Source organism: Drosophila bipectinata, unplaced genomic scaffold (assembly GCF_030179905.1).
Source record: "Drosophila bipectinata strain 14024-0381.07 unplaced genomic scaffold, DbipHiC1v2 scaffold_53, whole genome shotgun sequence".
Classification (NCBI taxonomy): domain Eukaryota; kingdom Metazoa; phylum Arthropoda; class Insecta; order Diptera; family Drosophilidae; genus Drosophila; species Drosophila bipectinata.
The window spans coordinates 1-109,244 of record NW_027222977.1 but is presented as its reverse complement, the minus strand read 5'-3'; the positions used below and the strand labels follow the sequence as shown (position 1 = coordinate 109,244).

General features: G+C 41.1%; 3 protein-coding genes, 6 long non-coding RNA genes and 4 pseudogenes across 28 annotated transcripts; 11 read left to right on the top strand and 2 right to left on the bottom strand.

Moving 5' to 3' along the window:
• Positions 1-5,577: 5,577 nt before the first annotated feature.
• On the top strand, positions 5,578-6,456 carry LOC122321862 (single-stranded DNA-binding protein-like). Its single transcript, XM_070282829.1, has 2 exons — positions 5,578-5,868; positions 6,012-6,456. Exons 1-2 carry the CDS (start codon positions 5,667-5,669, stop codon positions 6,044-6,046), a joined length of 237 nt encoding a protein of 78 aa, XP_070138930.1. The 5' UTR covers positions 5,578-5,666; the 3' UTR covers positions 6,047-6,456.
• A 5,106-nt stretch (positions 6,457-11,562) lies between these two features.
• On the top strand, positions 11,563-12,156 carry LOC122321858 (protamine-like). Its single transcript, XM_043212822.2, has 2 exons — positions 11,563-11,826; positions 11,886-12,156. The coding sequence occupies exons 1-2, from the start codon at positions 11,563-11,565 to the stop codon at positions 11,958-11,960; spliced, it is 339 nt and encodes a 112-aa protein (XP_043068757.2). The 3' UTR covers positions 11,961-12,156.
• A 1,915-nt stretch (positions 12,157-14,071) lies between these two features.
• LOC122321857 (uncharacterized) lies at positions 14,072-15,867 on the top strand (annotated as a pseudogene).
• An 8,805-nt stretch (positions 15,868-24,672) lies between these two features.
• LOC138927683 (uncharacterized) lies at positions 24,673-25,679 on the top strand. Its single transcript, XR_011444137.1, has 5 exons — positions 24,673-24,735; positions 24,795-24,923; positions 25,003-25,171; positions 25,236-25,463; positions 25,543-25,679. It is a non-coding gene; the product is annotated as an uncharacterized lncRNA (long non-coding RNA).
• A 7,471-nt stretch (positions 25,680-33,150) lies between these two features.
• Positions 33,151-33,734, top strand: LOC138927684 (uncharacterized). The gene is made up of 3 exons (XR_011444138.1): positions 33,151-33,233; positions 33,296-33,445; positions 33,510-33,734. It is a non-coding gene; the product is annotated as an uncharacterized lncRNA (long non-coding RNA).
• A 29,388-nt stretch (positions 33,735-63,122) lies between these two features.
• On the top strand, positions 63,123-74,688 carry LOC122321843 (uncharacterized). 9 transcript variants are annotated; one of them, XR_011444130.1, is made up of 9 exons: positions 63,125-63,266; positions 63,329-63,409; positions 63,480-63,622; positions 63,687-64,056; positions 64,105-64,253; positions 64,320-64,571; positions 64,638-64,910; positions 64,960-65,166; positions 65,227-65,499. It is a non-coding gene; the product is annotated as an uncharacterized lncRNA (long non-coding RNA). The 9 variants fall into 9 exon arrangements; XR_011444127.1 differs by lacking the exons at positions 64,105-64,253; positions 64,320-64,571; positions 64,638-64,910; positions 64,960-65,166; positions 65,227-65,499 and adding exons at positions 73,210-73,350; positions 73,417-73,668; positions 73,735-74,007; positions 74,057-74,263; positions 74,324-74,688 and having other exon boundaries at positions 63,130-63,266; XR_011444133.1 differs by having other exon boundaries at positions 63,123-63,266; positions 64,105-64,249; positions 64,638-65,166; positions 65,227-65,501.
• LOC122321841 (uncharacterized) lies at positions 71,596-73,180 on the top strand. 3 transcript variants are annotated; one of them, XR_011444135.1, is made up of 7 exons: positions 71,611-71,867; positions 71,929-72,114; positions 72,179-72,406; positions 72,469-72,549; positions 72,620-72,762; positions 72,827-73,073; positions 73,134-73,153. It is a non-coding gene; the product is annotated as an uncharacterized lncRNA (long non-coding RNA). The 3 variants fall into 3 exon arrangements; XR_011444136.1 differs by having other exon boundaries at positions 71,596-71,867; positions 71,946-72,114; positions 72,827-73,180; XR_006246314.2 differs by having other exon boundaries at positions 71,597-71,867; positions 72,827-73,180.
• Positions 74,689-81,127: 6,439 nt separating the features above from the next.
• On the top strand, positions 81,128-83,831 carry LOC122321856 (uncharacterized). Of its 5 annotated transcripts, none has more exons than XR_011444140.1 (9): positions 81,129-81,241; positions 81,306-81,533; positions 81,596-81,889; positions 81,954-82,297; positions 82,345-82,493; positions 82,560-82,677; positions 82,741-82,811; positions 82,878-83,406; positions 83,467-83,831. It is a non-coding gene; the product is annotated as an uncharacterized lncRNA (long non-coding RNA). The 5 variants fall into 5 exon arrangements; XR_006246328.2 differs by having other exon boundaries at positions 81,131-81,241; positions 81,596-81,676; positions 81,747-81,889; positions 82,560-82,811; XR_011444141.1 differs by having other exon boundaries at positions 81,128-81,241; positions 82,353-82,493; positions 82,560-82,811.
• A 6,137-nt stretch (positions 83,832-89,968) lies between these two features.
• Positions 89,969-92,919, top strand: LOC108131384 (uncharacterized). Of its 6 annotated transcripts, none has more exons than XR_011444146.1 (10): positions 89,973-90,151; positions 90,213-90,398; positions 90,463-90,690; positions 90,753-90,951; positions 91,016-91,262; positions 91,323-91,385; positions 91,433-91,581; positions 91,648-91,899; positions 91,966-92,494; positions 92,555-92,919. It is a non-coding gene; the product is annotated as an uncharacterized lncRNA (long non-coding RNA). The 6 variants fall into 6 exon arrangements; XR_011444144.1 differs by having other exon boundaries at positions 89,974-90,151; positions 91,016-91,150; positions 91,210-91,385; XR_011444147.1 differs by having other exon boundaries at positions 89,969-90,151; positions 91,016-91,385; positions 91,433-91,577.
• Positions 92,920-95,921: 3,002 nt separating this feature from the next.
• LOC122321867 (U5 small nuclear ribonucleoprotein 40 kDa protein pseudogene) lies at positions 95,922-99,174 on the top strand (annotated as a pseudogene).
• A 55-nt stretch (positions 99,175-99,229) lies between these two features.
• On the bottom strand, positions 99,230-100,127 carry LOC122321837 (vesicle transport protein SFT2C-like; annotated as a pseudogene).
• Positions 100,128-104,761: 4,634 nt separating this feature from the next.
• On the bottom strand, positions 104,762-105,957 carry LOC122321840 (uncharacterized; annotated as a pseudogene).
• A 2,442-nt stretch (positions 105,958-108,399) lies between these two features.
• On the top strand, positions 108,400-109,198 carry LOC138927682 (uncharacterized; the record flags this gene model as incomplete). Its single annotated transcript, XM_070282828.1, has 4 exons — positions 108,400-108,487; positions 108,556-108,636; positions 108,695-108,748; positions 108,819-109,198. Coding segments are annotated over exons 1-4 (603 nt in total), but the record flags the coding sequence as incomplete, so codon positions are not given.
• Between the last annotated feature and the right edge of the window lie 46 nt (positions 109,199-109,244).

The window sequence follows — 109,244 nt, the reverse complement described above, 5'->3', positions numbered from 1 at the left end:
AATCTCTTTTGGCCAGGGTTATCTAAAGAAGTCAGAGATTACATTCGGAACTGTGAAGTTTGTAAAAAGACAAAAGCTCCTAACCAAATATTAGACCGCCCATGGGAGAACAAAGTATTTCTATACGTCTTTTCAAAGATTATATATTGATATTCTCGGCCATATCCCCGTAGTAAAAGAGGCAATACTGGATTATTTATAGTGCTTGACCATTTCAGTAGATATCACTGGCTTTGTCCGTTAAAGAAAGCTACTACAGGAATTATTAACACATTTCTAGAAGAGCGAATTTTTTGTGAGTTTGGAGTTCCAGAGTCTATTGTTAGTGACAACGGCTCACAATTCAAAGCAAAAGAATTTGAAGCGATGTTGACTAAGTTTGGAATTCGACACATTTTTACCGCACTATATTCTCCCGCAAAGCAATGCAGCTGAACGAGTTAATCGCTCGTTAATTGCAGCTATTCGTTCCTATCTCAAAAATGATCAAACAGACTGGGATGCGAATTTAACTCGCATTTCGTCCGCTTTACGATCAGCTTTACATCAGTCTCTTGGATGTTCTCCTTATAAAGCTCTTTTGGTTTCAATATGATTAACCACGCTGATGATTACCGATTATTAACAAAATTGTCACTTCTCGAAGAATCTCCTACAATGGATCGGCAAGAAAAACTGTTATTGTTACGGTAGGATATACAAACAAATAGTCGAAAAGCCTATGAACAGAATGTAAAACAGTACAACTTGAGAAGCAAGTTTGTGTCGTTTAAAGAAGGCCAAGAAGTGTTTAAAAGAAATTTCCAGTTGAGTAACTTTAGTCAAAACTATAATAAAAGTTAGGCCCTTTATTTACGAAATGCAGAGTTAAGAAGAAATTAGGAAACGCGTATTATTTACTCGAGTCGCTTAGTGGAAAAGAACTTGGAACTTATCATGCCAAAGATATAAAAGGCTATTCCAGCTAATCCTGTCTCCGGATTACTCGACAGATTATCTGTGGTTGTAATGGTCACCTATGCTGCCCATTCTAGTTTCAAAAAATAAAAACAAAAATTACATTAGAATACCGTCTTAACGAAACTCTCCACTTTTATCGATAGGGGGTAGCAATTTTTTTTAATCATTCTAATTTGCATACTAGGTGCTCGGTTTCACCTTGACATTAGTCTGCAGCTGCTTACTAAGCAGTGGCCTAATTCTTTTTCTTTGGAGCTGTCAAGCTAATCAGTCGTACTTAACTAAGCACATATACATACATAACTAGACAGAGTGAATCACGTGCAACCTTTTGATTAAAATTAAAATCTGTGAAATCTATCACCATCATAGGCTATAAAAGCCAAAAAGTGAATATATTTAAGTCGCGGAAACCCTAGCCTTGGATAAGGTAATTATTTCGGGCTCGCCAGCCGAAATCATATTAAACGTTTTTTTTTTTTTCTATATAAGGCGCGTTTCTGAGGCCGAATAAAAAAATAATAAAATACACGACCGCGCCACTCGCAACACCTGTCCCCACACCTGGATCAGTGCCGGTACGCCCACTCCACCCATCACGACCTCAGGAGTCCGCAAATTATTAGTAAAAAAATAAAGAACCTACATATATTTATATATGGTAAAGCAGCCCAGTGCGATTTCTCATATAGTACAGATACGTATATATATACATCTTCGGAGGGCCTAGCACATAAGAGTCGTCTTCGCCTAACTTAAGTAATTCTTTTATGATTAAATCTGCATCATCCAGATTCTCAAAATTGATAAAGTTGCAAAAACAAAACAAAAATGAAGTCACATCGATAAAATAGACTAAAGTAATAAAAATAACTACCTAAGTCTAACTGTAACCTTATTATAATTAAAATAACTCAACCATTGAAATGTGCATTTAGATAGCAGACAAAACAAAACCAACAAAAAAAAAAAAAAAAAAAAAAAATGTAATTAAGGAACGCCTTGCAGCATATTGATTTAGTTGTAACTTAGTTGTAAGAAATTTAACCACCATTTAAACTAAACAGCCCATCATATACCAGACTCCAAAATGAAGGCCTTCATCGAGGATCACAATATTGGGGTGAGTGAAAAGTAACAAAAACAAATATCTAAAAACAAAGAACACAAATTTAATCGGGGTTAAAATTCTTAAGAGATTTTTTTTTGTTAAAATGTTAAACAATTTTTGAAAAGTTAAATGAAGAAAACATAAATAATTAAAAAAGAAAAAAAAAAAAAAATGAAAAAATACTAAAAGATTAATATGCTAAAGGTTAAAACTTAAAATTATAAAGAGTAAAATCAATGTATAAAATTATAAAAAGTAAAATATGAACACATACATATCTGCCCAGCAGATAAGCTTGTAGACCGCAGGGCTAATTTGTTTTGATTTCGTTGATCGCCCCGTTAGAAGCTCGGCCTAAATTCTAACGTACATTCATTGTTGTTGAATTTTATTTTTTTTTGATTATTAGTGAATTGTATTATTGAATTATATATATAGATAGGATAGTCGCCGATAATGTTAAATATAAAAGTTAAGCCATGAAGAACAATTATGATTTTTTTAATATATAGTAATTTAACAACAAATTATGAGTGAGTAAATTCTTATTTCTGTGACCTGGGAATGTGAGTAGGCGTTATAATTGGGGTCTTAAAAAAAATATAGTTCTTAAGACTAAGGTAGGGTGGGTAACGAAACAGTGCCCGACGTTTAACAGCTGTGTCGGCACATACTTCTTCCTCCGTTGTGTTATCTTCCTCCCACCTGCTATTATGCCATCATGACGTTGATCTCCTCGGGGTCAATGAACCCGAGTGTTCTGATATCATTTTTTTTTTTGTTTTGCTTCTCCATGATCGAGTGGACATTTAGTTGCAGTAGGGACTCTTAGATTAGTCTTTCAGTAATCTTATGTACTATGGTATTAGCAAAACCCACCCCATCTCCCGACAGAGCTCCAAATTAATAAGAGTCCCGTTGCAAGTACCTAGTATATTATGCAGTAGCTGGATTGGCCGAATACGGCCGCCCGACAAAAACTTAGGTTCAGCTAGGCAGGAGATTACAGCCCTCGGCTAATTTTGATCTGAAAAATTAAGGTTTAGGTTTCCAAAACAGTCTATGGTATATTATTAATAAAGCATAAATTATTTTTTCGGCCTAATAAAGTTTTTATAATGGGAGGAAAGGGGATCAACCAAAATATACGCAAGAGCATGCTTTATGATGCTATTAATCGGACAGAGATAATTTCAGTTCCTATTGTATTTAAGAGAGAACTGCTAATAAGCGCCTGCTAGTCTTAGTTTTAGATTTTTAGTTTTAGATTTCCGTTTCTATTCTATTTTTAAAATGGACGGTCGTGTTATTATAGCTTTGCTTTACGTTCTGATTACTTGCAGTCTGACTTCTGCATGAATTATATATGTGAGTTGATTTATTTTGAAGAGTTTTTGAAAAATTAAAATCAATTCTTCTATAAAGGGACCAATCAGGGGCCTAAAACAGATGACTTCATGGAAAAATAGGATTAGTCTATGGGAGTATTTTTTAACAAATCACCAAGAAAAATGTGTTCATCCCAAGGGTTATGATCTGAAAATTAAAGCGTAGGTTTCCAAACAGTCAATTTATTCAATTTACGGTCAATTTAAGTTTTGATAATGGGAGAAAAGGGTACAAAAAAATATTCGCAAGAGCATGCTCGATGTTTCTCTTATTCGGACAGAGATTATTTAATTATTATAATAGTACTTCGCATACCGCCGCGATAGCAAGCTAATCAGTCTTTATTATTCTGCTAAAATGAAAGGTAGTGTTATTGTAGCTCTGCTGTTCGTTTTGAGTGCTTCGAGTCTAAAAGTGGGAGATGGCGATAGGAATAGTGGGTTTTTAAAGGAATGAAAGTTCATTTATTCACAAAACTCTATGTCAAAAAGCCATCAGGCATTCCTTAAATTGGACAAGGAGTTCGACAAATGCTGCCAATCCAGAAAGACATCCAACAAGTTTCGACGACTGTGCTTCTTGTTTAATTAAATGTAAAAAATCTGACAATTCAAATAAGTCGCGTCTGGTATATTCTTCCCCCTGTGGATCATACTAACAATCCCGTACCCCGTTAAATTTATATCAACATTAGACATCAAAGATCCAGTCACTAATAATCCAAGTTACTACAAACACATAAAAGTAAATTGACTCGTAATCGCCGGCATGGTCAGAAAAAATCAATAATTTTAATTTAACTTAGATTTTGTTATTCTTTTAATAAATTTTTTATATTATCGGAGAGAAATGGTAATTATTTTTAAAAAATTCCGATGCCAATATATTCAGAAGATCGTATTTGATGTATAGCATATATGTGGTGTCTAATCGGACATATGTACACAGATTATTAAAGCTCTTATTGTGTTTATTGATTTTTTATAAAATCGGGGAAATGGGTTTGGCTTGGCTGAATAAAAACACTGACGTATGCACTTGTCTTGACTTGCACATTTGCGGTGGCAGAAAGCCCTGACAACTCAGTTGAAGCTGGAGCCAAAGCCAAAGCCAAATCCGAAGAAAAATAGTTATTGTTAGAGCAACGAAGGCCATGCCACGAGAGAGGCAGTAAGTAGCTTTATTATAGGATTTTAAGTTATTAGACCGGTGGCACGGTAGATGAAGTAGATGAGGACCAACGATGCAACGATGAGCATTCACATGTGCGGCTTCATGTATCAGGACTTGGTTCAAGTGATGGCAGGATGGCCTACAGCCAAATTTGTCAACAAGACTTGAAAAGAAATTCAATTCATCATTCTGAGTCTTTTGTGGCTAAAGCTTGAATATTAGCATTGTATGAGATCAGATCTAAACCGAGGAATCCACTTCAAACTAAATCATTTTTGTACAAAAATTCAATTATTTACAAAATTAAAAAAAAATTGTACAAAGAGAGTAATTATAGATCTGTAGACAAGTGTGATTGGCTTAATCAATTGGCTTTTTGTAAGTTGCTTTACTTACAACAGGAAAAGATTAGAAAAACTTAACCCTAAGAAACTAAACTTTAAACCTAAGAAATAAAATCAAATCCAGTGAGAATACATAAGCTTGAATAAAAGGTTGTCTCTTTCTGAAACAGAGAGAATTTTTTATATGATTAAGATGTTTTTTGAAATAAGTTGACAATCATAAAAATAGTATGATTACATACATTGGAATTCATGCCGCAAGTCTACTGATAAGACTGTTATAACAAGCTCTCAACAAGGAAAATTTTACTTCCATCAGAATGTGAGGAGGATCATACTTATTTTGGAAGAGTGTCGAGAACTTTGCATTATCGAGAGTGTTCCCCTTCCCACTAAGTATATCAGCAAGACTCGGTCGAAATAAGAAAGACGAGATGTCAAGCTGTGCTTGACTGAATCTCCTATAAAAGGAAGATTTTCCGCTGAGAGGAATAGTGTTTCATGTGCCTTCGAACAGTACGCATACCCTTACTCTTTTTTTCGAGATGAAATATTTGGTAACTATTTTTTTTTTTGAAAACATACGATACGATATTGCTTTCTTGAAATATTGAAATAGTTGGTAACTATTTTTTTTTTTTTGAAAACATACGATACGATATTGCTTTTTTGCTTTCTTTGCCATCACCATGGCTCGTCCCCAATTTGGCTTTGGTGGATATGGAGGATTCGGGGGACAGCAGCAGCAAGAAGAGCAATACGGTGGAGGCTTTTCCGGCTTTGGAGGAGAGTTTGGACAGCAACAACAGCAACAAGACGGCTTCGGAGGCTTTGGAGGTCAAGAGCAACAACAGCAACAAGCCGGTTTCGGAGGCTTTGGAGGGGGCTTCGGTCAGGAGCAACAGCAACAGGGCTTTGGTGGATACTTTTGATAATTTCCATGTCATTAATTTGTACCATATAGTCATGTGGGAGTATAGTATCTTGATTAACAAATAAAAAATTTTAAATGAAAACATATCAATCTTTTAAAGCCCTGTTGGCCGTTAAAATTCCGCTTAATTTTTGATAGAATTAATGCGTATTTCTGCTCTGAGCCAGTTAATAATTTAGTGCGATACATTAGGCGACAATAAGGCGACATTTTGGGTGTCAGCATTTGACACTAAAACTAATTTAATGGAAAATATCCGAGGAGAAGACTTGAAATTTTCCCTTATCGCGACACGCAACTGTCGCAAATCCGCCGCGGGCTGACAACAACTAAGTATAGAATCGCACCCGGCTCATGTGGTTCATATTTTAGCCGACATATCTATTTATATGCAAATGCCACACCTCCCGGAATGTCGAGGCAGCCCCACTGTCACCTGGACTACTCATTCTCGAATGCGTGCCAAAGTCAAAGCCGAAGAATTTTCCTTTGTTGTTTCGGCATTCCTGCAATAATAAATCACGGCACCTATGCCATCGCCGGAAGGGAGTCGGCGAGGAAAAACTAATAAATCCAAGGCCAATTAATTGACTTAACTGCTCCTGGCAAAGGCACATACCAAAGATGAGAGGCGAACGCAAGGGCATAAACATAGCCAAAGTTAGGCCCACGGCAAAGGCTCCAAAGGGTCGCAATTTATGGCCGCAACATCAACTCGAACCCACACATAATAAATCATAACATTTTACAGATAATAGAAAACCTCACACATGTCCAATGAATTGCCTCCCTTAGCTACCAAAAGATATCGGTTTGTTGGCCCGCTAGCTAGAAATTTTAATAAGCCGCAAAGAGTTTCCACTACGAGCAGTAGGGGGAATAAAAATGGTTTCGCATAATTTATGCCGCCTAGGAGGAAACTAATCATGCCATCGCAGACATGAGCACTCTTAAGCTTAAAAGAGCAGGACCAGGTTTTCCAAAAAACCAACAGGCTGGCATTTTTCTATCAAATCTGTCAATATTCAATTTTTGGTTTTTTGGGGAAAAATTTAGTTTGTAGTAGGCTGTGAGGTCGAATTCCTGCCTATATAAGGCGGAATTTGTATAGAAAGCATCAGTATAATTTTCAAACGGCTAGAAGCAAGACGCAAAATTAAAAGTATAGTCTCTGAATTATTTTTTGAAAAAAAAAATATTTAAATTACAGTGACAAGTTTTATATATAAAAATAATAAAAATCAACGACTGGTGAGTATGAAAAATAAATTCCCCCAAAAAATATTCCTTTCTTTATAAATTAATAAATTAAATTCAGTAAAGCAGGGAAAAATATTTTCTTCTAAAAAAAAATCGGTATAAATCTAAATTTAATTTAAAATTTCAATCGTAGTACGGATCGCGGTAGTTTACATATCTCGTAGTTTACATATCATAGTTTACACAGTTTAAAAGCCAATGAACGGTTCCCCCAAAAAATAATCCTTTCTTTGGGATTTGATCGGTCAAAATTTATATACAGTACACTTTGAAACGTTGAGAAAGCAGTTCCTAAATTAATAGTGAAAAAAAATTGTTTATCGAGTGAAATTTTATTAATAAATAGTAAAGAGTGAAAAGTCTTGGTGCCGGTGCCAGGCATTCATCCCAGCTTTCAACTGGGAATAATTTTTGCATCTAAAAAAAAATAGGTATAAATCTAAATTTAATTTAAATTTTCAATCGTAGTTCGGATCGGTACAAATTTAAATTTTATTTAAATTTTCAATCGTTGTTCGTATCGGTATAAATCAAAATTTTATTTAAATTTTCAATCGTAGTTCAGATCGGAATAAATCTAAATTTTATTTAAATTTTCAATCGTTATTCGGATCGGTATAAATTTAAATTTTTTATTTTCAATCGTAGTACGGATCGCGTGAGTTTACATATCTTGTGGGGTTAGCGAGTTGGCCAAAGCCAATGTACGGTTGCAAAGCATGTTGAGTGAAAGTGTTAGAAGCTTCCTTGGGCAACGCCCTTGGACCGGGCCGCGTGCTTGTCTAGATGTCGGATGGTATTGCCCGCCTATCTAGCCTTAAACTAATGCTGAGGGCAGCCTGACGACAGGCGAGCACCACCTTACCACGCCTCCGCCTATTAATGGTGTCATTTACATGCTGCAGCCACATGCAGTTACCAGCGAAGGGCGACGATAAATCATACCGCGATTTTTGTTTCCATCGGAGAAAAGTCGGTAGTTAATCGGTGCTCTTAGTTTTCTTTTGCCGTCAAAATCGTAAATAAATTATACGCCCTGATTGATCAACTTTTCCCCGATGACAACCATAAAGGGGATAGCAAGCGGGGACGCTGCACTGTCATTGTGGCCGAAAATGTCGAGGCAGCGGCTCATAAACATAAATCCAAGTGACGCTAATTGTTTGTTGCAATTACTGCTGCAGTTGTTGCCACCGTTCGGTTACGTGTGCAGCCAGCGTCGAGGCGACAGGACCTGAAAGGGTCGATGTGGCAGGAAGAGGGGTTGTGTTTGCATGCAAATTTTGTTGCATCTGCAGTTGCTGCTGATGCTTTCGCTGTTGATGCTTCTGCTGCTGCTGCTGCAACGGCAAACAATTACTCAAACATTGTTGCAACTGCTGCTGATATTGTGGATGTTGTTGCTGTTGCTGCCGCTGCTGCTCGTTGTGCGTGTTAAATGGCAACTACTCTGGCGGCTAATGATAATCACTCGATGCCCTCTGCTCCTGTCGATTTCTACTTAGTTTAAGCTGCTTCGTGTTTGGCTTTTATCTTCCTTTTAACTCTTTGTCAGCAGCATAACCAGAAAGGTTTTCAGAGCTTTGATTTAATAGAATGTTGCTTTAGCAACCTGAAAATTAGAAAATTTTAACTTTTCGAAAATGCAACAATGCATAGCAAAGGGCTCTTAATTTGTATAAGCTCATTTTAATTTTTGTTTTTTTTTTAATTGAAGTAACTTGCCTCTGTAAACATGATGCAGCTGCAAAAGCATGCAATCCCTTATTTCTAGCCCCCTCATTTTGATATTCAGCAGATAATTCCAACTATCGCACTCTTTTTTTTCAGAAAAACTTATACGGCTTTGATACGACTTTATACGGATCTTTTTTACCTTTAACGGATCATCGCTAAACTATGGACAAGAGAATCTTCGACGATTATGTAGGGGAGAGCGTAGAACCGCAGGTTCATGGGGTACTAGCGCCACCTAGCGGGAGGTAGCTGCTGCAAGTGGCAACATTATATCCTAATTTATCAGGAATCTGCAAGACTGCATTTTCGTTAACGTAGAGTCTTCCACGAATCCCAGCTCTAGCCCCGGCAGGAGGCCATTGTTAGACGCTCCATGCTTTCTTTTCGAAACCACACTTTGACCTGAAAGGTTGCATCTATAGAAAGGTCCTAAGCTGCCATAAAAGGAATAAAGTCCCGATCCGTGTCTCATTTTTTTGCGAGGGACGAGGCTTATTATTGTGAAACAGTGGACAGTGGATGCGTTTTGGCCAGATTCTGGCCCAATTACACAGTTTTCCCCAGACCCCTAAGGGTAAGTTCGGATGAGGTGCAGAGCAAAGCAAGTGAATATGCTCTCACACAAACATTTTTTTTTGTTCTTATCTAGGGTAGGGAACGGCGCCTATTTATTTTTAAGTGTCGCAACCAATGAATTAATGCAGAAATGAAGAAATAGTGAAAAAAAACCCTCCCTTTACAGTTAACAGCAAATAATAATGTAGTCTTAAAAACCTCGAAAATTCAAGAAAAATAGAAAAAATATAATCTTTGAATAATAAATATTCGGTTAAAAAAATCTCTAAAATAATGAAGTGAGTAAATATTTAAAGTTTTAATAAGAAAAAATTTAACGGTAAAGAAGATGTAAAGAAAGAAACAACAAAAAAAAAAATGTTGCATAAGAGATTTTGGTTGCTTGTGTGTTTGCCGAGATTTTTCTTCTGTGTCAATTCTTTTTACATTTGATTAACAGAATTTACAGCATCGCCGCCAACGAATGGAAGCGCTTTCATCATTGGAATAATTAGGGTGAGCCATGTTAAACCATCTAATTTAAATTTTCGGCATTTTTATTTTGCTACCGAAATTTATGCTACACATCAATAATTAAATGCAATTAGCCTCCCACAAAAAAAAATGTAGAATTATTAAATAAAAAAAATATATAGATTGAATTAAATTGAAGTAAAAACAAGAAAGGAAAGCTAACTTCGGGCGGAGCCGAAGTTTATATACCCTTGCAGTTAAAACCGGATATATATCGCAAACATCGGATATAGTTGGCCGATCCTTATGGCAATAAGAATATATAATCCAATTTTTTACAATACAAAATCTAAAACAAGTCCCATGCTTCTATCTTCAAAAATACGAAAGTTGATATTTCTACCAAGTACCATTTCCGATCGTTCAGTTATATGGCAGCTATAGGATATAGTCGGCCGATCCTAATGAAATTTGGTAGGTCGGATCAACTGACCAAATATATAATCTGTACCAAGTTCCAGCTTTCTATCTTCAAAAACACGAGTTGGGTCAAAGTTGGGTCATTTCCGATCGTTCAGTTATATGGCAGCTATAGGATATAGTCGGCCGATCCTTACGAAATTTAGCATGTCGTATTATTTTGCCAAAAATAGCTCTCACCTAAAATTTGAACTCTCTAACTTTAAAAACACTTAAACACTTAACAGTTCCGACTTATATACTGCGTGCAAAGGAAAGAAGGGTGTGTGCAAAGTTTCAAGACGATAGCTTTAAAACTGAGAGACTAGTTTGCGTAGAAACAGACAGACGGACAGACAGACGGACATGCTCATATCAACTCAGGAGGTGATCCTGATCAAGAATATATATACTTTATAGGGTCGGAGATGTCTCCTTCACTGCGTTGCACACTTTTGACCAAAATTATAATACCCTCTGCAAGGGTATAACAACAACGAATTTAAAAGTTGAATTGAAGTAATTTTAAAAATGAAAAGAAAAACAAAACTACCTATTAAACACATATACCTAATTTTTTTGTATAAATTATCTCCCAAGTTTTATTAAAATACACTTTTATTTTAGAATATTTTATGAGCCGATCAAATGTATATCCTATCTTTACTTTTATTATATAAATAAACCTATATTATAATGTTTGAGTAAATAACCCTTTTTAACTCCATGCTGACCCAAGAGCCGTCGTAGGTTCGAAATATTAAAAGGGGCCTAATGCGTGATTTTATCGGAAGAGCATTGGCCATGGTAGGGAGGGCTAATAACACCCCCGTTTACATCTAGGGGCGTGGTATGTCTAGCGAGAAGTTCTTTCCTTTTTCTCATCCGTCTGTCCGATTTTCATGTTATCTCTTTTCCGGCCGATTTTGAATCGTTACCAATTCGCACGCGATAAATTTTAATTATTAAAGATAGAAGTGAGCACCCGTAATCTGTGTCCTCTAAAGAACACCACGACACTTGCCGACGAGATATAGCCGGAATACAACGCGTGCGGGACAAACAGTTTGCAAGACCACCAGCTTAACGTTGTTCGTTACAATTACTTGAACTCGGTGGGATCTGACGAGAGCATCCTGTCCGTGATCGAGCCCTCCACTAAAGGTATGCTGACAGGGAAGTCTTGCAAGGCCAAGAAAAAGCCTACATGTGCCCGGAAACAGAAGAAGGGCTCGAAGCCTAAGAAGACGTGCAAGTCAAAACCTAAGAAAACCTGCAAGCCCGGTCCTATTATGAATAATGGATACCTTAACTTCGTGCGTGCCTACCGGGAAAAACACAGTTCCATGAAGCCACAGGAACTGATTAGAAGGGCGGCCAGAGCCTGGTGCCGTTTATCCGAGGAAAAAAAAAATATATACCGGCGCATGGTGAGTTTTTTGCATTATGTTATTTACTATCCTGTAACTAATCTTCTGAAATCCCGCAGGCTTGCAAAGTTACAACTAGTGAAAGACATAAAAGACGCAAAGTGTGCAATCCTGAAAAATGCGAGAAATATTAGGTGGCTTATCTAAGTCTTCTTCAATCAATCCCCGTCTTCTGGACCCTGCTAATTTTGATGTGCTATTGGTGGCTCATCTAAGTCGTCTTCAATCAATCCCTGTCTTCTGCCCTCGGCTAATTTTGATCTGAAAAATTAAGGTTTAGGTTTCCAAAACAGTCTATGGTATATTATTAATAAAGCATAAATTATTTTTTCGGCCTAATAAAGTTTTTATAATGGGAGGAAAGAGGATCAACCAAAATATACGCAAGAGCATGCTTTATGATGCTATTAATCGGACAGAGATAATTTCAGTTCCTATTGTATTTAAGAGAGAACTGCTAGATTGTTAGTTTTAGATTTAAGTTTCTATTCTATTTTAAAAATGGACGGTCGTGTTATTATAGCTTTGCTTTACGTTCTGATTACTTGCAGTCTGACTTCTGCATGAATTATATGTGAGTTGATTTATTTTGAAGAGTTTTTGAAAAATTAAAATAAATTCTTCTATAAAGGGACCAATAAGTGGCCTAAAACAGATGACTTCATGGACCATGTTGGAAGAAAAATAGGATTAGTCTATGGGAGTATTTTTTAACAAATCACCAAGAAAAATGTGTTCAATATCAATAAAGCAAAAATTCACTTTCGGTCAATTTAAGTTTTGATAATGGGAGAAAAGGGTACAACAAAATATTCGCAAGAGCATGCTCGATGTTTCTCTTATTCGGACAGAGATTATTTAATTATTATAATAGTACTTCGCATACCGCCGCGATAGCAAGCTAATCAGTCTTTATTATTCTGCTAAAATGAAAGGTAGTGTTATTGTAGCTCTGCTGTTCGTTTTGAGTGCTTCGAGTCTAAAAGTGGGAGATGGCGATAGGAATAGTGGATTTTTAAAGGAATGAAAGTTCGTTTATTCACAAAACTCTATGTCAAAAAGCCATCAGGCATTCCTTAAATTGGACAAGGAGTTCGACAAATGCTGCCAATCCAGAAAGACATCCAACAAGTTCGACGACTGTGCTTCTTGTTTAATTAAATGTAAAAAGTCTGACAATTCAAATATGAGAAGTCGCGTCTGGTATATTCTTCCCCCTGTGGATCATACTAACAATCCCGTACCCCGTTAAATTTATATCAACATTAAACATCAAAGATCCAGTCACTAATAATCCAAGTTACTACAAACACATAAAAGTAAATTGACTCGTAATCGCCGGCATGGTCAGAAAAAATCAATAATTTTAATTTAACTTAGATTTTGTTATTCTTTTAATAAATTTTTTTTACTATCGGAGAGAAATGGTAATTTTTTTCAAAAATTCCGATGGCAATATATTCAGAAGATCGTATTTGATGTATAGCATGAATGTGGTGTTTAATCGGACATATGTAGCTCTTATTGAGTTTTAAGAGCAGACTTTTGATCATTTAATATTACCGTCACTTAAAAATATCAGTTTTGAGTAGGGAACTGCTTCAAAATTATGAGGAAAAATAAATTATGGATAAGTTGATTTTAAAAATAGGGGCCAATAACGCGTGAACAGGTCGGACAAGTGGCACTCGGTGTTTGGTGTACATTTAGATACATTTGTATCTCGTGGCTCGCTGCGCGTAGCACGTGTATCTGTTTATGCAGCTGTACAAGCCCATGGACTAAATTCAATTTATTATTCCACTATATGAGCTTTCGCACTTAACTTGCATGAATATTGAATGAGGTCTCCGCTATGGAAATGGAACGGGTAACTGCTAACGCTGAACGCTAAATGGGAAAGGTAATGCGGAGGAAGTAAGGGGTGAACGGGGCAGACTGGGGCTGATTGGGGCGGAAAGGTATCGCAAGATTGCGTGTTCGAAGCTTGCCAACAACCATCTGACCCGGCGCCTGTTGTGAAACGGCTAAATTGAAATATTAATAACACGCAACGCTCGCACTGAAGTTTGCAGATGCTATATCTGCAAATGTGTATAATGCATATTGTGGTTTTGCGGAGTCATCCTTGGGACAGTTGGCAAGGAAGAAAGTATAGCCATTTGGTTTCAGATTGGAGTAATTGAGATATGGGTTTGTTTCTTTAACGATAGAATATAAAACTACTTGCTTAGAAATCAATCCAATAATCTTTTTATTGTCAGTCAAATACTGTTTTGGATATCTTTAATAAAAATTGCAAACATCTATTTTGGGCAATCGAGAAATTATGGCAGATATACACGAGCTGATTGTGACGTGCATAATTTTTTTGTACCAGGTGTATTTGCTTTTTGTAAGTATTTTTACGTAATATATGAGACTTGAAAGTTTGTTAAATAATTAAATTTCCTCAGCGATCCATTCACCCTCTCAAAAAGGATGCCATGGCTGCTTATGTTTCACAATATTATGCTATACTATGTGATCAATATGTTTAAACATCTGGCTCAAGGTGGGTTCCTTTTAAAGATTTTGTAAGATATTTATTTATTTAGTTTTATTTTCAGATACTATTAACTCTCCTGGTCCTGTAAACACGTTCTACTATTTACCTCTGGTGTATGAGGAGCCTGCTGGTTCGGAATCAAATCACAGTTGGCATGAAATTCTTAAGTCTTCCAGCTGGCTCTTTTTCGAGTCCCTGTTCCGCCATCATTTGGCCCTGTTGTTGCCGTTTAATTTGGCCCTCCTGGTTCCCGTAAGAGATTCGCTTTGTCCTGTGGCCCCTAAGTGCTCCCTCTACTCCTCTTTCAGCGCTGCAAGTTGGGCTTCATTAGCTCTTTGGTGCTATTGTCTAACCTGGTGATGTTCGGATGCTTCGCTACGGCCATCTGCCAGCTGGTGATTTTAACCAGCCATGCTGCCAGCCTGCGCCTCCTCACGATTCTGTGCCTGGGTCCCATGTGTCAAATGCTCCTGGTGATGCGCCTCCTGGTCCGCATTTGGGTAAGTTCCCGCCACTGGATGGATCACCTGAGATGTGGCCTTAGCCTCTAATTTTTGGTTTCTCTAGTTCAGTATGTGGATTGTTGTTTGAGGAGCATAATTTCGTACCTCAGCCGTCATAATCAGTCTCCGTAGCCCGAAGTTAGTAGCTGCAATCAAAGCAATAAACCAACCAAAGCAACCGGCTCTTTCACTGGGAAACGCAACCGAAAATCACTTTCACTCCGCAAACTGCCAAAACTGCAGCCATTTATGACAGCCCAGCAGAAAGGAAGGCTGGCCGGCGATCTCCTGGAACGTGTGTGGCACAAGGGCCAAAATCGCAAAATCGCAAAATTGTTGCTGAAAAGTTGAACAAATATTAAGATCAGCAGAATGTCGAGTAGAGTCTCGAGCGGGCAGCATTGTTGCTGGTGCAAACTGTTTGCTAGCCTTTGGCACAAACTTTTGACACGCTCCCCGGCCCCGACGCCAGTCGGACTCGGATCCGGATCCGGAGCCTTTGCCGTGGCCGTTGTCGTCGTCGTAGCCGTGACTCTGAGTCCAGAGTTGAGCTGGGGGGAGAGGCCTCCGCAGAGGCTCGCCCTGAACGAAAAATATTCAATGAAAATCGGCAGTCGGGTCTGTCGACTCTTTGTCAATAATACAAAATGGAAAAAATGAGTTGTTGCTGTTCGAGTTTGCATGGTGCAATGCAGACGTCGACGCAGCCCGGGGGTCCGGTTGCGATGCCGTCTGTCCCGACAGCCCACTACCGACAAGAGCATTGCCAAGTTGTGTGTTGTATTTACGTTTTCCTTGGTAATAATTAAATTTCAGGATCTTAAAAGCGATATTCGCAAAAAATGCCACAAGTAGGATTTTAGTCTTGAATCGACATAAACCAAATTATAAAAGCATTAAGAAGGAATCAGGAACTTTAAGCTGGAAACACTTTTCTTGTTAAAACACTATAACCAACAAATGAACTTAAATAAAATATGATACTTTGTATTTCTCTGGTAGCTTCCTCTGATAACTTATTCTTCTTAATCTCATACCTAGTTTCTTGCATACTAATAACCCATCCTGAAAGGATGTTCCCTAAGAAGTTTTTTTCCTCCATTGCGCTTTGGGGCACCTATTCATATAGTTAGTTTACCCTCTTGGAATGATGTACTAGAGCTCGGAGAGCCCTCGACGAATCTCAAGTCGAGATATGGCCACACAGTAACCTAACGAGCCACAGGCATCTTCGGGCCCTATCCTTGTGACTATATAGTAATGAGCAACGGTACGGGTCCTCGTTTCTCTAAGCATGAGAAATTTAATTTGAAGCCACCCCACATGCACACGCACAGTGCCACATACATAATTGTGTATTCACGTAAGAGATATGGTAGCTGAAAGTGCTATATCAACTGGAGAGTCTTGGGGCAGGGAAGCCGGGCCGAGCCGGGCCGGGGCGTGCCGGGCATGGCTTGCCTTAACTATAGATAATGACACGTGAGGTATCGCCTCCCGGGGCTTGGAGTGCTTGATAAATTGCGATAACATAGAAACGACCTGAATGGCGGCTTACTTTAAAACACTTAACCCTTGACGCCCAAGCCAACCACCAGCACGCCCAACCACCATCCCCCTCTACCCATCGAATCCTTAAACCAACGACCCACCCAGGCGACTGTACGCACTTTTAAAGCGCAACTTGATGGAAAACTGCCAAAGAGTTTGACTTCCTTGTTGGCGGATGGGGCCCTAAAGTAGGACATGCCAATGTGCAGGAAAGGTACACTTTGTGGCAAACTGGGAGAGAGCTACTTACTTCGGAGGACAAAAAAAAAGTAATTAGTATTGCCTTCTCCTGGCAAAGGCACATACCAAAGATGAGAGGCAAAGGCCCAGGCGAACGCAAGGGCATAAACATAGCCAAAGTTAGGCCCATGGCAAAGGCTCCAAAGCGTCGCAATTTATGGCCGCAACATCAACTCGAACCCACACATAATAAATCATAACATTTTACAGATAATAGAAAACCTCACACATGTCCAATGAATTGCCTCCCTTAGCTACCAAAAGATATCGGTTTGTTGGCCCGCTAGCTAGAAATTTTAATAAGCCGCAAAGAGTTTCCACTACGAGCAGTAGAGGGAATAAAAATGGTTTCGCATAATTTATGCCGCCTAGGAGGAAACTAAACATGCCATCGCAGACATGAGCACTCTTAAGTTTAAAAGAGCAGGACCAGGTTTTCCAAAAAACCAACAGGCTGGCATTTTTCTATCAAATCTGTCAATATTCAATTTTTGGTTTTTTGGGGAAAAATTTAGTTTGTAGTAGGCTGTGAGGTCCAATTCCTGCCTATATAAGGCGGAATTTGTATTATTTGTATTATTTGTATTTGTAAAAATATTTAAATTACAGTGACAAGTTTTATATATAAAAATAATAAAAATCAACGACTGGTGAGTATGAAAAATAAATTCCCCCAAAAAATATTCCTTTCTTTATAAATTAATAAATTAAATTCAGTAAAGCAGGGAAAAATATTTGCTTCTAAAAAAAAATCGGTATAAATCTAAATTTAATTTAAAATTTCAATCGTAGTTCGGATCGGTACAAATTTAAATTTTATTTAAATTTTCAATCGTTGTTTGTATCGGTATAAATCAAAATTTTATTTAAATTTTCAATCGTAGTTCAGATCGGTATAAATCAAAATTTTATTTAAATTTTCAATCGTTATTCGGATTGGTATAAATTTAAATTTTTTATTTTCAATCGTAGTACGGATCGCGTGAGTTTACATATCTTGTGGGGTTAACGAGTTGGCCAAAGCCAATGTACGGTTGCAAAGCATGTTGAGTGAAAGTGTTAGAAGCTTCCTTGGGCAAGGCCCTTGGACCGGGCCGCGTGCTTGTCTAGATGTCGGATGGTATTGCCCGCCTATCTAGCCTTAAACTAATGCTGAGGGCAGCCTGACGACAGGCGAGCACCACCTTACCACGCCTCCGCCTATTAATGGTGTCATTTACATGCTGCAGCCACATGCAGTTACCAGCGAAGGGCGACGATAAATCATACCGCGATTTTTGTTTCCATCGGAGAAAAGTCGGCAGTTAATCGGTGCTCTTAGTTTTCTTTTGCCGTCGAAATCGTAAATAAATTATACGCCCTGATTGATCAACTTTTCCCCGATGACAACCATAAAGGGGATAGCAAGCGGGGACGCTGCACTGTCATTGTGGCTGAAAATGTCGAGGCAGCCGCTCGTAAACATAAATCCAAGTGACGCTAATTGTTTGTTGCAATTACTGCTGCAGTTGTTGCCACCGTTCAGTTACGTGTGCAGCCAGCGTCGAAGCGACAGGACCTGAAAGGGTCGATGTGGCAGAAAGAGTTGCTGCTGATGCAGTTGCTGCTGATGCTTTCGCTGTTGATGCATCTGCTGCTGCTGCTGCAACGGCAAACAATTACTCAAACATTGTTGCAACTGCTGCTGATATTGTGGATGTTGTTGCTGTTGCTGCCGCTGCTGCTCGTTGTGCGTGTTAAATGGCAACTACTCTGGCGGCTAATGATAATCACTCAACGCCCTCTGCTCCTGTCGATTTCTACTTAGTTTAGGCTGCTTCATCTTCATTTTAGCTCTTTGTCAGCAGCTTAATCAGAAAGGTTTTCAGAGCTTTGATTTAATTGAATGTTGCTTTAGCAATCTGAAAATTAGAAAATTTAAACTTTTTGAAAATGCAACAATGCATAGCAAAGGGCTCTTAATTTATATAACTCATTTTAATTTTTGTTTTTTTTTTTAATTGAAGTAACTTGCCTCTGTAAACATGATGCAGCATGATTGTTGAAGGCCCTGAGCTTCAGTGATTTAAAGGTTGGGCATCCACGGTAGGTACTGGTATGCTGCCCATCACAATGGCAGCATTTTACAGGATCAGTCCATGTTTTCCTGCAGTCAGTCGATGGATGTGGGCCCGCACATAGCTTGCAGGCAAATGCTCTTCTGCAGGTCTCACTCTAGTGTCCAAAGGATTGGCATCGTTGGCATTGGGTTAGAGGGCTGCAGGGATACGGTGGCGGAGAAGGCACAGTAGGCTTACTTGGCTGAACAGGAACAGCAGGAACAGTTCTGGCTGGGGCATCCTACTTAGGTGTATTGGATCCTGATGCGTTGTTTTGGGTAAATTGGGTCATCACCCTTTTGCGTTCTTCAACCAGTTTTGGCGCACAGTTGCTACTGAATACTGGGGCCTTGGCTGGTGTAGGAAGAGCCGGGAAATCAGCATCACTGAATTTAACTGCACGTCTAGGAGTGATGACAGCGCGCACAGGCAACGGTTGAACAGCCTGAGTGGTCCTATTGGGGGGGTCCAGATCCATAGGGTCCAGATCCTGAGAGCAGGGCGCAGGTGGGGCAGGCTCGTTCACCAACAGCAACGGGGCAGTATCCTTAATAATGTTGCCGTCCACAACAACAGGTGCCAGATTTGAAGAAGGGGACAATCCCTTATTTGTCCGCCTCTCTTTGATTGCCCTGAGACAGCTGCAGGCCTGTTTAACTGAATTTAGGCTGTCAAATAGATTTTGCAGAGCCTGATTTTCGCTTGGGATGGCTCTCTTGGGGGCGCTGGAGATGAGGGCCGATGACGAAAAGAGTTGGCGCTTAGTATTGCTACCAGCAATATTAGCAGTATTAAAAGCGGCCATTTGTTGATCAGCCACTTTGCCCTTGTCAGTAGAGATGATGGCGGTATTGCTGGTTCCAGTTCCGGGCAGATTAGTGGCCACGATGGGGGGGCTGGGCTCCGTTAATTTATTGGCAGCATTAACAGGGGCCAGCTTAGTCGGTTTGTCGTCGGCACCATGAAAAACAAAAACTTTATTACTCTTAGCATTTGTAGTGATTTTCATGGCAGTGTGGGAGCCAATGGAAGAGAAGCTCGCATTTCAGTGGAGTAGTCCCTCGGATCCGTAGAGTTGACTAAAGAGAGTTTTGAAGAGACTGCATTGGCTTGAGTGAGGCCAAATCTGAAGACCTCAGAGTTAATGGAAGAGCGAGAGAGTGAATTAATGGCAAACTCTCTTGATGATGAGTTGGAGTAAGAGTTGCCACTCAAAGAGAAAATCTCAAACGGTGTTAATTCACTTCTCTTATTCTCTTTTCCAGCCATGGTGCAAAAATTGGCAGCCACTGTAAACTCACTTATTTTCCAATTGCAGTTATCTCTCTTAAATTCCAGTTGCAGTCGCCGTTAGCCTTGAAGATCCAGTTCCTCGTTTCCAGGTTCTCCTTCCAGGTAGTAAAATGGCGGATCCTTCTCCTTACGGTGGGTTTCCAATCACAGATTTACAGGAAACATCAGCAACAGTTGGTTGTGTGCATACATATATTTGTGTGTATGTATGTAGTCAGGTACACGTTGCGGGACAGGAACAGTTATGACATGTACATATAATTTGCTTTTAATTTGGTATAATCCAAAATTTATTAGGTGGATTGGTCAAGTGTCGGTAGTAAAAAGGCGCTTTATAGTGCTAGCAGACCTTGTTTACTATTTTTCCAATTAATTAAAAGCACCAACGTATTTTGCTCGTTGCTGGTCAAGATCCGTTATAGACAGGCACACACATATAAGTGGTCATGTACATATAAAATACATTTAAAATCACACACTTATTTTGAAGTATAATTTGCCGCAAAATTTGTTGTATATCCACTTGGCAATATTTAAGTAAATTAATGGCACTATTTAAGTCACTCGTGGCAGATCAGAGAACCGTATTATTATGCACATAAATCTGGCTACATATGTACATATAGATTCAATCAAAAATTTCCAGGGGCACTTCAAATATTTAAATTAGCAGTTTGCGACTTTAAACTGGCTAATTTTAATTGCGACTTTCTGTTTATAACCGGGACTGACTCAGGTACACAGTGGCGGTTCAGGAATGATAATACATATGCACCATATATGCCCAATTTGATCCGGTGAAAAAGATGGCGGATGGTGGTGTGCACACACGCGGATTGAACAGCTCCCAAAGGTCCAAAAATCCGGGTGTAAATCCACAGTCTCGACGATCCTGGGTGTTCCAATGGCCCAAAAACACTAAGTAATAGTAGGCAACCGGCCAGAGGCAGCAGGAATCGAGTCGAGAAGCGCACGATGTTCACGGCACGTCCGCTCCCACCAATTTTTTCACTGTAACTGTACTTTTCCAGTCTGCTCGCTTATGTACAAGGAAAATGTGCTTTTTTTTTTTTTTTTTACTTTTTAATTTCCTTTATTATTTTTTTTATTATTTATTTTTTATTGCTACTCTACTGACTTTGTTACTCTACTGCCACTATGGCCGACTTTACGTTACTTTGCGAGACGAGAGAGCGAGCGACCGACCCAACCGAGCGCCAACAAACAACTAATGGCTCAGTAGGGAGGACTCGCAGGAACTAGCAAATGGCCAAGATGGCAAGGACAGCCAAGATGGGCAGAAGCCAGATCCTAATACAAAATCAAACTAAATGCTGCGCAGCAGCTCTGAGGTTCCATTCCAGCGACATCAACCACTATGCTACTTTACAATATTTCTTAGTGGGATATTGTTTTTTACAAAAATATCAAAATCAATAATACAAGATTGTCCTTTCAGATGTCAAAATACGCGCATGCCAACACTCCACACATCCAAAGATCAGCGTCCCATTACCATGATTATTCGGCAACATTTTTGGGCTGTCTCGGAAGGCGGGTGAAAACTTACAACGTTAGAAATTAGACTTAAAGGATATTAATTATATAAATTTACATGGAAATCAATTACGTTACTCTACGTTATTTTAAGTGGCTGACGTTTACAATGATCCTAGTTAAACATGGCAAATAAAAAAAAACAAATACAAAAATTAATTATGTTTAACTTAATCCAACGATGAAAAAGCCGGAACGGAGCTGTTGCTGGGACACAACAGGACACTGGACGATTATAGTGCCAGAAGGGCACTGGGGACCGCGTTCAACGGCTGCCAAGGCACACGGGAGGCGACATCTATTATTTCAGGAACGCGCGATGCCACCAGGGGGCCATGACGCACTACGGAAGGCGCTGGCAGGTGATTGGCGGGTGCGTTCCAGTAGCGGCACGAAACATTGGAGGGTCGTCCCTTCATTGCCGACTAGGATGCTCGGATTTTTTTTAATTTGTTTTTTTTTATTTTATTTAGATTGCTTTGGTTTTTTTGTGCTTAGTTCTTATTTATTTAACAACAGTTTTTTGGAAAAGTTTAATAGTGGCAAGATTTTGAGACTAGATTTTGAGCTCGTGCGGCTCGCTCCAGGGCCAATCGAGGTGTGTGTGAGGGAAACCTGGAAAGCCGCCAGAAAATTACCCGAAGGGCAACTTTTTCTCTGGGAGACTTTCCAGTGAAATGGCGGCCTCCAGGCGAGAGGGCACTTTCTCCTTAATTCGTCTGGTCATCATTCAAATATGGCGGGCACGGGGTGGAAGCGTTCGTGGTCAGCCCTGGTCCGTGGGCAAGTTGGCAGCACTAGTTGTCAGCCCTGGTCCGCGGGCAGGATGGCATCACTCATCGGTAAGGGAAGAACAAGAAATGTAAACAATGACAAAATTGGACAATATTTCAACAAAAATAACATTTAACAAGTAATTCGTCGTCTTCTGGAGCCATCAGTGGAAGTGAATGGCTTCCCTGGCATCTTTCTCTTTAGGGAGGTATATCACAGATAATAAATTTCAATAATCCTATTTCAATATTCCTATTTTAGTTTCAGGTCCTCGGAGTCAGCGTCATGGGATGAGATTTTATTTCAGGGCGTGCCTTCGATGAGGTCACATCTAGGACTGATAGCCACTACCAGAGTGGTTACAGCTTTTTATTTGCGTAATATACAGTGGTCACTTACACTAATACATTTTATACAAATATTAGATATCATAAGAAGCAATTAATAACAAGCTTATAGGAATAATTGAATTCGATTTTAATCGTGTTGCCGGATCAAAAAAAATAAACAGCTGCTCCCCGAGAGAAATATTTGAATTTATTTTTATAGGTGTGACATGGAGGGTCAATTGACCAAACAAAAAAATAGTCGGCCCGAAAAATTTTCGGCGCGCGAGGATAAGTTGAAATTAATTAGTGCGGTCAAGACGAAGCCCATAATATGAGATTTGACCCACAAGGGGCATTTTAATTCCATAAAATGGCATTGAAATGATTTGTGATTGATTTTGATTTTGATTTTGACCCAGTTTTCTTTTTCTTAATCAGCTCCTTAGCGGCGAAATACATAAACAAAACACCAACATCCAATCGTTTTGAATTCATTTTTGCTTATTTGTTTTTTGTTTACAAACAACAGCTGTTCAGTATTACCTTATTTCTTCATTTTTTTGGTCACACTACCTCGGCAGCCGAATAAAGTGCAAAATCGCTATCAGAATTTCAACAGCGGATTTTCGTCAACTCAATACTATGCTTAAGATTTGGAGTATCAATAAAGAGAAAAGTAAACAGAATAACTGAAGTATTTTATGAATAATGCAGATTTAGTATAAGGATAATTATTTACTAAGAACGTTGAGTCCAAGCGTCGACCTGGAATCCTGAAGGCCAAATCAGTGGTCAGAACGCTGGGTAAATGGAGAGCGAATTGGAAAGCTGGTACTCAATGGCAGAGTAGTTGATTGGAGGCTACCGCAAAAGTTAGGAGTTCAGGAGTCACAGATGTAAACAGGTGCAGTTGGTGAGGAATGATGCAGGTTAAGAGTAGTAGGATATAATTTGGAGCAATTAAATAATAGATGCAACAGAATTAGGTAGTAGACAATGAGTATAATAGAGTTTTGAATTCACTTAGATAAAGATAAAATTCGATCGTAGGGTCCAAGCATCGACCTGAAGTCTTGGTGGCCAAGCCAGAGATCCAAACGCTGGGAAGATGAAGCTGGATTGGAAAGCCGGTGCCCAGTGGCAGGGTAGCTGGTTGGAGGCTGCTACCAGAGCTAGGAATACAGTGCCCGATCCCCAAGTTTAGGGAAATTGGTAATCAGGAGTCACAGATATACGCAGGTGTAGATGGGAAGGAATGATGTAGATTTAACAATAGCCAACTGCAATATCAATCAGCAGTCAGGGGTAGCAGGTGCCTGAGAATTTTGAGGAGTAAATTAGTAGGAAAGGTATGGTTATACTGCCTTTCCCGGCAAATCAGTGCCATAGTAATCTTATAATTTTAGTAAATTGGCTGACCAGTCAAGGGTCAGATACATTTGTTTATTTAAGGTAGAGCTTCGTTTAGTTAAACAACATGTATAGCAACAAGTTGCTAGGTAGTGTAGAAACAAATGTTTCAGAGACAGGGTTGCTGTGTGATAGCAACATAAAGAAACTGAGCGTCAGAGTGTAGGGTAGGAGGGCATGTGAGGAATATACATGGGTCTCGCTCTAACCAATGACTTTAAGCATAACTGGCAAAGCTAAGTTAGTATTAGTGCAGTGTGCAATGCAAGAAAAACAATAATTGAGTAGTACATGTTGTTTACAATTTTAGCAATAAGTTTTCTCGTTGCAAATCCATTCCCAATCAAGAAATCAGCGCCTAGGATGCATAGGATGTAGTATCAGGGCAAATATCAGCCTTTATTAATCCAAGGTATGTGGCAAAATTTGTAGAAACAAAACAAGTTCATTCTGACAGTTAATAGTAGTAACAGGCAATTATATTTGGAGTAAAAAAGCAGGAATTATTAGATGCAAAATTTCTTATTGCAGATCTATACACCAAAGAATCCAATATGTGTACAGGTGTTGGCCGTCAAGCAGAGTTTAAGTTGGATTAAACACAGGTATGTACATAAGTTTACAGCAGTATGATGAATTAATAGATCCAGGCTTGTATTAGCAGATTAGAAAGTTACAGTAGGTGGGCAGATTTATTTGGAGCAGATTCATTGTAGCTTTATTCCTGTTTGAGAGTCCAGCACAGGCAGCAGAGCCAACTGCATAGCAGACATCCAGGTTGAATTTACTACAGGTATGTGGATGCAAAAGTAATAGTATGATAAGATTAATCCAAGTTTAAATTATTGTTCCACTTGTCCCCCATCAAGCAGCAAGAGGATGCCAAGCAAAGCCAGCGAAGGCAGATAAAGAAGTAGCAGGCAGCATCTGATTAACCCATGATCCTACAAATCAGTATCACTGAGCCACGTTCTGAGCCAGGGAACTAGTATGTGATTGAATTCCAACTGCAAGGCAGACACCGGGATGGATTAATCGCAAGTATATAGACAAATGAATAGAAGTATGCTGAGTTTAATTTGTTTCCAAAATCCTATTTCCGCAGAGGTATATTAGCAGCAAGGATGATGCCAAAAGCAGAGCGCGACGCTAACTAGCCAAGGTCAAAAATGCGTGGCACAGTGGGACAACCATTCTCCAGGTCCAGCGACGATGCACGGATATCATTGCACCGCGCTCAGTAGACACACAGCACTTATTAACAGGTCCCAAATTAACAGCGCCATATAATATCAGCAGGTATAGAACCATAGAGACTGGAAAGCTTCACTAGGTAGACAGATTCATTTTAAGTAGATTAATGGTAATGGTAAGTTTAATCCAAATTTAAAATTTCTGTATGAGTTGTGCAGAATAAGCAGCAAGGAGACGACGAGCAAGGTTGGAGGGCAAATTTAGGAGCAGCAGGCAATCTCCGCTTCCACCACCGGTCAAGAAACCAGCATGTATTTGGGATCCAGCCGCGAAGGCAGACATCAGGACGGATCAATCGCAAGTATGTAGACAAATTAATAGCAGTATGCTGAGTTTAATCTGTTTTCAAAATCCTATTTCCATATCGGTATATTAGCAGCAAGGATGACGCTAAAAACAGAGCGTGATGTAAATTAACCAGGGTCGATAATGAATGGCATAGTGAAACGACTATTCTCCAAGTCTGGTGGCGATGTACAGGATGCGTAATAATTAGTATTCCAAATAGCCGTTATGACAGGATAAGTTAATATATGATAGTCAGGTAGTCGCGGCCAAGGGCAGATTGCTGAAGGAACCTGGGACAAAGTAGTACATTAAAGTATTTGTGGTTGGCAAGGTAATTCTGCATTGACGGAACAAAATCATGGTCTTAATCAAATTCGTTTTCAATTGCCGTTTAAGCTTTAGGCATTCAATCTCTTCACAAGCTTCAGTAGCTAATTTCCTTTAAGCCTATTTACATCCGTATGCTGCTACATTACAGAATCAATCTAGTTTTAAATTCCTGATTCAGTTATGGAGGAATAGGAGCAGCGAAATACGCTAAACAGGCTGAAGAGAGCAAATATAGGAGCTGCAAACGAATTCCTAAGACTGACAGATTGGCTAGAAAAAGCAGTCAATTTATCCAAGGATACTACAACGTTACGTTACTCAAGTGGGTGCTTAGCAGTTGGTCAGGATTCCGTCAGATGAACAGCTGTTGGATTGAATGATGCCAGTAAGTAAGAGAAGTTGATTTGGAGTAAGGCAGAAGCAATAATTTTATTTTCCATCATAGATTAACTCCCAATTGAGGGGCAGACATGTGTTATCCCGCTGCAGCAAAGATTTTAGGATGGATTAATTACAGGAACGTAAATAAATTAGCAGCAGATTGTAGGAATTAACCAGTTTATAGAATCCTATATCTGTTAAGACGGATTAGCGACGAAATTAACTCCGATCATGCCTGGAGAGGGCGAGTAAAAAGGATCAGGAACAGCAGCATAAAAATAGAATTAAAAAACCAGAATTTTATTTTTTCCAGAATTAAGAAAACCAATTTTAGTTTTAATGAATTATATTTAAGTAGTTTAAGTAATTTTGTGTTAATAAAATGAAATAAATCATCGATCAGATGTGAAAAATTCAACCAGTTTGGTTATTGAGTCCAACTTTTTGGACAGTCCATCAACGGTGCGGCAGCTGCGAAGGACAGCCTTGAGTAGATCCTCACGAGGTGAGCCTTCCATAGGGGGCTCTCCGGAGAGGGAATCCAAGTCACTTCCAGGGGAACAACTGTGGCCAGGTTGGTCCGACGAGGACAGCCACTGAGATGGCATTCCTGGCCTTTCCAAAGCGATGGGAGAGGGCATCCTGTAACGTGATTCCCGCTGCTCAGGCGCACAATGGGGTTTTTCTGGAGGAGAACGACGCATAGGTGGACCACAGTCATAACTGGAGTCGCTTGAATAGCCCTGGATCGGTAGTCCTGAACGCCGAGAGGACGCGCTGTGGTGGCGACGGCGGAGTAAGGAGTGCTTTCGGTTAGATGAAGTTTTTGGTGGTTGAGAATTTAGATAGGATGGTTCAGAGTCGCTGCTGGATCTGCTGTGGTCACCATGGGTTAACAAAAAGGACACACGAGGTGCCTTGGAGTTAAGCTGAGTAGATGGCTTCAGTTGCCGAGCACGGCGGGATGTGGTTGGCGGGGATTGAGAACGTTAAGGAATCAGGCTGGGGCGATGGCGCCGAGACGGAGAGAGTACACGGCGAGATGCACGGCACAACAGTGGCCGAGATGGTCGATTAGTTGTGCAAGAATCGCCGCTGGAGTTGCTCAAGTCATCCCGAGCTGGCGATGGAGCTCGGCGAGGTGGCTTGGAGTGGTGCGGATCATGCTTAGTAGGTGAAGGAAGCGGTTTAAGTAGATTGAGCGCACGATGGGAAGTCATTGGAGGAGATATACACTGCTGAGATGGCGAGGTGGAAAGATGACGCTGAGCCGAGGAGTTAGTTGGTCCTAGAGAAAGACTTTCCTTTGCTTCCATGAACTTAACACAGCCTTTGTAAGTGGCAACATGTTTGCCACCACAGTTGGCGCACTTAGGTGGGGAAGACCATGGAAGTGGGCAGACGGCCTTGTGATGCGGGCCAGCACAGATTACACAGACGGGATCGCGGCGGCAGTAGTTTTTAGTGTGCCCGTAACGCTGGCACCGCTGACACATTGTAGGCTCTTCCGATTGCCTTTGACGCTCGATGGTAACAGGCCTGTTGCCGAGCTTCTTGATAGCAAGGAATTCGTCAACACGTTCCAGGTCGAACGGTGCTACAGCAATCTCAAAAAGGTTCATTGGCTCATGGCTACGATAAAACTTCAGGTTTCGGATATGGCATAATGTGAAGTTTAAAAACTCAAATTCCGCACGAATACTTGAGATAGGAATTGAGTGATGAAGACCTCGAATAGTAAAGCGACGATAGTCATTTAAATGTCGCATAATTGAGTGGGCCCGATATCCTGATCCATACAAGTTCGAGAGGATGAGGGAGTGATCTTCCTTGGTGAAGCAGGTCACCTTAACTCTGCCCTCATCCAGACGGGTAACCTCATAGTCGATAATCTTCGAGGAGCAGGAGCTAAGGAATCCTTTAAAGTTGAATACTGACGAGACATCCAAAACAATTATTGGGGGGATGTCAACCACTTTATTCGATGAAGCAGCCATGGTACAGTTTTTTATTTTCTTTTCCTTAGTGTGTTTGTCAAATACGACCGATCGCAGTTAAGGCTTGTGAAAGAGTGAGAAACAGAATCGCAATGTCTGAAAAAATGGTGCAGCACAATGAAACGAAAACTACGCATTAGAATAAGGCGACAGCGCAGAGCAACTTTAAGAGAGTATGTGCGTATAACAGTTTGTTCTATGTGTGTGGGAGTTGCATACGGAGGAAAAGAAGCACAGAAGGAGAGCAAGCAATAGATTTGTAGTTTTTGTGATAAAGAAATGCATGCATATGGATAATATAAAATATTTGTGTTGCAAGCTTTTATATTGATTCCTTTCTAGTGTTATTTCCTTTAAGATTGGCAGAATAAAAATTTATGCTATAATTTAAATGAACAATTAAAAGATCATCATGACGTAGATGGTTTAATTTCCAAAGAACTTTCATATTGCCATTTAACTGTATTGTAGTTAGGTCTACAAAATACTGGGGGTTGTGTTGATAGGTAAATCATTGGATTGGCTAATAGAACTCCACAGTTTTCAGGATAGGCATTAAGGTTCACTCCTTATAATGGAGCAATGTCATTTTTTGAGAAGGTATCTAGTAATGAGCAGTTAGATTTTTGTGGGGCCACTGCCAGTATTAGTTAGCGTCTTGGGGTCAGCAACAATTGCGTGTATGAGAGAAATGAGGGAATCAAGTTTTATACTTAGGTCACTTACAGAGGACACACTCTGTTGCATCATTAGCAGGAGGTCGCCATTAGTTGATGAGGGAGCAGACCAGGTTCTTTGAGGCAAGCCAATTGGTGCAGATTGGGGGTTGTGTGAGGATGCTGCATTTTGTTTCGGGTAACGGGTTCTCTCGTGCTGGTGTGATTGACTGGTGATTGCGCTGAAATGCATGACAACATTTATGTTTGAGACATGTTTGTCATTTTCAAGTCGCTGCTCATTCATAAGTTGCTGCTCATTCCTAAGTTGCTGTTGAAGTTTCTTTAAATGATTTTCAGCTGGATTACGCGATAGAAGATTTTGAGGAGGCGTATGGGAAGAGTTACTAAACGGATTCCTTTTGGCTAATTTAGGATTTGACGAAGGAGTGTTAGCTTTGTTATGATGGGGCTGAACGTCAGACATTATAGTTGCTCTACGACCACTAGGAGACCGCAGTTGATCCCTGAAACCTTCAAGGATGAAATCCTGCTGTTGTAAGGATGTATTTTGAGGTAGCTGCTTGTACTGTTGCTGATGACTGTCGTAGTAGGTGGGTTGGGGACGGGTTTTGAATTCTTCCCAGACCACAATTGGCACACTTTGGATTGGCGATTCTAGTGTTTGCACAGTCCGTGGAAGGGTGGCTACCAGCACACTTAAGACAGACAAAGTCCCGGCGGCAGAAGTTCTTTGTGTGTCCAAAGCGTTGGCATCTGTGGCACTGAGCCGGCTCCATTCTCCTTAATTGCCGCTCTACTGTAACCCTCTGATTACCCAGCATAGTAACGGAGAGGATCCTATCATTAGAGTTATCCAAAGAAGGTGCCAGTTCAACCTCATACAAATCCAGCGGCTTGTGACTACGGCGGTGCTTGATATTATTTTTATAGCGGACAGTGAAGCCCAAGTTGCTAAGGAGTTTGCGGATCTGATCATAAGGTGTAGAATGGTGGAGTCGACGAATAATTTACCTATACCCTCGATCAGAACGAGGTTGGTGAGTATGAGTTTGCTTGTTATCAGTCTCTAATTTGTTCATGATTAATTGGTAGGTGGTGGAGTTGCTGCAGGTTATTTTGATACAGTTTCCATTTAGTGCTGTAGTGGTGAAGTTTTTTTCCAAAACTCTTGGAATGGAGTTAAGAGAATCAAGGAGGGGTTGGATGATAGTCACATTATGAAGGAAAATAGCCGGAATTTTATCCTCTGGATTACGAAGAGAAGCCAGTCTGAGCAGAATCGCAGCATCCTTGCTGGTAGAGGGACCATCTTGAAGAAAATTATCCGGAACTTTATCCTCAGACCTATGATTGATGGGAAGATTGGGATCCTTAGTTGAGTTTTTACTCGTGGAGGGAATGTTAGCAACATTTGAATTAAATTTTGGTAAAAGAATATCACTGAGGATCTGGACTTTGGAAGCACTCTTAGAGGGACTAGTGTTATGGCTAGCAGAACCACGCTTGGAGCGCTTGCGTAGAGATAAGGATAGAGGGAATGGTTTCTTCCTCTTACTACACATTGGTCCTGGTTTACCAATGAGCAAAGAAAGCTCCCGAGAAATTTTCGGAGTGGAGGTGGATAACGGGTCAGTGCTACATTCCATGTGGACAACGTCTGAAGTCTCCATCGCAGTGACACTTTCCTGATTCGCAGAGGTAGGTTTATTGATGGCTGTGCAGTCACTTGGAGCCGGGTCAGAGCCTGAGGAGAGCCAGGAGAGCCTAGGTGATGTAGAGACACTTTTTTCGAAGGAACTAGCAGAGCTGACGATGGATAGAGGTAGTGCATCTACGTTTTCATTTAGATTGACTTCCTCTACCTCCAGACTAAGATCCATGTTGTTGCTGTTGCTGGGATTAGAGGTGATGGGTTCCATCCTACCACGTGTAAAACTCAGTCACGTAAAATACGACTATGTATGGAGGAGTATGATGGAGTTATTGCAGTGGATCAGTAGATGTAATGGAGTAGTAAAAAGTATTGGTGCAGTTTGTTGAGTTCGTGCAGTTATATGTATTAGCACAATGGTGAGATTTGCACAACGTCAATACAGATAAAATTACAATTGTAACAGAAAAAACAATGTACGTGTAATAGATGTATGAAGGAGTCTGCCTACGTGTATTCAGCCACATACACGAAACATATGCTTGTAATAGTATGCGCAAAATTAAAATGACAAGTCGAACAGATTTTAAAAAATTAAAAATTGGTTGTGAACTATTAAAATAAAGCACGCACACTATTCATAGAATTAAGTTAATACACTTGCCACAACATGTATATTTATAATTTAGGAGTAACTTTTTTTTCTTTTTCAGTTTTTTTCTTTTTCATTTTCTTATCTTTTTTCTTTCAGGGCGTGCCTTCGATGAGGTCACAACTAGGACTGATAGCCACTACCAGAGTGGTTACAGCTTTTTATTTGCGTAATATACAGTGATCACTTACACTAATACATTTTAATACAGCAATTAATAACAAGCTTATAGAAATAATTGAAATACTAACAGTTTTTAACATATAAGATTTGGAGTATCAATAAAGAGAAAAGTAAACAGAATAACTGAAGTATTTTATAAATAATGCAGGTTTAGTATATGGATAATTATTTACTAAGAACGTTGAGTCCAAGCGTCGACCTGGAATCCTGAAGGCCAAATCAGAGATCCAAACGCTGGGAGGATGAAGTTGGATTGGAAGGCCGGTGCCCAGTGACAAAGTATCTGGTTAGAGGCTACTGCTAGAGTTAGGAATACAGTGCCCGATCACCAAGTTTGGAGAGATTGGCAATCAGAAGTCGCAGATGTACGCAGGCATAGTTGGACAGGAATGATGTAGGTCCAACAATATCCAATTGGGATATTAATCAGTAGTCAGAGGTAGCAGGTGCCTGAGAATTTGAGGAGTAAAATAAGTAGGAAAGGTATGGTTATACTGCCTTTCCCGGCAATTCAGTGCTATAGTGATCTTATTATTTTGGTTATTGGCTGACCAGGAATATAAATGGGTCTCGCTCTAACCAATGACTTTAAGCATAACTGGCAAAGCTAAGTTAGTATTAGTGCAGTGTGCAATGCAAGAAAAACAATAATTGAATAGCACATGTTGTTTACAATTTTAGCAATAAGTTTTCTCATTGCAGATCCATTTCCAATCAAGAGACCAGCGCTTGTATAGGAGCAGTCGCAGGGCAAACATCAGTTTCTATTAATACATGGTATGTAGCAGAATTTGTAGAGGCAAAATAAGTTCAATCTAACAGCTAACAGCTATAGGCAATTTTATTTGGAGTAAAGCAGCAGGAATAATTAGATGTAAAATTTCTAATTTCAGATTTATACACCGTTATTAATCCAGCATGTGTACAGGTATCAAACGTAGAGCAGAATTCAAGTTGGATTAACCACAGGTATGTACGCAAGTTTGCAGCAGTATGATAAATTAATCTGAATTTAATTTCCATTATAAGGTGTGGAGAGGTACTCATAAAGCAACTCGCAGATCCAGGCTTGTATTAGCAGATCAACCTCACACCAGTGGCCACAGGAATTGAGATTGGAGAACCTCAGCAGGTGGGCAGATTTATTTGGAGTGGATTAGTAAAAATAATTTAATTCAAAATTTCTCATTGTAGCTTTATTCCTGTTTTAAAGATCCAGCACAAGCAACAGAACCAACTGCATAGCAGACATCTGGGTTGAATTTATTACAGGTATGTGGGTGCAATAGTAATAGTATGACAAATTTAATTCAAATTTAAATTATTGTTCCAGTTATGGGGGACAAGCAGTAAGAGGACGCCAAGCAGAGCCAGCGAAGGCAGATAAAGGAGTAGCAGGCAGCATCTGATTAATCCATGGTCCTACAAATCAGTATCACTGAGCCACTTTCAGTAGAAACACAGCGTTGGTTACTTGGTTTTGAGTTAGCAGTGCCATATTATTTCAGCAGGAGTAGAACAATTAAGATTGAAAATTTCACTAGGTAAGCAGATTTGTTTTGAGTAGATTAATGAAAATGATTTCGTTTAACATTTCTAATTGCAGCTTTATTCCTGTTTGAGTATCCAGCAGATGTTCCAGAACCAGTTACATACATAGGAGCAGTATAAGTTTGATTGAACACAGGTATGTAGACAAATAGGTAGCAGCATAATAAGTTTAATCCAAATTAAAAAATTCTGTATCAGTTGTGTAGGATAAGCAGCAGAGAAAACATCGAGCAAGGTTGGAAGGCAGATATATGAGCAGTAGGTGATCTCCGATTTGTTTCTGATTGAGAAAATAGTATGCATTTGGGATCCGACTGCAAAGCAGACATCAGGATGGATTAATCGCAGGTAAGTGGGCAGATTAATAGCAGGATGCTGGGTTTAATCTGTTTTCAAAATCCTATTTCCGTAGAGGTATAAAAGCAGCAAGGATGGCGCTAAAAACAGGACGTGATGTCAATTAGCCAGGGTCAATAATGTCCGGCATAGTGCATCATGATGCACCGGCATGACTGTTCACCAAATCTGGTGACGATGTACGGGATACATGATAATTAGTATCCCAGATAGCCGCTATGGCAGGATTAGCTAATATGTGATCATCAGGAAAACGTGGCCAAAGGCAGGTTACTGAATGAACGTGGGACAAAGTAGTACTTATAGTATCAAAGGTTGGTAAGGTAATTCTACCTTCTCTTGACTGGACAGAATCATGATCTTCGTCTAATTCATTTTCAATTTGCAGTTTCAATCTGGATAGCCTATCGTCTAGTTGCTGCTCAGGAGTAGGTGGTGGAATCTCACTCGGAGAAAGTGGAGTCATAATAAGACGTTGGATGTATTCTGGTTGGTATTTAATTTTCTGCGCTGTTTCCCAGCGCGTAGAAACACCGGAGTCTACGTGATAAAGTGTTTGCCCAAAACATCGAGGGGCGCTGCAAAGGATCACGTTCAAGTTCTAGGCGTTCTCTCTCTTCACGAGCTTCAGTAGCTAATTTTTCTTTAAGCCTGTTTTGTATATCTGTTTGTTGTTGTTCAAAACGTATTAAAGTAGGATATACGTTATACTATCCAAACGTATTAAACGTTGGATAGTCAGGAGTAGCAGAGGATTGTTGTTGATGTTGCAGGAGCAGCTGGCGGAGTGGGAGAAAGTGTTTCTCAGCTTGTTCTTTATATCTTGACCTTTCAAGTCTGTCTGGAATAAACAATTCAGATAGAATACGCCTAGCTTCTGGATTTGAATGTGAGACCAGCGAGGTAGCAAGTCTTTCACTGGATTCAGAGTAGATTTCGTTGACAGATTTAATGTTATACAAGTCGCGTATAGTTTGGTTTCTGACATATCGGCCAGCTTTAGAAATTTTCCGGTATAGCTTACTATGTGCAGACTCCATTTTCTGGAATTGAGTGTTAGAAATAAGAGCACCCCAAATGGGTAAGGCGTACTGCCAAATGGGGGCAAAAATTTGCTTGTAAAGTAAGATTTTACTTTCAACTGCAAGACTACTTTTATTCCCAATAATCCAGTTAAGGCTAAAAGCAACTGAGCGGGTACGATTTATGAGCATTTTGATATGGTGGTGAAGAACAAGCTTTCTGTCCAATATAAGTCCAAGGTATCGGTGCTTGGGTTCATTCTTTATAAGTATTTCGTTCATCTTAGGTGATTTAGGTCCAGTAATGGTGGAAATGGATCGCTTTGTATATAGGACATGGACCGTTTTGCAAGGATTAAGAGTAATACACCAATCAGAGGCCCATTTAGTGACATGTCTGAGGAAGTATTCGTTAGCACGAATGGCATCATGAGCTTCTTCCCTAGTACAGAGTATAATGGTATCATCAGCATACGTAGATAATAGCATATTACTAAGTCGGTCAGGAATATAGACATCATTACGGCTAATTATTTCAGGAATAGGCATATCTGAGGTGAAGATCGAATAAAGAATGGGACCCAAAACACTCCCCTGTGGGGCGCCGGCTTTGACATTTCCGATTCGGGATGATGTTCCATTTACTCCATTAACAGTAAATGTCCGATTACTTAAGTAGCTTTCTAGAACACGATAAAGTGAGTAGGGAAGGAGCTTAACTAATTTTAATAGGGGACCCTAATGCCAGACACGATCAAAGGCCTCACTCACATCAACGAAAACAGCAGAGCAGAAGGAGTTTTGCTCATAGGCAGATAGAATGTGTTAAGTGACTCGTAATAACTGCTGCTCAGTGCTATGTTGTTTTCTAAAGCCAAACTGATGAGAAGGAATGGCTCGTTCAAAGTCCTGGCAGTTAAACATGTGAGGGTGATTTTCACGAGCAAATTTTAAGACAAACAATTTCAGATGTGTCCCATTGTGCAGATTGCAGTAGTCTCCAAAAGTGCACACTTGCCGTCCCCTTCTTTCCTATGCTTTTTTTTTTAGAACCGTTAAAGCTCCCTGGCATGTGCAAGTAGGTTCGTTTTCGTTGCAAAGATAAGCCCAGTTTCACTTTCAAATCGTTCTTTGACTCAAGCGGATTGACCTAAGATTTCACCTTTTTAAGAATAAAACACGTGGAAATATCTAATTACACGTGTTCCGCAATCTTTATATTTGAATTAAAGTGAATTTATGAAACTAGTTGCAACCAAACAAGTGCGAGTTTCAAGTGCAATTGAGAGTTGCTGTTTAATTTTCCCTGTGGGTCGGCCAATATCAGGTGAGAAAAAGAAACTGCAATTCTTGGGGAAGTTCTAATGGCCATAAATTTCGCAGAGCCATGGTGGCCTGGTATGTCGGCCGAGCACATATATAAAATATATATAAGCCAGAAACGCAGGAATCCGAGATGAGGATTTAGAGCTATTGAGGAGCGTTTTGGAGGAACAGTAACGGATCGTCATGAAACCCCCCCCGCTGTTCCCTAACATTACATAAGGACCACGAGGTTTCCATGAGGCGTGGAATCAACCCCCTCTCCTCTCGCCTAGTATAAAAGTAGCTCTCGCGGATTTGTGTTCTGTTTTCTACCATGCTGCATCCGTTATTTCCCCAAGAGAATTAACAGAAAAACAAATACCATATAACCCCCACAGTTTTAGATGCATAGCTGATATGCCACTGTAGGGAATGTAAAACTTTAAAGAATTTTGAATCATAATTGTTAACAATTGTTATTTTCTAGAATTAATAAGTTTTGAAAGTTTTTGCTTTTGTTAAATTAATTACCTACTACATCCTTTAATATCTATATATATATATGAATATCTACACTATTATGAAGTAAACTTTAGAAAATACATATAAATACATAGCTGCATCGGAAGTCGACAGGCCTGCTGACTTCGAGGGACGAGCTGTAAGTACGGCATAGCCGCAACAACCTACAAATATGTGTCAGAATAACATATAAACGAGATCTAAATATGTATATGAATATTTTGGATGAAGTAAAATCATGAAGTAGAGCAACATAGAGTAATTTCCTTAATTTTCTAAATTCCAATCAATATAAATTAAGTAAATCATAAAATTTAAATCAAACTAAATCATTTTATGTTAAGGTTAGGTTAATCCCTTTGAATAATGATATTGGATTAGGATTAGAATCTGTTGTAGTAGGAATAATGTACCAAACACTGAAATATCTAATGAATATAATGAAGTAATGAAATTATAATGAATCGCGTCTAAATATTTCCGTGGGGTTTCCAGAGACAAGCTAACGTAAAATGGGTTGCCCAATGATAATGGTGCAACAAGGTAGGGCGGGTAAAGAGGAGATCCATAACACCTGAGTTCTCCAAGCTAAGATCCTCATTCTCTCTCTCTCCCCCACCACTTTGGCCACTCCCTTCCCTTAAGCACTGTCGATTTCTTTTATTTGGTAACCCTGATTTGGGGAAGCACAAGAACCCTCCCTCTGGCCCTGAGCTAGGCCGGCAACAGACAGTGCGTGCTCCCGATCAGAACCAGGACGTTACAGATAAAATGGCGCCCAACCGTGGAGCCGACGTTGGAGTCAACCGTGAAGCCAACGTGGGCAATCGTGGTAAACGTGGTTACAAGGTATATAGTACAGAATGACCATACGTGAAGAACGATATGTAGATATTTTCCCTCACAATTTCATCCGTTCCCGAAAATCCATTATAGCTAAAAGTTCACAATTTAAATCAGGAGATCTTTGGATGACACAGTTTGGTAATAGCCAATCTAGTGGCCAAGACTCACGTTTATTAAATACATATATCGTATTTCTTGTATTCCATCAGGCTTTACAATATCAGTCTTGGATTTTTCGTCCTGAGTCTAAATCGGTTCGTCACCAACTGAATGTAATTCCTAATATTAATTTCGGAAATCAATTAAAATTGGAGATTATTTTTGCTGAGCATTCTTGGCAAGACTCTCTTTTCATTGACAGTTTCCACAATAGTGCAATAGACCCAAAGTAAGAGAATGTGGGATACCTTAGCTGAATAGTTAAGTTAGCTTGTCTCGGAGTAAAACCCCAACAACAATGAAAAATAAATCACTAACCAAACATATTTAAGATAAACAAAGCAAAAATAAAATATAAACATAAATAATGGCAGTCAGACGCAGTCTAGAAAACTTGGTAGCACGAATGTCCAATGAGAGAGATACTACAATAAGCTGCACTATATGCAATGATACAAATATTCAAGGAGAATATGTGGAGATAGCATGTAAACACAAATTCCATCGCCAATGCATATTGTCGTGGTTAGATAATAATGAAACTTGTCCGATTTGTCGAAGTGTTTGTCAGCGAGATCAGGTTGAAAGCCAGACTTTGACTAATGCAGAAGCGAACGTTCCCCACTCTAGGACAACCAGAGCTGGTGGAAACAATAGCTCAACCACCGGAACTATTCCTAGAAATAGACCTAATACCCGATCACACCAAAGACCGAATGCAAATGTAAACCCCCGAACGAGTCTAGGAGCTTCATCGCGTCAGGAAATAACAAATACTCAGGCTACTGCCGATTCCAATGGTATTAGTGAAGAAAGAATTCAACAATTGATAGCAAGTTCTATGGAGTCATTTCGTATAAGCATGACAGCAACCTTGTCCGAAGAAGTTCGTACAACCCTTAATAGCTTGTCGTTAAACGGGATTCCACGAGAAAACCCAGAAGAACCGCAACTTGAATGGGATTTTCCTGCACCCTTGGCCCATCCTCGTATAAGTTTAGACAGTGGAGCACGATCCAATCAATTTAACAGACGTAATAATAATTCGCCGGTAGTTCAGGAACCTTTTCGAGACTTCTCGGATAAAACTGCTGGAGTTATCTCGAATTGGCATATCAAATTTACAGGGTTGCTTAGTGATATCTCGGTAGAAGACTTTATTTATAGAGTTAACTGCTTAACATCTCAAAGTTTAAATGGAAATTTTGTATTGCTTTACAAATTTGGACATTTACTTTTTGCTGGACCTTTTGCTATTACTGATGCCTTACGAGAACCATTGTCTGATGAAGAAATCGTAGCAGAAGTTCAAAACAATCTAAGACCAGAGTTATATCATGAACTTTTGCATGTAGATACCCCATCATTGTCAGCATTGAGACGAGAGTGTCACAAACATGAGGCATTCTTTGGCAACAATAAGTATAAGCAAGGGAATTTACAAAACAATTTTAGACGTACAGTTAATGCCGTCTCGTTAGAGGACCAACAAGATGAAGTTTCGGACTTAGAGACAGATAACCAGAAGGTGGTTGCAATAAAGACTCCCATGAAGTGCTGGAATTGTGATGATCCAGGGCACAGGTATTTGGATTGTCTCAAACCTCGGCGCGTGTTTTGTTACGGATGTGGAGCTTTAGATACGCATTCGGGAAACGATCCACAGGACATCCGCAATTCACACAAAAGGGATGTCCGCAACTAAATTCAAGCGAAAATCTAATTATACTTTCAAATCCAAATAAACCAGAACTGTTAGATGAAGAAGTTAGTCATAAAATCAGGAAGCCGTATCACATAAGACTTAAAGAATACGAGTCAAGAAGATCTGAATTGTTTTCAATTAAATACCATAATTCACAATCATCTAGGCGAATGCGAAAATTTTGGAACAGTTTGAAGAAGTCTACAACGTATACAGTATCGAGCCTGTCACAAAATGCTCAAAACGCAAGATAATCGTCCATTTGTTAAGCTGCACATTTTCGATCAACCCTATTATGCATTATTAGATAGTGGTGCCAACAAAAGCATCATAGGTGGAGAATTAGCAAAAACCATAGTAGATTCAAAGCAATATCAAAAACAAACAGGAAGAGTTTGTACAGCAGACGGAAAACGTCAAGAAATTTCAGGTGCAATAGTAATATCATTGGTATATAACAACCTTCAAAACAATTTTGAGTTTTTAATTGTTCCTTCTATATCCTTAGACATTATATGTGGAGTTGACTTTTGGAATCAATTCGGAATTTCTATAAACTATCAATCCAATCTTCCCGAAGTACATGCGATAGAAACGAGTAGCGACAAACTAGCATTATCAGCCACAGAAAACCGCAAGTTACAGAACGTCATTGAGTTATTTCCTACATCTGAATGTGACTTATTGGGTTTAACAAAGTTGGTAGAGCACGTAATCGACACAAAGGATACGCGTCCGGTTAAACAGCGTTATTATCCTATTTCGCCAGCCAAAGAGAAACTTTTGTGTAGCGAAATTGACCGAATGTTAGAGTTAGACATTATAGAAGAAGCACCTCCATCGGAATGGTCTTCACCGATTGTCCTATTAGTAAAACCAGGAAAGGTAAGGTTTTGTCTGGATTCAAGAAAATTGAATAGTGTTACCGCAAAGGACACATATCCTATGCCACACTTAGAAGGTTTATTGAGTAGACTTCCTGCAGTTCGATGCGTTTCAAAGATCGATTTAAAAGACGCGTTTTGGCAAATTGCTTTAGAAGAGAAATCTCGACCAAAAACCGCGTTTGTTGTCCCAAATCGACCGCTATACCAGTTTAAGCGCATGCCTTTTGGTTTGTGTAATGCACCCCAAACAATGTGCAGATTAATGGATCAGGTTATACCATATCAATTAAAGTCTCACGTGATGGTTTACCTAGACGACCTATTGGTATTGTCTTCTACTTTGGATGAACACCTGACTCACTTAACCGTAGTTGCTTCCCATTTACGTAAGGCAGGGTTGACCATCAATATAGCCAAAAGTCAATTCGGCTTATCTAAAGTGGAATATTTAGGATATGTAGTAGGAGAGGGCACTCTACAACCGAACAACGACAAAGTCCGTGCCATTTCAGACTATCCTGTCCCTGCAACGCAGAAACAATTACGACGGTTTTTAGGCATGACCGGTTGGTATCAGAGATTCATACCACAGTATTCGACAATAGTTTTTCCACTCACAGAATTGTTGAAAGGAAAATCCTTAACATGGAACGACGATGCACAGAAATCTTTTCAAGCCATTAAAGACAAATTATGCTCATCGCCAGTATTAATTAGTCCCAATTACGACAAACCTTTCATCATTCAGTGCGATGCATCCATCTATGGAGTAGGAGGATTATTGGCGCAGTGTGACGAAGACGGATACGAGCGGCCAATCAGTTATATGTCCAAAAAGCTTAACAAGGCTCAGCGAAATTATTCGGTAACCGAATTAGAGTGTTTAGCGGTAGTTTTAGCCATTGAAAGATTTAGAATGTACATCGAAGGACACCCCTTTAAAGTAATCACCGATCATGCTAGTTTAAGTTGGTTAATGAAAAAGAACGACTTGAGAGGTAGACTAGAAAGATGGGCCATGAAACTTCAAGGATACCAGTTGACCATAGAACACCGAAAGGGAAGTGAAAATGTTGTACCCGATGCCATCTCTCGATCTTTCGAAGGAGATGTGAACGTTGCCAATGTAGACATCGAAGTATGGCCCGAAATAGATCTTAGTTCCGATGCGTTCCAGTCTTCGGAATATAAAGAACTGATCGACAAAATAGTTGCCAATAACATGCCCGACTATCAGGTAGTTGACAACTTGCTTTATCATCGTCGTAACTTTTCCAGAGGCGATCTGGATAAAGACGATCAGTGCTGGAAGTTGGTAGTCCCAAGTCAATTGAGAACAGAAGTTATTAGAGCAGCCCATGATCAACCATCCGCTTCGCATTGTGGCATGGCAAAGTGCTTAGAGAGAATCCGCAGAACTTTCTCATGGCCAGGAATGGTTATCAATGTCCGCGATTACATCCGCCAATGTGAGGTATGTCAAACTTGCAAGCATCCCACACAGAAAATGAAAATTCCAATGGGACAGCAAACTAAAAGCGAGAGACCTTTTCAGAGACTATATCTCGATTTCATCGGTCCTTTTCCTAGAACCAAACGAGGAAATATAGGAATATTCATAATTTTGGATCACTTCTCAAAATTCACCTTCTTGAAGGCTGTAAAGAAATTTACAGGGGAGATTGTAGTTAAAATCCTTAAAGAGGATATTTTCGATTGCTTTGGAGTTCCACAGGTAGTAGTTACTGACAACGGTAGACAGTTTAAGGGAAATGACTTCTCTGCGTTTTTGAACCGGTACGGAGTCCAACACCGGTGCACAGCAGCATATGCTCCTCAGTCCAACGTTGCAGAACGAGTTAATAGATCTATTAACGCGGCGTTAAGATCTTACATTCGGTCAGATCAGAGGGAATGGGACAAGTACTTGAGTAGCATTAATAGCGCCTTACGAAATAATCTACATCAGTCGATTGGAATGCCCCCATATTTAGCCGTTTTTGGACAAAACATGATTACTCATGGTAACGATTACCAACTTTTAGAAAAATTGGGATTAATTAATGAGGGATCCACTACCCTTAATCGATTAGACAACTTTTCCAATATTCGAGGGGACATTCAAAAACATATGCAGAAAGCCTATCATGTTCCCTAACATTACATAAGGTCCACGAGGTTTCCATGAGGCGTGGAATCAACCCCCTCTCCTCTCGCCTAGTATAAAAGTAGCTCTCGCGGATTTGTGTTCTGTTTTCTACCATGCTGCATCCGTTATTTCCCCAAGAGAATTAACAGAAAAACAAATACCATATAACCCCCACAGTTTTAGATGCATAGCTGATATGCCACTGTAGGGAATGTAAAACTTTAAAGAATTTTGAATCATAATTGTTAACAATTGTTATTTTCTAGAATTAATAAGTTTTGAAAGTTTTTGCTTTTGTTAAATTAATTACCTACTACATCCTTTAATATCTATATATATATATGAATATCTCCACTATTATGAAGTAAACTTTAGAAAATACATATAAATACATAGCTGCATCGGAAGTCGACAGGCCTGCTGACCTCGAGGGACGAGCTGTAAGTACGGCATAGCCGCAACAACCTACAAATATGTGTCAGAATAACATATAAACGAGATCTAAATATGTATATGAATATTTTGGATGAAGTAAAATCATGAAGTAGAGCAACATAGAGTAATTTCCTTAATTTTCTAAATTCCAATCAATATAAATTAAGTAAATCATAAAATTTAAATCAAACTAAATCATTTTATGTTAAGGTTAGGTTAATCCCTTTGAATAATGATATTGGATTAGGATTAGAATCTGTTGTAGTAGGAATAATGTACCAAACACTGAAATATCTAATGAATATAATGAAGTAATGAAATTATAATGAATCGCGTCTAAATATTTCCGTGGGGTTTCCAGAGACAAGCTAACGTAAAATGGGTTGCCCAATGATAATGGTGCAACAAGGTAGGGCGGGTAAAGAGGAGATCCATAACACCTGAGTTCTCCACTCCCTTCCCTTAAGCACTGTCGATTTCTTTTATTTGGTAACCCTGATTTGGGGAAGCACAAGAACCCTCCCTCTGGCCCTGAGCTAGGCCGGCAACAGACAGTGCGTGCTCCCGATCAGAACCAGGACGTTACAAACATCCTATCCATAAGTAGCGTTTCAAATATTTTAGAGAAGCCAGCTAGTAAGCTAATGGGTCTGTAAGAAGAGACATCATTGGGACTTTTTCCTGGCTTCTTAACCATAGTAATGGCTGCATGTTTCCATTGTTTGGGAAAATAACCATATCTTAGAATGCAGTTGTAAATTTGGGTAAGATAAAGAATACCTTTTTGAGGCAGTAACTTGATAACCTTATTATCAATGAGATCCGGGCCAGCAGCTTTCTTGTTTTGAAGGAGCTTTATTTTGGAGTGCACTTCATTAGGTGAGATGGGTCGGAAGGGGACACCAACGCCATTAGGTTTATTGTCAAAGGATTCACGATAGATCCAGCTGGGAGCAGCCATTAAAGATTTTTGGAGGCGGACTACTTCTTTTTTAGCAATGACTTTAGTTCTAAATTCAGGTGGATTAGTAAGTTTAGGTGAGAACCTCTCCTCCAAGTGAATAACAAAAGCATTTGATTTGTCATCATTATTTTTGGTCATGGAGTTTGAGTGGCCAGTTAGGTTCAGGTTGTCTTTTGAATTGATTTGTAATTCTCCAGAGCTTTTGAATACGATATCGATCAAGTGGGTCAATTTTGTTAAAAATATTATTGGTCCTCTTAATTTTTGCATCTCGTAAGGCTTTAGTAAAGCGCCTACAGGCTGCCAAAAAATTTTATTCTGGCAATAGGGGATTGCACTGCGATAAGAAGGCGTTTCATCTGGAACTTAGCATCATGGAGTTTACGAAGTTTTTGATTAAGAGGAATTCTCTCAGGACGATTGGAATGACGAGTTCTTATAAAACGAGTAGCCAGAGAGGCGGCATGGTAAATGTTACGATTAAAGATGTCGATCGCATCCTCAATGTCTTGACCACTATTAATGTCTGTGTTGAGCAGTATAAGTCCCGATAAAATATTTTGAAATTTCTTAATGTTAACGCCAGAAGGGAGCAGTCGGTGAAGTTTTTGAGTGCTATTCACGCAGCCATTTATTGAGAGCTTAATAAATATAGGCAAGTGATCTGATCGCAGATCAACTGTAGAGTAAGTAAGAGTTCTGTCATAATGAAGGCCAGAATAGACTGCAAAGTCTATAGCAGACGGGAGTTTTCTTTGATCGAAGGGAAAATGAGTGGCCCCACCCGTAGCCAGCACATTAAGTAGCGCGTTTGAGTGTATGCATTCAAGAAGAGATCTACCCCTAGGGCAGGATCTAGGATTGCCCCACCGGGGGTGCTTAGCATTCCAGTCTCCGCAACCTATAAACTTCGAGTTTTTGGAAAGGCTTTTGAAATGAGCAAATAGTCTTTGAAAATGATCTGTAGTCCAAGAGAATGTATAACTATATCCTCGTCATTAGTAGTGCGCAACAAAATCGGAGCACATTGTAGAAATTCTTCCTCAATAGGTTGCAAGGCAATATGTTTTAGTTTAGCATTTAAAATAGGTAACAACTCCCCCTTTTCTATTACCAGAGGGGTGGAAAGCAGGATACAGTAAAAACCCTTCAATATTAGAAGAATTATCTGCAGGAGCATTGGAGCCAGGGTTTGTGGGTAAGCGGCTTTCCATGACCATCATAATGTCAATTTTATTTGATTTAATAAAAAATTCTAATTCAGTCATTTTGTTATTCAGTCCACAGGCATTCCAATAGGCTATGTTAATAGAATTAATATTAGGTTCGCTTACAGGATTTCCAGAATTGGGCAGTGGATTATGGAATACACTCCGCTGCAGAGGAGCAGCAGTGCGATGATTGATTGATGAGTAACTAGACATTAAAGGAGTCATTAACAGTAGCGGGTAGTGGCAGATTAGAGCCAGTAATGAGTGAGCGCAGGAGAGTGATAAGAATATCCGTGTGCTGGTGAGAGAGGCGGCCAAGACATAACAAGTAGCCGCCTTGAGGTAGGTTGAGGATGATAAGAAGAAGAACAAGGTTGTAGAGCGTGGCAAGTGTCCTCATATTGGTGTGATTGGTTGATATTAGGGCTGGGCTGCTGCTGAAATTTGTTTAAATGATTATCTGCAGGGTTACGTATGTGGAGGATTTGAGTGCATTTATTATCAGGGTTATTAATTATAGATTTTTTGCCTGAATTAGATTTCACCTGGGGGGTGTTAGCTTTATTTGATTTGAGTTTGTAATCAGGTGAAATGACTTTTCTACGCCCTCGAGGAGGCAACTGGTGATCACTATTGTTTTCCCAGGCAAAAACCTGCTGTTGTTGCGATGAATTCAGAGATAGGTTGCGGTGCTGCAGCTGACGACTGACGCTATAACTAGGTTGGGGATTTATCCTCCCCTTGGATTGAATTGTAGATACCTGAGAATTAACAGTTGTGTGTACTTGGTAGGAAAGGAGCTGAGACTTGGCTTTTTTAAACGCAGGACACCCTTTATAGCTAGCAACATGGCCAAGACCACAATTGGCACATGTAGGATTAGCAATTTTAGTTTTAATGCAATTCGTGGATGGGTGGTTGCCTGCACACTTAAGGCAGACAAAATCACGACGGCAGAAATTTTTTAAGTGCCCAAAGCGTTGACATCTATGGCACATAACTGGTTCAGCTACACATAGCTGTCGTTCGTTTTCCTGGTTTTTAGGGGCAAGTTTATTAATGGTTGCACGGTCACTAGGAGTCAAGTTAAGGTTAGGAGAGAACGTAGGAAGCCAATAGGGTGTGGAACGACTTTTCTCAAGGGGGCCATCATAGGTGGCAATAAATTTAGGTAGTGTATCCACGTTTCCATTTAGGCTATCTTTATATTCTTCCATACTAGGATCCATATTGTTGTTACTGCTAGGATTTGAGGATGGCTGCTAGGATGGCTCCAACATTTCCAAGTGCAAAGTACAGTCTCATTAAGGATGATGGTGTGCCAGTACAGTATAGTACAGTAGAGTACTTATTGTGGTGGTGGAGTTTGACGTGATGATATTAGGAGGAATTCATATAGGTTGATGTAGTAGTGCAGAAGATGTAACAGCAAAGTGGTGAATTAGCACAGTTCCAATACAATCAAACACATAATTGGGATGAAATAGACAACGTAGGTGTAACAGGTGCATGTAAAGACTGTCTATGTGTATAGCGTTACATACACAATGCAGATACATGTGGTAGTATGCGCACATTAAAATTCACGTGGAACATTTTTTAAAAGTTAATTAAAAATTTGTTGTGAAAAGTTTAAAATTTTAAAATTGAGGGCGCACACTACTCGTAGGATTAGGATAACACACAGGATAGGATAGGATAGGATAACACAGTGATTACTTACACTAATACATTTTATACAAATATTAGATAACATAAGAAGCAATTAATAACAAGCTTATAGAAATCATTGAATTACTAACAGTTTTTAACATATAAGATTTGGAGTATCAATAAAGAGAAAAGTAAACAGAATAACTGAAGTATTTTAAAAATAATGCAGATTTAGTATAAGGATAATTATTTACTAAGAACGTTGAGTCCAAGCGTCGACCTGGAATCCTGAAGGCCAAATAAGTGGTCAGAACGCTGGGTAAATGGAGAGCGAATTGGAAAGCCGGTACTCAATGGCAGAGTAGTTGATTGGAGGCTACAGCAAAAAATAAGAGTTCAGGAGTCACAGATGTAAACAGGTGCAGTTGGTGAGGAATGATGCAGGTTAAGAGTAGTAGGATATAATTTGGAGCAATTAAATAATAGATGCAACAGAATTAGGTAGTAGACAATGAGTATAAAAGAGTTTTGAATTCACTTAGATAAAGATAAAATTCGATCGTAGGGTCCAAGCATCGACCTGAAGTCCTGGTGGCCAAGCCAGAGATCCAAACGCTGGGAAGATGAAGCTGGATTGGAAAGCCGGTGCCCAGTGGCAGGGTAGCTGGTTGGAGGCTGCTACCAGAGCTAGGAATACAGTGCCCGATCCCCAAGTTTAGGGAAATTGGTAATCAGGAGTCACAGATATACGCAGGTGTAGTTGGGAAGGAGTGATGTAGATTTAACAATAGCCAACTGGAATATCAATCAGCAGTCAGTAGCAGGTGCCTGAGAATTTTGAGGGGTAAATTAGTAGGAAAGGTATGGTTATACTGCCTTTCCCGGCAAATCAGTGCCATAGTAATCTTATAATTTTAGTTAATTAATTTAGTTAATTTAGTAGTAAGAGGATGCCAAGCAAAGCCAGCGAAGGCAGATAAAGAAGTAGCAGGCAGCATCTGATTAACCCATGATCCTACAAATCAGTATCACTGAGCCACGTTCTGAGCCAGGGAACTAGTATGTGATTGAATTCCAACTGCAAGGCAGACACCGGGATGGATTAATCGCAAGTATATAGACAAATTAATAGAAGTATGCTGAGTTTAATTTGTTTCCAAAATCCTATTTCCGCAGAGGTATATTAGCAGCAAGGATGACGCCAAAAGCAGAGCGCGACGCTAACTAGCCAAGGTCAAAAATGCGTGGCACAGTGGGACAACCATTCTCCAGGTCCAGCGACGATGCACGGATATCATTGCACCGCGCTCAGTAGACACACAGCACTTATTAACAGGTCCCAAATAAACAGCGCCATATAATATCAGCAGGTATAGAACCATAGAGACTGGAAAGCTTCACTAGGTAGACAGATTCATTTTAAGTAGATTAATGGTAATGATTTCATCTAATATTTCTAATTGCAGTTTTATTCCTGTTTGAGTATCCAGTAAATGTACCAGAGCCAGTCACATACATAGGAGTCGTTTGAGTTTGGTTAATCACAGGTATGTAGACAAATAGGCAGCAAAATAGTAAGTGTAATCCAAATTTAAAATTTCTGTATGAGTTGTGCAGAATAAGCAGCAAGGAGACGACGAGCAAGGTTGGAGGGCAAATTTTAGGAGCAGCAGGCAATCTCCGCTTCCACCACCGGTCAAGAAACCAGCATGTATTTGGGATCCAGCCGCGAAGGCAGACATCAGGATGGATCAGTCGCAAGTATGTAGACAAATTAGTAGCAGCATGCTGAGTTTAATCTGTTATCAAAATCCTATTTCCGTAGAGGTACATTAGCAGCAAGAATGACGCCAAAACAAAACACAATGACGACCAAGCAGGGTCAAGAAATGTATGGCATAGTGGAACAACCAATCTCCAAGTCCAGCAAAGAAGTACAGATAACACTGCGCCACGCTCAGTAGGCACACAGCATTAACTACTAGGCTCTGAATTAGTAGCGCCGTATCATTTCAGCAGTCTCGGAACCATTGAGATTGGAAAACTTCACTAGATAGGCAGATTCGCCTTGAGTAAACCAATGGAAATGACTTCATCCAATATTACCAACTGCAGCTCTACTCTTGTTTAAGTATCCAGTAACTGAACAGAGCCAACCACATGTTTAGGAGCCGTACAAGTTAGATTGAGCATAGGTAAGTCAGCATATTCCATATAGGTATATTAGCAGCAAGGATGACGCTAAAAACAGAGCCAGGGTCGATAAAGTATGGCATAGTGAAACGACTATTCTCCAAGTCTGGTGGCGATGTACAGGATGCGTAATAATTAGTATTCCAAATAGCCGTCATGACAGGATAAGTTAATATGTGATCGTCAGGTAGTCGCGGCAAAGGGCAGATTGCTGAAGGAACCTGGGACAAAGTAGTACATTAAAGTATTTGTGGTTGGCAAGGTAATTCTGCATTGACTGAACAAAATCATGGTCTTAATCAAATTCGTTTTCAATTCGCCGTTTCAGGCTGGAAAGCCTATCATCTAGTTGCTGTTCAGGAGTAGGTGGTGGAATCTTACTCAGAGAAGGTGGAATCATAACAAGACGTTGAATGTATTCTGGTTGGCATTTGATTTTCTGCACTGTTTACCTGCGTGTATAAACACTACTACGGAGTCACCATGGTGGAGCGTTTACCCAGAACATCAAGAAGCGCTGAAAAGGATCACATTCAAGCTTTAGGCATTCAATCTCTTCACAAGCTTCAGTATCTAATTTCCTTTAAGCCTATTTACATCCGTATGCTGCTACATTATAGAATCAATCCAGTTTTAAATTCCTGATTCAGTTATGGAGGAATAGGAGCAGCGAAATACGCTAAACAGGCTGAAGAGAGCAAATATAGGAGCTGCAAACGAATTCCTAAGACTGGCAGATTGGCTAGAAAATGCAGTCAATTTTTCCAAGGATACTGCAACGTTACGTTACTCAAGTGGGTGCTTAGCAGTTGGTCAGGATTCCGTCAGATGAACAGCTGTTGGATTGAATGATGCCAGTAAGTAAGAGAAGTTGATTTGGAGTAAGGCAGAAGCAATAATTTTATTTTCCATCATAGATTAACTCCCAATTGAGGGGCAGACATATGTTATCCCGCTGCAGCAAAGATTTTAGGATGGATTAATTACAGGAACGTAAATAAATTAGCAGCAGATTGTAGGAATTAACCGGTTTATAGAATCCTATCAAGGTTTATTGGCAAGGTTTATATCAAGGAGAGCAAGGTTTATTTTTTATTTAAGGCATTTTATTTTTTCCAGAATTTTTCCAGAATTAAGAAAACCAATTTTAGTTTTAATGAATTATATTTAAGTAGTGTTTAGGTGAGGGGCCGTTGTGCCGCTCGCCTGAAGAGCGCATCCGCGCTGAAAAGCGCACCCGCGCTAAAGAGCGCATCCACACTCGCCCCTCTGTGCCCTCTCTTCTCGCTCGTTGGTTGTCGTCGATCTCTTTTTTTGTACTAGTTTCTAAGTTAAGTTAGTTATCTCATGTAAGCAGCCGAATAAAGCTGACCGCGTTATACCATCCGAAAGACGCCCCCGACTTCTTATTTCAACATTCTAATTTTTTCTGGAATCTTTTTGCGGAACCACGCCCCCCTACACATTTTGGTCCTTCGAGCCGGATGATTACTGGATTTTCTTCTGCCAGCAGTTCTCGGCATTGTTCCGCCAAAAGATAAGTACATTTTTCCGTCCCCATCTCTCTGCCGGTCTTCAGCAGTGATCCGAACATTAAATTTCGTTCAAACTGCTGCAATATTGTTTTTCCCTCCGTGTCCAACTCCAAGTCCGAGTTTTCCGACACAACGGCAGGTTGAGATTTTCTAATAATCTTTAATAATATTAAAATTCGGCAAATTTTTCTATCCGTCTCCGTTTTGTGTGCTGCCCATATTCCTCGCCGTTTTCGGCCTCTCCGTTATTCATTCGCTTGCCAACGGTAGAGGCATATGTGCATCCGCATACATAAGTACATACGCACATACATATTTTTTTGGTGCAATTAATCCGCGAAAAATTCGCAAGTGAACAGTGAAATTGTGTGGTGACAAAAAGAAGGCATAATTAATATTGCCCACCGGTGTGAATTAGTTCCGGAATTTCCAAATTCACCGAACAGTCCGCCGCTGTCGTATTATTTGTTTTTATCTTCCTCAATCAGTGCCATTTTTTACACCACATAACTTTTCTGTTCCCCCAATCATACAGTCCACTTATTAAAGCTCCACTGTGCCAACATATGCCCACATGCCCTTACATATATCCGTACCTGCATGCATGTCCATATATTTTCTGCCTTCAATTCCAGGAAATATATAACCGATAAAATTTAACATATACAGTCCACTTATCGAAGCTCTACTGTACCATCATATGCCCCACATGCCCTTGGCCTACTTGCATGCATGTCCATATAATTTCCAAATATTTTCTGCGTCCAATTTCAGGAAATATATAGCCGATAAAATCTAAAAAAAATATTTTACATTTTCTAAAACCAACGATTATAAACCGCCATTTCACTACAATTCCGTGATTGTGTCGCTTAAATTCTCGACCTAGCCGTGTTGTGTTTTTCGGTTCTGTTTATTATACCCTTGCAGAGGGTATTATAATTTTGGTCAAAAGTGTGCAACGCAGTGAAGGAGACATCTCCGACCCTACAAAGTATATATATTCTTGATCAGGATCACCTCCTGAGTTGATATGAGCATGTCCGTCTGTCCGTCTGTCCGTCTGTCCGTCTGTCTGTCCGTCTGTCTGTTTCTACGCGAACTAGTCTCTCAGTTTTAAAGCTATCGACTTGAAACTTTGCACACACCCTTCTTTCCTTTGCACGCAGTATATAAGTCGGAACGGCCCGGATCGGCCGACTATATCCTATAGCTGCCATATAACTGATTGATCGGAAATGGTATAACTTTGGTGTTTTTAGAGTTAGAGAGTTCAAATTTGACATGAGAGCTATTTTTGGCAAAATAATACGACATGCCAAATTTCATAAGGATCGGCCGACTATATCCTATAGCTGCCATATAACTGAACGATCGGAAATGACCCAACTTTCGTGTTTTTGAAGATAGAAAGCTGGAACTTAGTACAGATTTAATTCTTGGTCAGTTGATCCAACCTACCAAATTTCATTAGGATCGGCCGACTATATCCCATAGCTGCCATATAACTGAACGATCGGAAATGGTATTTGGTAGAAATATCAACTTTCGTATTTTTGAAGATAGAAGCTTGGGACTTTTTTTAGATTTTGTATTGTAATAAATTGGAGTATATATTCCTATTCCCATAAGGATCGGCCAACTATATCCGATGTTTGCGATATATATCCGGTTTTAACTGCAAGGGTATATAAACTTCGGCTCCGCCCGAAGTTAGCTTTCCTTTCTTGTTTTTCTTTGATGTACGTACAGGGTGCCGACGGCATAACCGGCTGCATAACAAAATAGATTAAAAAATCAATTAATTATAAATTTATGTATTTATAATTATAACTACGAAAATTTATTTAATTCTTATTTTCCGTTCGAGCAAAGGGCCAGGTTTTTCAATTCACCTTTCCGGCCACTCAACAATTAAAGTCGAAGATTTATTTATCGGAAAATTATAATTAATTAATTTAATTATCCACCTTCTGTCCGAATAGAGCCGCGGTTTTTTAATTCCATCTTCCCGGCTTCGTGTTAATTAAATTCAATTAATTAAATATTTAGGTTCCAATTCCACCGTTCCAGCTTCGTGATAATTAACCTCAATTGATTAAAAATTAAGATTTTCAACTCCACCCTTCTGGCTCCATCATATTTAAATCCGACAGTTAGCCAAAAATTAATTATTTATATTTTTGTGTGTTAAATTCAAGCCAAAGTTAAGTCCACCTTCCGGCTCCGCAAATTCGAAAATAGTTAAGAATTTAATATCTCAGTATATATTAAATTCAGTACGAACCACACAAGTGGAAATATACATACATATATAGACCGTCATCATTTTTTTCCGAACAAGCACGAATTTTCCGGTACTCTTTCCATTTTTTCGTGCCTCCAACTCTGCTTCTACTCCGCATCAGGCAACATCCGCCTACAATCCGAACAAACCTCGTCTCCTTCTGGATTTTTCTTTTTGGCTTCCTGAAGTTTCTCCCACATCCGAATTGTGCCGCATCCGACGTTCCTCTCGACATCGGCGCTTCTAATTCCCACTTGGCCTTGCAATCGGAGACGACCAAAAGCCACGTCCGATCCCAACCATCCGTCTGGACAGATCTCAATCCGCTTCTCCGCGGACGCCTCTTTTAAAGCCCAAGGCGTACAGTGCCATTCCAAGGGCAAAGAGTGACAAATCCGTCAATACAATCCCCGGTCCTTCACAGAGGCAGACTCGTTCGGTTGCAAAAATGGCTCAAAGTGCGGTCGACGTGGCGCTGAAAAAGTTAATTGCCACAACGGATCGAATTAGCCAATTTGAGGCTAACATAAGTACTCCGGGCGCCCCAGAAACGGAAATAGGCTCCCAATACATGTGCGAAGTTCATCGGGACCAAATTCAGGCACTATGGGAGAAGGTGGAGAAGAGCTATGAGAGCTGCTCCGATTTGCTAGCCGTGTCCGACGACAATGCGGCCGCCTCGACAGTGCTGGAAGCGAAGCACAGCTACTGTTACTCCGTCTATTCGAGATGTATTGCCCAGCTTCGGGAGAAAATTGCTTCCCAATCCACTCAGGCTCCCGTCAATGTCCACACGCCCGCGCCTACAGGCTGCCGGTTACCTCCGGTGGATACCGAGGTCTTCGCGGGTGATTATCTTCGGTGGCCCACCTTCAGAGACTTGTTTACGGCCATTTACATCCATAACTCGCGGCTCACCCCGGTAGAGAGGTTGTTCCACTTGTTGTCCAAAACAAGTGGTGACGCCCACGCCATTGTTTCCAAGGCTCCGCTTACCCATGAGGGGTTTGACGCCGCGTGGCAAAGCCTCACAGATCGCTTTGAGAACCGGCGGCTATTGGTTAACAGCCAGTTGAAGATCCTTTTCAACATCCAGGCTGTTTCCCAAGAGTCCAGGGTCGCGCTGAAAGAGCTCCAAGCCACCATTCAGAGTTGTCTGACAGCCCTCGCAATGTCCGCCATCAATGTTGAGGCTTGGGACTGCCTCCTGGTGTTTATGATTTCGTCAAAGCTCCCCAAAGTCACACTTTCCATGTGGGAGCAATCCGTTCATAACAAGACCGAAATTCCGACATGGAAGGAATTAGACAACTTCCTGACAGAGCGCCATCACACTCTAGAGGCAATCGACGACGTCAGGCCTAGTGGCTCCGGGCAACTTCCGCCAAGGTCGGGAATTCCTATTGCCCCCGCTCGGAGGCTCAATTCACACGAGACTCGAGTGGTTCCGGGTCAAAAGCGCTGCGATCTCTGTTCGAGGGAGGACCACCACATTCGCTTATGTCCGCGGTTTCTAAATATGGGTGTAAATGGGAGCTTTGACTACATTACAAGGAAGCAGTTATGTCTAAACTGTTTTGGGCGAGGGCACCAGCAGCGAGACTGCACGAGCGCCCGTACCTGTTTCACCTGCCACAGCTGACACCACACCCTCCTGCACCGCGGCAATCCGTTCGCCACCGCTCCAAGTCCGCCTATGCCGCCTACCGCTCCAAGTCCGCCTACGCCAGCAAACGGCTTAGAGGATCAGTCGAATGTGCAGGTGTGTTTCGCTTCCGGGTCAGGAGCAGTCATACTGGGCACGGCCCTTATCAACGTGTGCCATTTGGGGTGCACCGTCCAGGCACGAGCACTAATAGACTCAGGGTCCGAATCGACCTTCATAACGGAACGACTGTTCAACCTCGTCAAGCCTCCTTTCAAGACGATTCACGCCCAAGTTTCCGGCCTTAATCAGACCATTTCCGCGCAGTCTACGAAATTGTGCCATTTCTCCATTCGGTCGCCGTCTAGACCAGGGCTACAATTAGAGACTGCGGCCTACGTTCTTCCGCAGTTGGCAGGAAATCTGCCATCATATCCAATTTCGCGAGATCGTCTCAAGGGGCTGCCCAATATTACCCTGGCGGACCCCAACTTCTTTGAGAGCTCCCAAGTCGATGTGTTATTAGGAGCTGACATTCTTCCGTCCATTCTCCTCGTTAATTCCAAGTCTAACATCTGCGGGTCGCTTCTCGGTCAGGAGACCATTTTCGGATGGGTGCTGACCGGCCCATTATCTCCAGTCAACCCCCGCAGCGTGTCTGTTTTTTCCGCACGAGTTGCCCGCAGCCTCGGTGACTCACTGGACCAGGGAGAGGTGCCCACACGGATCAGTTCTGAATCGGATTCAGGTTGCGAGCACAATTCTGTCTCGAGTCCTGCTTTAATTTACGCATCGCATCACGCTGCACGGTGGCAATCAGCTGATGATCCGTCTGATCCACGCAACGCACAGTCACTGGAGAGCAGATGTACTCGAGGTACACAATCCTACCGATGCCGAGTCTGCGATGGGATCCATCCATTGAAAAAGTGTCGGCGCTTCCTACGCCTTAGTGCCGAGGAGCGGCTCCGAGCGGCTCTCGCGAACCGCTATTGCTCGAGCTGCCTGGCCCACGAGCATTCCGACGGATCCTGTCGGCGTGGAGACGGCTGTAAGACGTGTGGTCAGGATCACCACACGCTGCTGCACCCCGTGAGCAAGGAGCACCGGTCACCGCCCGCGGGAGACAGTACACGGGGTGTCTCGCTCTCTCGTCGGCCGTCATCAGCCAACTCCCGGCGCGATTCGGGTGCTTCTCGCCCTGCGTTCGCCATTTTCCGGCATTCCCAAACCGATCCACGGCCGCCTACTTCCCGGCACTCGTCGATATTTCTTCGGCATTCTTCCGCCACTGGCCGGCAGCCGTCAAGTGCTCCACTGCATTCGTCCGCCACCCATCGGGTGCCGTCCACCGCTCGTCCGCCCGCGTCATCCGCGCCCAGGCAATTTTCCGCCTCTCCTCGAGGGCCCTCGCAGGACGCGGTCGCTGCGCCCACCCTATCGTCGCTGCTGAACCGGAACAGCGTCAATATCGGGACCCGGATTTTTCTGGAATCTTTTTGCGGAACCACGCCCCCCTACACAAGTAGTTTAAGTAATTTTGTGTTAATAAAATGTAATAAATCATCGATCAGATGTGAAAAATTCAACCAGTTTGGTTATTGAGTCCAACTTTTTGGACAGTCCATCAACGGTGCGGCAGCTGCGAAGGACAGCCTTGAGTAGATCCTCAGGAGGTGAGCCTTCCATAGGGGGCTCTCCGGAGAGGGAATCCAAGTCACTTCCAGGGGAACAACTGTGGCCAGGTTGGTCCGACGAGGACAGCCACTGAGATGGCATTCCTGGCCTTTCCAAAGCGATGGGAGAGGGCATCCTGTAACGTGATTCCCGCTGCTCAGGCACACAATGGGGTTTTTCTGGGGGAGAACGACGCATAGGTGGACCACAGTCATAACTGGAGTCGCTTGAATAGCCCTGGACCGGTAGTCCTGAACGCCGAGAGGATGCGCTGTGGTGGCGACGGCGAAGTAAGGAGTGCTTTCGGTTACATGAAGTTTTTGGTGGTTGAGAATTTAGATAGGATGGGCCAGAGTCGCTGCTGGATCTGCTGTGGTCACCATGGGTTAACAAAAAGGACACACGAGGTGCCTTGGAGTTAAGCTGAGTAGATGGCTTCAGTTGCCGAGCACGGCGGGATGTGGTTGGCGGGGATTGAGAACGTTGAGGAATCAGGCTGGGGCGATGGCGCCGAGACGGAGAGAGTGCACGGCGAGATGATGTTGTGCGTGGCCGAGATGGTCGATTAGTTGTGCAAGAATCGCCGCTGGAGTTGCTCAAGTCATCCCGAGCTGGCGATGGAGCTGGGCGAGGTGGCTTGGAGTGGTGCGGATCACGCTAAGTAGGTGAAGGAAGCGGTTTAAGTAGATTGAGCGCACGATGGGAAGTCATTGGAGGAGATATACACTGCTGAGATGGCGAGGTGGAAAGATGACGCTGAGCCGAGGAGTTAGTTGGTCCTAGAGAAAGACTTTCCTTTGCTTACATGAACTTAACACAGCCTTTGTAAGTGGCAACATGTTTGCCACCACAGTTGGCGCACTTAGGTGGGGAAGACCATGGAAGTGGGCAGACGGCCTTGTGATGCGGGCCAGCTCAGATTACACAGACGGGATCGCGGCGGCAGTAGTTTTTAGTGTGCCCGTAACGCTGGCCCCGCTGACACATTGTAGGCTCTTCCGATTGCCTTTGACGCTCGATGGTAACAGGCCTGTTGCAGAGCTTCTTGATAGCAAGGAATTCGTCAACACGTTCCAGGTCGAACGGTGCTACAGCAATCTCAAAAAGGTTCATTGGCTCATGGCTACGATAAAACCTCAGGTTTCGGATATGGCATAACGTGAAGTTTAAAAACTCAAATTCCGCACGAATACTTGAGATAGGAATTGAGTGATGAAGACCTCGAATAATAAAGCGACGACAGTCATTTAAATGTCGCATAATTGAGTGGGCCCGATATCCTGATCCATACAAGTTCGAGAGGATGAGGGAGTGATCTTCCTTGGTGAAGCAGGTCACCTTAACTCTGCCCTCATCCAGACGGGTAACCTCATAGTCGATAATCTTCGAGGAGCAGGAGCTAAGGAATCCTTTAAAGTTGAATACTGATAAGACATCCAACACAATTATTGGGGGGATGTCAACCACTTTATTCGCGGGTGATTATCTTCGGTGGCCCACCTTCAGAGACTTGTTTACGGCCATTTACATCCATAACTCGCGGCTCACCCCGGTAGAGAGGTTGTTCCACTTGTTGTCCAAAACAAGTGGTGACGCCCACGCCATTGTTTCCAAGGCTCCGCTTACCCATGAGGGGTTTGACGCCGCGTGGCAAAGCCTCACAGATCGCTTTGAGAACCGGCGGCTATTGGTTAACAGCCAGTTGAAGATCCTTTTCAACATCCAGGCTGTTTCCCAAGAGTCCGGGGTCGCGCTGAAAGAGCTCCAAGCCACCATTCAGAGTTGTCTGACAGCCCTCGCAATGTCCGCCATCAATGTTGAGGCTTGGGACTGCCTCCTGGTGTTTATGATTTCGTCAAAGCTCCCCAAAGTCACACTTTCCATGTGGGAGCAATCCGTTCATAACAAGACCGAAATTCCGACATGGAAGGAATTAGACAACTTCCTGACAGAGCGCCATCGCACTCTAGAGGCAATCGACGACGTCAGGCCTAGTGGCTCCGGGCAACTTCCGCCAAGGTCGGGAATTCCTATTGCCCCCGCTCGGAGGCTCAATTCACACGAGACTCGAGTGGTTCCGGGTCAAAAGGGCTGCGATCTCTGTTCGAGGGAGGACCACCCCATTCGCTTATGTCCGCGGTTTCTAAATATGGGTGTAAATGGGCGCTTTGACTACATTACAAGGAAGCAGTTATGTCTAAACTGTTTTGGGCGAGGGCACCAGCAGCGAGACTGCACGAGCGCCCGTACCTGTTTCACCTGCCACAGCCGACACCACACCCTCCTGCACCGCGGCAATCCGTTCGCCACCGCTCCAAGTCCGCCTATGCCGCCTACCGCTCCAAGTTCGCCTACGCCAGCAAACGGCTTAGAGGATCAGTCGAATGTGCAGGTGTGTTTCGCTTCCGGGTCAGGAGCAGTCATACTGGGCACGGCCCTTATCAACGTGTGCCATTTGGGGTGCACCGTCCAGGCACGAGCACTAATAGACTCAGGGTCCGAATCGACCTTCATAACGAAACGACTGTTCAACCTCGTCAAGCCTCCTTTCAAGACGATTCAAGCCCAAGTTTCCGGCCTTAATCAGACCATTTCCGCGCAGTCTACGAAATTGTGCCATTTCTCCATTCGGTCGCCGTCTAGACCAGGGCTACAATTAGAGACTGCGGCCTACGTTCTTCCGCAGTTGGCAGGAAATCTGCCATCATATCCAATTTCGCGAGATCGTCTCAAGGGGCTGCCCAATATTACCCTGGCGGACCCCAACTTCTTTGAGAGCTCCCAAGTCGATGTGTTATTAGGAGCTGACATTCTTCCGTCCATTCTCCTCGTTAATTCCAAGTCTAACATCTGCGGGTCGCTTCTCGGTCAGGAGACCATTTTCGGATGGGTGCTGACCGGCCCATTATCTCCAGTCAACCCCCGCAGCGTGTCTGTTTTTTCCGCACGAGTTGCCCGCAGCCTCGGTGACTCACTGGACCAGGGAGAGGTGCCCACACGGATCAGTTCTGAATCGGATTCAGGTTGCGAGCACAATTCTGTCTCGAGTCCTGCTTTAATTTACGCATCGCATCACGCTGCACGGTGGCAATCAGCTGATGATCCGTCTGATCCACGCAACGCACAGTCACTGGAGAGCAGATGTACTCGAGGTACACAATCCTACCGATGCCGAGTCTGCGATGGGATCCATCCATTGAAAAAGTGTCGGCGCTTCCTACGCCTTAGTGCCGAGGAGCGGCTCCGAGCGGCTCTCGCGAACCGCTATTGCTCGAGCTGCCTGGCCCACGAGCATTCCGACGGATCCTGTCGGCGTGGAGACGGCTGTAAGACGTGTGGTCAGGATCACCACACGCTGCTGCACCCCGTGACCAAGGAGCACCGGTCACCGCCCGCGGGAGACAGTACACGGGGTGTCTCGCTCTCTCGTCGGCCGTCAACAGCCAACTCCCGGCGCGGTTCGGGTGCTTCTCGCCCTGCGTTCGCCATTTTCCGGCATTCCCAAACCGATCCACGGCCGCCTACTTCCCGGCACTCGTCGATAACTCTTCGGCATTCTTCCGCCACTGGCCGGCAGCCGTCAAGTGCTCCACTGCATTCGTCCGCCACCCATCGGGTGCCGTCCACCGCTCGTCCGCCCGCGTCATCCGCGCCCAGGCAATTTTCCGCCTCTCCTCGAGGGCCCTCGCAGGACGCGGTCGCTGCGCCCACCCTATCGTCGCTGCTGAACAGGAACAGCGTCAATATCGGGACCCGGATTTTTCTGGAATCTTTTTGCGGAACCACGCCCCCCTACACAAGTAGTTTAAGTAATTTTGTGTTAATAAAATGTAATAAATCATCGATCAGATGTGAAAAATTCAACCAGTTTGGTTATTGAGTCCAACTTTTTGGACAGTCCATCAACGGTGCGGCAGCTGCGAAGGACAGCCTTGAGTAGATCCTCAGGAGGTGAGCCTTCCATAGGGGGCTCTCCGGAGAGGGAATCCAAGTCACTTCCAGGGGAACAACTGTGGCCAGGTTGGTCCGACGAGGACAGCCACTGAGATGGCATTCCTGGCCTTTCCAAAGCGATGGGAGAGGGCATCCTGTAACGTGATTCCCGCTGCTCAGGCACACAATGGGGTTTTTCTGGAGGAGAACGACGCATAGGTGGACCACAGTCATAACTGGAGTCGGTTGAATAGCCCTGGACCGGTAGTCCTGAACGCCGAGAGGATGCGCTGTGGTGGCGACGGCGAAGTAAGGAGTGCTTTCGGTTAGATGAAGTTTTTGGTGGTTGAGAATTTAGATAGGATGGGCCAGAGTCGCTGCTGGATCTGCTGTGGTCACCATGGGTTAACAAAAAGGACACACGAGGTGCCTTGGAGTTAAGCTGAGTAGATGGCTTCAGTTGCCGAGCACGGCGGGATGTGGTTGGCGGGGATTGAGAACGTTGAGGAATCAGGCTGGGGCGATGGCGCCGAGACGGAGAGAGTGCACGGCGAGATGATGTTGTGCGTGGCCGAGATGGTCGATTAGTTGTGCAAGAATCGCCGCTGGAGTTGCTCAAGTCATCCCGAGCTGGCGATGGAGCTGGGCGAGGTGGCTTGGAGTGGTGCGGATCACGCTTAGTAGGTGAAGGAAGCGGTTTAAGTAGATTGAGCGCACGATGGGAAGTCATTGGAGGAGATATACACTGCTGAGATGGCGAGGTGGAAAGATGACGCTGAGCCGAGGAGTTAGTTGGTCCTAGAGAAAGACTTTCCTTTGCTTCCATGAACTTAACACAGCCTTTGTAAGTGGCAACATGTTTGCCACCACAGTTGGCGCACTTAGGTGGGGAAGACCATGGAAGTGGGCAGACGGCCTTGTGATGCGGGCCAGCTCAGATTACACAGACGGGATCGCGGCGGCAGTAGTTTTTAGTGTGCCCGTAACGCTGGCCCCGCTGACACATTGTAGGCTCTTCCGATTGCCTTTGACGCTCGATGGTAACAGGCCTGTTGCAGAGCTTCTTGATAGCAAGGAATTCGTCAACACGTTCCAGGTCGAACGGTGCTACAGCAATCTCAAAAAGGTTCATTGGCTCATGGCTACGATAAAACCTCAGGTTTCGGATATGGCATAACGTGAAGTTTAAAAACTCAAATTCCGCACGAATACTTGAGATAGGAATTGAGTGATGAAGACCTCGAATAATAAAGCGACGATAGTCATTTAAATGTCGCATAATTGAGTGGGCCCGATATCCTGATCCATACAAGTTCGAGAGGATGAGGGAGTGATCTTCCTCGGTGAAGCAGGTCACCTTAACTCTGCCCTCATCCAGACGGGTAACCTCATAGTCGATAATCTTCGAGGAGCAGGAGCTAAGGAATCCTTTAAAGTTGAATACTGATGATACATCCAAAACAATTATTGGGGGGATGTCAACCACTTCATTCGATGAAGCAGCCATGGTACAGTTTTTTATTTTCTTTTCCTTAGTGTGTTTGTCAAATACGACCGATCGCAGTTAAGGCTTGTGAAAGAGTGAAACAGAATCGCAATGGCTGAAAAAATGGTGCAGCACAATGAAACGAAAACTACGCATTAGAATAAGGCGACAGCGCAGAGCAACTTTAAGAGAGTATATGCGTATAACACTTTGTTCTATGTGTGTGGGAGTTGCATACGGAGGAAAAGAAGCACAGAAGGAGAGCAAGCAATAGATTTGTAGTTTTTGTGATAAAGAAATGCATGCATATGGATAATATAAAATACTTGTGTTGCAAGCTTTAATATTGATTCCTTTCTAGTGTTATTTCCTTTAAGATTGGCAGAATAAGGATTTATGCTATAATTTAAATGAACAATTAAAAGATCATCATGACGTAGATGGTTTAATTTCCAAAGAACTTTCATATTGCCATTTAACTGTATTGTAGTTAGGTCTACAAAATACTGGGGGTTGTGTTAATAGGTAAATCATTGGATTGGCTAATAGAACTCCACAGTTTTCAGGATAGTCATTAAGGTGCACTCCTTATAATGGAGCAATGTCATTTTTTGAGAAGGTATCTAGTAATGAGCAGTTAGATTTGTGGGGCCACTGCCAGTATTAGTTAGCGACTTGGGGTCAGCAACAATTGCGTGTATGAGAGAAATGAGGGAATCAAGTTTTATACTTAGGTCACTTACAGAGGACACACTCTGTTGCATCATTAGCAGGAGGTCGCCATTAGTTGATGAGGGAGCAGACCAGGTTCTTTGAGGCAAGCCAATTGGTGCAGATTGGGGGTTGTGTGAGGATGCTGCATTTTGTTTCGGGTAACGGCTTCTCTCGTGCTGGTGTAATTGACTGGTGATTGCGCTGGAATGCATGACAACATTCATGTTTGAGACATGTTTGTCATTTTCGAGTCGCTGCTCATTCATAAGTTGCTGCTCATTCCTAAGTTGCTGTTGAAGTTTCTTTAAATGATTTTCAGCTGGATTACGCGGTAGAAGATTTTGAGGAGGCGTATGGGGAGAGTTACTAAACGGATTCCTTTTCCTCGCTCTAACCAATGACTTTAAGCATAACTGGCAAAGCTATGTTAGTATATAATTGAGTAGCACATGTTGTTAACAATTTTAGCAATAAGTTTTCTCGTTGCAAATCCATTCCCAATCAAGAAATCAGCGCCTGCATAGGATGTAGTATCAGGGCAAACATCAGCCTTTATTAATCCAAGGTATGTCGCAAAATTTGTAGAAACAAAACAAGTTCATTCTGACAGTTAATAAGTTGAACATTATCTAGTAACAGGCAATTATATTTGGAGTAAAAAAAGCAGGAATTATTAGATGCAAAATTTCTTATTGCAGATCTATACACCAAAGAATCCAATATGTGTACAGGTGTCTATTAATTCAGTATGATGAATTAATAGATCCAGGCTTGTATTAGCAGATCAACCTCACACCAGTGGTCACAGGAATTGAGATTAGAAAGTTACAGTAGGTGGGCAGATTTATTTGGAGCAGATTCATTGTAGCTTTATTCCTGTTTGAGAGTCCAGCACAGGCAGCAGAGCCAACTGCATAGCAGACATCCAGGTTGAATTTACTACAGGTATGTGGATGCAAAAGTAATAGTATGATAAGATTAATCCAAGTTTAAATTATTGTTCCAGTTATGGGGGACAAGCAGCAAGAGGATGCCAAGCAAAGCCAGCGAAGGCAGATAAAGAAGTAGCAGGCAGCATCTGATTAATCCATGATCCTACAAATCAGTATCACTGAGCCACGTTCTGAGCCAGGGAACTAGTATATGATTGAATTCCAACTGCAAGGCGGACACCGGGATGGATTAATCACAAGTATATAGAGAAATTAATAGAAGTACGCTGAGTTTAATTTGTTTCCAAAATCCTATTTCCGCAGAGGTATATTAGCAGCAAGGATGACGCCAAAAGCAGAGCGCGACGCTAACTAGCCAAGGTAAAAAATGCGTGGCACAGTGGGACAACCATTCTCCAGGTCCAGCGACGATGCACGGATATCATTGCACCGCGCTCAGTAGACACACAGCACTTATTAACAGGTCCCAAATTAATAGCGCCATATAATATCAGCAGGTATAGAACCATAGAGACTGGAAAGCTTCACTAGGTAGACAGATTCATTTTAAGTAGATTAATGGTAATGATTTCATCTAATATTTCTAATTGCAGTTTTATTCCTGTTTGAGTATCCAGTAAATGTACCAGAGCCAGTCACATACATAGGAGTCGTTTGAGTTTGGTTAATCACAGGTATGTAGACAAATAGGCAGCAAAATAGTAAGTTTAATCCAAATTAAAAATTTCTGTATGAGTTGTGCAGAATAAGCAGCAAGAAGAACGACGACCAAGGTTGGAGGGCAAATTTAGGAGCAGCAGGCAATCTCCGATCCACCACCGGTCAAGAAACCAGCATGTATTTGGGATCCAGCCGCGAAGGCAGACATCAGGATGGATCAGTCGCAAGTATGTAGACAAATTATTAGCAGCATGCTGAGTTTAATCTGTTATCAAAATCCTATTTCCGTAGAGGTACATTAGCAGCAAGAATGACGCCAAAACAAAACACAATGACAACCAAGCAGGGTCAAGAAATGTACGGCATAGTGGAACAACCAATCTCCAAGTCCAGCAAAGAAGTACAGATAACACTGCGCCACGCTCAGTAGGCACACAGCATTAACTACTAGGCTCTGAATTAGTAGCGCCGTATCATTTCAGCAGTCTCGGAACCATTGAGATTGGAAAACTTCACTAGATAGGCAGATTCGCCTTGAGTAAACCAATGGAAATGACTTCATCCAATATTACCAACTGCAGCTCTACTCTTGTTTAAGTATCCAGTAACTGAACAGAGCCAACCACATGTTTAGGAGCCGTACAAGTTAGATTGAGCATAGGTAAGTCAGTATAATAAGTTTAATCAAATTTTAAAAATTCTTTATCAGTTGAATAGGATAAGCAGCAAGAAGAACATTGAGTAAGGTTGGAAGGCAGATTAGGAGCAGCAGGTGAACTCCGATTTGTTACTGGTTCAGAAGCTAGTATGCGTTCAGGATCCAGCCGCAAAGCAGACATCAGGACGGATCAATCGCAAGTATGTAGACAAATTAATAGCAGTATTCTGAGTTTAATCTGTTTTCAAAATCCTATTTCCATATAGGTATATTAGCAGCAAGGATGACGCTAAAAACAGAGCGTGATGTAAATTAACCAGGGTCGATAATGTATGGCATAGTGAAACGACTATTCTCCAAGTCTGGTGGCGATGTACAGGATGCGTAATAATTAGTATTCCAAATAGCCGTTATGACAGGATAAGTTAATATGTGATAGTCAGGTAGTCGCGGCCAAGGGCAGATTGCTGAAGAAACCTGGGACAAAATAGTACATTAAAGTATTTGTGGTTGGCAAGGTAATTCTGCATTGACTGAACAAAATCATGGTCTTAATAAAATTCGTTTCCAATTTGCCGTTTCAGGCTGGAGAGCCTATCATCTAGTTGCTGTTCAGGAGTAGGTGGTGGAATCTTACTCAGAGAAGGTGGAATCATAACAAGACGTTGAATGTATTCTGGTTGGCATTTGATTTTCTGCACTGTTTACCTGCGTGTATAAACACTACTACGGACCCACCATGGTGGAGTGTTTACCCAGAACATCAAGAAGCGCTGAAAAGGATCACATTCAAGCTTTAGGCATTCAATCTCTTCACAAGCTTCAGTAGCTAATTTCCTTTAAGCCTATTTACATCCGTAAGCTGCTACATTAGAGAATCAATCCAGTTTTAAATTCCTGATTTAGTTATGGAAGAATATGAGCAGCGAAATACGCTAAACAGGCTGAAGAGAGCAAATATAGGAGCTGCAAACGAATTCCTAAGACTGGCAGATTGGCTAGAAAAAGCAGTCAGTTTATCCAAGGATACTGCAACGTTACGTTACTCAAGTGGGTGCTTAGCAGTTGGTCAGGATTCCGTCAGATGAACAGCTGTTGGATTAAATGATGCCAGTAAGTAAGAGAAGTTGATTTGGAGTAAGGCAGAAGCAATAATTTTATTTTCCATCATAGATTAACTCCCAATTGAGGGGCAGACATATGTTATCCAGCTGCAGCAAAGATTTTAGGATGGATTAATTACAGGAACGTAAATAAATTAGCAGCAGATTGTAGGAATTAACCAGTTCATAGAATCCTATATCTGTTAAGACGGATTAGCGACGAAATTAACTCCGATCATGTCTGGAGAGGGCGAGTAAAAAGGATCAGGAACAGCAGAATAAAAATAGAACTAAAAAACCAGAATTTTATTTTTTCCAGAATTTTTCCAGAATTAAGAAAACCAATTTTAGTTTTAATGAATTATATTAAAGTAGTTTAAGTAATTTTGTGTTAATTAAATGTAATAAATCATCGATCAGATGTGAAAAATTCAACCAGTTCGGTTATTGAGTCCAACTTTTTGGACAATCCATCAACGGTGCGGCAGCTGCGAAGGACAGCCTTGAGTAGATCCTCAGGAGGTGAGCCTTCCATAGGGGGCTCTCCGGAGAGGGAATCCAAGTCACTTCCAGGGGAACAACTGTGGCCAGGTTGGTCCGACGAGGACAGCCACTGAGATGGCATTTCTGGCCTTTCCAAAGCGATGGGAGAAGGCATCCTGTAACGTGATTCCCGCTGCTCAGGCGCACAATGGGGTTTTTCTGGAGGAGAACGACGCATAGGTGGACCACAGTCATAACTGGAGTCGCTTGAATAGCCCTGGACCGGTAGTCCTGAACGCCGAGAGGATGCGCTGTGGTGGCGACGGCGGAGTAAGGAGTGCTTTCGGTTAGATGAAGTTTTTGGTGGTTGAGAATTTAGATAGGATGGGCCAGGATAGGATTAACAAAAAGGACACACGAGGTGCCTTGGAGTTAAGCTGAGTAGATGGCTTCAGTTGCACAGCACGGCGGGATGTGGTTGGCGGGGATTGAGAACGTTGAGGAATCAGGCTGGGGCGATGGCGCCGAGACGGAGAGAGTACACGGCGAGATGATGTTGTGCGTGGCCGAGATGGTCGATTAGTTGTGCAAGAATCGCCGCTGGAGTTGCTCAAGTCATCCCGAGCTGGCGATGGAGCTCGGCGAGGTGGCTTGGAGTGGTGCGGATCACGCTTAGTAGGTGAAGGAAGTGGTTTAAGTAGATTGAGCGCACGATGGGAAGTCATTGGAGGAGATATACACTGCTGAGATGGCGAGGTGGAAAGATGACGCTGAGCCGAGGAGTTAGTTGGTCCTAGAGAAAGACTTTCCTTTGCTTCCATGAACTTAACACAGCCTTTGTAAGTGGCAACATGTTTGCCACCACAGTTGGCGCACTTAGGTGGGGAAGACCATGGAAGTGGGCAGACGGCCTTGTGATGCGGGCCAGCACAGACTACACAGACGGGATCGCGGCGGCAGTAGTTTTTAGTGTGCCCGTAACGCTGGCACCGCTGACACATTGTAGGCTCTTCCGATTGCTTTTGACGCTCGATGGTAACAGGCCTGTTGCAGAGCTTCTTGATAGCAAGGAATTCGTCAACACGTTCCAGGTCGAACGGTGCTACAGCAATCTCAAAAAGGTTCATTGGCTCATGGCTACGATAAAACTTCAGGTTTCGGATATGGAAATTCCGCACGAATACTTGAGATAGGAATTGAGTGATGAAGACCTCGAATAATAAAGCGACGATAGTCATTTAAATTTCGCATAATTGAGTGGGCCCGATATCCTGATCCATACAAGTTCGAGAGGATGAGGGAGTGATCTTCCTTGTTGAAGCAGGTCACCTTAACTCTGCCCTCATCCAGACGGGTAACCTCATAGTCGATAATCTTCGAGGAGCAGGAGCTAAGGAATCCTTTAAAGTTGAATACTGATGAGACATCCAAAACAATTATTGGGGGATGTCAACCACTTTATTCAATGAAGCAGCCATGGTACAGTTTTTTATTTTCTTTTCCTTAGTGTGTTTGTCAAATACGACCGATCGCAGTTAAGGCTTGTGAAAGAGTGAAACAGAATCGCAATGGCTGAAAAAATGGTGCAGCACAATGAAACGAAAACTACGCATTAGAATAAGGCGACAGCGCAGAGCAACTTTAAGAGAGTAAGTGCGTATAACACTTTGTTCTATGTGTGTGGGAGTTGCATACGGAGGAAAAGAAGCACAGAAAGAGGACCAACCAATAGATTTGTAGTTTTTGTGATAAAGAAATGCATGCATATGGATAATATAAAATATTTGTGTTGCAAGCTTTAATATTGATTCCTTTCTAGTGTTATTTCCTTTAAGATTGGCAGAATAAGGATTTATGCTATAATTTAAATGAACAATTAAAAGATCATCATGACGTAGATGGTTTAATTTCCAAAGAACTTTCATATTGCCATTTAACTGTATTGTAGTTAGGTCTACAAAATACTGGGGGTTGTGTTAATAGGTAAATCATTGGATTGGCTAATAGAACTCCACAGTTTTCAGGATAGTCATTAAGGTGCACTCCTTATAATGGAGCAATGTCATTTTTTGAGAAGGTATCTAGTAATAAGCAGTTAGATTTTTGTGGGGCCACTGCCAGTATTAGTTAGCGGCTTGGGGTCAGCAACAATTGCGTGTATGAGAGAAATGAGGGAATCAAGTTTTATACTTAGGTCACTTACAGAGGACACACTCTGTTGCATCATTAGCAGGAGGTCGCCATTAGTTGATGAGGGAGCAGACCAGGTTCTTTGAGGCAAGCCAATTGGTGCAGATTGGGGGTTGTGTGAGGATGCTGCATTTTGTTTCGGGTAACGGGTTCTCTCGTGCTGGTGTGATTGACTGGTGATTGCGCTGGAATGCATGACAACGTTTATGTTTGAGACATGTTTGTCATTTTCAAGTCGCTGCTCATTCCTAAGTTGCTGTGGAAGTTTCTTTAAATGATTTTCAGCTGGATTACGCGATAGAAGATTTTGAGGAGGCGTATGGGGAGAGTTACTAAACGGATTCCTTTTGCCTAATTTAGGATTTGACGAAGGAGTGTTAGCTTTGTTAAGATGGGGCTGAACGTCAGACATTATAGTTGCTCTACGACCACTAGGAGATCGCAGTTGATCCCTGAAACCTTCACGGATGAAATCCTGCTGTTGTAAGGATGTATTTTGAGGTAGCTGCTTGTACTGTTGCTGATAACTGTCGTAGTAGGTGGGTTGGGGGTAAACCTAACCCTAGATTGGTGTGTCCTAGATTGACCATTATCGGCAGAGTGTATACGATAGGCAAGAAGACGGGTTTTGAATTCTTTGTACACCGTGCAACCTTTATAACTGACAATATGTCCCAGACCACAATTGGCACACTTTGGATTGGCAATTCTAGTATTTGCACAGTCCGTGGAAGGGTGGCTTCCAGCACACTTAAGACAGACAAAGTCTCGGCGGCAGAAGTTCTTTGTGTGTCCAACAGCGTGTGTTTGTGTGTTACCCAGCATAGTAACGGAGAGGATCCTGTCATTAGAGTTATCCAAAGAAGGTGCCAGTTCAACCTCAAACAAATCCAGCGGCTTGTGACTACGGCGGTGCTTGATATTATTTATATAGCGGACAGTGAAGCCCAAGTTGCTAAGGAGTTTGCGGATCTGATCATAAGGTGTAGAATGGTGGAGTCGACGAATAATCAACCTATACCCTCGATCAGAACGAGGTTGGTGAGTATGAGTTGCTTGTTATCAGTCTCTAATTTGTTCATGATTAATTGGTAGGTGGTGGAGTTGCTGCAGGTTATTTTGATACAGTTTCCATTTAGTGCTGTAGTGGTGAAGTTTTTTTCCAAAACTCTTGGAATGGAGTTAAGAGAATCAAGGAGGGGTTGGATGATAGTCACATTATGAAGGAAAATAGCCGGAATTTTATCCTCTGGATTACGAAGAGAAGCCAGTCTGAGCAGAATCGCAGCATCCTTGCTGGTAGAGGGACCATCTTGAAGAAAATTATCCGGAACTTTATCCTCAGACCTATGATTGATGGGAAGATTGGGATCCTTAGTTGAGTTTTTACTCGTGGAGGGAATGTTAGCAACATTTGAATTAAATTTTGGTAAAAGAATATCACTCTTAGAGGAACTAGTGTTATGGCTAGCAGAACCACGCTTGGAGCGCTTGCGTAGAGATAAGGATAGAGGGAATGGTTTCTTCCTCTTACTACACATTGGTCCTCGTTTACCAATGAGCAAAGGAAGCTCCCGAGAAATTTTCGGAGTGGAGGTGGATAACGGGTCAGTGCTACATTCCATGTGGACAACGTCTGAAGTCTCCATCGCAGTGACACTTTCCTGATTCGCAGAGGTAGGTTTATTGATGGCTGTGCAACCAGGAGAGCCTAGGTGATGTAGAGACACTTTTTTCGAAGGAACTAGCAGAGCTGACGATGGATAGAGGTAGTGCATCCACGTTTTCATTTAGATTGACTTCCTCTACCTCCAGACTAAGATCCATGTTGTTGCTGTTGCTGGGATTAGAGGTGATGGGTTCCATCCTACCACGTGTAAAACTCAGTTACGTAAAAGACGACTATGTATGGAGGAGTATGATGGAGTTCTTGCAGTGGATCAGTAGATGTAATGGAGAAGTAAAAAGTATTGGTGCAGTTTGATGAGTTCGTGCAGTTATATGTATTAGCACAATGGTGAGATTTGCACAACGTCAATACAGATAAAATTACAATTGTAACAGAAAAAAAAATGTACGTGTAATAGATGTATGAAGAAGTCTGCCTACGTGTATTCAGCCACATACACGAAACAGATGCTTGTAATAGTATGCGCAAAATTAAAAGTTCACGTGGAACAGTTTTTAAAAAATTAAAAATTGGTTGTGAAGTATTAAAATAAAGCACGCACACTATTCATAGGATTAAGTTAATACACTTGCCACAACATGTATATTTATAATTTAGGAGTAACTTCTTTTTTTTTTCAGTTCAGGGCGTGCCTTTGAAGAGGTCACAACTAGCACTGATAGCCACTACCAGAGTGGTTACAGCTTTTTATTTGCGTTATATACAGTGATTACTTACACTAATACATTTTATACAAATATTAGATAACATAAGAAGCAATTAATAACAAGCTTATAGGAATAATTGAATTACTAACAGTTTTTAACATATAAGATTTGGAGTATCAATAAAGAGAAAAGTAAACAGAATAACTGAAGTATTTTATGAATAATGCAGATTTAGTATAAGGATAATTATTTACTAAGAACGTTGAGTCCAAGCGTCGACCTGGAATCCTGAAGGCCAAATCAGTGGTCAGAACGCTGGGTAAATGGAGAGCGAATTGGAAAGCCGGTACTCAATGGCAGAGTAGTTGATTGGAGGCTACTGCAAAAGTTAGGAGTTCAGGAGTCACAGATGTAAACAGGTGCAGTTGGTGAGGAATGATGCAGGTTAAGAGTAGTAGGATATAATTTGGAGCAATTAAATAATAGATGCAACAGAATTAGGTAGTAGACAATGAGTATAAAAGAGTTTTGAATTCACTTAGATAAAGATAAAATTCGATCGTAGGGTCCAAGCATCGACCTGAAGTCCTGGTGGCCAAGCCAGAGATTCAAACGCTGGGAAGATGAAGCTGGATTGGAAAGCCGGTGCCCAGTGGCAGGGTAGCTGGTTGGAGGCTGCTACCAGAGCTAGGAATACAGTGCCCGATCCCCAAGTTTAGGGTAATTGGTAATCAGGAGTCATAGATATACGCAGGTGTAGTTGGGAAGGAGTGATGTAGATTTAACAATAGCCAACTGGAATATCAATCAGCAGTCAGGGGTAGCAGGTGCCTGAGAATTTTGAGGAGTAAATTAGTAGGAAAGGTATGGTTATACTGCCTTTCCCGGCAAATCAGTGCCATAGTAATCTTATAATTTTAGTAAATTGGCTGACCAGTCAAGGGTCAGATACATTTGTTTATTTAAGGTAGAGCTTCGTTTAGTTAAACAACATGTATAGCAACAAGTTGCTAGGTAGTGTAGAAACAAATGTTTCAGAGACAGGGTTGCTGTGTGATAGCAACATAAAGAAACTGAGCGTCAGAGTGTAGGGTAGGAGGGCATGTGAGGAATATACATGGGTCTCGCTCTAACCAATGACTTTAAGCATAACTGGCAAAGCTAAGTTAGTATTAGTGCAGTGTGCAATGCAAGAAAAACAATAATTGAGTAGCACATGTTGTTTACAATTTTAGCAATAAGTTTTCTCGTTGCAAATCCATTCCCAATCAAGAAATCAGCGCCTGCATAGGATGTAGTATCAGGGCAAACATCAGCCTTTATTAATCCAAGGTATGTGGCAAAATTTGTAGAAACAAAACAAGTTCGTTCTGACAGTTAATAAGTTGAACATTATCTAGTAACAGGCAATTATATTTGGAGTAAAAAAGCAGGAATTATTAGATGCAAATTTTCTTATTGCAGATCTATACACCAAAGAATATAAGCATAAGTTAACAGCAGTATGATGAATTAATAGATCCAGGCTTGTATTAACAGATCAACCTCACACCAGTGGTCACAGGAATTGAGATTAGAAAGTTACAGTAGGTGGGCAGATTTATTTGGAGCAGATTCATTGTAGCTTTATTCCTGTTTGAGAGTCCAGCACAGGCAGCAGAGCCAACTGCATAGCAGACATCCAGGTTGAATTTACTACAGGTATGTGGATGCAAAAGTAATAGTATGATAAGATTAATCCAAGTTTAAATTATTGTTCCAGTTATGGGGGACAAGCAGCAAGAGGATGCCAAGCAAAGCCAGCGAAGGCAGATAAAGAAGTAGCAGGCAGCATCTGGTTAATCCATGATCCTACAAATCAGTATCACTGAGCCACGTTCTGAGCCAGGGAACTAGTATGTGATTGAATTCCAACTGCAAGGCAGACACCGGGATGGATTAATCGCAAGTATATAGAGAAATTAATAGAAATATGCTGAGTTTAATTTGTTTCCAAAATCCTATTTCCGCAGAGGTATATTAGCAGCAAGGATGACGCCAAAAGCAGAGCGCGACGCTAACTAGCCAAGGTCAAAAATGCGTGGCACAGTGGGACAACCATTCTCCAGGTCCAGCGACGATGCACGGATATCATTGCACCGCGCTCAGTAGACACACAGCACTTATTAACAGGTCCCAAATTAATAGCGCCATATAATATCAGCAGGTATAGAACCATAGAGACTGGAAAGCTTCACTAGGTAGACAGATTCATTTTAAGTAGATTAATGGTAATGATTTCGTCTAATATTTCTAATTGCAGTTTTATTCCTGTTTGAGTATCCAGTAAATGTACCAGAGCCAGTCACATACATAGGAGTCGTTTGAGTTTGGTTAATCACAGGTATGTAGACAAATAGGCAGCAAAATAGTAAGTTTAATCCAAATTTAAAATTTCTGCATGAGTTGTGCAGAATAAGCAGCAAGGAAACGACGAGCAAGGTTGGAGGGCAAATTTAGGAGCAGCAGGCAATCTCCGCTTCCACCACCGGTCAAGAAACCAGCATGTATTTGGGATCCAGCCGCGAAGGCAGACATCAGGATGGATCAGTCGCAAGTATGTAGACAAATTAGTAGCAGCATGCTGAGTTTAATCTGTTATCAAAATCCTATTTCCGTAGAGGTACATTAGCAGCAAGAATGACGCCAAAATAAAACACAATGACAACCAAGCAGGGTCAAGAAATGTATGGCATAGTGGAACAACCAATCTCCAAGTCCAGCAAAGAAGTACAGATAACACTGCGCCACGCTCAGTAGGCACACAGCATTAACTACTAGGCTCTGAATTAGTAGCGCCGTATCATTTCAGCAGTCTCGGAACCATTGAGATTGGAAAACTTCACTAGATAGGCAGATTCGCCTTGAGTAAAGCAATGGAAATGACTTCATCCAATATTACCAACTGCAGCTCTACTCTTGTTTAAGTATCCAGTAACTGAACAGAGCCAACCACAGCATAATAAGTTTAATCAAATTTAAAAATTCTTTATCAGTTGAGTAGGATAAGCAGCAAGAAGAACATCGAGTAAGGTTGGAAGGCAGATTAGGAGCAGCAGGTGAACTCCGATTTGTTACTGGTTCAGAAGCTAGTATGCGTTCAGGATCCAGCCGCAAAGCAGACATCAGGACGGATCAATCGCAAGTATGTAGACAAATTAATAGCAGTATGCTGAGTTTAATCTGTTTTCAAAATCCTATTTCCATATAGGTATATTAGCAGCAAGGATGACGCTAAAAACAGAGCGTGATGTAAATTAACCAGGGTCGATAATGTATGGCATAGTGAAACGACTATTCTCCAAGTCTGGTGGCGATGTACAGGATGCGTAATAATTAGTATTCCAAATAGCCGTTATGACAGGATAAGTTAATATGTGATCGTCAGGTAGTCGCGGCCAAGGGCAGATTGCTGAAGGAACCTGGGACAAAGTAGTACATTAAAGTATTTGTGGTTGGCAAGGTAATTCTGCATTGACTGAACAAAATCATGGTCTTAATCAAATTCGTTTTCAATTTGCAGTTTCAGGCTGGAGAGCCTATCATCTAGTTGCTGTTCAGGAGTAGGTGGTGGAATCTTACTCAGAGAAGGTGGAATCATAACAAGGCGTTGAATGTATTCTGGTTGGCATTTGATTTTCTGCACTGTTTACCTGCGTGTATAAACACTACTACGGACCCACCATGGTGGAGTGTTTACCCAGAACATCAAGAAGCGCTGAAAAGGATCACATTCAAGCTTTAGGCATTCAATCTCTTCACAAGCTTCAGTAGCTAATTTCCTTTAAGCCTATTTACATCCGTAAGCTGCTACATTAGAGAATCAATCCAGTTTTAAATTCCTGATTTAGTTATGGAAGAATATGAGCAGCGAAATACGCTAAACAGGCTGAAGAGAGCAAATATAGGAGCTGCAAACGAATTCCTAAGACTGGCAGATTGGCTAGAAAAAGCAGTCAGTTTATCCAAGGATACTGCAACGTTACGTTACTCAAGTGGGTGCTTAGCAGTTGGTCAGGATTCCGTCAGATGAACAGCTGTTGGATTAAATGATGCCAGTAAGTAAGAGAAGTTGATTTGGAGTAAGGCAGAAGCAATAATTTTATTTTCCATCATAGATTAACTCCCAATTGAGGGGCAGACATATGTTATCCAGCTGCAGCAAAGATTTTAGGATGGATTAATTACAGGAACGTAAATAAATTAGCAGCAGATTGTAGGAATTAACCAGTTCATAGAATCCTATATCTGTTAAGACGGATTAGCGACGAAATTAACTCCGATCATGTCTGGAGAGGGCGAGTAAAAAGGATCAGGAACAGCAGCATAAAAATAGAATTAAAAAACCAGAATTTTATTTTTTCCAGAATTTTTCCAGAATTAAGAAAACCAATTTTAGTTTTAATGAATTATATTTAAGTAGTTTAAGTAATTTTGTGTTAATAAAATGTAATAAATCATCGATCAGATGTGAAAAATTCAACCAGTTTGGTTATTGAGTCCAACTTTTTGGACAGTCCATCAACGGTGCGGCAGCTGCGAAGGACAGCCTTGAGTAGATCCTCAGGAGGTGAGCCTTCCATAGGGGGCTCTCCGGAGAGGGAATCCAAGTCACTTCCAGGGGAACAACTGTGGCCAGGTTGGTCCGACGAGGACAGCCACTGAGATGGCATTCCTGGCCTTTCCAAAGCGATGGGAGAGGGCATCCTGTAACGTGATTCCCGCTGCTCAGGCGCACAATGGGGTTTTTCTGGAGGAGAACGACGCATAGGTGGACCACAGTCATAACTGGAGTCGCTTGAATAGCCCTGAACCGGTAGTACTGAACGCCGAGAGGATGCGCTGTGGTGGCGGCGGGGAGGTAAGGAGTGCTTTCGGTTAGATGAAGTTTTTGGTGGTTGAGAATTTAGATAAGATGGGCCAGAGTCGCTGCTGGATCTGCTGTGGTCACCATGGGTTAACAAAAAGGACACACGAGGTGCCTTGGAGTTAAGCTGAGTAGATGGCTTCAGTTGCCGAGCACGGCGGGATGTGGTTGGCTGGGATTGAGAACGTTGAGGAATCAGGCTGGGGCGATGGCGCCGAGACGGAGAGAGTACACGGCGAGATGATGTTGTGCGTGGCCGAGATGGTCGATTAGTTGTGCAAGAATCGCCGCTGGAGTTGCTCAAGTCATCCCGAGCTGGCTTGGAGTGATGCGGATCATGCTTAGTAGGTGAAGGAAGCGGTTTAAGTAGATTGAGCGCACGATGGAAAGTCATTGGAGGAGATATACACTGCTGAGATTGCGAGGTGGAAAGATGACGCTGAGCCGAGGAGTTAGTTGGTCCTAGAGAAAGACTTTCCTTTGCTTCCATGAACTTAACACAGCCACTTACAAGGCAACATGTTTGCCACCACAGTTGGCGCACTTAGGTGGGGAAGACCTTGGAAGTGGGCAGACGGCCTTGTGATGCGGGCCAGCACAGATTACACAGACAGGATCGCGGCGGCAGTAGTTTTTAGTGTGCCCGTAACGCTGGCACCGCTGACACATTGTAGGCTCTTCCGATTGCCTTTGACGCTCGATGGTAACAGGCCTGTTGCAGAGCTTCTTGATAGCAAGGAATTCGTCAACACGTTCCAGGTCGAACGGTGCTACAGCAATCTCAAAAAGGTTCTTTGGCTCATGGCTACGATAAAACTTCAGGTTTCGGATATGGCATAACGTGAAGTTCAAAAGCTCAAATTCAGCACGAATACTTGAGATAGGAATTGAGTGATGAAGACCTCGAATAATAAAGCGACGATAGTCATTTAAATGTCGCATAATTGAGTGGGCCCGATATCCTGATCCATACAAGTTCGAGAGGATGAGGGAGTGATCTTCCTTGGTGAAGCAGGTCACCTTAACTCTGCTCTCATCCAGACGGGTAACCTCATAGTCGATAATCTTCGAGGAGCAGGAGCTAAGGAATCCTTTAAAGTTGAATACTGATGAGACATCCAAAACAATTATTGGGGGGATGTCAACCACTTTATTCGATGAAGCAGTGCAGTTTTACAGTTGGTACAGTTTTTTATTTTCTTTTCCTTAGTGTGTTTGTCGAATACGACCGATCGCAGTTAAGGCTTGTGAAAGAGTGAAACAGAATCGCAATGGCTGAAAAAATGGTGCAGCACAATGAAACGAAAACTACGCATTAGAATAATGCGACAGCGCAGAGCAACTTTAAGAGAGTATGTGCGTATAACACTTTGTTCTATGTGTGTGGGAGTTGCATACGGAGAAAAAGAAGCACAGAAGGAGAGCAAGCAATAGATTTGTAGTTTTTGTGATAAAGAAATGCATGCATATGTATAATATAAAATATTTGTGTTGCAAGCTTTAATATTGATTCCTTTCTAGTGTTATTTCCTTTAAGATTGGCAGAATAAGGATTTATGCTATAATTTAAATGAACAATTAAAAGATCATCATGACGTAGATGGTTTAATTTCCAAAGAACTTTCATATTGCCAATTAACTGTATTGTAGTTAGGTCTACAAAATACTGGGGGTTGTGTTAATAGGTAAATCATTGGATTGGCTAAAAGAACTCCACAGTTTTCAGGATAGTCATTAAGGTGCACTCCTTATAATGGAGCAATGTCATTTGTCAGCAGTTAGATTTTTGTGGGGCCACTGCCAGTATTAGTTAGCGACTTGGGGTCAGCAACAATTGCGTGTATGAGAGAAATGAGGGAATCAAGTTTTATACTTAGGTCACTTACAGAGGACACACTCTGTTGCATCATTAGCAGGAGGTCGCCATTAGTTGATGAGGGAGCAGACCAGGTTCTTTGAGGCAAGCCAATTGGTGCAGATTGGGGGTTGTGTGAGGATGCTGCATTTTGTTTCGGGTAACGGCTTCTCTCGTGCTGGTGTGATTGACTGGTGATTGCGCTGGAATGCATGACAACATTTATGTTTGAGACATGTTTGTCATTTTCAAGTCGCTGCTCATTCATAAGTTGCTGCTCATTCCTAAGTTGCGGTTGAAGTTTCTTTAAATGATTTTCAGCTGGATTACGCGATAGAAGATTTTGAGGAGACGTATGGGGAGAGTTACTAAACGGATTCCTTTTGCCTAATTTAGGATTTGACGAAGGAGTGTTAGCTTTGTTAAGATGGGGCTGAACGTCAGACATTATAGTTGCTCTACGACCACTAGGAGACCGCAGTTGATCCCTGAAACCTTCACGGATGAAATCCTGCTGTTGTAAGGATGTATTTTGAGGTAGCTGCTTGTACTGTTACTGATGACTGTCGTAGTAGGTGGGTTGGGGATTAAACCTAACCTTAGATTGGTGTGTCCTAGATTGACCATTATCGGCAGAGTGTATACGATAGGCAAGAAGACGGGTTTTGAATTCTTTGTACACCGTGCAGCCTTTATAACTGGCAATATGTCCCAGACCACAATTGGCACACTTTGGATTGGCAATTCTAGTGTTTGCACAGTCCGTGGAAGGGTGGCTTCCAGCACACTTAAGACAGACAAAGTCTCGGCGGCAGAAGTTCTTTGTGTGTCCAAAGCGTTGGCATCTGTGGCACTGAGCCGGCTCCATTCTCCTTAATTGCCGCTCTACTGTAACCCTCTGATTACCCAGCATAGTAACGGAGAGGATCCTATCATTAGAGTTATCCAAAGAAGGTGCCAGTTCAACCTCAAACAAATCCAGCGGCTTGTGACTACGGCGGTGCTTGATATTATTTATATAGCGGACAGTGAAGCCCAAGTTGCTAAGGAGTTTGCGGATCTGATCATAAGGTGTAGAATGGTGGAGTCGACGAATAATTAACCTATACCCTCGATCAGAACGAGGTTGGTGAGTATGAGTTTGCTTGTTATCAGTCTCTAATTTGTTCATGATTAATTGGTAGGTGGTGGAGTTGCTGCAGGTTATTTTGATATAGTTTCCATTTAGTGCTGTAGTGGTGAAGTTTTTCTCCAAAACTCCTGGAATGGAGTTAAGAGAATCAAGGAGGGGTTGGATGATAGTCACATTATGAAGGAAAATAGCCGGAATTTTATCCTCTGCATTACGAAGAGAAGCCAGTCTGAGCAGAATCGCAGCATCCTTGCTGGTAGAGGGACCATCTTGAAGAAAATTATCCGGAACTTTATCCTCAGACCTATGATTGATGGGAAGATTGGGATCCTTAGTTGAGTTTTTACTCGTGGAGGGAATGTTAGCAACATTTGAATTAAATTTTGGTAAAAGAATATCACTGAGGATCTGGACTTTGGAAGCACTCTTAGAGGAACTAGTGTTATGGCTAGCAGAACCACGCTTGGAGCGCTTGCGTAGAGATAAGGATAGAGGGAATGGTTTCTTCCTCTTACTACACATTGGTCCTGGTTTACCAATGAGCAAAGAGCTCCCGAGAAATTTTCGGAGTGGAGGTGGATAACGGGTCAGTGCTACATTCCATGTGGACAACGTCTGAAGTCTCCATCGCAGTGACACTTTCCTGATTCGCAGAGGTAGGTTTATTGATGGCTGTGCAACCAGGAGAGCCTAGGTGATGTAGAAACACTTTTTTTTTCGAAGGAACTAGCAGAGCTGACGATGGATAGAGGTAGTGCATCCACGTTTTCATTTAGATTGACTTCCTCTACCTCCAGACTAAGATCCATGTTGTTGCTGTTGCTGGGATTAGAGGTGATGGGTTCCATCCTACCACGTGTAAAACTCAGTTACGTAAAAGACGACTATGTACGGAGGAGTATGATGGAGTTATTGCAGTGGATCAGTAGATGTAATGGAGTAGTAAAAAGTATTGGTGCAGTTTGGTGAGTTCGTGCAGTTATATGTATTAGCACAATGGTGAGATTTGCACAACGTCAATACAGATAAAATTACAATTGTAACAGAAAAAACAATATACGTGTAATAGATGTATGAAGGAGTCTGCCTACGTGTATTCAGCCACATACACGAAACAGATGCTTGTAATAGTATGCGCAAAATTAAAAGTTCACGTGGAACAGTTTTTAGAAAATTAAAAATTGGTTGTGAAGTATTAAAATAAAGCACGCACACTATTCATAGAATTAAGTTAACACACTTGCCACAACATGTATATTTATAATTTAGGAGTAACTTCTTTTTCTTTTTCAGTTTTTTTCTTTTTTATTTTCTTTTCTTTTTTCTTTTTTCAGGGCGTGCCTTCGATGAGGTCACAACTAGGACTGATAGCCACTACCAGAGTGGTTACAGCTTTTTATTTGCGTAATATACAGTGATTACTTACACTAATACATTTTATACAAATATTAGATAACATAAGAAGCAATTAATAACAAGCTTATAGGAATAATTGAATTACTTACAGTTTTTAACATATAAGATTTGGAGTATCAATAAAGAGAAAAGTAAACAGAATAACTGAAGTATTTTATGAATAATGCAGATTTAGTATAAGGATAATTATTTACTAAGAACGTTGAGTCCAACCGTTGACCTGGAATCCTGAAGGCCAAATCAGTGGTCAGAACGCTGGGTAAATGGAGAGCGAGTTGGAAAGCCGGTACTCAATGACAGAGTAGTTGTTTGGAGGCTACCGCAAAAGTTAGGAGTTCAGGAGTCACAGATGTAAACAGGTGCGGTTGGTGAGGAATGATGCAGGTTAAGAGTAGTAGGATATAATTTGGAGCAATTAAATAATAGATGCAACAGAATTAGGTAGTAGACAATGAGTATAAAAGAGTTTTGAATCCACTTAGATAAAGATAAAATTCGATCGTAGGGTCCAAGCATCGACCTGAAGTCCTGGTGGCCAAGCCAGAGATCCAAACGCTGGGAAGATGAAGCTGGATTGGAAAGCCGGTGCCCAGTGGCAGGGTAGCTGGTTGGAGGCTGCTACCAGAGCTAGGAATACAGTGCCCGATCCCCAAGTTTAGGGAAATTGGTAATCAGGAGTCACAGATATACGCAGGTGTAGTTGGGAAGGAGTGATGTAGATTTAACAATAGCCAACTGGAATATCAATCAGCAGTCAGGGGTAGCCGGAGCCTGAAAATTTTGAGGAGTAAATTAGTAGGAAAGGTATGGTTATACTGCCTTTCCCGGCAAATCAGTGCCATAGTAATCTTATAATTTTAGTAAATTGGCTGACCAGTCAGATACATTTGTTTATTTAAGGTAGAGCTTCGTTTAGTTAAACAACATGTATAGCAACAAGTTGCTAGGTAGTGTAGAAACAAATGTTTCAGAGACAGGGTTGCTGTGTTATAGCAACATAAAGAAACTGAGCGTCAGAGTGTAGGGTAGGAGGGCATGTGAGGAATATACATGGGTCTCGCTCTAACCAATGACTTTAAGCATAACTGGCAAAGCTAAGTTAGTATTAGTGCTAACTTAGTGCTAACTAGTGTTAATAGTAGTAACAGGCAATTATATTTGGAGTAAAAAAGCAGGAATTATTAGATGCAAAATTTCTTATTGCAGATCTATACACCAAAGAATCCAATATGTGTACGTGTGTAGTATGTGTAGTATGTGTTGGCCGTCAAGCAGAGTTTAAGTTGGATTAAACACAGGTATGTACATAAGTTTACAGCAGTATGATGAATTAATAGATCCAGGCTTGTATTAACAGATCAACCTCACACCAGTGGTCACAGGAATTGAGATTAGAAAGTTACAGTAGGTGGGCAGATTTATTTGGAGCAGATTCATTGTAGCTTTATTCCTGTTTGAGAGTCCAGCACAGGCAGCAGAGCCAACTGCATAGCAGACATCCAGGTTGAATTTACTACAGGTATGTGGATGCAAAAGTAATAGTATGATAAGATTAATCCAAGTTTAAATTATTGTTCCAGTTATGGGGGCCAAGCAGCAAGAGGATGCCAAGCAAAGCCAGCGAAGGCAGATAAAGAAGTAGCAGGCAGCATCTGATTAATCCATGATCCTACAAATCAGTATCACTGAGCCACGTTCTGAGCCAGGGAACTAGTATGTGATTGAATTCCAACTGCAAGGCAGACACCGGGATGGATTAATCCCAAGTATATAGAGAAATTAATAGAAGTATGCTGAGTTTAATTTGTTTCCAAAATCCTATTTCCGCAGAGGTATATTAGCAGCAAGGATGACGCCAAAAGCAGAGCGCGACGCTAACTAGCCAAGGTCAAAAATGCGTGGCACAGTGGGACAACCATTCTCCAGGTCCAGCGACGATGCACGGATATCATTGCACCGCGCTCAGTAGACACACAGCACTTATTAACAGGTCCCAAATTAATAGCGCCATATAATATCAGCAGGTATAGAACCATAGAGACTGGAAAGCTTCACTAGGTAGACAGATTCATTTTAAGTAGATTAATGGTAATGATTTCATCTAATATTTCTAATTGCAGTTTTATTCCTGTTTGAGTATCCAGTAAATGTACCAGAGCCAGTCACATACATAGGAGTCGTTTGAGTTTGGTTAATCACAGGTATGTAGACAAATAGGCAGCAAAATAGTAAGTTTAATCCAAATTTAAAATTTCTGTATGAGTTGTGCAGAATAAGCAGCAAGGAAACGACGAGCAAGGTTGGAGGGCAAATTTAGGAGCAGCAGGCAATCTCCGCTTCCACCACCGGTCAAGAAACCAGCATGTATTTGGGATCCAGCCGCGAAGGCAGACATCAGGATGGATCAGTCGCAAGTATGTAGACAAATTAGTAGCAGCATGCTGAGTTTAATCTGTTATCAAAATCCTATTTCCGTAGAGGTACATTAGCAGCAAGAATGACGCCAAAACAAAACACAATGACAACCAAGCAGGGTCAAGAAATGTATGGCATAGTGGAACAACCAATCTCCAAGTCCAGCAAAGAAGTACAGATAACACTGCGCCACGCTCAGTAGGCACACAGCATTAACTACTAGGCTCTGAATTAGTAGCGCCGTATCATTTCAGCAGTCTCGGAACCATTGAGATTGGAAAACTTCACTAGATATGAAATGACTTCATCCAATATTACCAACTGCAGCTCTACTCTTGTTTAAGTATCCAGTAACTGAACAGAGCCAACCACATGTTTAGGAGCCGTACAAGTTAGATTGAGCATAGGTAAGTCAGCATAATAAGTTTAATCAAATTTAAAAATTCTTTATCAGTTGAATAGGATAAGCAGCAAGAAGAACATCGAGTAAGGTTGGAAGGCAGATTAGGAGCAGCAGGTGAACTCCGATTTGTTACTGGTTCAGAAGCTAGTATGCGTTCAGGATCCAGCCGCAAAGCAGACATCAGGACGGATCAATCGCAAGTATGTAGACAAATTAATAGCAGTATGCTGAGTTTAATCTGTTTTCAAAATCCTATTTCCATATAGGTATATTAGCAGCAAGGATGACGCTAAAAACAGAGCGTGATGTAAATTAACCAGGGTCGATAATGAATGGCATAGTGAAACGACTATTCTCCAAGTCTGGTGGCGATGTACAGGATGCGTAATAATTAGTATTCCAAATAGCCGTTATGACAGGGTAAGTTAATATGTGATCGTCAGGTAGTCGCGGCCAAGGGCAGATTGCTGAAGGAACCTGGGACAAAGTAGTACATTAAAGTATTTGTGGTTGGCAAGGTAATTCTGCATTGACTGAACAAAATCATGGTCTTAATCAAATTCGTTTTCAATTTGCCGTTTCAGGCTGGAGAGCCTATCATCTAGTTGCTGTTCAGGAGTAGGTGGTGGAATCTTACTCAGAGAAGGTGGAATCATAACAAGGCGTTGAATGTATTCTGGTTGGCATTTGATTTTCTGCACTGTTTACCTGCGTGTATAAACACTACTACGGAGTCACCATGGTGGAGCGTTTACCCAGAACATCAAGAAGCGCTGAAAAGGATCACATTCAAGCTTTAGGCATTCAATCTCTTCACAAGCTTCAGTAGCTAATTTCCTTTAAGCCTATTTACATCCGTATGCTGCTACATTAGAGAATCAATCCAGTTTTAAATTCCTGATTCAGTTATGGAGGAATGGGAGCAGCGAAATACGCTAAACAGGCTGAAGAGAGCAAATATAGGAGCTGCAAACGAATTCCTAAGACTGGCAGATTGGCTAGAAAAAGCAGTCAATTTATCCAAGGATACTGCAACGTTACGTTACTCAAGTGGGTGCTTAGCAGTTGGTCAGGATTCCGTCAGATGAACAGCTGTTGGATTGAATGATGCCAGTAAGTAAGAGAAGTTGATTTGGAGTAAGGCAGAAGCAATAATTTTATTTTCCATCATAGATTAACTCCCAATTGAGGGGCATACATATGTTATCCCGCTGCAGCAAAGATTTTAGGATGGATTAATTACAGGAACGTAAATAAATTAGCAGCAGATTGTAGGAATTAACCAGTTTATAGAATCCTATATCTGTTAGGACGGATTAGCGACGAAATTAACTCCGATCATGTCTGGAGAGGGCGAGTAAAAAGGATCAGGAACAGCAGCATAAAAATAGAATTAAAAAACCAGAATTTTATTTTTTCCAGAATTTTTCCAGAATTAAGAAAACCAATTTTAGTTTTAATGAATTATATTTAAGTAGTTTAAGTAATTTTGTGTTAATAAAATGTAATAAATCATCGATCAGATGTGAAAAATTCAACCAGTTTGGTTATTGAGTCCAACTTTTTGGACAGTCCATCAACGGTGCGGCAGCTGCGAAGGACAGCCTTGAGTAGATCCTCAGGAGGTGAGCCTTCCATAGGGGGCTCTCCGGAGAGGGAATCCAAGTCACTTCCAGGGGAACAACTGTGGCCAGGTTGGTCCGACGAGGACAGCCACTGAGATGGCATTCCTGGCCTTTCCAAAGCGATGGGAGAGGGCATCCTGTAACGTGATTCCCGCTGCTCAGGCGCACAATGGGGTTTTTCTGGAGGAGAACGACGCATAGGTGGACCACAGTCATAACTGGAGTCGCTTGAATAGCCCTGAACCGGTAGTACTGAACGCCGAGAGGATGCGCTGTGGTGGCGACGGCGGAGTAAGGAGTGCTTTCGGTTAGATGAAGTTTTTGGTGGTTGAGAATTTAGATAGGATGGGCCAGAGTCGCTGCTGGATCTGCTGTGGTCACCATGGGTTAACAAAAAGGACACACGAGGTGCCTTGGAGTTAAGCTGAGTAGATGGCTTCAGTTGCCGAGCACGGCAGGATGTGGTTGGCGGGGATTGAGAGAGAACGTTGAGGAATCAGGCTGGGGCGATGGCGCCGAGACGGAGAGAGTACACGGCGAGATGATGTTGTGCGTGGCCGAGATGGTCGATTAGTTGTGCAAGAATCGCCGCTGGAGTTGCTCAAGTCATCCCGAGCTGGCTTGGAGTGATGCGGATCATGCTTAGTAGGTGAAGGAAGCGGTTTAAGTAGATTGAGCGCACGATGGAAAGTCATTGGAGGAGATATACACTGCTGAGATTGCGAGGTGGAAAGATGACGCTGAGCCGAGGAGTTAGTTGGTCCTAGAGAAAGACTTTCCTTTGCTTCCATGAACTTAACACAGCCACTTACAAGGCAACATGTTTGCCACCACAGTTGGCGCACTTAGGTGGGGAAGACCTTGGAAGTGGGCAGACGGCCTTGTGATGCGGGCCAGCACAGATTACACAGACAGGATCGCGGCGGCAGTAGTTTTTAGTGTGCCCGTAACGCTGGCACCGCTGACACATTGTAGGCTCTTCCGATTGCCTTTGACGCTCGATGGTAACAGGCCTGTTGCAGAGCTTCTTGATAGCAAGGAATTCGTCAACACGTTCCAGGTCGAACGGTGCTACAGCAATCTCAAAAAGGTTCATTGGCTCATGGCTACGATAAAACTTCAGGTTTCGGATATGGCATAACGTGAAGTTTAAAAACTCAAATTCCGCACGAATACTTGAGATAGGAATTGAGTGATGAAGACCTCGAATAATAAAGCGACGATAGTCATTTAAATGTCGCATAATTGAGTGGGCCCGATATCCTGATCCATACAAGTTCGAGAGGATGAGGGAGTGATCTTCCTTGGTGAAGCAGGTCACCTTAACTCTGCCCTCATCCAGACGGGTAACCTCATAGTCGATAATCTTCGAGGAGCAGGAGCTAAGGAATCCTTTAAAGTTGAATACTGATGAGACATCCAAAACAATTATTGGGGGGATGTCAACCACTTTATTCGATGAAGCAGTACAGTTTTACAGTTGGTACAGTTTTTTATTTTCTTTTCCTTAGTGTGTTTGTCAAATACGACCGATCGGAGTTAAGGCTTGTGAAAGAGTGAGAAACAGAATCGCAATGGCTGAAAAAATGGTGCAGCACAATGAAACGAAAACTACGCATTAGAATAAGGCGACAGCGCAGAGCAACTTTAAGAGAGTATGTGCGTATAACACTTTGTTCTATGTGTGTGGGAGTTGCATACGGAGAAAAAGAAGCACAGAAGGAGAGCAAGCAATAGATTTGTAGTTTTTGTGATAAAGAAATGCATGCATATAGATAATATAAAATATTTGTGTTGCAAGCTTTAATATTGATTCCTTTCTAGTGTTATTTCCTTTAAGATTGGCAGAATAAGGATTTATGCTATAATTTAAATGAACAATTAAAAGATCATCATGACGTAGATGGTTTAATTTCCAAAGAACTTTCATATTGCCATTTAACTGTATTGTAGTTAGGTCTACAAAATACTGGGGGTTGTGTTAATAGGTAAATCATTGGATTGGCTAAAAGAACTCCACAGTTTTCAGGATAGTCATTAAGGTGCACTCCTTATAATGGAGCAATGTCATTTGTCAGCAGTTAGATTTTTGTGGGGCCACTGCCAGTATTAGTTAGCGACTTGGGGTCAGCAACAATTGCGTGTATGAGAGAAATGAGGGAATCAAGTTTTATACTTAGGTCACTTACAGAGGACACACTCTGTTGCATCATTAGCAGGAGGTCGCCATTAGTTGATGAGGGAGCAGACCAGGTTCTTTGAGGCAAGCCAATTGGTGCAGAAAACGGCTTCTCTCGTGCTGGTGTGATTGACTGGTGATTGCGCTGGAATGCATGACAACATTTATGTTTGAGACATGTTTGTCATTTTCAAGTCGCTGCTCATTCATAAGTTGCTGCTCATTCCTAAGTTGCTGTTGAAGTTTCTTTAAATGATTTTCAGCTGGATTACGCGATAGAAGATTTTGAGGAGGCGTATGGGGAGAGTTACTAAACGGATTCCTTTTGCCTAATTTAGGATTTGACGAAGGAGTGTTAGCTTTGTTAAGATGGGGCTGAACGTCAGACATTATAGTTGCTCTACGACCACTAGGAGACCGCAGTTGATCCCTGAAACCTTCACGGATGAAATCCTGCTGTTGTAAGGATGTATTTTGAGGTAGCTGCTTGTACTGTTACTGATGACTGTCGTAGTAGGTGGGTTGGGGATTAAACCTAAACTTAGATTGGTGTGTCCTAGATTGACCATTATCGGCAGAGTGTATACGATAGGCAAGAAGACGGGTTTTGAATTCTTTGTACACCGTGCAGCCTTTATAACTGGCAATATGTCCCAGACCAAAATTGGCACACTATGGATTGGCAATTCTAGTCTTTGCACAGTCCGTGGAAGGGTGGCTTCCAGCACACTTAAGACAGACAAAGTCCCGGCGGCAGAAGTTCTTTGTGTGTCCAAAGCGTTGGCATCTGTGGCACTGAGCCGGCTCCATTCTCCTTAATTGCCGCTCTACTGTAACCCTCTGATTACCCAGCATAGTAACGGAGAGGATCCTATCATTAGAGTTATCCAAACAAATCCAGCGGCTTGTGACTACGGCGGTGCTTGATATTATTTATATAGCGGACAGTGAAGCCCAAGTTGCTAAGGAGTTTGCGGATCTGATCATAAGGTGTAGAATGGTGGAGTCGACGAATAATTAACCTATACCCTCGATCAGAACGAGGTTGGTGAGTATGAGTTTGCTTGTTATCAGTCTCTAATTTGTTCATGATTAATTGGTAGGTGGTGGAGTTGCTGCAGGTTATTTTGATACAGTTTCCATTTAGTGCTGTAGTGGTGAAGTTTTTCTCCAAAACTCCTGGAATGGAGTTAAGAGAATCAAGGAAGGGTTGGATGATAGTCACATTATGAAGGAAAATAGCCGGAATTTTATCCTCTGCATTACGAAGAATCGCAGCATCCTTGCTGGTAGAGGGACCATCTTGAAGAAAATTATCCGGAACTTTATCCTCAGACCTATGATTGATGGGAAGATTGGGATCCTTAGTTGAGTTTTTACTCGTGGAGGGAATGTTAGCAACATTTGAATTAAATTTTGGTAAAAGAATATCACTGAGGATCTGGACTTTGGAAGCACTCTTAGAGGAACTAGTGTTATGGCTAGCAGAACCACGCTTGGAGCGCTTGCGTTGAGATAAGGATAGAGGGAATGGTTTCTTCCTCTTACTACACATTGGTCCTCGTTTACCAATGAGCAAAGGAAGCTCCCGAGAAATTTTCGGAGTGGAGGTGGATAACGGGTCAGTGCTACATTCCATGTGGACAACGTCTGAAGTCTCCATCGCAGTGACACTTTCCTGATTCGCAGAGGTAGGTTTATTGATGGCTGTGCAACCAGGAGAGCCTAGGTGATGTAGAGACACTTTTTTCGAAGGAACTAGCAGAGCTGACGATGGATAGAGGTAGTGCATCCACGTTATCATTTAGATTGACTTCCTCTACCTCCAGACTAAGATCCATGTTGTTGCTGTTGCTGGGATTAGAGGTGATGGGTTCCATCCTACCACGTGTAAAACTCAGTTACGTAAAAGACGACTATGTATGGAGGAGTATGATGGAGTTATTGCAGTGGATCAGTAGATGTAATGGAGTAGTAAAAAGTATTGGTGCAGTTTGATGAGTTCGTGCAGTTATATGTATTAGCACAATGGTGAGATTTGCACAACGTCAATACAGATAAAATTACAATTGTAACAGAAAAAAAAATATACGTGTAATAGATGTATGAAGGAGTCTGCCTACGTGTATTCAGCCACATACACGAAACAGATGCTTGTAATAGTATGCGCAAAATTAAAAGTTCACGTGGAACAGTTTTTAAAAAATTAAAAATTGGTTGTGAAGTATTAAAATAAAGCACGCACACTATTCATAGGATTAAGTTAATACACTTGCCACAACATGTATATTTATAATTTAGGAGTAACTTCTTTTTTTTTCTTTTTTTTTTTTTCAGTTCAGGGCGTGCCTTTGAAGAGGTCACAACTAGGACTGATAGCCACTACCAGAGTGGTTACAGCTTTTTATTTGCGTTATATACAGTGATTACTTACACTAATACATTTTATACAAATATTAGATAACATAAGAAGCAATTAATAACAAGCTTATAGGAATAATTGAATTACTAACAGTTTTTAACATATAAGATTTGGAGTATCAATAAAGAGAAAAGTAAACAGAATAACTGAAGTATTTTATGAATAATGCAGATTTAGTATAAGGATAATTATTTACTAAGAACGTTGAGTCCAAGCGTTGACCTGGAATCCTGAAGGCCAAATCAGTGGTCAGAACGCTGGGTAAATGGAGAGCGAATTGGAAAGCCGGTACTCAATGGCAGAGTAGTTGATTGGAGGCTACTGCAAAAGTTAGGAGTTCAGGAGTCACAGATGTAAACAGGTGCAGTTGGTGAGGAATGATGCAGGTTAAGAGTAGTAGGATATAATTTGGAGCAATTAAATAATAGATGCAACAGAATTAGGTAGTAGACAATGAGTATAAAAGAGTTTTGAATTCACTTAGATAAAGATAAAATTCGATCGTAGGGTCCAAGCATCGACCTGAAGTCCTGGTGGCCAAGCCAGAGATTCAAACGCTGGGAAGATGAAGCTGGATTGGAAAGCCGGTGCCCAGTGGCAGGGTAGCTGCTACCAGAGCTAGGAATACAGTGCCCGATCCCCAAGTTTAGGGAAATTGGTAATCAGGAGTCATAGATATACGCAGGTGTAGTTGGGAAGGAGTGATGTAGATTTAACAATAGCCAACTGGAATATCAATCAGCAGTCAGGGGTAGCAGGTGCCTGAGAATTTTGAGGAGTAAATTAGTAGGAAAGGTATGGTTATACTGCCTTTCCCGGCAAATCAGTGCCATAGTAATCTTATAATTTTAGTAAATTGGCTGACCAGTCAAGGGTCAGATACATTTGTTTATTTAAGGTAGAGCTTCGTTTAGTTAAACAACATGTATAGCAACAAGTTGCTAGGTAGTGTAGAAACAAATGTTTCAGAGACAGGGTTGCTGTGTGATAGCAACATAAAGAAACTGAGCGTCAGAGTGTAGGGTAGGAGGGCATGTGAGGAATATACATGGGTCTCGCTCTAACCAATGACTTTAAGCATAACTGGCAAAGCTAAGTTAGTATTAGTTCAGTGTGCAATGCAAGAAAAACAATAATTGAGTAGCACATGTTGTTTACAATTTTAGCAATAAGTTTTCTCGTTGCAAATCCATTCCCAATCAAGAAATCAGCGCCTGCATAGGATGTAGTATCAGGGCAAACATCAGCCTTTATTAATCCAAGGTATGTGGCAAAATTTGTAGAAACAAAACAAGTTCGTTCTGACAGTTAATAAGTTGAACATTATCTAGTAACAGGCAATTATATTTGGAGTAAAAAAGCAGGAATTATTAGATGCAAATTTTCTTATTGCAGATCTATACACCAAAGAATATAAGCATAAGTTAACAGCAGTATGATGAATTAATAGATCCAGGCTTGTATTAACAGATCAACCTCACACCAGTGGTCACAGGAATTGAGATTAGAAAGTTACAGTAGGTGGGCAGATTTATTTGGAGCAGATTCATTGTAGCTTTATTCCTGTTTGAGAGTCCAGCACAGGCAGCAGAGCCAACTGCATAGCAGACATCCAGGTTGAATTTACTACAGGTATGTGGATGCAAAAGTAATAGTATGATAAGATTAATCCAAGTTTAAATTATTGTTCCAGTTATGGGGGACAAGCAGCAAGAGGATGCCAAGCAAAGCCAGCGAAGGCAGATAAAGAAGTAGCAGGCAGCATCTGATTAATCCATGGTCCTACAAATCAGTATCACTGAGCCACGTTCTGAGCCAGGGAACTAGTATGTGATTGAATTCCAACTGCAAGGCAGACACCGGGATGGATTAGTCGCAAGTATATAGAGAAATTAATAGAAGTATGCTGAGTTTAATTTGTTTCCAAAATCCTATTTCCGCAGAGGTATATTAGCAGCAAGGATGACGCCAAAAGCAGAGCGCGACGCTAACTAGCCAAGGTCAAAAATGCGTGGCACAGTGGGACAACCATTCTCCAGGTCCAGCGACGATGCACGGATATCATTGCACCGCGCTCAGTAGACACACAGCACTTATTAACAGGTCCCAAATTAATAGCGCCATATAATATCAGCAGGTATAGAACCATAGAGACTGGAAAGCTTCACTAGGTAGACAGATTCATTTTAAGTAGATTAATGGTAATGATTTCATCTAATATTTCTAATCGCAGTTTTATTCCTGTTTGAGTATCCAGTAAATGTACCAGAGCCAGTCACATACATAGGAGTCGTTTGAGCAAGGAAACGACGACCAAGGTTGGAGGGCAAATTTAGGAGCAGCAGGCAATCTCCGATCCACCACCGGTCAAGAAACCAGCATGTATTTGGGATCCAGCCGCGAAGGCAGACATCAGGATGGATCAGTCGCAAGTATGTAGACAAATTATTAGCAGCATGCTGAGTTTAATCTGTTATCAAAATCCTATTTCCGTAGAGGTACATTAGCAGCAAGAATGACGCCAAAACAAAACACAATGACAACCAAGCAGGGTCAAGAAATGTACGGCATAGTGGAACAACCAATCTCCAAGTCCAGCAAAGAAGTACAGATAACACTGCGCCACGCTCAGTAGGCACACAGCATTAACTACTAGGCTCTGAATTAGTAGCGCCGTATCATTTCAGCAGTCTCGGAACCATTGAGATTGGAAAACTTCACTAGATAGGCAGATTCGCCTTGAGTAAAGCAATGGAAATGACTTCATCCAATATTACCAACTGCAGCTTAACTCTTGTTTAAGTATCCAGTAACTGAACAGAGCCAACCACATGTTTAGGAGCCGTACAAGTTAGATTGAGCATAGGTAAGTCAGCATAATAAGTTTAATCAAATTTAAAAATTCTTTATCAGTTGAATAGGATAAGCAGCAAGAAGAACATCGAGTAAGGTTGGAAGGCAGATTAGGAGCAGCAGGTGAACTCCGATTTGTTACTGGTTCAGAAGCTAGTATGCGTTCAGGATCCAGCCGCAAAGCAGACATCAGGACGGATCAATCGCAAGTATGTAGACAAATTAATAGCAGTATGCTGAGTTTAATCTGTTTTCAAAATCCTATTTCCATATAGGTATATTAGCAGCAAGGATGACGCTAAAAACAGAGCGTGATGTAAATTAACCAGGGTCGATAATGTATGGCATAGTGAAACGACTATTCTCCAAGTCTGGTGGCGATGTACAGGATGCGTAATAATTAGTATTCCAAATAGCCGTTATGACAGGATAAGTTAATATGTGATCGTCAGGTAGTCGCGGCCAAGGGCAGATTGCTGAAGGAACCTGGGACAAAGTAGTACATTAAAGTATATGTGGTTGGCAAGGTAATTCTGCATTGAATGAACAAAATCATGGTCTAAATCAAATTGGTTTTCAATTTGCCGTTTCAGGCTGGACAGCCTATCATCTAGTTGCTGTTCAGGAGTAGGTGGGGGAATCTTACTCAGAGAAGGTGGAATCATAACAAGACGTTGAATGTATTCTGGTTGGCATTTGATTTTCTGCACTGTTTACCTGCGTGTATAAACACTACTACGGAGTCACCATGGTGGAGCGTTTACCCAGAACATCAAGAAGCGCTGAAAAGGATCACATTCAAGCTTTAGGCATTCAATCTCTTCACAAGCTTCAGTAGCTAATTTCCTTTAAGCCTATTTACATCCGTATGCTGCTACATTATAGAATCAATCCAGTTTTAAATTCCTGATTCAGTTATGGAGGAATAGGAGCAGCGAAATACGCTAAACAGGCTGAAGAGAGCAAATATAGGAGCTGCAAACGAATTCCTAAGACTGGCAGATTGGCTAGAAAAAGCAGTCAATTTATCCAAGGATACTGCAACGTTACGTTACTCAAGTGGGTGCTTAGCAGTTGGTCAGGATTCCGTCAGATGAACAGCTGTTGGATTGAATGATGCCAGTGAGTAAGAGAAGTTGATTTGGAGTAAGGCAGAAGCAATAATTTTATTTTCCATCATAGATTAACTCCCAATTGAGGGGCAGACATATGTTATCCCGCTGCAGCAAAGATTTTAGGATGGATTAATTACAGGAACGTAAATAAATTAGCAGCAGATTGTAGGAATTAACCAGTCTATAGAATCCTATATCTGTTAAGACGGATTAGCGACGAAATTAACTCCGATCATGTCTGGAGAGGGCGAGTAAAAAGGATCAGGAACAGCAGCATAAAAATAGAATTAAAAAACCAGAATTTTATTTTTTCCAGAATTTTTCCAGAATTAAGAAAACAAATTTTAGTTTTAATGAATTATATTTAAGTAGTTTAAGTAATTTTGTGTTAATAAAATGTAATAAATCATCGATCAGATGTGAAAAATTCAACCAGTTTGGTTATTGAGTCCAACTTTTTGGACAGTCCATCAACGGTGCGGCAGCTGCGAAGGACAGCCTTGAGTAGATCCTCAGGAGGTGAGCCTTCCATAGGGGGCTCTCCGGAGAGGGAATCCAAGTCACTTCCAGGGGAACAACTGTGGCCAGGTTGGTCCGACGAGGACAGCCACTGAGATGGCATTCCTGGCCTTTCCAAAGCGATGGGAGAGGGCATCCTGTAACGTGATTCCCGCTGCTCAGGCGCACAATGGGGTTTTTCTGGAGGAGAACGACGCATAGGTGGACCACAGTCATAACTGGAGTCGCTTGAATAGCCCTGAACCGGTAGTACTGAACGCCGAGAGGATGCGCTGTGGTGGCGACGGCGGAGTAAGGAGTGCTTTCGGTTAGATGAAGTTTTTGGTGGTTGAGAATTTAGATAAGATGGGCCAGAGTCGCTGCTGGATCTGCTGTGGTCACCATGGGTTAACAAAAAGGACACACGAGGTGCCTTGGAGTTAAGCTGAGTAGATGGCTTCAGTTGCCGAGCACGGCGGGATGTGGTTGGCTGGGATTGAGAACGTTGAGGAATCAGGCTGGGGCGATGGCGCCGAGACGGAGAGAGTACACGGCGAGATGATGTTGTGCGTGGCCGAGATGGTCGATTAGTTGTGCAAGAATCGCCGCTGGAGTTGCTCAAGTCATCCCGAGCTGGCGATGAAGCTCAGCGAGGTGGCTTGGAGTGATGCGGATCACGCTTAGTAGGTGAAGGAAGCGGTTTAAGTAGATTGAGCGCACGATGGAAAGTCATTGGAGGAGATATACACTGCTGAGATTGCGAGGTGGAAAGATGATGCTGAGCCGAGGAGTTAGTTGGTCCTAGAGAAAGACTTTCCTTTGCTTCCATGAACTTAACACAGCCACTTACAAGGCAACATGTTTGCCACCACAGTTGGCGCACTTAGGTGGGGAAGACCTTGGAAGTGGGCAGACGGCCTTGTGATGCGGGCCAGCACAGATTACACAGACAGGATCGCGGCGGCAGTAGTTTTTAGTGTGCCCGTAACGCTGGCACCGCTGACACATTGTAGGCTCTTCCGATTGCCTTTGACGCTCGATGGTAACAGGCCTGTTGCAGAGCTTCTTGATAGCAAGGAATTCGTCAAAACGTTCCAGGTCGAACGGTGCTACAGCAATCTCAAAAAGGTTCATTGGCTACGATAAAACTTCAGGTTTCGGATATGGAAATTCCGCACGAATACTTGAGGTAGGAATTGAGTGATGAAGACCTCGAATAATAAAGCGACGATAGTCATTTAAATGACTAAATGACTGTCGCATAATTGAGTGGGCCCGATATCCTGATCCATACAAGTTCGAGAGGAAGAGGGAGTGATTTTCCTTGGTGAAGCAGGTCACCTTAACTCTGCCCTCATCCAGACGGGTAACCTCATAGTCGATAATCTTCGAGGAGCAGGAGCTAAGGAATCCTTTAAAGTTGAATACTGATGAGACATCCAAAACAATTATTGGGGGGATGTCAACCACTTTATTCGATGAAGCAGCCATGGTACAGTTTTTTATTTTCTTTTCCTTAGTGTGTTTGTCAAATACGACCGATCGCAGTTAAGGCTTGTGAAAGAGTGAAACAGAATCGCAATGGCTGAAAAAATGGTGCAGCACAATGAAACGAAAACTACGCATTAGAATAAGGCGACAGCGCAGAGCAACTTTAAGAGAGTATATGCGTATAACACTTTATTCTATGTTTGTGGGAGTTGCATACGGAGGAAAAGAAGCACAGAAGGAGAGCAAGCAATAGATTTGTAGTTTTTGTGATAAAGAAATGCATGCATATGGATAATATAAAATATTTGTGTTGCAAGCTTTAATATTGATTCCTTTCTAGTGTTATTTCCTTTAAGATTGGCAGAATAAGGATTTATGCTATAATTTAAATGAACAATTAAAAGATCATCATGACGTAGATGGTTTAATTTCCAAAGAACTTTCATATTGCCATTTACCTGTATTGTAGTTAGGTCTACAAAATACTGGGGGTTGTGTTGATAGGTAAATCATTGGATTGGCTAATAGAACTCCACAGTTTTCAGGATAGGCATTAAGGTGCACTCCTTATAATGGAGCAATGTCATTTTTTGAGAAGGTATCTAGTAATGAGCAGTTAGATTTTTGTGGGGCCACTGCCAGTATTAGTTAGCGACTTGGGGTCAGCAACAATTGCGTGTATGAGAGAAATGAGGGAATCAAGTTTTATACTTAGGTCACTTACAGAGGACACACTCTGTTGCATCATTAGCAGGAGGTCGCCATTAGTTGATGAGGGAGCAGACCAGGTTCTTTGAGGCAAGCCAATTGGTTTTCAGGGCGTGCCTTCGATGAGGTCACAACTAGGACTGATAGCCACTACCAGAGTGGTTACAGCTTTTTATTTGCGTAATATACAGTGATTACTTACACTAATACATTTTATACAAATATTAGATAACATAAGAAGCAATTAATAACAAGCTTATAGAAATAATTGAATTACTAACAGTTTTTAACATATAAGATTTGGAGTATCAATAAAGAGAAAAGTAAACAGACATTGGCTTTTTAATTTAGTTTAATAGTTTGTTTTATTGGCTTTTTGAATTTGTAGTTGGCTTTTAGTTGTATAGCTGGTTTCTTAATTTGCAATTTAACAGTTTGTCTATTGTTTCACAATTAGTTGGCTTTAAATTTACTTAAAACAGTTTACATGGATTTTGGTTTTAGTTTTAGTTTTTAATTAACATGGACTTTGGTTCGATTCGATTTGATTTTATCTTGTGACGACCGCCGCCAACGGTCACAATCGCAAAGAAAGTGGTGAGCATCCGGAGTATTACCCCGGGGGGCAACTTTTGTTCCGGATACTCACCACTTTACATGGCGGAAAATGGCGGTATCGATAGACATAACGATAAACATGGCGGGAAATTCATTGGGCAGCAAGACATCGGAGGTAGCTTAGAGCCAGGAGAAGGACATAGGATACTTTTTGTCCCGTTCGACAGCGCGAATTATACTCCACCGAACTATACTCCACCGAACTATACTCCACTTATAGTAATGAATAAAAGTAAGTAGGCTGTGATCGTAACGTATCATATTTTTATGTACGATATTATGTATTTATACATTTATCTAGATGTATAAAGGTAATGAAAAGGCGCGTGTAAGCATGGCGCAGTTACGTGAATCACAATCGAAAGATGCACAAGAAAATGTCAAATGAAAATGTCAAAATGTCAGCAGCTAGGCTTGAGCGAACACGATTGAGAGTTAGGCAGTCGCGTTCTGCAGCAATCGATTTGATTCGGATGTTTAATTAATAATGCCGCGACCAAGACGATCGTATCTTTCCCGACAAAGCCGTAATGCAAGAAGAATACAAAATACTGCAAATGAAAGGACTGAAGAAGAACAAGAAATTGCACGTGAACAGCGCCGCAATAGTATGGCTCAACTTCGTGCTTCTCAATCACGAGAGCAAAGTGAAGCAGCCCGTGAAACAGCTCGGTTGGCAATTCAGAATCGTCGAGCGAACAACAGAAGTCAACAAATAGATAATTTGCGACGCAGAACAAGATATTTAGCTAATTTGAATCGAGCTGCGTTTCGATACGATTGCAGCAATGATTACAGCTTGCATCCTAGCGTTTGCATTGGGCAAATGGACGTTGTTTGCGTGTATTGTGTGCATTAAAGTTTTCCGGAGAAACGCCTGGATTATGCTGCGTTAATGGTAAAGTGAAATTGCCAGTGTTGACTCCGACACATGAGCCATTGTATTCATTGCTTTGCGGCGAAACACAAGAATCACGCCACTTTCTTGCAAATACTCGAAAATACAATAGTTGTTTCCAAATGACGTCATTTGGGGCAGACATTATCGAAGAAGGAGGTTTTAATCCGACATTTAAGGCATTTATCTATATATATAAAAGAAAGTCGTGTTAGTTACACCACTTATAACTCAAGAACGGCAGAACAGATTTGGCTGAAAATTGGTAGGGAGGTAGCTTAGAGCCAGGAGACGGACATAGGATAATTTTTATCCCGTTCGACAACGGGAATTATACTCCTCCGAAATGGCTGCTTTTATAGTAATGAATAACAATAAGTAGGCTGAGAGCGTAACTTATTGTACATTTATGTGTGTGTCATATGTGTGTGTCAAATAGGGGTCCGCCGATTACTTATCTACAGTCAACAATGCCAAGATAACGCAATTGGGCCAATTTTAGTTATCAAACAGTCAATTCTAGAGCTGCGCAAGATAGAAGAATACGAGATCAGGAGAACAAATTTATAAAGGTAATGAAAAGGCGCGTGTAAGCATGGCGCAGTTACGTGAATCACAATCGAAAGATGCACGAGATGAACATAATCAACAAAGACCACTTTTCAAAGAAGAGAAGCGCACAGATTAATAGTTAGAAGAAGAATTAACTAACAACGGCAACAAGTTTATCGAGGATTCACATCTGGGCAATTTCTTCGACTAGCATTCCAGTAAGAGCCTGTTGAAAATTCTGCTTATTCCAAAGTGATTATTGTGAACATTCAAAGTGAAAGTTCCAAAGTGAACATTCCTTATTTCGCTTCTTCCTGCCGAGTTACGATTAAAAAAAAAATGGCAACGCATTGGCCATTTCATCTTCTGGCGTTGCAGCAACCTTATTAGATGGAGGCAAAACAGCTCATTCAGCACTTAAGCTGTCATTGAACATTCAAAATAATCCAGATGCAGTGTGCAACATAAAAACAATCGTCTGTGGGCATAGTGCCCATATTTTGGATGAATGCACTATAGGACGTAAAAATTCGCTTGGGGAATTGGATTGGTCATTTAGGGATATAAGGAACAATGATCAACTATTTTACGGCCCTTTGTTACTCCTTTCAGGTGTTCACGGTTAATGTACGCTGATGAATTCAATGCTTGCTTAAAATCATCGCAACTGTGGCGTAATGTTGAAAAAGAACTGACCAAGAGCCAGGAGACGGACATAGGTATCCTGACTTCGTTTCTAACTGACATTTTGACATTTGACATTTTCATTTGACATTTTCTTCTTAGCTGTCTGCCTAAATAAAAAAGTATGGGCCAGGGAGAAACGCTGTCAAACGGGACAAAAAGTATCCTATGTTCTTCTCCTGGCTCTAAGCTACCTCCCTACCAATTTTCACTCAAATCTGTTCTTCCGTAGGATACCTATGTACCTTTTTATCCTATGATCCTTGAGGCAATTGCACCTTCCCGGAAGCGCAACACAATCCTTTTGGTTCGTTGTTAAATTTGAGAGGGTCATGAGGGAGAGATCTTTACCACAGAATTTCATCCGGGGGGAGAGATGCTGCTATCCACCGGGTTTGATAGGCAGATTCGTGAGTGAAATTTTGAGTCAGTTTTGTATATTCTTTTCATTCATTATTATTGTTTTGCAGACATCTGGCAGGTTTACGGTGACTGTGAGAATATAATGGCTCTATCCCGACACAGTGGCGCTATAATGGAAGCCCATTTTACGCCGTATGGTGTGGCCGTATGGCCGATCGGCCGATCGGCATGTCTACATTTGGGATGTCAACACGAGGCGCATTCTATACAAGCTGCCAGGACATAATGGCAGTGTAAACGATGTAAACGCCGGAAGGTGATTTCGTCCTTACCAATGCTACACGCTGAGAGTGTGGGACGTGAGGCCCTATGCTCCTGGCGAGCGGTGTGTAAAGGTATTCCAGGGCCATCAGCACAACTTTGAGAAGAATCTGCTTCGCTGCGCTTGGTCACCGGGAAGCGACAAAATATCCTGCGGTTCGGCCGATCGGCATGTCTACATTTGGGATGTCAACACGAGGCGCATTCTATACAAGCTGCCAGGACATAATGACAGTGTAAACGATGTGGATTTCAGTCCGAAAGAACCTTTAATTTTGTCTGGATCCAGCGATAAAACCTTGTATCTGGGCGAGATTGAGGGTCTGAGGTCTCTCCATAGGTCTGACCTATGGAGAAGCCAAATCAAAGGATAGGCCCACTGCTGGAGACTCCAGTGGAATGACAAAATGGAGAAATCGAAGATTAGTTTTATGATCAAGATACAAATAATATATACACAATTGCGTCGTAAAAGACCAATCTATAAAGAGAGTCTTCCAGCGTAGCAGAATCGCGTCATAGTTCGCATTTATAATTGCAATTTCTGATAAGCGAGCATTGATTTTCCCAATGAGTAAGTTGAGAAATTAATTAAAAAAAACAATATGGTTACTTTTGAGAGGCGTTATATCACAAATAAGTTTTATTTTGGATCAATGAGTTAAATAAGTTATATCGTTCGTTGCTGCGGTGGTTGGAGATGATTTGTTTTGTTTTATTGCTCTTCGTGGCTTATACTGGCAGCGCACTTGTCGAGGCCGAAACGCTGGTCTTGAACAATTGCCCAAAAAACTTGAGACCCGTAGCTCCACCCGGAACCATACCCAGTACCATAAACAGTAATGCTATTATTTGCGCCACAGCAAACAGAACTGTGAATGCGGTGCTTTTGGCCACCAAGGCACAATACAGGGTTAACAACAGGCAGGAACTGTACGATATGGAAGTCAGGAGTCTCGGCTTTGAGAACATCTGTCGCAGAAAGGCTCCGAATCCGGACAAAAAGCAAAAGCTTAGTATAAAGAAGAGACTGCCCAGGGTGTAGAGCAAGGCAAACTTTCGGACTTTCAAGATAAGAAAGGGAATGTATAGAGTCGATAGGGATATGCAGAGTCCTCCCATTCCCAAACAGGCCACAAAACCCACAATTCTCTGCAGTCGCGACTGAAATATAAACGAAAATGGATTATAAATAAATTATTTAGGGTTTAGGACTCAATGTAATCCTACCAGTTTGGGACAACAGGAGTCCTGGGTGTCCTTTAGCCAGCTATTGGCCTCCGGCTCCGTGTTTTGGAAAATAGTCCCAGACTTGGGACCTTCAACTGTGGCAGCTTCACATTGAAGCTCTTGTGATCACTCTGCAGCAATAAATATTCATCCAAATCGGACTTTAAACTACTCATGGCTAAAGTAGTTTTTCACAACTTTTTCTTAAAAATAATAATTTTCTTATTTATCGTGTGTCGTGTCAGAAACAAAACTAAACATGCGGAAAGGTACTAACGCCTGCGTGTCGCCAGCGATGCCAACCTGCTTTTAGACATAGTAGGTTGGTTTTCCGTTGTTATCGGTTATTGTTATCGCCTTTCGCGCCCAATTTTTAATCGTTTTCAAGTTTATTCCAAACCAAGAAGGCTTTGCATTCGATTTACTGGCCAAAATGTGGGGTATATAAGGGGCACAAGCATTTCTTTTCAATCAGTCGGAGCTCAGCCGCTCAAGGAGCCACAACTATTTTATTTTTTGTATTCTTTTTATTTATATTTTTTTCCTTATTTTTTTCCATTTTAAATTAAACAATTAACGATGAACATTTCATTGTCGAATCAACGGCCTTCTGATTTTCATTTATTTTCGTCTACCCAGCCAACCATATGCGGAGCGCTCCGAACTAAGAGTGTTAACGGACTCCCAAATTTATACCGCAAAGGTGTGTTTCCGGAGCGCTCCGAAAATGGAGCGAAAAAGGAGTTCCAATGTAGCACTTCTTCGGAGCGATTGCGGAGCTCACCTAAGAAGGATCGAAACGAGACTCCCAAAGTAGCACCTTTTCGGAGTGTTTTCGGAGCCCTCCGAAGCAAAGAATAAAAAGGGCTCCTAAAGTCGCACCGTCACGGAGCGTTTTCGGAGCTTTTCTTTGCTGCTCTTCTATTTTTCATCTGGTTCTCGTACAATCTTCCGTGCGTTTTGTTTTCTTTTCTTTTTGTGCGTTTTGTTCTTCTTTTATGCAAGTTAGTCAGTGCAAATTTTCGATTCCACGTGGTGCGTGCGTTTTTAAAATTTATAATTGTTTTGAGTTTACACAAATTGTTATAAATGTCCAAACGAAGACTCGTAGAAAAACAATCTAATAGAATAATAGCTTCGTTAACTGACAACAGCAACGTTCGAAATGAAACAATCATTGAAGCAAGCGGGGATTTATTGACAAATAATATTGTCTCAGACCCCGTTTTCACCATAGAAAGTGCTGAAAGGGTAAATTTCAGCGATAGCTCGGGCGCAGAAGATGAGGAGTACGAAAGAGTAGACGATTGCGAGTCAAACGGATTCTCGTCAAAACTAAAGGAAGAGTTAGCTGAGTGGTCAATATTATTTATTATTTCAGGATCTGCCATTAATGGGCTTTTAAAAATTTTACGTCGCTATGGCTGTGAGTTAAGTGCCGACTATCGATCCCTTAAAAAAACTCCAAGGCAAGTGCCTAGCGTTGTGATGGGAAGTGGAAGTTATTTTCATTACGGTGTCAATGATTGCTTAACAGATTTCTTTGAAAAAAATACATTTCCAAAAAAAACCATAAGGCTTAATGTCAATGTAGATGGACTACCTTTATATAAAAGTTCAAAGCAGCAAGTGTGGCCTATTTTAATTAATGTGAACAATACTTCCCCCGTGCTTGTTGCGGGTGCTTTTGTGGGTGATAGCAAGCCTCCAAACGTTGATGACTTTGTTTCAGACTTCGTTTCGGAAATGAAAGAACTATTTCAAAATGGGTTTACTTATAAATCGGAAAATTTTGAAGTGCAAATAAGAGCATTCATTTGTGATGCACCGGCGCGTTCGTATATGCTTGGTGTCAAAGGTCATTCCGGTTATTTCAGTTGCGTTAAGTGTCACCAGCGGGGTGAAGCTTACAAGAATAGAATTATTTTCAAGCCTGAAATATCGCCGTTACGTACTGACGAGGAATTTCGAGCAAAAAAAAACACAAACTATCACAAGATTAATGGCGCATTAAAAATTGAAGAGTTGCCAATAAATATAGTTGACACATTCGCGTTGGACTATATGCATGTAGTTTGTCTCGGTATAGTAAAAACATTGATGGTGGCATGGCTAAAAGAAAAAGGTCAAGACTATTCTCTCACAACAGAAAAAATAGTCCTTCTCAATGAAAACTTATTATCATTAAAAATTAGCATGGGAAAAGAGTTTAACAGGAAACCCAGAAATACTTCTGAACTAGAGCGATGGAAAGCGACTGAATTTCGGCAATTTCTTTTGTACACCGGTCCAGTGGTACTTAGAAATGTATTGACAAAGGCACGTTATGAACATTTTCTGCAGTTAAGCGTTGGCATTAGTATACTTCTTAGTCCAGTATATTGTATTACGAAAAATGCGTGTGCCAAAGCACTGCTTTACAGCTTTGTGGATTTATTGACCACTCATTACAGTCCCATTTTTTTAAAATATAATTTCCACTGCTTGCTACATCTCTCTGACGAGGTTCTTTTATATAGAGATACATTAGATTCCTTTAGCGCATTTAAATTTGAGAGCTTCTTATATAAAGTGAAACAAATGGTTAAAAACGGAACAAACGTAAGCAGCCAAATTTATAATCGCATTGTTGAAATGAGCGTTAACTGTCCAAAGAGAACACAACTTTTCAGTTCTATTTTAAAAAAAGATTCGCGTGGTAATATAATTTCAATTCAGGCAAATACACTTTTCTATTCTATACATTTTCCTAATAATTTTTATATGGTGGGATCACACATTTTTAAAATAAAATTAATCGAGCAAGGAACAAACTGCTTAGTTGTTCAGTCAACCAAGTATTAAATCTAGAAGAGTTTTTTTACGAGCCATTAAAGTCCAGTTTGGTACATTTATTTTGTTCACAGTCACTTATGTTAAGTGACGAAAATTGTACACATAGCGTTTCAAAAATTGAAAAAAAAAATATTATCCCTTAGCAACAATAGGTTACTTATTTTTGCTGCAGTAATTCATCATCATGAATAAATTCACCGAACTGTTTATATACGACACTGATGAGGACAACATCATGTCAAATAAATTACCCACAACATCGAAATTCAATGGTAAGTGTATCATATATATTATATTATATGGTACTTATAATCCATAATTACCATTTCTTGCTTTTAAGATGACCAAGAGAATATGCCATTAAATGATTCTCATAGAAGTTTGGAACCCAATAGTAACTCGACGAGACTTGAACACACTGGTAAGATAGTTAATTAAAATTTAAATAATATAGTATGTGAAATGGTTCCCTTTTACAGATTTGATGCAAGAAATTTTAAAAAATACCATCGAAATTAAAAACACATTAAAAGGTTTGCTTCACTTTGTTTAAAAAACTTATTTATTTTAAAAAATATAACTTATGAACTTCATTTCTTTCAGACTTAACCCATCGAGTTGAAAAGCTCGAAGATGATAATAAAAAAATGCACTCTCGCCAACTGACAGAGCTGACAATGACAAAAAAGTTGATAACGCCAAAAAAAGAAATGCCCATTTTGCAAAGTCCGTTTAAAACAGTCGAGGCGTTTGAGAAGCTCGAGGAAGAATTAAAAAAATCGCCTGAGCTAAGCGACAGACTTCAAAATGAAATTATCCAGCAAGAGGCAAGCGATCCGTCAAAATTTATTAGAATAATATGGCGCAAAATTTTGAATGACGACGTCGCATCGCATTACTCCTGGAAAGGGACACCGAAAAAGAAAGCTATTGATGTGATGGCAATCACCAACGCATTTATGGGAGCCTTCAACATAAAATTTGTAGGAGCAAACAAAGAATTTGGTCGAGCCAGCGCAAAATGGTTTCAGACGGCAAAAGAACGGAATTTAAATAAACTTAACAAAAAAATTTAACAAAATGTAGTTTAATTAAAAATATGTTTAAATGTTCATTACTAATTGAATTACTTATCATTCCTATATAAACTGGGAGCATTTTGAGAAACCGTAGGGACTCCTCTACGGAGTATTTTAGGTGCACAAAGAAGGACTCCTCTACGGAGCATTTTAGGTGCACAAACACAATCCCAAAGTACTCCGCCTAGGTTATCTTCGGATGATTTTAGGACTCCTTTTCTTAATAATTGGAAGCAAAGAAAGGAGTCCGCACGGAGTCCCTGCGGTTTATCTAAGGGAGCATTCTGGGACTCCGAAATTACTCATTCTAGGAGTCCGCAGGGCACACCGTTTTCATATATTTTGAAATGGCACTTTTCTCCCAAAAACATGCTCTTACGGACACTTTTAGGAGCGTCCCTAGGAGGCTTTGCGCTCCGCACAGGGAGTCCTAACGGAGCACCGTGCGGACTCCGCTGGTTGGCTGGGTATATTTAATTTTTTTTATTTTTCAACCATATGGGTGATCTGGAGACGATGATCTCGACGATGATATGCATCTTATACATATATTTATTTTTATTTTATTCCATTTTTTATTTTACATTTTATTAAAAATGATAAATGACTGTGGTCTTTTCCAATCTCCAACGTTTAAAACACCCCCTTCTCTTATTTATCCTTTTTTTTGCTTTTTATTTATTTTATTACATATTTTATAATTTTTTTATTTTACATCTTCGGGACCTTGGTCTCCTCATTTTGTTCTTCATTTCGTCGAGCTTGACCATCATCATCTTATTTTTTGTTTAGTTTTCAATTCGTTTTTTTCCATTTTAATTCGTTGATTTTTTAATTTTACATTTTATTAAAAATAATAAAAGACTTTGGACTTTTCCAATCTCCGACGTTTAAGACACCCCCTGCTCTTTTTTTTATATATATTTTTTATTTTTTTTACCATTTATTTAACTGAATAAAACAATTACCGGTTCACTCTCTTCAATTGGCCTATAGCCGTTGTACTCCAGGGTGGCGAAAGCACTCAAGAGGGTCATCAATTAATTCCAAATTAATCTTTCAACAATTAATTTTATATAATAATAATGTGGTGTTATTATAAACACTTCTCGACTTCTCTGATATTTATTTATTTTCTTATTTTAAATTAAACTATATTTCATTGATAACTATTTTTAACAATTTTTTCCCAATAATATTTTTATATAAAAAAAAAAAAAAAACTTTTTGCTGCCCGACTTCTCTGATATTTATTTATTTTCTTATTTTAAATTAAATTATAAACAATGAACAATGTTTTTTCCAATCGGTTTCACTTTTATCTTGTTTTTTTTATTTCTTTTTTTATTTTATTTTCTTTTTATTTATTTTCTTATTTATTTTATAATTTTTTTATTTTTTATCTTCGGGATCTTCTTTGGGACCTCATCTTGTTCATCTTGCCCTTCATCACCTTATTTTTTTTTTTAGTTTTCAATTCGTTTTTTTCATTTTTATTCATTAATTTTTTAAAATTATTTTTTTTTAAAAAGCAAAAGCTTAGTATAAAGAAGAGACTGCCCAGGGTGTAGAGCAAGGAAAACTTTCGGGCTTTCAAGATAAGAACGGGAATGTATAGAGTCGATAGGGATATGCAGAGTCCTCCCATTCCCAAACAGGCCACAAAACCCACAATTCTCTGCAGTCGCGACTGAAATATAAACGAAAATGGATTATAAATAAATTATTTAGGGTTTAGGACTCAATGTAATCCTACCAGTTTGGGACAACAGGAGTCCTGGGTGTCCTTTAGCCAGCTATTGGCCTTCGGCTCCGTGTTTTGGAAAATAGTCCCAGACTTGGGACCTTCAACTGTGGCAGCTTCACATTGAAGCTCTTGTGATCACTCTGCAGCAATAAATATTCATCCAAATCGGACTTTAAACTACTCATGGCTAAAGTAGTTTTTCACAACTTTTTCTTAAAAATAATAATTTTCTTATTTATCGTGTGTCGTGTCAGAAACAAAACTAAACATGCGGAAAGGTACTAACGCCTGCGTGTCGCCAGCGATGCCAACCTGCTTTTAGACATAGTAGGTTGGTTTTCCGTTGTTATCGGTTATTGTTATCGCCTTTCGCGCCCAATTTTTAATCGTTTTCAAGTTTATTCCAAACCAAGAAGGCTTTGCATTCGATTGCATTCTGGCCAAAATGTGGGGTATATAAGGGGCACAAGCATTTCTTTTCAATCAGTCGGAGCTCAGCCGCTCAAGGAGCCACAACTATTTTATTTTTTGTATTCTTTTTATTTATATTTTTTTCTTTTCGACACACCGCAAAGGTGTGTTTCCGGAGCGCTCCGAAAATGGAGCGAAAAAGGAGTCCCAATGTAGCACTTCTTCGGAGCGATTGCGGAGCTCACCGAAGAAGGATCGAAACGAGGCTCCCAAAGTAGCACCTTTTCGGAGTGTTTTCGGAGCCCTCCGAAGCAAAGAATAAAAAGGGCTCCTAAAGTCGCACCGTCACGGAGCGTTTTCGGAGCTTTTCTTTGCTGCTCTTCTATTTTTCATCTGGTTCTCGTACAATCTTCCGTGCGTTTTGTTTTCTTTTCTTTTTGTGCGTTTTGTTCTTCTTTTATGCAAGTTAGTCAGTGCAAATTTTCGATTCCACGTGGTGCGTGCGTTTTTAAAATTTATAATTGTTTTGAGTTTACACAAATTGTTAAAAATGTCCAAACGAAGACTCGTAGAAAAACAATCTAATAGAATAATAGCTTCGTTAACTGACAACAGCAACGTTCGAAATGAAACAATCATTGAAGCAAGCGGGGATTTATTGACAAATAATATTGTCTCAGACCCCGTTTTCACCATAGAAAGTGCTGAAAGGGTAAATTTCAGCGATAGCTCGGGCGCAGAAGATGAGGAGTACGAAAGAGTAGACGATTGCGAGTCAAACGGATTCTCGTCAAAACTAAAGAAAGAGTTAGCTGAGTGGTCAATATTATTTAATATTTCAGGATCTGCCATTAATGGGCTTTTAAAAATTTTACGTCGCTATGGCTGTGAGTTAAGTGCCGACTATCGATCCCTTAAAAAAACTCCAAGGCAAGTGCCTAGCGTTGTGATGGGAAGTGGAAGTTATTTTCATTACGGTGTCAATGATTGCTTAACAGATTTCTTTGAAAAAAATACATTTCCAAAAAAAACCATAAGGCTTAATGTCAATGTAGATGGACTACCTTTATATAAAAGTTCAAAGCAGCAAGTGTGGCCTATTTTAATTAATGTGAACAATACTTCCCCCGTGCTTGTTGCGGGTGCTTTTGTGGGTGATAGCAAGCCTCCAAACGTTGATGACTTTGTTTCAGACTTCGTTTCGGAAATGAAAGAACTATTTCAAAATGGGTTTACTTATAAATCGGAAAATTTTGAAGTGCAAATAAGAGCATTCATTTGTGATGCACCGGCGCGTTCGTATATGCTTGGTGTCAAAGGTCATTCCGGTTATTTCAGTTGCGTTAAGTGTCACCAGCGGGGTGAAGCTTACAAGAATAGAATTATTTTCAAGCCTGAAATATCGCCGTTACGTACTAACGAGGAATTTCGAGCAAAAAAAAAACACAAACTATCACAAGATTAATGGCGCATTAAAAATTGAAGAGTTGCCAATAAATATAGTTGACACATTCGCGTTGGACTATATGCATGTAGTTTGTCTCGGTATAGTAAAAACATTGATGGTGGCATGGCTAAAAGAAAAAGGTCAAGACTATTCTCTCACAACAGAAAAAATAGTCCTTCTCAATGAAAACTTATTATCATTGAAAAATAGCATGGGAAAAGAGTTTAACAGGAAACCCAGAAATACTTCTGAACTAGAGCGATGGAAAGCGACTGAATTTCGGCAATTTCTTTTGTACACCGGTCCAGTGGTACTTAGAAATGTATTGACAAAGGCACGTTATGAACATTTTCTGCAGTTAAGCGTTGGCATTAGTATACTTCTTAGTCCAGAATATTGTATTACGAAAAATGCGTGTGCCAAAGCACTGCTTTACAGCTTTGTGGATTTATTGACCACTCATTACAGTCCCATTTTTTAAAAATATAATTTCCACTGCTTGCTACATCTCTCTGACGAGGTTCTTTTATATAGAGATACATTAGATTCCTTTAGCGCATTTAAATTTGAGAGCTTCTTATATAAAGTGAAACAAATGGTTAAAAACGGAACAAACGTAAGCAGCCAAATTTATAATCGCATTGTTGAAATGAGCGTTAACTGTCCAAAGAGAACACAACTTTTCAGTTCTATTTTAAAAAAAGATTCGCGTGGTAATATAATTTCAATTCAGGCAAATACACTTTTCTATTCTATACATTTTCCTAATAATTTTTATATGGTGGGATCACACATTTTTAAAATAAAATTAATCGAGCAAGGAACAAACTGCTTAGTTGTTCAGTCAAACCAAGTATTAAATCTAGAAGAGTTTTTTTACGAGCCATTAAAGTCCAGTTTGGTACATTTCTTTTGTTCACAGTCACTTATGTTAAGTGACGAAAATTGTACACATAGCGTTTCAAAAATTGAAAAAAAATATCCCTTAGCAACAATAGGTTACTTATTTTTGCTGCAGTAATTCATCATCATGAATAAATTCACCGAACTGTTTATGTACGACACTGATGAGGACAACATCATGTCAAATAAATTACCCACAACTTCGAAATTCAATGGTAAGTGTATCATATATATTATATTATATGGTACTTATAATCCATAATTACCATTTCTTGCTTTTAAGATGACCAAGAGAATATGCCATTAAATGATTCTCATAGAAGTTTGGAACCCAATAGTAACTCGACGAGACTTGAACACACTGGTAAGATAGTTAATTAAAATTTAAATAATATAGTATGTGAAATGGTTCCCTTTTACAGATTTGCTGCAAGAAATTTTAAAAAATACCATCGAAATTAAAAACACATTAAAAGGTTTGCTTCACTTTGTTTAAAAAACTTATTTGTTTTAAAAAATATAACTTATGAACTTCATTTCTTTCAGACTTAACCCATCGAGTTGAAAAGCTCGAAGATGATAATAAAAAAATGCACTCTCGCCAACTGACAGAGCTGACAATGACAAAAAAGTTGATAACGCCAAAAAAAGAAACGCCCATTTTGCAAAGTCCGTTTAAAACAGTCGAGGCGTTTGAGAAGCTCGAGGAAGAATTAAAAAAATCGCCTGAGCTCAGCGACAGACTTCAAAATGAAATTATCCGGCAAGAGGCAAGCGATCCGTCAAAATTTATTAGAATAATATGGCGCAAAATTTTGAATGACGACGTCGCATCGCATTACTCCTGGAAAAGGACACCGAAAAAGAAAGCTATTGATGTGATGGCAATCACCAACGCATTTATGGGAGCCTTCAACATAAAATTTGTAGGAGCAAACAAAGAATTTGGTCGAGCCAGCGCAAAATGGTTTC

Bases quoted from the DNA above. Each gene is read 5' to 3' on its own strand.
- LOC122321862 (XM_070282829.1), top strand. From the start codon at position 5,667: ATGGCTCGTCCCCAATTTGGCTTTGGTGGATATGGAGGATTCGGGGGA. The intron at 5,869-6,011 runs GTCAGGAGCAAC...AATCTTTTAAAG, and splicing joins AGGCTTTGGAGGGGGCTTCG to CCCTGTTGGCCGTTAAAATT.
- LOC122321858 (XM_043212822.2), top strand. From the start codon at position 11,563: ATGCTGACAGGGAAGTCTTGCAAGGCCAAGAAAAAGCCTACATGTGCC. The intron at 11,827-11,885 runs GTGAGTTTTTTG...GAAATCCCGCAG, and splicing joins AAAATATATACCGGCGCATG to GCTTGCAAAGTTACAACTAG.